General features: G+C 35.3%; 2 protein-coding genes and 1 long non-coding RNA gene across 6 annotated transcripts; 2 read left to right on the forward strand and 1 right to left on the reverse strand.

Annotated features, from left to right (window-relative positions):
- Positions 1-7,704: 7,704 nt before the first annotated feature.
- LOC123566509 (mitogen-activated protein kinase 4-like) lies at positions 7,705-51,892 on the reverse strand. Of its 4 annotated transcripts, XR_008372031.1 has the most exons (7): positions 51,837-51,892; positions 43,146-43,846; positions 38,238-38,382; positions 20,305-20,469; positions 13,296-13,441; positions 9,551-11,648; positions 7,705-9,434 (listed from the first exon to the last, which is right to left on the reverse strand). XR_008372031.1 is itself a non-coding variant. In XM_045360674.2 (6 exons), exons 2-6 carry the CDS (start codon positions 43,707-43,709, stop codon positions 10,464-10,466), a joined length of 2,205 nt encoding a protein of 734 aa, XP_045216609.2. In that variant the 5' UTR covers positions 43,710-43,846; positions 51,837-51,892; the 3' UTR covers positions 7,705-10,463. The 4 variants fall into 4 exon arrangements, 3 of the variants coding, with proteins under 3 accessions (XP_045216609.2, XP_045216611.2, XP_045216610.2); XM_045360674.2 differs by having other exon boundaries at positions 7,705-11,648; XM_045360676.2 differs by having other exon boundaries at positions 7,705-11,648; positions 51,860-51,889.
- LOC128559019 (uncharacterized) lies at positions 39,352-42,053 on the forward strand. The gene is made up of 3 exons (XR_008372032.1): positions 39,352-40,656; positions 40,952-41,070; positions 41,665-42,053. It is a non-coding gene; the product is annotated as an uncharacterized LOC128559019 (long non-coding RNA).
- Positions 51,893-111,630: 59,738 nt separating the features above from the next.
- On the forward strand, positions 111,631-115,213 carry LOC128559171 (uncharacterized). The gene is made up of 4 exons (XM_053550379.1): positions 111,631-111,700; positions 113,085-113,252; positions 113,948-114,137; positions 114,556-115,213. The coding sequence occupies exons 2-4, from the start codon at positions 113,115-113,117 to the stop codon at positions 115,197-115,199; spliced, it is 972 nt and encodes a 323-aa protein (XP_053406354.1). The 5' UTR covers positions 111,631-111,700; positions 113,085-113,114; the 3' UTR covers positions 115,200-115,213.
- Positions 115,214-142,946: the final 27,733 nt, after the last annotated feature.

Raw genomic sequence — 142,946 nt, forward strand, 5'->3', positions numbered from 1 at the left:
ATTGGATGTGAAATCAACGTTTTAGTCTTATTTGGCGCCATAAAACCTCTACTTGGTCCACCGTAAAACCAAACAAATCATTTTATGAACGGGTATGCATTGATTTGTATTAGGCTATATGTATTTTTTACCATTTATGACTTGGTCACATGATACATAGATAAACTATTTATACGTAGGACAAAGTCAGAGCTTAGTAGTACGGTGTTTAACGAATGAATTGTTAGGACGTCCCAACACCTCATAACGTGAAACTGCGTCTGAGTGGCCAGATCAGCACTCCTCCAAATTTATTTTGCAATTCGATCCGCAAAATGCAAAACGCAAAATAATTTGCAGTTTGCAATTGAAATTACATAGCAAAAAGGTAACTTAAAGCCTGAAAAGGGCAAAACAATACCATTTTTATTTAGAAACTGCATCGCAGTTCATTATAATATCTTGAACCGGAAAATAAAAATTCATTTTGCAATTGGAATTGCAAAATGGAGAATGAAAATATTTTGCAGTTTGCAATTCAAACTACAAAGCCCAGAAGTGTCTGAAATACTCAATAAAAAAAGCCTGAAAAGGGCAAAACAATACCATTTTGTTTTAGAAACTGTACCGCAGTTCAATGGAATATATTGAACCGCAAAATAAAAATGCAAAGTGTTTTGTAAATGTATATCCACATATATCCCAGCAGGCACACGACGTCATTTCAACGTTGAAACATGGTTGAAGTATGGTCAGGACATAAAACAACGTTGATCCAACGTTGATTCAACGTCGGGCACTCAACGATGAAATGTTGTCGAAAATCAACGTTGTTTCAACGTTGAAATAAGGTTGATCTTTCAACGTTGAAATGAAATATGGTTGAAATTACGACTTGTTTCAACGTTGAAAAATCGTTGATATCTGACCGATGAAATATAAACTATATTGTATTTTAACAGTAAGGATTGAGTATCAGTCCGTATTTATCATATAATGAGAGAGGTGAAATTTAATACATAAGTTATCCTCACTGCATGAACTTACAACTGCATGGTAGTTAAATCTTTTATCTGCAGACTCGGAGCCTTATGTTTAGGTGCTGATCCCTCTGATGATAATCCTTATCTTCTTTGTGGATCAGTTATTTGAGTACGCCATTCTTGGGCAAGTGACAGATGATCATATTTTTAGATACAACACATAAGCCAATGCATTATGGAAGGAAAATAACAAGTATTTTTAATTAGCAATATCTTAAAGGAGTCAAACGCATCGAGCTTGTCAAAAATGCATTAAACTAGCAAATCCGAGAATTTGCCTGCATTGAATTAACAGTTGATAGTAGTCATCTATTGGGAAAAAACAGTATTTGTGAAACTCTAGCTTTCAGCTCCACATCAGTTTTGTTTTAACCCTAATGCTTTATCGTGTAGTTTGTGTATTCTAAACTTTGAAATGTATATTGTTTTACAATACATAGTCTCTTATAACTGTGTTTAAAATGCCATATACATGTAAATTCTGTTGTATTACATTGATCATGTATGTGGATGAAACTTTAATAATTTTTTTCAGTTAACAGCAATATCTCCAGTACAAAGCTACAGGTCCTAAATTTGCATATGTAAGCTTGGTTAATATCTAGGTCATTGACGTAGGCAATTTGAACACATGTAACAAAGCCGCTAATATATTGCCATTCCTATAATAAGCACCTCACCATGTATACCTATATAATATAAATGCCTTGGGAACACAAAGAAGACTCTAGAACGAGTTTGCCGTGGACAATACAACTTTTTTTAAAACAAAATTGATAAAAAAAACAGAAGTGGTTGGTTTACTAGTTTGTTCCGAGGTTTGAAATGGCAATAACCTGGTTCTAGGAACATTATTACAGCAGAAAGCGGACAGCCACCGAACATCACCGAATTCTCATAGTTCTCATAGAATATCTATGTTTATTCGCAAAGTCAAACAGTAGCTGTGACATCGTGTTTTGAATTCGGAATTTACAAAGATTGAGTTGTAGAACAGGAAATATCCCACTAGCCGATTCTCACATAGAAATGACGAGTGGTACGAAAGCCCCAGGCTCCATCAGCAGTGAAGACAACACAAGTGATAACGAAATCGACACGCCGTATGTTCTTTTTGGTTGCACACTTCAGTACATGGTTTTAACAACCCGTCTAAAGATTGAAATACATATGGCTGGTAACATACATCGTGAGCTTGATGAAAAAAGTAGGTCACTTTATTCAAAGCTGTGCATAAAACCAGACAAAACAAAAATTAAATACGACAATCACATAGCTCCATCTGATATTTCTTCAAGTGTAATTACGCGTGCTTATTTAGAAGATGTTGAAGAACACGAACTTGCGAAAAAGAAACTAGATATCTGCATTTACAGGCGGCGAGGGACATTCAGGAAAGATAAATTCCTTCATAACTTGTCTATAGATTTGGATGTGGTTGGATCGTATGACCCTGTTACGGTCTGGAAGAAAGTCGAATTGGAACGGTAGAAGTGGATAATAAGAGGTTATTATACAGGGCTGGTGTGCCTTAAGGCGATATTGGCATACTAGGTGAGGTATTGGCCCGAGGGCTTTAGCATTAAGGCAAACCAGCCCTGTTTTATAACCTTTTTGTTACATATGTTTCCATTATACTGTTAAAGTGAAAACGACATTAAAGGCTTTTAAGCAATTTCATGTTGCACAGCGTTTTTTAAGAATGTTTCTCATTGCAGAGTTGGTGCAGCCGTTTTGCGCATGCGCGGAATTATTATCAAATGGAACGCACGGCAAAAATACTCATTTTTTTGCATGTCCGCACGCATTTAGTGTATAATGTGCATAATATACTGACTAAAGGTTAGGGTTAGAATCACCATGGTTACAAAATATATACATTTAATGTATTTTTGTTCTAATTTAGTTAATCCGGTATATACCGGAGTCTGTAATATATCACGGGCGCACCAACTCTGTATTTAGTCACAGCCGTTTTTTAATGTTTATGTAATGCGCGGGAGCGTCAACGTTTTCTGATGACGCTGACTTCATTTCCTTTCAAACATTTGTTTTGTATTCATGCATTTTAGTGCCGTAGTTTCTTGTGTCAGCCTTATTCAACTACCTAGCGAAATTATGTATTCATACCATGTATTATTTTGTAAAATAAATGTACAAACGGTTTGTACAATATTGACATTCTGCCAGTGGAAGTATAAAATCTTGATGTTTTGAACAGCCGAAAGTGTGCCTGATATGGATTTATCAGGCACGCCAGCTCACACGAACGCGAATATCGGCCTCACGCTGCTCATATACGTTTAAATTCATAAATTCGGTGCAAATTTGTTACTATATTTAGTAACATATGCAATAATACGCCATATTGCTTACATGTAATATAGAAAGCATTGTCAAATACAGTTGAAACTCGATATTTCGAACTTGCTTGTCTCAAAATTCCGGCTATCAAGAAGACATTTTCAAGTCCCGTCCGGAAAACACGTGCACAAAATCATTTTAAGTCTAATTTCTGTTATCTCGAAGTAAAATGCTTCGAGATACCGAGTTTCAACTGTAAATCGTTTTAAAAAGCAGTACAAATAATTAGCTCTTATTAAGTGTAAAACAGGTGTTACGTTATTTTCATGATTGTCAGTTTGATGTAGAATAAAATACAAACATAACTCTTATATTTTAAGTCTTATATTTTACCGCCAAACAACTGTCGTAGTTTAATTCTCTTTAAAAAATTACTTATAAGCATCCGATAGCATGTCAGCTTGTTTGTATGAAAAAAATTATTCTTGTACCAGAAAGACGACGGTCTGTATTATTTCCGAAAACAAATTATTTGGTTTGGATAAGAAAGTGGCCAGTCTTCATAAAGGGTAAAAAGGAAGTTCGTTCCGGTTAAGCAAATGGCCACATTATTTACTGAGATGTAAAAGAAAACAGAAAAGGTTCAAAGACTACCAAGTTTGGGTTTTACTATTGGATAAGTTGGGATGAATGCATGACATTCGGTGCAAATTTTCCCTTATTTATTTTTTTTGTTTTGTAGAAAATGGCATTTTTTTTTCACTAACATTTATGGGGGTATGCAACTTCCATACTTAATAGTACACTTATGTTGCAATATATTTAGAAGTTAATTGTTTTGTGGAATATTTGTATTGTACAAATAATAATCCAGATATGACATAAAATGTTTGTATTAGAATCGATGTAAGAAGAAACGTTTATTTTAAAAATTTCTGAACTTACTACATAGAACAAAATGATTTTCTCCAATGGGAAAATCTGAAAATAACCAAATTTCTATAACAGCATTACGTCAACATATCAGCATTTAATATGACTGGAAATTAAATACTAGTATGTCTTACTTTCCATATTTTTGATATGCTGATTCACTTTCCATTTGGAACGAACCTTCCTTACACCTTTTAGTTAGAAGCCAATGAACACGACCATTTCTTTTAACTCTCAGTATAGTTCAATAGTTAAGCATTGGGAAAATATGTTTACAAATAACAATAACTGCAGCTACAGTTGCTACAAACTCCAACATTTTATGGATAATTTGTGAAATGAGAGTAGGATACATATATGTTTAATATGGTACCGATGTTCATGGCCCATTTACTAAATATGAATTCCAAGTACAGTGCGGCAGATGTCTTTAAACAAACGTGTTTACATATTTGATCAACAGAGCGTTAGAATAGCTGGGACATGTTAGTCAGTCAAATCTTACCTCGCGTAAACAATCGAAAACACTTCCGAGTCATGAGGATACTATTAATCTTTAGATTAATGTCAACGTGTTTTCCATGTATTATAGACATGAAGGACATGTCGACTCGTTTGTTAGTTTTGGGTTTTACGCTGTTTTTCAACAGTATTTAAGTTAAGAAACGGCAGCAGTTAACATAACAACAGTTCCTGGAGTCTATACCAGTACAAACCTGTTCTCCGCAAGTAACTGCCCACTTCCCCACATGAATCAGGGGTGGAACGAATACTTTCAGACACAATAAAAGTATCATGAACGTATGGAAGTATGAACGTTTATCAAATCGTCACGGAGAACACACGGCTCGGTAGGGGATCGATCCGGAGATGTGAGCTCTGCATGCTCTCCATATTGAGCTAAGCATTTGTTAGTTAATGTAAAAAGAATACTAAAATGCTGACATCAGCTAAAGTGATAATTTGGAGAATGACCTTTGAACAAAGAACCTAAAGTCAGGCCTATCACCCAATCACAGGAAGGTACTGCCTTAAGTTCTGTATGTACGCTGTGCTTTCAGTGTAAAAGACATTACTTTCCTTTGATTTATAAGTTCACGCGATCAATAGGGTCATCCGTCTAACAACAATAGACATTAGGTCATACTGAAGGCCCTAGGTCCCTAAGCTGGCCTTGACCTTGAATGCTAGGAAACAAGTTTGGGGCAAAACCATTACAAAAACCTGAGAACTCCATGCAAGGATGTTAAAACAAAGTTTCGTGTACTTCTCATCCAGTGGTCCATGAAACTAAAAAATTTAACAAGTTTTTTATCTTTATTTTATTTGACCTAGTGACATAAACTTTGACACAAGGCAACCAAGTTCATTTGACCAAGAAAGTGTTAACAAGGTTTTCTTATGATTTAAATTAGTTTCCAAGTTACCAGAGATGATCTGCTTAGTGATGTATCTGTCAGTTTGCGAAATATTGTAGAAAGAAATGGACTTCTTGCTGACTTCTAAAAGCAGCCATCAAGTCAGCATTGCTTCCCTGATCTTGACAGGAAGAAAGTTCGAAAATTTTGGAGCAATGAACAAAAAGCTCCTATTGCCATACACCATAGTTCTGTAATTTGGCACAGTCATTAATGTCAGCCTTGAAGATAAGTTTTGTTGTCATTGCATTTGTAGTTTTCGTTGTCACACTCTCAAATTATGAAATTACCACCAAATCATAAAAATCTAATGTTTACCAAATATTGAGAATATAGGACTATGCTCAAATACAACATACGCATAGCATACTACTTTATTCATATATTCAAAATCAGCAATATGTTGCAAACTGCAATCTATATCAAAAACCATCAAAGGAGATATAAAGTAAATCCGTTTTCACTATCTAAGCACCTCAGTCAGAGAAAATAGTAATTCATCTAAGAAAAAGTATTGTTATCTATCTAGGAATTTTCGGTCTGATATACAGACCGTATTTCACTAATGAATACAAAAACCCTGTATTCAACTCCAGACAGATACGGAAAAGTATTCAATGGTGGGACTACTTGTTTTAGTTGCGACGTTCCATGCGTTAAAAAGTTCATCGTACGTTTCAGCCGTATTTGTCTAAAATTATAGTCCATTTTGGCTGATATATCAGTAAAAATATGTTTATGTATATAACAAAAGGGTCATTAAAGCAGTGCCTTGGTCTGCAATGGTGCATTCTGCTCTTGTGGATTTAGCTAGACCGGATCACACTCTCGTATGACCCAGGTCTAGCAAAATCCACTCGAGCCGCCGCGGCCGATCAAGGTGCTGTTATAATAACCCTATTATATTACATAAAGGTTCCAGCAAATCACACAGAAACATAATTTATAAGAGCTGTTTGCAAAAAACACAAACACAGGAAGTCATACTTTGAAGTATGACTATTGTATGTCCAAGTGTTTTCCAATTACTGAGCGGAAACCTTTTTTTTTTTTGACGTCACTGTGACCTTGACCTTGAACCTACTGACCTCCATGAAGTCTGAGGGTCATAGGCAAAAATGATCACCAGAAATGAACACAATCCATTTCGTGTCAAGGATTTTTTGTTGATTTGGGTTTTACTGCAGAACAATACTGCACAGGTCTTATGGTGCCGAACCTGACTAAAAATTTAGTTTCACATCTCTTTGTTTCTGTTGGGTTTAACGTCGGACCAACACAATATGAAGGTCATATGGCGACTTTCCAGCTTTGAAGGTGGAGAAAGACCCAAGGTGCATCTCCATGCATTATTTCATCATGGGCGGGCACATGGGCAGAACCATCGACCTTCCATAAGCCAACTGGATGGCTTCCTCATATGAAAAATTCAACACCCCAAGTGAGGCTCGAACCCACATCGGTGAGGGGCAAGTGATTCTAAGTCAGCGACCTTAACCACTCGGCCCCGGAGGCCGCAGCTTCACATCTCTATTTACACCAAACCTATTGGTCTCCAAAACAAGAGAATCTACTGACCACAGGCAACTATCCTATTAAGTCTGACCACAGTAGGCCTTAGGGTTCTCTAGTTATCGAGTGGAAACAGTATTCAGTCTCAAGTGATCTACTGATCTTTTAAATAATAGGGGCCATCTACTGGCTACAAGCAATGAAGTATTACCACTATATAGGCCTAAGTGTTGTATATTTATTGACTGGAAACCAAAGGGTATACCAAATTACCAACTATCAGACCGGCATGAGCCAGACAATTTATCCTCTATTCTTTGAAGAGGCGCATGTACTATGACAATTTATTGGATTTTCTTTTTAAAATGGTACTGATTGGACTAAACTTAAAACGGCTCAAATTTCGAATCTCTGGCAAACACTGATCAGAAAGCTTTTGTAAAACACTCATGATAATGTAGTGTGCCATATTTTACAAGAGGAACATTTTTAATCGGTAATATTAAAACAAAAACTTTTCAGCAAAATCATGTTTATTTGATCAAGATGATATTTAGGAAAATTATTAATACGAAATAAAAAAAAAAAACAAAGACTATTGCCAAGCAAAAATCCGTGTTAATATTCAATTTCATATGTAGAAACAAACAGTATGGCTTTCATTATACTGCAGGATCCAATTTTTATCATATCCATTAGATGTCTGTGCAGCAACACATTTTCTCACATTACAGTTAAATCCTAGGACCTGAACTTTTTTAAAAAAAAGACAGGAATTTGTAACAATGAATGCCACTTCTTTATACATCAAAGTTATGTAACTACACTACATTTTAAATGCAGAATTATAATATATTGCACAACTGCTCTGTACAATATAATATGTATGCACAAGTCTAAATGACACATACTTCAAAAGTGGTTTTCGTTAACACAAACTGGGAATGGTACAACTAATGCTTCTTTGGTGTGGCTTTAAGCTTTGGAATGCAACTTGTTTGCAAATGCTCATGGGAAACGTTTATTCATAAAAATCAATTATATATTACTCATCCTGAAAGTAGAAGCTCACATACTTGTAACAAATAACACCTCCAAGGTAGACTAAAACTGTCACTGAAGATGATTATATTTCCTGCATGTAGCTTTCATACAGGGAAGGAAAAAAATGAAGTGATCCTGGTGTTTAACCTAGAGACCTTAGGTTGCACTATGCACTTAGTCTTTAGTTTAGAACTGGCGCTTATTTGATTAAAATCCTAGCAGCAGTTTTTAAGATATGAAGTGGACACAAAATGACTCTGACCATGGACGAATTGCTCTTGGTCATGCATAATTCTGGTTATATTATGATGGTGAACATTTATGTGTAGTAATCTGAAAAACAAACTGTCTGAAATAAAAAATATTTGATATCTGACATCCAAGTCCAACCATGACCTTGAACTAGTGAGCTGGGTTGTATGTTCTGTTGAAGTTGATGAGGTTAACAACAAAAGTTAGTTTTAAAATCTTTCAAGCAATTATTATGATATGTAGCAATGAGACTTAATTTCTTTGACCACCAAGTGTAACCTTGTCTTTGTACTTGGCTACTAAAGTCATACAGGTTTCTCCTTGTATTATGAATGTAAACGTTTATGAGTACTTCAATGAAAATACAGTAAAGTTTTAAATAAAGCAATTATTTTGAACTTTTACTTCCCAGTCTACTTGACCTTAGACCTAGTGACATGGTTTGAGAGTTCTGCATGTTGTCTTGGTGAGTTAAACAACTGATGCTAGCTTAATGAAAATCCTTTAGTGGTTTAAAAGATACGGAGTAGGCTAGAAGTATTTGAACTTGATGTTACCATGGGCTTATTCATAAGTTATCTGATACAAATATCTAAAAGAGCCTGAAGTGGATTTCACTAGCTAAACTTACCATTCTTTAAAAAAACTTCATAAACCTTATCATGCTGGACATGATTGATTCTGCCATTGTGACCAGTGTAGATCAAGATCAGCCTGCACATCTGTACAGATTGATCAAGATCTGCACTGTTTGCCATTCAGTCAGTATCTTTTTCGTAAGCACCCCTTTTAACAGTTAATGGTACTGTCCAAACTGAAAGATGGACAAGTTCATTATAGAAATTTAGCAGGGTAAGGGTTAAGAGATTTAACTGTATCTTAAACTTTAATCTTCCATGGAAAATTGACGATCCTATATGATGTCAGTGAAAAACAATGTACAATGTACCTGTCTCGTCTTCATATTATCACTATATAATGTCAGTGAAAAACAATGTACAATGTACCTGTCTCGTCTTCACATTATCACTATATAATGTCAGTGAAAAACAATGTACAATGTACCTGTCTCGTCTTCACATTATCACTATATAATGGATGATGTTAGATAAATTCTTGCATTTACACAATGGATGCCAAACAATTGCTGCTAATTGTTAAATAAACTCCTAACCTCTTAGTACAACAGTGTTTCATTGGATCAAAATGATTTAACATGAAATTGTTAATAAAAAATATTCATATCCAAACTGCCAGTTATCAGTCAGACTTTCTCAAAAATGGAGAAAAATGTCATACATATCTAAATTTTTTGACAGGTGTCTGAAATTGGAACTTTTCACCATGAAGCCAATTTGATGTCAATGAAGTTCATTTTTAATTTAAACAAAAGTTCCAGAATTATTTTCTCAAAATATGAAAAATTTAATGTCTTTAGAGAGAGGTCCATATGTGGGCATAAAAAACAGGTAAATATCAATCAGACAGTTCCTGGATAGTTGGTTTTTTCCCCACTTTCATCTTTGCAGACTTGTGAGCCCCCTTATTTGTAGAAATCGAGAAGTAAGAACTTGACCAAACAAGTTTGGTGAGGACTTTAAAGACAATTCAAGTATAAAATTTATCTAAAGAAGAATGTTACTGCTGGACAACAGACACAAGAATACCCAAATGCACTTATACCATTGCTTTTGTTGGCAGTCATCAACCCGAAACCAGAATATTCAACATGTCTACTTTCAAAAAATTTGATTAATGTATCCTTGACAAATGATGACTGGCAAAATGTGTACATAAAATTATCCCTGATCTGTGTATGTACCAAAATGGCATATTACGGTCTCTGGGGGAAATCATTTTTGGCATATCTTGATTTCTGTGTAACACTAGCAGAAGGATCACATGTTATATTGTTTAAACATGATTGGTGTCAAATTGAAAGTAACGCTATGTACCCTATCAGTTAATGTCCATTTAATTATCTTTCAAATCTACGTTGAACATTAACATCTTCATTTGTCGGACTGCTGTCCCTGGAGTGCTCTGAAACAGGGCTCACATTACCATGTTCATGAATAAGATTTTCTTCAATCTCCATATAACCACCTACTGCTCCAATATTATGTTCTTTCTCCATCTCTGCCATTTTTCTTCTTTCATTTAGCTCCTCATGAAGACGCAGTTGTTCCTCTACCGTTCTCACACCTCTGTCTTTCCCACAAATACTATTTCTGTGTCTAGTTAAATGCTCAGTTGGAAGTCTGTATAAAGTGTCGAAGTCCTGTCCTTCTTCATTACTATTGCTGCGATTATTTCTTCTGTGTTTCTTCTTTTTCTTTTCCCTTCTTACATTTTTGAATTTTTCAGTGAGTCCTAACTGTCTCATCCTTTCCTTTTCTAGTCTAATAAAGTCAATAAAATCTGTATCAGCACTAGCTCTCGGTGGTTCGGACCGCCTTTCATTATTTAATATGTCTTTCGCTTTTGGCACAACCTGTGTAGAACTTGTAATTTGGTTATCTACTTTAACTACTAATTTATCAGCACTTGCATTTTCTAACTCCTTAGCCTCTTTCGATTTTTCAGTGCCACAATCTTTATTTTCCTTTGGTGAAATCTGTTCTTTCAGATTTTCTTCATCTGGTATATCTACAACTACTAGGAGATTTTTTACCTGATTTTCCAGTTGTAATGCCTGATTGAAATGAGATGATATGAGATCAATATTATCTCTCCCTGCAGTATTAAGCAAAGGCTCTTCTATTTCAGTGAATTCTATGTTCCTTACACCGCTAGCAGCTAATGCTCTTGTAGATGGGTAAGCAGTGTTTCTATTGTCAATGCTGTTGGATATAAAATCTTCTATAAGCAGGCCCACTGATGAATTCTGATTCCCCTTCTCACTACTGTTGTCTTCTTCATCTACTTTCTCTCTGTCATTTCTTTCTGCATCTACCTCATGATCAGAATGTATATTTTCATTAGACAAAGACAATGTGATGTCGCCATACTTTGGCATTCGTTGAGGATCTGTTCTAGATGGCTCCTGAAGAGTTTCAGCAGTATTGAAAGATCTTTGTATTCTTGTTCCACATGTTTCAATAGATTTTGACATTTCCCTTGAAATAATACGCCTTGCAGACTTTGGTGAGAGGTCATCCACCTGTAAAAACATCAATACTGTATTTAAAACTAGAACTGTCACAGGAGTGACGAATTATACCCCCACAATATGGCCTTGTCACAGAATTATGGCAAATTTTAAGTTGGAAAAGGGCCATAACTACGTAAAAAGATTGTTGGTTTGTAGCCAAAGTCGAACTTGACCTGTATTTATAATGTTACACCTGTGTACCAAAAATTATTTAAAGATGTCAAGCCTTTCATGAGTTATTGTCCGGAAACCATGAGTCTGGCAAATTTTAAGTTGGAAAGGGGCCATAACTACGTCAAAAAATGGTGGTTTGTAGCCAAAGTTGAACTTGACCTGTATTTAATGATGTTACACCTGTGTACCAAAAATTATTTAAATCTGTCAAGCATTTCATGAGTTATTGTCCGGAAACCACGAAAACCAACGGACCGACCGACAGACCGACAAGCTCACTCCTATATACCTCCCCCACCCCAAACTTCCAAACTTTGTTTGTGGGGGTATGAAAATGCTAAAAAAAAAATTATGTTTATTTCTGTTATATTTCTTCCAAATGAAGACTTATAATCCACTTGCAATACTTGCACTCTTAAACAAGAGCTGTTGGTAGACAGAAACGCTCAAATATTCAAAAGCTCTTGTATTCTGTGACAATTTGACCGAAGACAATGTGTCTGCAGTCATTTATTTCCCAGGTCTGATTCATGTGGGGAAGTTGTCAGATACTTGAGTTGGTTCAGCTTTTTTATATATGCTGGTATGTCAGTAACCACTTTAAGGAATTGATTCAAACTTCACGTACTTATTGTGCATTGTACAGGTTCTTAACTCTGTTTTACATTTTTACGAAGTTGTGCCCCTTTTCTGACCTAGCAGTTTTTAAGCCTCTGGCATCAAAGACCCATGAGGATTGTAGTAATTAAACTGACCATCCCTCTTACAGACTTTCTTGTGAACTCCTACAGTTTTCATCAAATCCAAATCAAACTTGGTTACATTATCGCATGATGTGGATGCATAGTTTTTGAGTTATGCCCCTTTTTGGACTGCCATACCTTGTGTAACAGTGTACTCCACTCATAAAGTTTCCATCCAGTTCAAATGAAATTTAGAATAAGTCATTAACATGTATAAGACATGAGCATATTGTCTGAACTTTTATGTATCATGATAATTATTCAAGTTAAGCCCTTTTGGACTTAACCAATCTCACATGTAAATCTATACAGTGTGTGTTCAACTCCTACAGTTTCCATCAAACTTAAATACAATTTAGTATACATCACCAGCATGAAGTGGACTTTCATGTTCAATGATTACTGTAAAAGTTAAATGCTTTTTTGGACTTAGCTATATTAGAACTACCTCGGTACCATGTGTACTCAGTGCCTACAGTTTTGATCCATTTCAAATGAAATGAGGTATACTTTACTAGCATTAGGTGGTAACGCACGTATTGTCAAAAGAGTCAATTACATTCAAAATAAAAATCTTGTTTCGTAGCATTGCTGCATTTCTTGTACTTGTTTATGTCTTCATTTTCATTATTTGATCATTTCTTTGGCCAATGACAGGTCTTGTAATGCTTAGTAAATGGCATATTATGACGAAATTTCAACTGGTTCAATTATGAATTTTGTTACTGCTAGTAATTACCTCATGCTCAATATGAAATGGTGTCAGTACAATGGGTTCATCTTCTATGCAGCTGAACTGTTGTAGGTAGGGATGGGCTAGGGCATCCTCTGCTGACAGGCGCAGTGACGGTTCAAACACCAACAGCTTCTCAAGTAAATCAAGAGCTGAAATACAAGACAGGATGATAAACTTGATGTTAGATAATTATTACAAGGTAAATACAACCAAGAGGGTCATAATGACCCTTTACCGCTCACTTGAGTAATACGAGCTACATGTTTCAAAAGTCAAACTGATGCTAAAATATAAAGGAAGTAGGTCAGTAGGTCACATTCATGGTCACCGAAAGTCAGTGTTAAGATCTGTGTGCAAAACTGTATATGTCATCCAAATTACAAGGCTGTATCTTCAACAAGAGGGTCATTGACCCTAAAGCGCTTGCCTGTGTACAAGGCTTCAAGTGTGTTTGTAAAAATTTCCACTATATACATATAAGGAAAAGTGACCACGCCCTCTGGCGGCCATGTTTTTTGACGAATCAAAATAATTTGAACAATCTTGGTAGAGGGTCACACAAGGACCATATGTGTAAAATTATTCTAAAATTGGGCTAGCTGATTCACACAAGAAGATTTTTAAAGTTTCTACTATATACATATAGGGAAAAGTGACCACGCCCTCTGGTGGCCATGCTTTTTGATGAATCAAAATAATTTGAACAATCTTGGTAGAGGGTCACACAAGGACCATTTGTGTAAAATTATTATAAAATCTGGCTAGCGGTTTCACACAAGAAGATTTTTAAAGTTTCCACTATGTAAATATAGGGAAAAGTGACCTCGCCCTCTGGCAGCCATGTTTTTTGACGAATCAAAATAATTTGAACAATCTTGGTAGGGGGTCACACAAGGACAATTTTTATAAAATTATTCTAAAATCGGGCAAGCAGTTTCGTACAAGAAGATTTTTAAATTTTCCACTATATACATATAGAGAAAAGTGACCACGCCCTCCAGCGACCAAGTTTTTTGATAAATTGGTATAATATGAATAATCTTGGTAGAGGGTGACGTAAGGACTATTTGTGTGAAATTATTTCAAAATCGGACCATCGGTTTAGGAGGAGATGTCGTTTAAAGTTTTTTCTATTTTTAGCTCTGGCAGCCCCTATGTGCAACCCAGCAGAACCGTTTGAACAATTTTGGTAGAGGACCACCCAAGGAACATCACGGCCAAGTTTCATCAAAATCCATTCATTGGTTTTCGAGGAAATGACGTTTAAACACAATTGTTGACGACGGACGGACGACTTGACACACGCACAATGAACTACAGACACAGTGTGATCACAATAGCTCACCATGAGCACTTTGTGCTCAGGTGAGCTTAAATACAAGAAAGTAGGTCTGTAGGTCAAGGTCTCAGTCAAAGGACCCCTAATTACTTGGGGCCATCAGGTAATTATAATTAAACAGTCTAGGAAATATGATCAGATAATTTTTGAAGTATTTTTTCCTATATAACTCATATACAAGTGACCCCCCGGGTGTGGCCTCTTTTCACCCAAGGGGCATAATTTGAACAATCTTGTTAGAGAACCACTAGGCAATGCTATATACCACATATCAAAGGCCTAGGCCTTGAACTTTCAGACAAGAAAATTTTTAAAGTCTTTTCCTATATAAGTCTATATAAAACTTGGGACCCCCAGGGCAGGGCCTCTTGTCATCCCAGGGGCATAATTTGAACAAATTTCATAGAGGACCATTAGATGATGTCACAAGCCAAATATCGAGGCACTACACCTTGCGGTTTTGGAAAAGAAGATTATTTAAGTTTTTTTCTTTCGGTTACCATGGCAACCACAGTTCAGTATGGAATTCAATTCTTTGAAAAATTTTTTAAAGAGGACCATCCAAGGAACATCTATGTGAAGTTTCATCAAAATTGGCCTGGTGGTTTAGGAGGACATGTTGTTTAAAGGAAATTGTGTAGGACAGACATCGGCCGGACGCTGGACAGTGAGTGCACACAATAGCTTACACTGAGTACTTTGTGCTCAGGTGAGCTAAAAAATCCAATATTTCTAAAATGGTTTTCAGTGGAATATAAAATACAACCTTAAAACATATCTGATAATTTCAGGGACAAGAGGGTCATGATGACCCTGGATCGCTCACCTGAGTAATATGAGCTACATGTTTCAAAAGCCAAATTGATGCTAAAATATTAAGAAAGTAGGTCAGTAGGTCACATTTATGGTCACTGAAAGTCAGTTTTAAGATTGGTGTGCAAAACTGTACATGTCATCCAAATTTCAAGGCTGTATCTTAAAAAACAAGAAAGTAGGTCAGTAGGTCAAGGTCATAGTTAGGTGACCCTTATCACTTGGAGTCATCAGGTAATTATAATTAAACAGTCTTGAAAATATGATCTGATAATTTTTGAAGTATTTTTCATATATAACTCATATAACAAGTGACCCCTGGGGCAGGGCCTCTTTTCACCCCAGGGGCATAATTTGAACAATCTTGTTAGAGATCCACCAGGCAATGCTACATACCAAATATCAAAGGCCTAGGCCTTGAACTTTCAGACAAGAAGATTTTTTATTTTTTTCCCTATATAAGTGTATGTAAAACTTGGGACTCCCAGGGCAGGGCCTCTTTTCACCCCAGGGGAATAATTTGAAAATTTTTGGTAGAGAACCACTAGGCAATGCTACATACCAAATATCAAAAGCCTAGGCCTTGCAGTTTCAGGCAAGAAGATTTTTAAAGTTTTTTCCTATATAAGTCTATGTAAAACTTGGGACCACCGGGGCGGGGCCTCTTTTCATAAAAGGGTAACAATTTGAAAAATCTTGGTAGAGGACCACAAGGCAATGCTACATACCAAATATCAAAGGCCTAGGTCTTGTAGTTTCAGACAAGAAGATTTTTAAAGTTTTTTTCCTATGTAAGTCTATGTAAAACTTGGGACCCCAGGGTTGGGGCCTCTTTTCCCCAATGGCATAATTTGAACAATTTTCATAGAGAACCATTAGATGATGACTCATGCCAAATATCAAGGCTCTATGCCTTGCAGTTTTGGACAAGAAGATTTTTATAGTTTTTTCCTATATAAGTCTATGTAAAACTTGGGACCCCTGGGGTTGGGCCTCTTTTCACCCCATGGACATAATTTGAAAAATTTTCATAGAGGACCATTAGATGATGTCACATGCCAAATATCAAAGCTCCAAGCCTTGCGGTTTTGAACAAGAAGATTTTTATAGTTTCTCCTTTCGGTTTCCATGGCAACCAGAGTTCTGTGTGGAATTCAATTTTTTGAACAATTTTGAAAGGGGGCCACCCAAGGATCATTCCTGTGAAGTTTGGTGTAAATCTGCCCAGTGGTTTTCAAGAAGATTTTTTTAGAAAATGTTGACGGACGGACGACGGACATTGAGCGGTCACAAAAGCTCACCATAAGCCTTTGGCTCAGGTGAGCTAAAAATATGAAATTCCATTTGCACCAGCATATATCAATAGTACACTTCATTACTGAATATAATTATGTATATCTTCTTCTATGGAAAAAAGAATTGCACTGTTTATAGTACAATGTAGCTGAACTTCATGAAATTTATCATACAAAGCTATTTAATTTTTTCCAAAATAAACATTTAAATATCATGATGTTGCCTGGGCAAAATTGGATTAAAATAGGTTTATTAAGCTATTGAAGAACTATCACTTTATTGACATATGCCTTAGAATCTGGAAGGGGTTATACTTCCAAATAGTCTGAAGTTTATTATATGATACTTATTTTTCAAAGTGAGTCACATGAAATTCTTAACAGACTGCCATCTGCAATCAAATCTAAGGGAAACAACTGCTGTAAAGAAAGGAACATAATGACTTTTATGAAACTGACATGATACATCCATAAAAGAGAGAATACAAACTCTAAACCGAACTTCTCAAAACTGTGAGTAAACAAAAAACATTTTTACCAACAATCTGCCTGTCCAAAACATGTTTTACTGTACTGTCCTGTACTTTTTGGTATTACTGAATACTTGAAAAAAAAATTCTCACTTTAAAAAAAATGTCATTTGTAAAGAAACAAAAATGTATGATTTTCAGATTTGCTGGAAACGCTGTAAAACCTGTAAATGTGAAATTTCAGTGCTGAGACATTATTAGAAATGCTTCAAAACAAGGATACTCAGGTATGAAATCTGGAAGCGTGGCCCCTTCATGCAGTCCTTTTCCAGAATCCAAGGCAAGTATCAGTCAATTAACAATGATTTTGTACAGAAATATACATGATTTGTATGCTGTGCAATATTTATGTAATAAAATCTATAATAAGAACCTTTGGAAGCATAGAATGCAACCAAGAAAAACTAGAACTGTCACAGGAGTGACTCATTCCCCCACCATACTGTCTTGTCACAGAAGAATGGCAACCATAAGAAATCTTAAAAATACTTTGGAGTACTTCATCCTGGGCTTCCACATATAAGTAACTAATACTAGTATAATACTAGTATAGTAATACTAGTAAATATATTAAATCTCTAATATTAGAGATACACTAAAAGTGAATACAAAAAAGTGTCTTACCGACCCATGTTACCACAGAAAAATGTATTTACTTTTTACATAAGACTTATAATAAAAAAGTTTGAAAAATACCTAAAATATTGAAAATCTAAAAATAGGATTTCTAAAAATAGACTAATTCCTGGAATTTAAGGGGAAGAAACTCAGTACAAAAGTTAAACAAGAGCTGTATTCAACAGCCTTGTCAATTGAATGAATACAAAAGTTGAAAAAGGGGCATAATTTTGTAAAATGCAAAGTAGAGGTATTGAACCTCTGTACTGCATGTCATATCATGACAGTGAACAAGTGTGTGAAGTTTCAATCCTTTCCAATTTGTGGATACTGAGATACCAGCTTACATACAAAAACTTAACAAAAAACTGCTTAGTCAAAGGGGCATAATTTTGTAAAAATGCCAAGTAGAGTTATGGGACCTTCACAGTGCATGTTAGATCATGACAGTGAACAAGTGTGTGAAGTTTCAATCCATTCCAATTAATGGATACTGAGATATCAGATTACATACAAAAATTTAACCAAAAACTGCTAAGTCGAAAAAGGGGCATAATTTTGAAAAAAAAGAGAGTAGAGTTATGGGACTTGCTTAGTGCATGTCAGATCATGATAGTGAACAAGTATGTGAAGTTTCAATCCATTCCCATTAGTAAGTACTGAGATACCAGCTTACATACAAAACCTTAACCAAAAATTTCTAAGTCGAAAAAGGGGCATAATTTTGTAAAAAAGCAAAATAGAGTTATGGAACCTGTGTAATGTAGATCAGTTCATCACAGTGAATAAGTGTGTGAAGTTTCAATCCATTCCCACAAGTGGTTACTGAGTTACCAGCTTACATACAAAACCTTAACCAAAAATTTCTAAGTCGAAAAAGGGGTATAATTTTGTAAAAAAGCAAAATAGAGTTATGGAACCTGTGCAATGTAAGTCAGTTTGTCACAGTGAATAAGTGTGTGAAGTTTCAATCCATTCCCACAAGTGGTTACTGAGATACCAGCTTACATACAAAACCTTAACCAAAATCGGGACGCGGACGCGGATGCGGACGCTGACGCCGACGCCGACACATGGGCGAGTGCAATAGCTCACTATTCTATGAATAGTCGAGCTAAAAAGGTTACTTCCCTTTGGCTCTAAGCCAATCAGAATGAGTTATAGTGAAAATACATCAAAATTAACCTTAAATTCTAGGTAAAAGGGGACACAATTCAAGAAAAATTAGTGTCAGAGTTATGCACCTTGTGTCACATGATGTGGGTGATGAGGTGGAACATCTATTTTAAGTCTGAATCAAATCCATTCAGTAGTAACTGAGATATAGTGAATATACATCAAAATTAAACTTAAATTCTAAGTACAAAGGGGCATAATTCATGAAAAATTGGTGTCAGAGTTATGCACCTTGTGTCACATGATGTGGGTGATGAGGTGGAACATCTATTTTAAGTTTGAATCAAATCCATTTTGTAATAATTGAGATATAGTGAAAATACATCAAAATCAACCTTAAATTTAAAGTAAAAGGGGACATAATTCATAAATAATTTATGTCAGAGTTAAGCACCTTATGTCACATCAACTGAGTGATGAGGTGGAACAACTATTTTAAGTTTGAATCAAATCCATTTAGTAATAACTGAGATATAGTGAAAATACAACAAAATTAACCTTAAATTCTAAGTAAAAGGGGACATAATTCATGAAAACTTGGTGTCAGAGTTATGCAACATGTGTCACATGATGTGGGCACATGATGTGGGTGATGAGGTGGAACATCTATTTTAAGTTTGAATCAAATCCATTCAGTAGTAACTGAGATATAGTGAAAATAGAATACATCAAAATCAACCTTAAATTCTAAGTAAAAAAGGGCATAATTCATAAAAAAAAATGGTGTCAGAGTTATGCACCTTGTGTCACATGATGTGGGTGATGAGGTGGAACATCTATTTTAAGTTTGAATCAAATCCATTTAGTAATAACTGAGATATAGTGAAAATACAACAAAATTAACCTTAAATTCTAAGTAAAAGGGGACATAATTCATGAAAACTTGGTGTCAAGAGTTATGCACCTTGTGTCACATGATGTGGGTGATAAGGTGGAACATGTATTTTAAGTTTGAATCAAATCCATTTGGTAATAACTGAGATAATATATTTCGGGACGCAACTGGACGGGATGGGACGCAACAAAACTGACTCCTATATACCCCCCTCAAACATGTTTGGTGGGGGTATAATAATAACAAACTCAGTTTGCCTAGTCTGTTCAAGAGAGGTATTTTGTGAATGTGACAGTGGTAGTTTAATATACCTGTCTGGCTGTAACTGGACACTACCCTTAAAGTGCTTTATCAGACTACAGCAGAATGTAAATTTGGACATTATAGTATAACATAAAATTCTTACCATCTATATCTACACTAACAAATCTGTCCACAAGGGGTTTGTTTGGTACCCGACTGTGTCTCCTTATGAAACTTTGCGGCAGAATCTGTGTGACCTTGTTCCATTCGTTGTCACTGAGGCATACTGTATCCAAGATCAAACCAATCTGATCCATTTCATGAGCACCTGTGAACATACACCTTATATTTTAAGGTTTTAAACCTCTTAGACCCCTTATAAAACTAGCATTTCTTCTTGCTTGCATAATTAATGGTCTAAAAACTGGACACAACAACAATGATCAAACAAAGTGCTATGTACATTTGTAGATGACAAGGTGATATGCATGCATTTACAAGAAGCGAGTTTGTTTTGATTTTAGGGGATTAAGTACATTTGTCATTTGCCTATAAGTATATATGAGCCGTGCCATGAGAAAACCAACATAGTGGGTTTGCTACCAGCATGGATCCAGACCAGCCTGCACATCCGCGCAGCCTGGTCAGGATCCGTGCTGTTCGCTTTCAAAGTATATTGCAATTAGAGAAACCGTTAGTGAACAGCATGGATCCTGACCAGACTGCGTGGATATGCAGGCTGGTCTGGATCCATGCTGGTCACAAAGCCACTATGTTGGTTTTCCCATGGCACGGCTCATATATGTAATACTAGTACTGGATTCAGTGAACCTACATTGTTTTCAATAAGTGACTGGAAACCTTCCATAATCAGTCAGAAGAAAAGGACTAAAAAATTTGGAAAAAAAATCCTGCAGTAAAACTGTCACCCAGCCTGTCTGCCACGTTAGGGGCCAGTATTCATCAATGGTGTAAGTCTGAATCTCAAGACTTAAAACCTTCAAATATGAGCCGCACCATGAGAAAACCAACATAGTGCGTTTGCGACCAGCATGGATCCAGACCAGCCTGCGCATCCGCGCAGGCTGGTCTGGATCCATGCTGGTCGCAAAATGCACTATGTTGGTTTTCTCATGCTGTGGCTCATATACAGTTTGCCATAACTTTGTTGAGAATAAATTTATACTATTTAAATATAACAGCACTGTCTGAAGCCCCCATATGCCAAATTTCTATAATGCCAAATTTCTATAAATTTATACTTATTTTAACAAAGATGGAGCAAGAATGTTTTAGGTTATAAGGTCTAACTTGCAGACTTAAAATGCTGATGAATATAGGTCCAGGGCTTGAACTTCTAAGTGTATAACCTCATTCTAATTTCTAAGTTCACCTGACACTGGTACTGGTCATTGGCAATGAAGAATGTGTACAAAGGTCTAATTGTCACTTTACACATAAATATAACTGTGACTTTCCTGCGTACCACATGAATGTTTTCGCATGTAAAAGAAAACTCTGACTTACAGACCAAGGGTATAGCGTTAATGAATTTATGTCTTTTTTAGACCATTATGTATACAATTCAAATACCTTGATAGTTCTTTTTTTGTTCCGGACAGTAACATGAAAATATAAAAAGTTACACTGCTGAGTCTAATGTCATGACATCATTTCTGAGTACCTATAAACTTACAAGGCTTTGTTACATTCCCTACTCTAGGAAAGAAGTAATTTACTTCATTTCATTCATTCTATCATTTGTAGGATACAGCATCAATCATCTGTTGATAGACACAGGAATATCCAGCTCAAGAGTAACTTGTAACTTTGGTGGTAACTCAATAAAAGCCTGGTTACTATCTTAACAGTTAACCCCAGGAGCCAGATATTACCATCTGCAACTACAATCAAGTATAGATTCTTATAATCTTAAACACAGATAAAGTGGTTTAAACTTTACAATTTCCACAAAGTTGTATTACTGCTACATTAAGAGTAATCGCTCATACTTGGAAATATGACTTACATGTATTCATGATCTCATCTTACTTTAATGCTACAAGTATACTATACAATTTTGCCATACTTTAATATCATTAATAGACTTTAGGCACACTTGATATATGCACACATCAAATCTGAAGTTCTAATAGAACACAAAACTTCATATACCTGGTGACCTACCAAACACAAAATTAAGTGCTCTTTGTCAACTCTGTACTCATAATTAACACAGCCGAAATGTGTAAATAAACACATTTCAAATCTTTGGGTGCATGCTATTAATAGTGATACTGATAAGTACACCATCCTAAAATAAAATGACTGTACTTAGTATCAGACAGGCACACGCCATAAGTACATTCCTTGTTATATCAAGACTTATTTATAAATTTGTAAGTCTTTTTTATCATTTAAAAAAAAAGAACAAACAAACAGAATTTTAAACAAGAGTGCCAGAATGTCACAACATACGCCCGTTATAGCAAATTTCTTTACACTAGCACCTGTATTTGCAAATGGAATTTTAATTCTGTGGTTGTGTTGTAATTCTTGGAGAGCATCATTTCAAAATGGCTGATTTGGAAATAAATTACTATTATTATATCATATGATTCAAACTTCGGCATTTTTCAATAACTCAAGAGCCATTTATAACTGTAAAGACACTGCCCCAAAGTAACTATACTTATTGAACTTGACGTAGATGTTATAGTACAAATGTAAAACATATTCTATATAAGTCTGGTTGAGAGCAAGCCCAAACAATGACATATCCAATTCTTGCAACCAGGTTAAAAAGTTTCATGAATAAGCTATTTATAGTAGCAACAAAGGGAAGTAAGTCCACAAGAAATCTAAATTCTGTTTTTCTAAGTCTGCAAAAAAATCCTTACCAGATAGAGATACCTTAAAACACACATAACAAGAGGGTCATTGACCCCAAAGCGCTCACCTGTGTACAAGGCTTCAAGTGTGTTTGTATATGTACAGAGTTAGGTTTCTTCTATGTAAGCCTATATTATATACATGTCACACACACTTTTGAACCTAGGGCAATAATTTGAACAATTACGGTAGACATTACAAATCTGATATCACATGCCAAATATCAAGGCTCTAGCTATTATTGATTTAGAGAAGTTTCAGCAGTTTCACACAAGAAGATTTTTAAAGTTTCCACTATAGGAAAAAGTGACCACACCCTCTGGCGGCCATGATTTTTGACAAATCAAAATAATTTCAACAATCTTGGTAGAGGGTCACACAAGGACCATTTGTGTAAAATTATTCTAAAATCAGGCCAGCAGTTTCACACAAGAAGATTTTTAAAGTTTCCACTATATACATATAGGGAAAAGTGACCACGCCCTCTGGCGGCCATGTTTTTTGACGAATCGGAATAGTTTGAACAATCTTGGTAGAGGGTCACACAAGGATCATTTGTGTAAAATTATTCTAAAATCGGGCTAGCAGTTTCACACAAGAAGATTTTTAAAGTTTCCACTATATACAAATAGGGAAAAGTGACCACGCCCTCTTGCGGCCAAGTTTTTTGACGAATCAAAGTAATTTGAACAATCTTGGTAGAGGGTCACACAAGGACCATTTGTGTAAAATTATTTTAAAATCGGGCTAGCAGTTTCACACAAGAAGATTTTTAAAGTTTCCACTATATACATATAGGGAAAAGTGACCACGCCCTCTGGCGGCCAGTTTTTTGCCGAATTGGAATAATTTTAACAATCTTGGTAGAGGGTCACACAAGAACCATTTCTGTAAAATTATTTTTAAATCGGGCTAGCAGTTTCACACAAGAAGATTTTTAAAGTTTCCACTATACTATACATATCCATGACAATCTTTGTCATTGAGGCTAACATCTATGTCAAATAAAAATAAGATTGCTCAAAAAAATAGTTTAAGTATGGAGCAGAAAATATAAATTTTGGCAATTTTGACCAATTCAAAGGCCATAACTCTGGGGAATGGTCCTAACTGGTTAGCTATCAAACTTGATCAAGATTTTGCAGTTATATATTTTCTGCATAAGTTATGTTTAGTTCTGATACAAAATACTCTAGTTATCGAGCAGACACTGTCAATTTGGGCAATTTTGACCAATTCAAGGGCCATAACTCTGGAGATACTGGTCCAAACTGGCTGGTTATTGAACTTGATCTAGATTTTGATGCACATTCTGAATAAGTACAGTGAAACACCGCTCGCTCGAGGTCGCAAGGGGATGAGCAAAATGCTCGAGTTATCCATGGTTTCGAGCGACCCAAACATTGACCAACATACAAAGACAATTGAAGTTTGTTTAACCAATTGTCATCGAGACCATTTGCAGAGGAAACGGTGATGCGTAATCATAACACACTCGTGACGTTTTCACCAAAACATATTGCAAACGTTATTTATGATAGATCGTAAATGGCACATGTGAAGAAACAGCTAAGACATTTTATTTTCATGTTTTTTGGGGTTTTTTTATTTTAAATACTGTAGTCGAATTCGCAATTTTCTTCTCCAAATTAACGGTGCACGACACTTGGTCGAAAGACACTTGGTCGAATATGACACTTCGTCGAAGATGAAACATGGCCGAATCCGACACTTAGCCGAATACGACACTTGGTCTAATTTTCATATAAAGTACGACACTTGGTCGAAATTGTTACCTTTGACAAAGGCCTTTATGATGAAAATTGATTGTATTATCGGCTTACGTTTACCGTTTACTCAATGGGTAAATAACCATAATTGATTAGAAACGTGTTATTTGGTGAATAAAGTTCTTATGAATTGGACCGGAGAAGAGCGGTACAGGACTTTGGGAAACGATCGTCTGTAGAATTTCTGAGAGGAATAGCATATAACATAAGATACTGAATAAAGAGACTGTAAAGAGACTGTAACTTGATTAATCTACCTGATCGATTTTGTTATAAATCAAGCACAGTTAAATAAAAGTGTTTCCGCTTTCTTTTCTTGTTCAGTTTGTAAGTACTCCTTTTCCGATTTTTTTTTTTCAAAGTTGTAAGTACTCCTTTTCCGATTTTTTTAGACCAACTTTCGACCAAATTCGACGAGTATGTAACTTCGACTATGTGTCGTATTCGGCAAAGTGTAGGATTCGTAGGGCTGTCATTGATTGGGTCTTAGGCGTATCGACGATACCGATATATCAGAAGGCAAATATCGACGATACATCGATATATTGATTATTAAGTTAGATTAACGACATATTGTTCATATGATACTATATACCTTCCTGTAAATGCTATTTTAAGTTTTATTCCCTACTTTCCATATTTCTGTTTGATTGTGTTGTATTTGTATTTATGAAATAAAAGAAATACATAAAAATTAATAACATCTTTCATTTTTATTTTGCCTTCACTCCTTTTTTTGCATTTATCCAAGTTTACAACTTTGTGAACATTAGTTGTTTTTTAGGGTCTGCGTGTTTATTTGGGTAGTTTTTTCTCTCCTTAAAATATCGATTTTTGAAAATGGGAATCGATCATCGATCGACAAAAAAATATTGTTGATACATCGATATCGTTTCTATCGATGACAGCCCTAAGGATTCGACAAAGTGTCAAGTTCGGCAAAGTGTCGTATTCGACGAGGTGTCTTTCGGCGAAGTGTCGTGGATCCCCAAATTAAGATCTCATAATTATTGTCTCAATTTTATGAAAAGGCTATCTTATTTCCTTTATTTGCGTGCAAACAACTGTTGATTAAAATATTAAGACCTCATAATTATCAATCCCGCAGAAAAAAGTAATGATTAATAACAATTTTGATCAGTAAAATTTTTCATCAATAATTAATCTCATTATCAGGTCAAATATACCGAAAAACATACATTTAAGTTAGTTGGGGAATAGACCATGCAATTCTCACGGCGTGCGAAAATTTTAAATTAACCGATACATTCTGACCGCCGAAGGTGTGAAAAATTTTGACACCTCTGCTCGAGTTTGCCATAAGCAACAAAGAGTAAACTAGAAAATGCTTTTGTAAAAAAGCGCATGTCTCCCCCAATGCAAAGTCCTATAGGCAAGAAGTCAATAGGGGTCAGGAGCGGAAGTCAAAGAGACACTGATGGTTGGCTGCAATAGGGATCATCTACTTGGCATGTCCAGTCATCCTGCTAAATTTCAACACTCGTGGCCTAGTGGTTCTCAAGTCACTGTTCAGGCTCCTGTGACCCTGACCTTTGATCAAGTGACCTCAAAATAAATAGGGGTCATGTACTCTGCATGTCCAATCATCCTATTAAGTTTCAACATTGTAGGTCAAGTGGTTCTCAAGTTATTTCCAAAAAATGATTTTACATGAACAGGCCACTGTGACCTTGACCTTGACCTTTAATAGACTGACCCCAAAATCAATAGGGGTCATCTACTCTGCATGTTCAATCATCCTATGAAGTTTCAATATTCTGGGTCAAGTGGTTCTCAAGTTATTGATCGGAACTGGTTATCAATGTTCAGGCCCCTGTGACCTTGACCTTTAACGGAGTGATCCCAAAAACAATAAGGGTCATTTACTCTGCATGAACAATCATCCTATGAAGTTTCAATATTCTGGGTCGAGAGGTTCTCAAGTTATTGATTGGAAATGGTTATCCATGTTCAGGCCCCTGTGGCCTTGACTTTTAACAGAGTGACCCTAAAATCGTTAGGGTTCATCTATTCTGCATGACCAATCATCCTATCAAGTTTCATCATTCTGGTCAAGTGGTTCTCAAGTTACTGACCGGAAATGGTTTTCAATGTGCGGGCCCCTGTGACCTTGACCTTTCACAGAGTGACCCCAAAATCGTTAGGGGTCATCTACTCTTTATGACCAACCATCCTATTAAGTTTCAACATTCTGGGTCAAGTGGTTCTCAAGTTACTGACCGGAAATGGTTTTCAATGTTCAGGCCCCTGTGACCTTGACCTTTAATGGAGTGACCCCAAAATCAATAGAGGTCATCTACTTTGCATGTACAATCATCCTATGAAGTTTCAACATTCTGGGTCAAGTGGTTCTCTAGTTATTGATCAGAAATGGTTTTCAATGTTCAGGCCCCTGTGACCTTGACCTTTGACGGAGTAATCCCATAATCAATAAGAGTCATCTACTCTTTATGACCAATCATCCTATCAAGTTTCAACATTCTGGGTCAGGTGGTTCTCTAGTTATTGATTGGAAATGGTTTTCAATGTTCAGGCCCCTGTGACCTTGACCTTTGACGGAGTGACCCAAAAATCAATAGGGGTCATTTAATCTTCATGACCAATCATCCTTTGAAGTTTCAACATTCTGGGTCAAGTGGTTCTCTAGTTATTGATCGGAAATGGTTTTCAATGTTCAGGCCCCTGTGACCTTGAACTTTGACGGAGTGACCCCAAAATCAATAGGGGTCATCTACTCTTCATGACCAATCATCCTATGAAGTTTCAACATTCTGGGTCAAGTGGTTCTCTAGTTATTGATCAGAAATGGTTTTCAATGTTCAGGCCCCTGTGACCTTGACCTTTGATGGAGTGACCCCAAAAACAATAGGGGTCGTCTACTCCAGCAGCCCTACAACCCTATGAAGTTTGAAGGTTCTAGGTCAAATGGTTCTCCAGTTATTGCTCGGAAATGAAGTGTGACGTACGGACGGACGGACGGACAGGGCAAAAACAATATGTCTCCTGGGGGAGACATAATTAATACACAGGGACCAGGTGTCATGCTCGAGCGATCGAGTTATCGATGCTCGACCCAGCCATGGTAATTTCACATAGAAAATAGAAGGAAATCGGCCGGGACCACATGAATTGCTCGAGCGAGCCCGGGTGCTCGAGTCATCGATGCTCGAGCGAGCGGTGTTTCACTGTATGTTCAGTTATGATACAAAATACTCTAGTTATCGAGCGGACACAGTCAATTAAGGCAATTCTCATCAATTTAAGTTTGAATAAAATGCATTCAGTAACAACAGATATAGTGAAAAAGCATCGAAATTAGACTGAATTTTCTAAACAAAAAGGGGACGTAAGTTACTAAATATCTGTACCAGAATTATGGACCTTTTGTCATATGATGAGGACAACAATGTGGACGAATTACATGTATTTAAAGACTGAATCAAATTCATTAAGTATAACAAAGATAAAGTGAAAGTGTACAAACATTAACCTGAAATTCTAAGTAAAAAGGGGGCTTTATTCATGAAATATTGGTGCCAGAGTTATGGCCCTTGTGTCATATGATCTGGGTGATGATGTGCTACAACCATTTTAAGCTTGAATCAATTATGTTGGTAAGAAGTAAATAACAGATAAAGAGTGCATCATAACTTTAACCTGAAATTTTATGTGATAAGGGGGCATAATTCATGAAATATTGGTGCCAGAGTTATGACCCTTGTGTCATATGATGTGGGTGATGATGTTGAAAAATTGTTCTAAGTTTGAATGAAATCCCTTCTGTAATAACAGAGATATAGTGAAAATGCATCAAAATTAACCAAAAATTCTAAGTAACAAGAGGGTCATGATGACCCTGGATCGCTCACCTGAGTAATATGAGCTACACATTTCAACTGATGCTAAAATATTAAGAAAATAGGCCAGTAGGTCACATTCATGGTCACTGAAAGTCAGTGTTAAGATCGGTGTGCAAAACTGTATAATGTTATCCAAATTTCAAGGCTGTATCTTAAACAAGAGGACCATGATGGTCCTGAATAGCTCACCTCTTCCCACATGACCCAGTTTTAAGTATGACGTCGTTTTTTTCTATTATTTGACATACATGTAGTGACCTAGTTTTTGAGCTCATGTGACCCAGTTTTGAACTTGACCTAGATATTATCAAGATAAAAATTCTGACCAATTTTCATAAAGATCCATTGAAAAATATGGTCTCTAGAGAGGTCACAAGGTTCTTCTATTATTTGACCTATTGACCTAGTTTTCGAAGGTACGTGACCCTGTTTTGAACTTTAACTAGACATCATCAAGGTGAACATTTTCACTAATTTTCATGAAGATCTCATGAAAAATATGGCCTCTAGAGAGGTCACAAGGTTTTTCTATTTTTATACCAACTGGCCTAGTTTTTGACCCAGTTTCGAAACTGACCTAGATATCATCAAGGTGAACATACAGATCAATTTTCATGAAGATCCATTGAAAAATATGGCCTCTAGAGAGGTCAAAGATTTTTCTAATTTTAGACCTACTGACCTAGTTTTTGTCACAGTTGACCCAGTTTCAAACTTGACCTAGATATCATCAAGATGAACATTCAGACCAACTTTCATACAGATCCGATGAAAAGTATGGCCTCTAAAGAGGTCACAAGGTTTTTATATTATTTGACCTACTGACCTAGTTTTTTATAGGAAGTGACCCAGTTTCAAACTTGACCTAGATATCATCAAGGTGAACATTCTGACCAATTTTCATGAAGATCCATTCAAGCGTATGGCCTCTAGAGAGGTCACAAGTTTTTTCTATTTCAAGACCTACTGACCTAGTTTTTGATCGCAGTTGACCCAGTTTCAACCTTGACCTATATATCATCAAGATAAACATTCAGACCAACTTTCATACAGATCCCATGAAAGATATGGCCTCTAGAGAGGACGCAACGTTTTTTCATTATTTGACCTACTGACCTACTTTTTGAAGGCACATGATGAAGGCATCAAGATGAACATTCTGACCAATTTTTATGGAGATCCATTCACAAGAATGGCCTCTAGAGAGGTCACAAGGTTTTTCTATTTTTAGACCTACTGATCTAGTTTTTGACCGCACATGACCCTGTTTCGAACTTGACCTAGATATCATCAAGATGAATATTCAGACCAACTTTCATACAGATCCCATGAAAAATATGGCCTCTAGAGAGGTCACAAGGTTTTTCTATTATCTGACCTACTGACCTAGTTTTTGAAGGCATGTGACCCAGTTTCGAACTTGACCTATATATCATCAAGATGAACATTCTGACCAATTTTCATGTAGATCTCATGAAATATATGGCCTCTAGAGAGGTCACAAGATTTTTCTATTTTTAGACCTACTGACCTAGTTTTTGATCGCACGTGACCCAGTTTCGAATTTGACCTAGACATCAACAAGATGAACATTCAGACCAACTTTCATACAGATCCCATGAAAAATATGGCCTTTAGAGAGGTCACAAGGTTTTTCTATTATTTGACCTACTGACCTAGTTTTTGACGGCATGTGACCCAGTTTCGAACTTGACCTAGATATCATCAAGGTGAACGTTCTGACCAATTTTCATGAAGATCTTGTGAAATATATGGCCTCTAGAGAGGTCACAAGGTTTTTCTATTTTTAGACCTACTGACCTAGTTTTTGACCGCACGTGACCCAGTTTCGAACTTAACCTAGATATCATCAAGGTAAACATTCTGACCAATTTTCATGAAGACCTTGTGAAATATATGGCCTCTAGAGAGGTCACAAGGTTTTTCTATTTTTAGACCTACTGACCTAGTTTTTGACGGCACATGACCCAGTTTCGAACTTGACCTAGAATTTACCTAGGTGAACATTCTGACCCATTTTCATAAAGATCCCATGAAAACTGTGACCTCTAGAGATGTCACAAGGGAAAGTTTACGGACGCACAGACGCACGCACGCACCCAAGCACGGACAACGGACGCTGCGCGATCACAAAAGCTCACCTTGTCACTTTGTGACAGGTGAGCTAAAAACAAGTGGGCCATGATGGCCCTATATCGCTCACCTGAGTAGAGTTGCTTGCTTGAACAAATTTCTTAGCTAAAGCTTGAAAAACAAGAAAATTATGAGAGTGGGTCAAGGTAAAGATTATGCAAGATTACTTTTGAAATCTATAAAAAACAAGAGCTGTCCCTAAGACAGCCAAGCTCGACTATTCGAAATATTGTCCCAGAAGCAGGAAAATATTACCCAAAAAGGTTAAATATCAAAAGAGTTTTAAGTTCAAAAGGGGGAATAATTTGACCAAAATGCATATCAGTTATGGGACTTGCTGCTATCAACTAGTTTTATAACCCCGAAGGCACATGTGAAGTTTCAATTCAATATCTGCATTAGTTTTGGAGATAGAAACTTGCATGTAAAACTTTAACCAGAATTTTCAAAGTCCAAAAGGGGGCATAATTTGCCCAAAATACATGCCAGAGTTATGGGACTTGATCCAGTGAGGTGAGTAATTGATCTAGAAAAAGAAAAAATAAGTTTCAAATCTATATGCCTTTTAGTAATAGCTGTATGTACTTGCACGCAAAACTTTAACCAGAATTTGCTAAGTCCAAAAGGGGACATAATTTGGCCAAAATGAAGGTCAGAGTTATGGGACTTGCTTGCTATCAACTAGATTTATAACCCCGAAGACACATGTGAACTTTCAAATCAATATCTGCACTGGTTTTGGAGATAATAACTTGTATGTAAAACTTTAACCAAAATTTTCTAAGTCTAAAAGGGGGCATAATTTGCTCAAAAAACATGTCAGAGTAATGTGACTTGACCCAGTGAGGTTGGTAATTGATCTAGAAAAAGAAAAAATAAGTTTCAAATGTATATGCCTTTTAGAAATAGCTGTATGTACTTGCACGCAAAACTTTAACCAGAATTTTCTAAGTCCAAAAGGGGGCATAATTTGGCCAAAATGAAAGTCAGAGTTATGGGACTTGCTGCTATCAACTAGTTTTATAACACCAAAGACACATGTGAAGTTTCAAATCAATATCTGCATTAGTTTTGGAGATAGTAACTTGCATGTAAAACTTTAACCAAAATTTTCTAAGTCCAAAAGGGGGCATAATTTGCTCAAAATACATGTCAGAGTTATGGGACTTGACCCAGAGAGGTTGGTAATTGACCTAGAAAAAGAAAAAATAAGTTTCAAAGCTATATGCCTTTAATTGATGGCTGTATGTACTTGCATGCAAAAACTTAACCAAGGTGTGACGCCGACGCCGACGCCAGGGTGAGTAGAATAGCTAGACTATTCTTCGAATAGTCGAGCTAAAAATATTACACGTGGTCCAAATCCTTTTGCTGTAGCTTAGAAAACAAGAAAGTAGGTCAGTAGGTCACACTGATGGTCACTGAAAGTCTGTTTAAAGATCGGCATGCAAAACTATACTTGTCATCAAAATTTCAAAGCTGTATCTTAAACAAGAGGACCATGATGGTCCTGAATCGCTCACCTATCTCCACATGACCCAGTGTTCCACTGAGTATGACATCGTTATTTCTATTATTTGACATAGTGACCTAGTTTTTGAGCACATGTGACCTAGATATCATCAAGATAAAAAATTCTGACCAATTTTCATGAAGATCCATTGAAAAACATGGCCTCTAGAGAGGTCACAAGGTTTTTCTATTATTTGACCTAATGAGCTAGTTTTTGAAGGCACGTGACCCACTTTTAAACTTGACCTAGATATCATCAAGGTGAACATTCTCACCAATTTTCATGAAGATCTCGTGAAAAATATGGCCTCTAGAGAGGTCACAAGGTTTTTCTATTTTTCGACCTACTGGCCTAGTTTTTGACCGCACATGACCCAGTTACGAACCTGACCTAGATATCATCAAGCTGAACATTCTCACCAATTTTCATGAAGATCCATTGAGAAATATGGCCTCTAGAGAGGTCACAAGGTTTTTTCTATTTTTAGACCTACTGACCTAGTTTTTGACCCCACGTGACCCAGTTTTGAACCTGACTTAGATATCATCAAGATGAACATTCTGACCAATATTCATGAAGATCTCATGAAAAATATGGCCTCTAGAGAGGTCACAAGGTTTTTCTATTTTTAGATCTACTGACCTAGTTTTTAACCCCACATGACCCAGTTTCGAATTTGACCTAGATATCTTCAAGGTAAACATTCTGACCAATTTTCATGAAGATCCATTGAAAAATATCGCCTCTAGAGAGGTCACCAGGTTTTCCTATTTTTAGACCTACTGACCTAGTTTTTGACCGCACATGACCCAGTTTCGAACTCGACCTAGATATCATCAAGGTGAACATTCTGACCAATTTTCATGAAGATCCATTGAGAAATATGGCCACTAGAGAGGTCACAAGGTTTTTCTATTTTTAGATCTACTGACCTAGTTTTTGACCCCACATGACCCAGTTTCAAACTTGACCTAGATATCATCAAGGTGAACATTCTGACCAATATTCATGAAGATCTCATGAAAAATATGGCCTCTAGAGAGGTCACAAGGTTTTTCTATTTTTAGATCTACTGACCTAGCTTTTAACCCCACGTAACCCAGTTTCAAAATTGACCTAGATATCATCAAGATGAACATTCTGACCAATTTTCATGAAGATGCTTTGAGAAATATGGCCTCTAGAGAGGTCACAAGGTTTTTCTATTTTTAGACCTAATGACCTAGTTTTTGACCCTACGTGACCCAGTTTCGAACTTGACCTAGATATCATCAAGATAAACATTCTGACCAATATTCATGAAGATCTCATGAAAAATATGGCCTCTAGAGAGGTCACAAGGTTTTTCTATTTTTAGACCTACTGACCTAGTTTTTGACCCCACGTGACCCAGTTTCGAGCTTGACCTAGATATCATCAAGGTGAACATTCTGACCAATTTTCATGAAGATCTTGTGAAATATATGGCCTCTAGAGAGGTCACAAGGTTTTTCTATTTTTAGACCTACTGACCTAGTTTTTGATGGCACGTGACCCAGTTTCAAACTTGACCTAGATATCATCAAGATGAACATTCTGACCAACTTTCATAAAGATCCCATGAAAAATGTGACCTCTAGAGTGGTCACAAGCAAAAGTTTACGGACGCACTGACGCACGGACGGACGACGGACACCGCGCGATCACAAAAGCTCACCTTGTCACTTTGTGACAGGTGAGCTAAAAAAACAAGGAAGTAGGTCAGTAGGTCACATTCAAGGTCACAGAAAATCAGTTTTAAGATCGGTGTGCAAAACTGTACATGTCATCCAAATTTCAAGGCTGTATCTTAAAACACAAGAAAGTAGGTCAGTAGGTCACATTCATGGTCACTGAAAGTCAGTTTTAAGATCGGTGTGAAAAACTGTACACGTCATCCAAATTTCAAGGCTTTATCTTAAAAAAACAAGAAAGTAGGTCAGTAGGTCAAGGTTACAGTCAAATGACCCCAAATTATTTGGGGTAATCAGGTAATTATAATTAAACAGTCTAGGAAATATGATCAGATAATTTTTGAAGTATGTTTTCCTATATAACTCATATAAAATCTATGTGACTCTTGGGACAGGGCCTCTTTTCACCCCAGGGGCATAATTTGAACAATCTTGTTAGAGAGCCACTAGGCAATGTTACATACTGAATATCAAAAGCATAGGCCTTGAACTTTCAGTCAAGAAGAGTTTTAAAAGTTTTTTCATATCTAAGTCTATGTAAAACTTGGGACCCCAAGAGCAGGGCCTCTTTTTACCCCAGAGGCATAATTTCAACAACCTTAGTAAAGAACCACTAGGCAATGCAACATACCAAAAATCAAAAGCCTAGGCCTTGCAGTTTCTGACAAGAAGATTTTTTAATTTTTTTCCTATATAAGTCTATGTAAAACTTGGGACCCCCAGGATGGGGCCTCTTTTTACCCCAGGGGCATAATTTGTATAATCTTGGTAGAGAACCACAAGGCAATGCTACATACCAAACATCGAAGGCCTAGGTCTTGTGGTTTCAGACAAGAAGATTTTTAAATTTGTTTCCTATTTAAGTCTATGTAAAACTTGAGACCCCCGGGACGGGGCCTCTTTTCATCCTAGAGGCATAATTTGAAAAATTTTGGTAGAGAACCAAAAGGCAATGCTACATACCAAATATCAAAGGCCTAGGTCTTTTGGTTTCAGACAAGAAGATTTTTTAAGATTTTTCCTAATAAGTCTATGTAAAACTTGGAACCCCCGGGACAGGGCCTCTTTTCACCCCAGGGGCATAATTTGAACAATCTTTATAGAGGACCATTAGATGATGTCACATGCCAAATATTGAGCCTCTATGCCTTGTGGTTTTGGACAAGAAGATTTTCAGTTTTCCCTATATAAGTCTATATAAACCATGTGACCCCCAGGGCGGGGCCATATTTGACCATAGGGGGATAATTTGAACAATCTTGGTAGAAGACCACTAGATGATGCTACACACCAGATATCAAAGCCCTAGGCCCTATGGTTTTAGACAAGAAGATTTTTAAAGTTATTCCTTTCGATTGCCATGGCAACCAGAGTTCTGCATGGAATTCAATTCTTTGAAAAATTTTGAAAGGGGGCCACCCAAGGATCATTCCTGTCAAGTTTGGTGTAATTCTGCCCAGTGGTTTTCAAGAAGAAATTTTTTTTAGACAAGAGATCACAGAGTGATCTTGGTGCCCATCAATGTGCCATTTTTGATTGTTCCAAATTTCAAGACTTACTGACTAGCTTAAGGTCAAATTTCATTTCCATACACAACACTGTGCATGTGGTCCAAATTCGAATGCTGTAGCTTGAGAAATGTGAAAGTAGGTCACTAGGTCAATGTCAAGGTCAAAGTTTGTTTCGGTACACAAAACTATGCAAGTGGTCCAAATTTGAAGCCTGTAGCTACAGAAATGTGAAAGTAGGTCACTAGGTCAAAATCAAGGTCAAATTCTATTTCGGAATACAAAACTATGCATGTGGTCCAAATTTGAAGCCTGTACCTTCAAAAATGTGAAAATAGGTCACTAGGTCAATGTAAAGGTCAAAGTTCATTTCGGTACACAAAACTGTGCATGTGGTCCAAATTTGAAGGCTATAGCTTGAGAAATGTAAAAGTAGGTCACTAGGTCAAAATCAAGGTCAAATTTTATTTCGGAATACAAAACTATGCATGTGGTCCAAATTTGAAGCCTGTACCTTAAAAATGTTAAAGTAGGTCACTAGGTCAATGCAAAGGTCAAAGTTCATTTCGGTACACAAAACTATGCATGTGGTCCAAATTTGAAGGCTGTAGCTTGAGAAATGTAAAAGTAGGTCACTAGGTCAAAATCAAGGTCAAATTTTATTTTGGAATACAAAACTATGCATGTGGTCCAAATTTGAAGCCTGTACCTTCAAAAATGTGAAAGTAGGTCACTAGGTCAATGTGAAGGTCAAAGTTTTTTTTTGGTACACAAAACTATGCATGTGGTCCAAATTTGAAGGCTGTAGCTTGAGAAATGTGAAAGTAGGTCACTGGGTCAAAATCAATGTCAAATTTCATTTTGAAACATGGAACTATGCATATGGTCCAGATCTGACGCCTGTACCTTCAAAAATGTGAAAGTAGGTCACTAGGTCAAAATCAAGGTCAAAGTTTTTTCCAGTGCACAAATCTACACATGTGGTCCAAATCTGAAGGCTGTAGCTACAGAAATGTGAAAGTAGGTCACTAGGTCAAAATCAAGGTCAACTCATGTCAAGGTTCATCTTGCCACTCAAAAATATACATGTGGTCCAAATTTGAAGGCTGTAGCTACAGAAATGTGAAAGTAGGTCACTAGGTCAAAATCAAGGTCAACTCATGTCAAGGTTCATCTTGCCACTCAAAAATATACATGTGGTCCAAATTTGAATGTTGTAGTTATTGACAAGAACATTTTAAAAGCTTTTCCCTATATAAGTCTATATGAACCATGTGACCACCGGGGCGGGGCCATTTTTGACCCTAGGGGGATAATTTGAACAAATTTGGTAGAGAACCACTAGATGATGCTACATTACAAGTATCAAAGCCCTAGGCTTTGTGGTTTGGACAAGAAGATTTTCAAAATTTTTCCTTATATAAGTCTATGTAAACCATATGACCCCCAGGGCGGGGCCATATTTGACCCTAGGGGTATAATTTGAACAATCTTAGTTGAAGACCACTAGATGATGTCACATACAAAATATCAAAGCCCTAGGCCCTGTGGTTTTGGACAAGAAGTTATTCAAAGTTTTTCCCTATATAAGTCTATATAAACCATGTGACCCCCAGGGCGGGGCCATATTTGACCCTAGAGGAATAATTTGAATCATCTTGGTAGAGGACCACTAGATGATGCTTCAAACCAAATATCAAAGCCCTAGGCTCTGTGGTTTTGGACAAGAAGGTTTTCAAAGCTTTTCCCTATATAAATCTATGTAAAATATAGAAATAAACAAAGGGCCATAACTCACTCATAAATAGTTGAACCAGTCTGATTTTCAGAGGGACACAACTAGGGTACCAATACATCATTCTGACAAAGTTTGGTCAAAATCCCCCCAGTAGTTTCTGAGGAGATGCGATAACGAGAAATTGTTAACGGACAGACGGACGGACGGAATGACGGACCACGGACGCAAAGTGATTTTAATAGCCCACCATCTGATGATGGTGGGCTAAAAATGTCGACGGACACACGACACACGACGGACATTGAGCGGTCACAAAATTTCACCATGAGCCTTTGGCTCAGGTGATCTAAAAAGAGAAAGCACATCAAAACTTTCACCAAGATGTGGACGCAGAAGGACGCCGATGCCGGGGCGAGTAGGATAGCTCTCCATATACTTCGTATAGTCGAGCTAAAAACTACCACTACTATAACTGCAAAGGACTGTGTTTGTTTTGCTGGGTTTAATGTCTAAAACACACCTACACGTGATTAATTAATATTGTAACTTCCAAGCTTCTGATGGTGGAGGAAGACTCAGTGATTCTAAGCACATTATTTCAGACACAGGTGTGCTCCTGGGTAAAACCACTTACCTTCAGTAAGCGGGCTGGATGGTTTTCTCACATGAAAGAATTCTACACGCCAAGTGCGGTTTAAAACCCGCACTGGTATAAGGAAAAAATCTTAAGTCAATGACCTCAACCATATTTCCCCCACCCCAATAAAAAGATGAACTGAAATATTAAAATTTTAACAACAGCATCATCGTTTTATCTGTAAACACATTTACTCATTTACTTGAATGCGGAGGCGAAAAATTCTGCACAAAAATGTTAATGAAATAATAAAATTTATGCAATATATTACCTGGAAAAAGAGGTCTACCAGTAAGCATTTCAGCCAGAATACATCCTACACTCCATATATCAATGGCTTTAGTATAGTCTCTAGGAGAAATGATCAGTTCTGGGGACCTGTACCAGCATGTACCAACATTGTCTGTCAAAAAACCCTAAAATACAACCAATAAAATTTAATCATGACCATCTAAATGGCACTTTTTAAAAACAACAACTGTCAGCATGCTCAGCTATATAATACTGACTAATAAAAATAATGTACCTTAATACCAAAAGTTGCTAAGTTGAAAAATGGGCATAATTTTGTATTCTGTAAGTTGGAGTTATAGTACCTGTCTAAGAGTAAAAAGGGATATATATTTGCAAAAATGTGAGCAAGAATTATGAAACCTGCCATTTGACATTATCTCATGCTGCCAAAGATGACTGTGTGGAGTTTGAAAACATTTGGTCAGTCTAAGTTCAGTATTAAGAAGATGCATAATTTTGAAAAAATCTATCTAGAGTTACGTAACTTATTCTGTGAGGTACCTCAAGATGTCTGAGACAGTCAAATACATCCCGTCCCTAGATTTGCCGCCTAATGCCACTATTTGCCACTTATTTCCATGGTAAAAGGGTGGCAATTGGTGGAAATAGCTGGCGTTTGGTGTAATTCAACTCTTTTTTCCAATAAGTGGTAAATTTGCCACCAAAAGCCACTTTATTTTGGTGGCATTTAGGTGGCATTAGGTGTAAATTTGAACATAGTTTTTCTTTATGGTGGCAGAAAGGTGGAAACTGGTGGAAAGTAGAACATAGTTTTTTTTCATGGTGTAAACTGTGTGGCGTTTAGTGGAAAATAGGGACTTAGAAAATTTTTTTGGTGGCGAATAGGTGGAAAAAAAAAACTTAGAAATTTTTTGATTTAGAAGCGAACTGTAGGACTTTGGATTACCCTTTACAAAAATCTTCACATGGACTCGGGTTGGAATCAAGGTGTAATGGACACTAAATGTCAAACTTCAGGCCTAACTGACATGGACCCTGACTTTGCTAAAACTCCACATTGACAACAGCTCGTAGAATATAAAAATGCCCCCCTTGATGCATTCAGTAACTGTACACGATACAAAAAATCATTTGGTCACTGTGCACTGGACGTCTGATGTACTGACCTCAAATCAATAATTATGGGTCATTTACCAGTCATAAGTGACTTCTGTATCAAATGTAATCTTAGACCAAAGCATTCTCTAGTTATTGGGCAAAAACAGTTCTAGTGTTCTGGGTCAATGTGACCTAGACCTTTGATCAACTGACCTCAAAATCAATAGGGCTCATCTGCTGGTCATGATCAACGTCCCTATTTAGTTTCATGATCATAGGTCTAAGAGTTCTCAAATAAACATCCAGAAACAGCTTAACTGTTTAAGCTCACTGTGACCTTGAGCTTTGACCTACTGAACTCATAATCTATAGGGGTTATCTGCTAGTTTTGACCAACCTTCCCATTCACTTTCATGATCCTAGGCCCAAGAGCACTAGAATTATCATCTGAAAACTGTTTAACTGTTCCAGGTCACTGAGATCTTGACCTTTGACCTACTGGCCTCCAAGTCAATAGGGGTCACTGCTGGTCATAACCAACCTCCATATAAAGTTTCATGATCTTAGGCCCAAGTGTTCTTGAGTTACCATCCGGAAACCGATTGTTCTACATACCAAACAACCAACAGACTGACAGACAGACTGACCGACATCAGCAAAACAGTATCACGTACTCAGGCTCCTTCAAAGGGTTTTGTTAAAATGAGAATAAGTACGCTGACTCCAGCTGGACAAAAATAATATTCAGAGTGGTGTATTCTGAAAATTTGAATTTTGGTTATTTTGTGAGACAGAATATTTATTAATTATTATATCATTGTATTATATTCAATGTAAATATAAATAAGTCACTTTTTCAATCAACAATTCTGAAATACAGAAAATGGTGGAAAATAGGTGGCAACTAGTGGAAATTGGCTGTACTGGCTGAATCTGAAAAGATCATTTTTGAATGTGTCCGCTGTGTATTATTTCTGCATGAGTGAAAGTTGGTTAGAGATAAGATTAATGATAGATCAAGTTACAAGCTCCCACACTAATGTATAGAAACAACCCCAGGTGGAATTTGGGTCAGTTAAGATTTATATATGCAGGCAAACATCAGGTCAGATGCAAAGAAATAGTTCTTGCCTTTTCTCTTCATTGATTGAAAAAAAAAAGAAGTGTATATAAAAAGGATGTTTTTACAATAGTTTTCAACTTAAGTATTTGACACCTTCTTTAGCTGACCAAAAAAGTGTATGTGTGGAATAAATTTATCTGTGTAGTAATACCAAAATTTGAAATCTGGCATTTGATGAGTCAGTCAGGGAGAAAATGGAAACACATTGTGAGAGGTAACAATATTATACTGTTTATTTTTTTTAATTATTACTGTCTTTAACATTGTCTTATTTACTTACTCTTAACAAATACTTGAATTTGAAACAACATTTACAAAACTGCTTGAAATTAAAATCAACCAATCTCCTTTTAGGAAGTTTGGCAGATGGATTATTAATCCAAGATATATTTTCTGGAATATAGGTCAATTATGTTTATAACACTGCCGGTAAAATTGTAGCATTGTAATTATTTACATTGTTGATTAGCACTTAGGATACAATATGCACTTAAAACTTTTCATACCAGGAACCTTCTGTGAAAAAATGCAACTTTGTGACATGATCTGCCTGCCTGGCTGTATATACCTGAGCAGCATACAGCTTATTACTGCATAAAAGAAACATATCAAGATAATTCTGAATCAGGTAAATATTTTGTTTTTACAAAAGCTGCCGGTAATGTTTAAATAATCCTTAATTTTTAAAGAAATACACCAATTAATAGAATTTCCTGGCATATTATATGATAAATATTAATTATAAATGTGATGAAAAACCCAGGTGCCATTATTATCTATTGCCAAAGGTAGAGGGATATATTTTTTGGCGTTGTCCATTCTGTTTCATCTGTCCATCGGATTAATTGAAAATGCTTGTAATTGGAAAAATATTATAGCAGCTTTGTCTATAGAATCACTAAACCTCACGTAATTATTATAAGCTTATTAACACTGCTCAATTATTTACCTTGATTTGGTAAAAAATAGGGATTTTTCCTGTATTAATTGAATAGAAATTTTTTCTACAATGTAGATTTTGATGAAACTTCTCACAGTTTTAATAAAGATGTGGCATATTATTTGACATAGATTAAGTTTGCAGAGTTTGTTGTTATGTCAGTAAGTTAGTTCAGTCTTTTGATTTCATATATTTCCTAGAGGAAATTTACAATTTTCTGCAAAATTATTCAGAATGTTAGAAAAATATATTTATTAATAGATATATGGTTTGCTGTTACAGATTGTGTGCTGGAAAAATGGCCTTACATTCAAAGGAGTGAAATTTGGAGAGTCATTCACCATCTACTTAAGCCATCCTGGAATATGAAGAAATAAGACTGCATTGACAGCATCCTGATCCTGTGTTCAGATCTTTTGTGATTTCTTGTGAAGGGTCTTTGATTTTTGCATAAAAATAAAAAATATATTAATATAATTTGATTTTTGCTTACTACTGATTTTTTTTTCAGATTCAGCAGGTGCAGCCGATTTACACTAGTTGCCACCTATTGCCAGCTATTTGGTGGCATTTAGTGGAAAATAGGACTGCCACCATAGTGGCGTTTTGGTGAAATTTTGTCCACTTACTGCCACCTATTGGGGATTGGTGGAAATAAGTGGCATTAGGTGGAAAATAGATTTTACACCATAATGGTGGCATTTTAGTGGTATTTTGTCTAAATACTCCACTTACTGCCACCATGAAGGTGGCTATTGGTGGAATTAAGTGGCAAACAAATTTTCCACCATAATGGTGTAAAACTGTCTAAATACTCCACTTATTGCCACCTAAAGGTGTACACAAGTAGAAAAAGGTGGAATTTAGTGGAAAACAGGTTTGCCACTGTCCTGTTCATTTTCTCACCATTTTGGTGGCATTTTAGGTGGCATTTTGGTGGAAAATTGTCTAAATACTCCACCATTGAAAAGGGTGGCATTATAGTGGCAAATCTAGGGACGGGATGTGTGCAGTTTGAAAACAATCAGTGTTGCAGTTTCCAGGAAACCTAATTACATGCAAAACTTTTGTGAGGCGGATGTCATCATCAACAAACAGGAGAGAACAAAAACTCTACTATCTGAAAAAATTCCATTAATCACCCTAAGAAACTGACATACTGATGAATCACAAGAGGATGAACAAAAATACTCAAATTATCGAAAGTTTTGAGCAATCTAAATATAACAGAAAATAACAAGAGATCACATCAACTACTCGTGAGTCAGTCCTTGCGCTCAAGCCATCAATGCTCAAGCACGAGGTGTTTTGCTGTAATTTTTTTCTGAAGGATCACTTCAGAAGTTCAGAGACAAAGTGCATTTATCAATAATTATCAATATCCTCAGCATTGGCAATGCTTTCTCATTTGCAGAGCTTGTCAGTGATATTTTGACTGGGTACACAAGTACTTAAAGATATAGACAGAGCTAAGTGAAACTGTACTAGGGCTACTACTTTTTCTCTTGTACAGTTCAGGGGAGAGTAGGAAGGCAAAGACTTTCTAGGCAAACTTTTTTCAAGTATGGTATGCCTGCCACATCCCTCTTGGAGCTACCCTTGCAGTGCAGGATTCCAATTTATGAAACAGGATTTTAAATCCAGTCTCAAACTCCAACATCTGACTGATTAGCTGTTCCTGAACAACATGTGGCAATTGACCAATCACAAGGATTTGTCCTGAGACCAGTCTACCATCATACTACTGAACCCAGTTTACATACCTTGTGAGGATAATCTTCATCAAGAACTCTGGCAAGACCAAAGTCTGCAATTTTGAGGACTAGATCTTCAACGTTGATCAGTAAGTTCATTGGCTTGAGATCCCTGTGCAAGACATTGGCAGAATGGATATATTTCAACCCTCGTAACAGCTGGTACGTGAAGAGGCGCACATGTTCCTGGGTAAGCTGCTCCTGCTGTATCAGTTGGTGGAGATCTGTATGTAACAATTCTTGCACAATGTACACACTACTTGTTTCATTCATGTTAATATGTCCGCCTTTTTCAAGACTGAAACCATTTGACCCAAGAACTTCGTAGACTGTTACAACATTCTCATGCTGAAGTCTACGCATCAGACGTAACTCTCGTAAGGCGTATTTACATCCCCTGCGATCAGAGAAACTCAATTTCTTAATAGCAACTTCTTTGTCACATTCACTGTCAGTGGCGGAATAGACGACAGCATTTCCGCCATGTCCTACTGGACGTAAATTGATGAATCTGGGGTCCACACTGAACCCTGACCTTGATGCACCTGAAGGCGCAGAGCTATTTTTATCCATGTTTGCATGAATTTCAGTTACTAGAGTCACTTTCGATCCATTTAATCAATTTTCCTCATAGTTCCACATTTGGCCGCTACAGGGATGATATAAATTCATCAAGAATTATGTTACTGTAACCTGCGTCATCATGCAGCCTGAAAAAAAATTATAACACTTAATTTTTCTTTCCCATTCAAAATGGTAATTATAATTCAAACTAACTCAATTACTAATCAACATAAAAAGATAAGGAAGCCTGCAGGATTGTTCATAAAATTCAAATGATTAAGTCTTTTTCTACAAATGCACATAACAATCAAGCAGTAAAGCAACTAAATGGTGTGCACCTGGTATCTTTTTAGCTTTATTGTAAAGAAATGGTAACTATCTAAGTTCCAAATATTTTTTTTCAAACACAGCTGCATTTGGGCTAGGAGTGGAGGGGTAGCCACTTTCAATACAGTATCACAATGTGTATCAATTAATATAATTATTATTATCTGAAAATTTAATGTGGTCTCAAAATTAAATGAACTCAAAAGTAGAAATGTACTTGCCTATGTGCTATACCAGCACCATAGTGTGGTATGCAAATAAGATTATCACAAAACAATTATCACAAAACAATTTAAAACAAGCTTATTCGCTGAACAAGCTATCATACATGTATATTATTAAGGAAGAATATAGGGGTTTGTACCTCTAGACAAGCCTTTTAGGGGCTGACTAGGGGTATGGACCTCCTTTTTTCCAGATGTTTGTTTGTTTGTTTTGGGTTATTAACGCTGTTTTTCAACAGTATTCCAGATGTTGTGTGTTTCTTACATCTGTTATCCTGTTGCAAATGCACTGTCAAATACCGTAAGATAATTCAATATTCCACTAAAACTTGAATACAGATGGTTCACAGATACCAGCACTCAACCAGTTGTTTACATTTTCTGTCGATTCTCAAAACATAAATAACAGAGGAACACCAAATAAATCACAAGGCATCAAACTGACACGAATAAATTTAGTCTTTTAAGATTAGACAAAATGTTGTTTAATTACGTTTCGACAACCATTTTTCCAATAGTAATTAGGGTATTTATGCTTTAAACACCTGGTGACCAAAATATTAATGTTTCGAGATAGCCTACATGGAAAGATTTCATAAAAAGTTCCTTTTACTTCTGTCGGTTAACATGGTTAAGTGATTATAAATCAAATTTTCCATGTTGATTAAATTGTTGAACAATAATATAATAGGTACGTATGCCTTGTCAAGCTGTAAAGTTTGTTCATTCAATGGTTCAATATGCTCATAAATCTTTTATCATCAATTAATTTTATAAATACAATAAATTAATCGGCATGGAACAGTATATTTATTTGGAGTTCCTCAGTTATTTATGTTTTGGGAGATTATATGTAAACACTGGTATCTGTAATTGTAAACTACTTAATAGCGAGCGTAGCTCGCGAGCAATTGCGCGAAGCGCAATTGCGAGCGCGTAGCTCGCCTTACGGCAATGTGTAGGCGAATTTAACAAAGGTGTGCCGAATGGGGCAAAGTGATGTAGCTGAAAAATTTTCCTCTCGTCTGGGCGCCGCCATTTTGGGTGCCGCCATTTTGTTCTACTTCCGTCAAAGTCGGGAAAATTGTTTGTTTTTTTTAAATTTTATATTTGAGTTACAATCTCTATGTTCATTAGGTGTCTTTATTTTTAAAAAAGTTATGTTATGGAAATAATTTCAATTTTGCTTTTATTTTACAAAGTGCGTGTCCCTAGACGACAGGTGCTCACAGGAAATGCTTTGTTGGCAGTGAATACAGAACTTCATTTGATTATCACTCAAAAATAATGCAAGAAAGATTTCCAGTTGGTAGAAAAAAAATATGATTTTCTTTTAAAAGATCAAGCATTGGCCAGAAAATGGGATAGAATATCATAAAAAAGCATAAAGTAATAAGAACGCCACAAACAGGTAATGACGTCACCGTGACACCGGCTTTCCATAAATTTTGCAACGTATGATATTCGCTGTTACAGGTATAATGACACTAAATTTTTGTTTCTTTTCAAGTGAATAGGTTCTCGGAATTGTTTTAAGCAGTGAATAGTTTCTTTGCCGTTTAAGCTACGCTCGCTCAGAGGCTTTGCCTTTTTCATATTATAAATTAGATTGAAGTTTTCAGTGAATATTGACTTTAAGTTTTATTTACCGTATTTTGGTGTGTATAGGTCGCGGTAATGTACAGTCCGCATCTAATTTTTGCTCTGGAAATGGTCGGAAAATTTAACTTCTAGCGTATTAGTCGCAGTTAAATTTCGGATTTTTTCCCCAGCAATATTTAATATTTACCGGCAAAAAAGTTATGGCGGCGGCCATATTGATGCCGCGGACTGAATTATTATCAGAACCTGATTGGTGGAAATCGGACTGTGTTATTTTCGTTCCCAACCGTTTCGTACCAACAGTAGTATCGGTAACAGACTACATCAAAGAAAAGCGGCTTTTTGACACTAATTGGCAGCAGACGTCTGTTATCATGCAAGTTTAAGTGTGAATTGTTTGCACAGCAATTATAACACCTTTCCGTGTCATGTAATTAACCGCGTTCTTTTGATTCTGAGTAAAAGATTAACAAAATATCTCTTTTTGGATTTTTTTCTTTTATTTAAAAATCAAAAGTAAAAATAATCATTCAAGCTTTTTAATACACTAAGAATTAGTATAAACAATGTTTGGAATGGAGGACGGATCTGTCCGGATTTTATCCAACCCGGAGTACATGTCAATGGCGTCCAGTAAAACGAAAGTAGAAACAAACGTAATTCAGACTGCAAAAACATCTTTGAATTAAAGTCATTCGTAATTTAATAGTCTGTATGGGTTATTTACGATATATTTTATTGAAAGTAACCGCTATTGGTTGAAAAGCCGCCGATATTGATATTTTTTTATCCATTTTGTTCGTTCGTAACAGATGCACGTAATTTTGCGAGAGCTACGGTCAGAATATTGGCCCGAAAAAAAAACTGCTGGCAATGTTCTGTCGTATAGGTCGCAGGAACTTTTTCAGGCAGCAAAATGGGTAGAAAAAGTGCGACCTATACACACTAAAATACGGTAATATTTCACTTTCAACAAGGTTTGTGTGTGTACGTGTTCGGGTTTAACGTCTATTTCAACAGTTTTTCATTCATATAAACCACGTGTCTACTTGAAGCAGCGAGTACAATGCCCAACTTTATAGTGCTGCCTCACTGAAATATCACGCCGTAGACACGTGGCATGATATCCCACCCAGTCACATTATACTGACATCGGGCTGACCAGTCCTAGCACTATCCTCTTAATGCTGAGCACCAAGCGAGGAAGCTACTAGTACCATTTTTTACGTCTTTGGTATGACGCGGCTAGGGATCGGACCCACGACCTCCCGCTCTTGAAGCAGACGCTCTACCACTAGGCTACCGAGGCAGTCAACAAGGTTTAAGATGTAAATAACCCTGAATATCTGGAAAAAGGAGGTCTGTAGCCCTAGACAACCCCTAACAGTCTTGTCTAGAGGTATGGATGCGTACCTCTAGAATCAGATTCTATTAGGTACATAGACTTACTTATTTGGCTTATTGGGATGACTTATTTTATGATCTGATATTTTATAGCTGTCATCTCTCTAAGCCATTTTACTGTTAGGAAACCGAAAATGTTAAAAAATCCAAACAGTCATAAAGTACTGGTCAAACTTACTTGCTCCAATAAATTAAACATTACTGTTCAATGACATGTAAAATTTTCAAATGGGTTGAATATTTACACACGACAGTCCAGACACTACAATCATCTGGCATTTCAGATACCATTCTGCTACACCTGATTAGTATAACAAGAGCTGTTGGAGGACAGCAAGGCTCGACTATTCAACAGCCTTGTCAGATGAATGAAAATAAAAGTTGAAAAAGGAGAATAATTTTGTAAAATTGCAAAACAGGGTTATGGAAACTGTAAAATGCATTATCAGTTCATGACAGTGGACAATTGTGTGAAGTTTCAATCCATTCCCATTGGTGACTACTGATATACCAGCTTACATAGAAAAACTTAACCAAAAACTGCTAAGTCAAAAAAGGGGCATAATTTTGTAAAAATGCAAAGTAGAGTTATATAACCTGTGCACTGCGAGTCAGATCATGACAGTGAACAAGTGTGTGATGTTTCAATCCATTCCCATTAGTACTGAGATACCAGTTTACATACAAAACCTTAACCAAAAATTTCTAAGTCGAAAAAGGGGCATAATTTTGTAAAAAAAAAAAAGCAAAATAGAAGTTTCAATCCATTCCCACAAGTGGTTACAGAGATACCAGCTTGCATACAAAAACTTAACCAAATCGGGACGCGGAAGCCAACGCGGACACCGACGCACAGGTGAGTCCAATAGCTCTACTATTCTTTGAATAGTCAAGCTAAAAATTCATTCTTCCCTAAAACAGTTGTTCAGTGGAACACATTTAATACCATCACATGTAGTCAGATGTTGAAACAGTCTCCGGATTCAAATCAGCACTGGCTACACTGATGTTCACACCATAATACCAGACAAATCTTTTTGCTTTTATCCTGTTTTTAACCCTACTAGTGTCTTCTTTTCTGCACAACAGTTTTTTTGTATATATATTTTGCAGTTAACAGTCAGGGGTGTAACTGTTTCAAGTTATCACAGCTAGTTTATAACCCATTCGAGTTATTGCTTATAAATATTTTCATAACTTGTTTCAGTTATCATAAAATATTACAAAGCCCTCCTGTGCCAATTCCTAATTTTGAATGTGACTAATGCAATTATTTCCTGAATCCTTGAACTCTTATCTTTCCAGCTATGCAGTAAAATTGTTTACGCAAGGCTGATAAGGTTTTACGCAAAAGGTTTAAAGCTATAAAACTCTTAGCATCCCATTATGCTTATCAAGTCATGATCAGACTAAAAGAGAATTTGATTAACCACAGATTGCTGCTTATTTCACTGTATAGGTCACCTTGTGAGAACAGCAAAAAGACTTTTTTTGAATAACCTACCCAAGTTAACTTATATTTTATAACTAATACAGGTTATAAAATGCTTGAAAAAAATAACTGAAATGGGTTACATAACTTAAAACTGTTACACCCCTGACTGGTTAAGGGTTTTTTCACCTTTTTTATCTCAACTGTTAGGAAGCACTATGTAGATTAAGTAGCCTAGGAAACCGGACAGGTTTATACTTAATCTCTAACACCCATGCATGGCTAGGGCTGTCATTGATTGGGTCTTAGGCATATCGACGATACCGATATATCAGAAGACAAATATCGACGATACATCGATATATCGATTATTAAGTTAGGTTAACGACCTATTTGTTCATATGCATACTATATACCTTCCTGTAAATGCTATTTTTAGTTTTATTGCCTACTTTTCATATTTCTGTTTGATTGTATTTGTATTTATAATGGCATCTTTCATTTTTATTTTGCCTTCACTCCTTTTTTTGCAATTATCCAAATTTACAACTTTGTGAACTTAAGTTGTTTTTTAGGGTCTGAGTGTTTATTTGGATAGATTTTTGTTTCTGTAAAATATCGATTTTTGCAAATGGGAATCGATAATCGATCGACAAAAAAATATCGTTGATACATCAATATCATTTCTATCAATGACAGCCCTATGCATGGCCATAATTAATTTAATGTATCAATATTGAAATGGCCATAATGTATCAGTATTGAACGTTTGCCATGATGATGAATATAATTAACTCATGCTTTTAAAAAAAGAGACTTAATTCTTCGAAATATGTGACAGGTACCAGGAGATTTCTACCTTGAAACCGGTTTCAATACCAGTGCTAGCCCTGGCCATTATAAATTAATAGCCACTTTTTTTTCAGGTAAAAAATTAATAGACAAACTTGGCGCGCGCGTAATTTGCATGCACATTCGCATTTCAATGAAAAACATAAAACAGGGTATTTATAACTTTTTTTTTCATGAAATCCTGAACACATTTTATCTTTCAGTTATTATTTTTCATGTTTATCATAGGCTTTGAATAATCATACATTTATGCATATCTTTAGTTGTTTGTATTCAGATGTCACTGAAAATACTATTTTAGTATGTGACATGACCCATTGTGAATTCTTGTCAAGAATGATCATTACTTTTTGAGACGAAAGTCAGGGCTTAAGCTAGGCTAAGATTTCAGGGAGAAGTCACTTCTCCCTCAGCTAAGATTAGGGAGAAGGGGAGAGATTTTAGGGAGAAGTGACAAGAACTTAGGGAAAATGTGGAAATATCTTAAAGCTATGACATGCAGTTTGAAAAAAGGAACTAAATATGCTTAATATAATGTTACTGTTTTTATTATTTCCTGTCTTTGTTTTAGTGTATTGATTTAAAGTAAATAACAAATTCACTCAAAATGTCAGTGATTCTGTTTTCTTATCCTTGTAAACCTTGTGAATCTAAACTGCAAATTAAAGTTTTTTTTCACTCTTGTAATGATTGCCCAAACCAAGAAAACACTTTGAATATAAATACAATTTAAAAAAGTTAATTCCATATCAGCCAAAAATAAATCAACTCCCAGTGCTATAATGCACTCAAAGTCACAGTCACTTTAAATAACAGGTGTGTGTATTGATGCTGGTTCTGAATTAAATACATGTCAATACATGTCAATAGCAGTGACATCACATGGAATACAGGTCTTCTTTGATCTGCTGGTGTCTTCGTTGATCTGCTGGTGTCGGCACACATTAAAAGAAACAGTTGTCAAACAGGTTAAACCCAGTTTCTGATGGCAGGTGTCAAAAATTTGGGTAAATCTAAGTTACGTTATTTAAGTCACAGAAAGTGTCAGTGATAATATTATGTTTCTAAAGTCTTGGTTTTGAAAAATACGAGTAAAACTAAGTAGAATTAAGGAAATTACTGAGCCAGTCAAGGTAAGATACTTTCTAAAGGTCAAAAAAGAATGTGTAAGCTAATGTAATGTAAATCCCTACTGTTAATGTGTACTTGTCCGCGGACAGACGGAATGCAAAACGCACTTGTTGTTTGCCGTTTAAAAGTCTCGAGTCAGATATAGGAATTCCGCATCTGAAGGAATTATGTTTAATTAATTTGTTTGTTTGGTAATTAATGGCGATTACATGATCAAGGATAAAGCGATGATAATAGTTGCTTTAAACTTCTATACGATCAATAGTGCACACATGCAGATCAATTAGTGAAGTATACCTCGTATGTATGTTGGCGATAAACAAATCAATTAGCGTGTCACCGTTTAGAAGGGGTAATTATGCCTCTGGGCAAATAGCTTCCTGATACCGACTTTGCACGCTTTTGTCCATAAAACTACGTATGTTCCAACAGTTTAAGGACAATTTTTTTGCAATCTATTAAGTTTTCTTTTTTGTAGCATTTTTATAAATTAATCGCCATTTTCTATCGCCAAAATGTGTGTTTTAATCGACACTTTAATAAAATAATCGCAATTTGGCGATAATGTTGATTGGCAGCACGAGCACTGTCAATACACAACGGACTTCCGATGACACTTAATAGCAGAAACAAAACACAAAATATACATTCAAAAAATGTCAGCGAGGCAATTTTATGCTTTTAATAATGTCAACATAAATTAATTATCAGAAATCTCAGTCTGTAATAATTACAAACATATAGTAGATGTACCAGAAAACTATCCCATTTCATTGGGGAATTCCTAATGGAAATATGCAGAATAAGTTTGCACGCGATGGGACAGCGACAGTCAAAAGTTATCATGCGGTCTGAAAACGAAAATTCTGGCATGTAGATCTATATCCAAATAATACAGTTACACATGTTTGGCTTAAAGCTCAGACTGAGCACAATTAGTATGGACATTGCATCCTGCCAAGACAATTCTTTACATTTATTAAATGTATCCGAAAATCAACAGTTCATATACTGTGACACTTTATTAACATTACCGCTTACTCGAGCCATTTCTCAAGCTTTATAAGTAAGTAAGTGTTACCAGAAAGATAACGAAAGTAGGAATAATCGATGTGCATTATTTTTCTTTTCCTGAAACGGAAATTAATCAAAATTAATAATAACCATTGTGGCAATTGTTTATCTACCGGAAATGATCTTTGTTCGATACATGGACGAATAGTACTGCATATTATCGATGTGGTCTACATCTTTCACATCTACATCTTTCACCCAACCGTCGATTTCCGACTATCACTGGGCGGCGCTGTCAGAGAAACAGTTGTTAAAGAACTGATATGTTACAATGTTAAAAGAATAAAAGCTAAAAAAGACAGTATGCTACAGTTAAAATGGGACAGAGGCAACAGAATTACATACTGATCACCGCCAGCCTCTCTCTAAAGATACTGAGACTGGGGCTAGATTTAACATGAGTTGGTAGGGAGTTCCAGAGTCGGATGGTCCTAGGGAAGTAGGAGTTAGAAAAGTACTGAGTGTGAGACATGGGGATTAAGTAATTTAGGTTTCTAGTTGGAATAAGATGAGATTGGTCGACTGCAACTGTCTGGGTCCTTATTTTATAAAACATTACTAATGAATTGTGTAACCTTCTATATTGGAGTGTATTCCATTCTAAGGTTTTCAGCATTTGTGTAACACTACTGGTGTAACTGTAGTCATACATGACGTACCTAGCAGCTGACCTTGGACATTTTCGACTTTGCTAGTGAGGGTTTTTTGCCAAGGATGCCAGACGCTTGAACAGTACTCAAGTTGAGGGCGGACATAGGTGTTATAGGCAGCAATTTTGACCTTTTTATTATCAGTTTTGACATTTCGTTGTATGAAGCGAAGAGTGGAAGTTGCTTTGGAAGTGATACTGTCAATGTGTTTGGACCAGTTTAGATCTTTGGAAATGGTTATGCCTAAGTATTTAGCTGCCTCACAAGTTTTTAACTCTATGTTGTGAAGTTTGTAGGGGTAGACTACAGGATTTTTCTTTCTAAAAATTCTAAGGACTTCACACTTGTCCGGGTTGAACTCCATGGACCATGTCTTCTCCCAGGTTTCTAAGCTAATCAGGTCTTGTTGCAGAGATATACTATCTGAAATGGAGTTGATGGTAAGGTATATTATGGTGTCATCTGCAAACATTCTTGCGTTACATTTGACGGAATCTGGTAAGTCATTGATATATACCAGGAAGAGACATGGCCCAAGAACAGACCCCTGGGGAACTCCAGACAGTACAGGAAGTTCACTGGAAAAATGACCATCAACAGCGACTTTCTGGGAGCGGTTGGACAGGAAAGATTTGACCCATTTGGTAATTTGTGGGTTGACACCAAGGCTTTGTAGTTTATAAATTAGTCTAATGTGATCGACCTTGTCAAACGCCTTGGAGAAGTCCATGACAATAACATCTGTTTGTTGACCCTGTTCAGTGTTATTGTAAAGTTCCTGAGTGAAATTAATGAGCTGAGTCTCACAACTGTGACCTGATCTAAAGCCGTGCTGGAACTGGCTAAGTAGCTTATGCTTGTCAAAATAGGTCATAAGATTGGAAACAACAATGTGTTCAAGGAGTTTGGAAGCAATGCAAGTTAGGGAAATTGGGCGATAGTTACTAGGTTTAGACTTGGGACCTTTTTTAAATACGGGGGCTACGGTGGCTTTTTTCCAATCACTGGGTACTAGGCCAGATTCCAGAGATAACCTGTATATATGGGCAAGTACAGGAGCAATTTCATGGTGGAGTTCTTTTTGGTCATGAGGGTATTAAAATGAAAATGCGACGGTGGGGGAAGACCTTTCCCAAGTTCCTGCCAGTTAGGTAAAAGGTAAAGGTAAGTTTTATTTACCGTCGCTTGGTGAAACAATTAACATAAGCTCTATAGAGAACAGTTAAAACCTTGGGCAAGGCACTTTATCACAAAATTGCCTCAGTCGACCCAGCTGTAAATGGGTACCCGCAAATTGCTGGGGGTAAGGTATAATTGGTTGTAACTGTTCTTAAAATAGGGTCGCTCAAAAGCTCTACAGAGCTTATGTTAATAGTTTCACAAAGCGACGGTAAATGAAATTTACCTTTACCTCATCTGACTGGTTTACGGAAGCATCTCATAACAACGTTGTGTCACTTCAAATGACCTAAACTACAAAACAATTCCCTAAAATTAGCTCAGACAAACAAACAAACACAAAAGCAATGCGACCATTTGATTCGTATTCACGTACACTTTTCAAACATACTTTCGCGCTCCAGGTTCTGGACAAAGGCTGGCAGATAATCATAAATAAAACATTATTGATATATGTATAGGGATAGTGATGATAGCCACTCATATGCCATGACCTTGGTACCGAGGATAATGTTCTCAAAAAAACTTGCTGAGAACTCACGCTATATACTGATGTATATGTAACTGAAACGGGAAATATTCATGTTAATTCTAAAAAAGACGTTCATATTCTGGTATATAACCCGGATACACTGTTTTAGCACAGATTCACAACTGTCAGACAATCTGCTTTCATATAATTCAGACTGTAATCTTCCTGCAAAAGACCGGGTGACGACATATCATCGCCATGCCATAGTAAACTTATACTGCAATTTAAAATTCGCTGGTCTTTGTAAAGTAATAGCTGTTTTGAATGCAGACTATCTGTACTTAATACTGTACGCAGTAAATGCATGAAAGCTGGCGAGCGATCGAAGTGAGCCGAAAAGTACAGAAAACTATATTAAAATGGCACCAAAAGGTATGTTTATGGAATAAATTTTCAAACTTTGCTGAAAAAAGGAATGCGTTCGCACCCGTTGAACACTATGGCTTATGTCATTGTAAATTGAGTAGTTTGTTTAAACATGGGTCGTTTAGTACAACACAATGCCGAAATATAGAATTAAAATGATAAAATCGTCAACGATTAATTGCCACCAAACCGGACTATAATCGGTGCAACAAGACTGAAGCATATTTTGAGTCGGTCAGACATAAACAAATAAAGTAAAGGGTGTGTGGTGGGGTTTATGCTCGCAATTCTTCATATAATGAGTGCTGAGCTTGTATGGAGTTCAGATTTGAAACTTGTGTCAGACCTACAGGAAAACTGCCGTTAAAAAATTGAACAAAACTTACCATCTTGTAGGGCAGTATTATTATTAAACCGCTTCTGCAGTATTGTTGGCTAACCCTTTGCTAACAATAAGTTATCTGTTTATTTTGAACTGTGCTCAGGTCTGATCACTCGCATATTTATGTTCCATACTTATTTTGTTAGCTTTCGATACTGAGTCAAACTCAGGTCTAGACAGGATAGATCTTTGTGGAACCTGTGATTCAGAGGTAAAATGGCATCCGGACAGAGACATATTTTATGAGGACTGTGATACCTTGTTTCATACGGAATGTCAAGACATGGGTACGATGTATCAGTTCACGCAGATCTTTTAAATGAACCATGGCAATACACAAATTGTGCAGTACCACAATTAGATTCTTCTTTTTAACTGATCACATTAAACTACTAGACTTAGAACATTTTCATCCGTTAGTACTGACAACTCATCTATACAGTCATTATGTGGTATACCACAGAACTAGGCCACTACAGCACATAAATCAGCAAACCTCACAGTACAAATTCAAGCAGCCAACCAAACAGTTATAAATATCGCTATGTACAACATTTGAACATTGTTACTGTCAATTGACTGTCAGTCTGTAAAAGAGAAAAAACTTAGGTTTCTTATCTACCGGTATGTTAGCCACTGTGAAACCTACGAACAGAATTATGGCTAAATCCTAAAATAAAAACCACTGAAGTATTCCTCCTGATTATGATGTTTCCAGGAATTATAGAAAAGGTAGAACAGGAGATGGCGTTTTCATTTTGGTATCTAAAAAGTGAAAAAGTTTCTCTCCGACAGAACTAAAGTCTGATTCTGAAATTATATGGGCAAATATTAAACTGAAAGGCAAAAAGGACTTGCTTGTTTGTAGTGCAAACAGGTCAGACAAAGATTTCAAGTGCATAGATGAACTTCAACGTACACTCTGCTATACTGACCAAATAAAGCACAACAGTGGTGGGGACCTCGATCTAGGTGATATAAATTGGGAGTCTAAAACAGTAAATACAAGACATTTCAGCGCTTTTGAACGTTTATTTTATGGACGAAAAAGCGCTATAAAAATATGGTAAATAATAATAATAATAACAAGTGTCCATCATCCCGAAGAATGTAATACACTCCTGGATTTTATAGATTCTTACTGTCTGACACAATTGGTAAATTTACCAACTAGAATTGCAGACACTCCTAGTAATTGCCTTGATATCATACTATTGTCCAATCCCACTTCGGCAGAAACAGTGAAAGTTATTCCTGGTTTTAGCGACCATTGCATACCATTTGTTGGCCTTTTATCATTAGCAAGAATTAATCTAAAAAGTTAGCACAAAATTTCACTATTTGATAAGGCAAATTGGTCAGAAATTAAACAAGCAAATTCGATGAATTGGTATCCCCCGCCGAAAGGGTTTGTGGTGAGGTATGGCAAAAAAATATATCCGGCAAATAGTTAAGGATGTTAATAACAAGCAAAAAATTTCGTTAGTCAAAATTAATTTAACAGAAAACAAATGTTTAATTAAAGAGTACATAATAAATGTATGATACTTTGATCCTGACTAAAGAATTTATTTTGAATGGGATATGCTTACTGTAATAAGCTTAGCTTTTAAAATTAAATGCAGTTAATTGAAATGCGAGCTTGAAGTTTAACTGGAACAAAATATTGTCCTTGAGTGGTTTGGCACCAGGTGTTGCTGTTTAACATGTACATTTGAACTTAAAAGAACAGAATGTCCTTAAGAGAACACAGGTAAGATATCTTGAACATGGCTGAGGGCAAGGTTTGTGCAGTCACAACTTAACATGTTGAAGGTTTGAACATTTAAAAAAAAAAGAGTGCAAGAATGTCACAATATACGCCCGTCGCAGCAAATTAGCAAATAGCAGCTGTGTTTGTAGATGGAATCTTAACTTTGTGGTTGTTTAGTAATTATTGTAATTCTTTTGTTTTTCTTTGTCCACAAAAAAACTCCTTACCAAGTAGAGATACCTTAAAATACACCTAAAATTTGAAAGTAACATCTATGTTGTACCACAGAAAAGAGATCTTGGTTTGTTCCTATGGTCAATTATAAAAAAGTTACAGTATAAGTTATTTATAGTAACAACTAAGGGAAGTTAATCTTAAAAAAAAAAAAAAAAAAATCCAAAAAATTTTGTAAGTCCACACAAAAATCCTTACCCTGTAGAGATAGGTTAAAATACACCTCAGCATTGGATGTAATATGCATGTTGTATTACAGAAAAGTGGTCTCGATTTTTCCCTACGACTAGTAATGAAAAAGTTGCAATATAAGCTATTTATACAACAAAGGGAAGTAATTCTAAAGAAGGGTCCTGCGCATGACACTTTATCTCATGATGGTGAACAATTGTGCCAAGTTATATCAAAATCCCTCCATGCATGAAGAAGAAATGCTCCGGACAAAGTTTTCATTCTTGTATCCTTTGACCTCTATAGATCTATAGTACCCTATATAGTTAACACTAGAAACTTCTAAGGGCCATAACTCTGGTGTTACTTGGGCAATCTGTCTGAAACTTGATGGGCCCCATAACCTCATAGTGGTGAATATGTATATGAAGATTTTTTGAAAAAAATCTAAAATAAGGAATGATTTTTTTTGGGGGGGTGGGGGGGGGGGTCGGGGGATTGGGAGGGGGAGGGGTGTGATCAAGGTATCGGGATGACCAGGTGTGGGTACACAACTTCACATGTTTACAATAAATGTTCATGGAAAAGAATGAAAGAAATTTAATGAAATTCTACCAAATAGTAAGTTTGTTATGTACAAATATGTGGATTTTTATACAATTAAAGGGCAATAACTCTTAATTTACAAATAAATCCGAACGAAATCGTGTGTACACAACCACATTATGGTGATCTAAATTCTGTTTAAGTTTCATAGTTCTAGGTCAAATATATCAAAAGTTATGATGCAGAAATTGCCATATTTATAGTACCCTATATAGTTAACACTAGAAACTTCTAAGGGCCATAACTCTGTTGTTACTTGGGCAATCTGACTGAAACTTGACGGGCTGCAAGAACTCATAGTGGTGAACATGTATATGAAGTTTTAAATAAATATTCCCAACCATTTCCTAGATATGGCTCCGGACGGACAGACGGACGGAAAGACGGACGGAAGGACAGCCGGACAACGCCAAAACTATATCCCTCCGACTTTCGTCGGGGAATAAAAAAGGTTAAGTTAACTTTGTCACCCTAAACCACCCTCAAATCTTGGGTGTTCAAGAATTGTGGCATGGCTTTAAACAGAAATTAGATGAGCGAGTATCAAGTCATGTACCTAGCAAAATTGTCTCAGGTAGACAACAACTTTCATGGCTGAACTCTGAAATTAAAAAAAAAAACTAATGAAGTAACGTGATAGACTTTAAAGTAAAATTAAGAAAAATAAAATGGCTCGTTGTTTTCTAAAGTTAAAAAGATTAAAACTCTTATCCAGAAGAAAACACGTAATTCATACCGCGACCACATGAATAATACAGTTTGTAGTTCAGAAGAACATAAACATGGCACAACCAAACGTTTCTGGTGTTTTCTTAAAAGTTTGAAAAATTACTCTTGTGGTGTTGCTCATCTGAGAGAACATGGTGTCTTGAAATCTAGTGCCAAGGAAATATCAGACATTCTAAATAAACAGTTCTCTTTAGTATTTACAAATGACCCCAGCCCTACCTTATTAATCTTGGTCAAATAGCCCATTTGCTAGCATGCCCAGAATAAAAGTAAATGAAAATGGTGTTAAGAAATTGCTTGAAAACCTAAACCCGTACAAAGCAGCTGGTCCAGACCAAATCAAACCTACAATTTTAACAGAATGTGTGACTGAAATAGCTCCAGTCTTTACAATATTGTTTAATAAATCTCTTGACAGCTGTACTGTTCCCTCAGATTGGTCTGAGGCTTACGTAACACCAATATTTAAAAAAGGTGAAAAGTTTCAAGCTTCAAATTATAGACCAGTCTCATTGACATGTATAGCTTGCAAACTATTAAAGCACATTGTGGTCAGTAATATCTTGGATCATTTAGACAAATTTAACATCCTGGTGGACAACCAGCATGGTTTTCGTGCCCGGCGGTCTTGCGAGACCCAGCTTGTGGGCTTTCTTCATGACTTAGTTAAATCAGTACAGCGAAGCCAAGTTGATGTTGCCATCATGGACTTTAGTAAAGCATTTGACGTAGTTCACCATGGCAGGTGTAATGAAGTATTTCGACCCCAATAGAATAACAACCCCCGGGCCCGGTCATTATTCTATAGAAAATGGGACTCCTTTTCTGTAAAATATTGACTCCCCTTATAAAAACTGACTCCTTTTGAAAACTCTATAGAATAACGACCGCCGGTCATTATTCTATAGAAAAACTGACCCCTCTAAGTAAAATACTGACTCCCTAAAGATGACTCCCTTCGAACCTCATAGAATAACGACCCCGATTATTATTCTATAGAAAAAGTGACTCCTTCCATGTAAAATACTCACTGCTGAAATTATTACATTCGAACTCGAATACAATATCGATTCCTGGACATTATTCTATTTAAAAAAAATTACTCTTTCCGTGTAAAACACCGGCTCCTAAAAAGACTTTCGACGATAATATTAAAAAGTGATCCCCACCAAACCTAACGGACAATTTTACTAGATCTACAACTCTAATACTTTCTTTTGCCAATAGTTAACATTTTGATTGTACTACTACTACTGGTGCCGCTACTTCTATTGCTATTACTACATGTACTTCTTATTCTTCTTCTACTACTACTACTACTTCTACTGCTACTACTACAGCTGCTATCACTGATACTACTATACTTGCTTCCACTAATACGTCTTGTACATCTACCTCTTCTTCTCCTGCTGCTGTTGTTGTTGTCACTTATTCCTCTGCTGCTGCTGCTGCTGCTGCAACTGCCACTACCACTACCACTGCCACTACAACTACTACTACTACTACTACTTTCTATTGTTGCCGCTACCGTACTTTACTGCCACTGCTAAGTATTGCAACTTCTATTAATACTAAGTTCTATGCTAGCAGTTTCTTGTGCAGTTTTCTTCTGAAGAATTACTTCATACCGATTGACACTGGTGTGTTTTGTGAACGTATTGTGAATTGTTATTTTCCTGAAAAAAATGTATACACCAAGATACAGCGTCTAGAAATAGAATCCCTTTTCCCGTTGGGGAATGCTCTGATTTCTGTGTCAAGTGATGGTATCTGGGGCTAATGGTCAAACAGAAGGACGGACGGACAAGGGTAAATCTATATGCTCCACTACCCCGAGTGGGGGCATAAAATGCAGCAATTAGGCCTTAGATACATGAGTTATCACTAAATTTGACCAAATGACCTGGGGTCGTTTTTTTATGGGAGTCAATATTCTTCGTGAGGTTCAGTTTACTTCACGTGGGGGAGTCATAGTACTATGATCTGGAGGTCATAATACTGTGACCGGGGGTGGGGGGGGGGGGGTCACTTTTTCTATAGAATAATGACCGGGGAGGTCATTATTCTTTGGGGGTCGAAATACTTCATTACACCTGCTCTTATTAAAATTAGATCATTATGGCATCAGGGGCTCTACACATTCCTGGATCAAAGCTTTCCTAGGACATAGAACACAAAGGGTGATGGTAGATGGGGCAACATCTGGCTTGGCTCCTGTTATATCAGAGCTCCGTCATTGGGCCTCTACTATTCCTGCTATACATAAATGACCTACCGGGTTCTGTATCTTCCAATATGTGCCTTTTTTCAGATGACTGTGTTATCTACAGAAAAATTAATATAATCTGAACAGTAGATCCCTCGGAAGCACCGAGAACAATGCAAACAGTGAAAATTGCAGACTCGGTTTGACTGAGTCTGTTCATGAGCAGTAATGGAAAATGCAACACTGCCCACGCCCCTTAGCACCGGCTTAAGCAGTATTCAATCTTCAAATCTAAATGATTGAAATCAATACTCCCGAAGGACCAGAAAATATAACAACACTAAGATGAAGTCGGGGCGACTTTTTACGGCCGCCACACAGCACTTAACACCCGCTGTTGTGAAGCAAATATCTGAAAAGTAGATCCCTCGGAAGCACCGAGAACAATGCAAACAGTGAAAATTGCAGACTCGGTTTGATTGAGTCTGTTCCTGAGCAGTAATGGAAAATGCAACACTGCCCACGCCCTCTAGCACCGACTTAAGCAGTATTCGATCTTCAAATCTAAATGATTGAAGTCAATGATCCCGAAGGACCAAAACATATAACAACACTGAGATTAAGTCACAGGTAGACTCAGCTCAGCATCAGGACCTTAACAGTCTGTCATTATGAGAGTAGAGATGGAAGATGTCCTTTAACATGAGTAAATGTCATATTATGCATGTTTCTAGATCCAGAAAACCAATAAATAATGTCTATACCTTATATGGTCAGCCTCTGTCTGTTGTCAGTCAAGCTACCTACCTAGGTGTAGAAGTAACATCTACCTTATCTTGATTCCCTCATATAAACAAAATATCTGGTAAAGCATGTCAAGGTCTTGGTTTCTTAAAATGTAATATACATTCTGCTAAGAGTAGAAACAAAACGACTGCCTTTAACACCATTAATAGACCAACGTTATAGTATTCAGTGTTTCGACAGGGACTCTTACCATGAGAAGGATGTAGATAAAATAGAAAACATTCAGAGGCAAGCTGTGAGATTTGTAGTAAATAGTTACAGCAAGACCCCGGACACAGTCACAAATATCCTAACTTCCTAATATCCTAACAAATTTAAGTTGGAATTCCCTCCAGTCCAGAAGGAAATATGATAGATTGGTTTTATTTTATAAAATGGTTCATAATCATGTTGATGTCGATCCTACACGATAGATCTCGTTCCAATCACTAGACAATTTAGACATTACCATCACTTAGCTCTGCAAATACCTTCTACCACAGCTGACTACTACAAGTACTCATTCTTACACAGAACTGTGGTAGAGTGAAATATCTTTCTATCTCATGTAGTCAGTGCTGAAACAATCTTCGGATTCACATCAGCACTGGCTGCATCTGGGATCGATTTTCCAACCATAATTACTATGTATACTCATTTTTTATCCTGTTTTTAACCCTACTAATATTTCTCTTTCCCTGCACAGCTTATGTATGTACATGTTTTACTCCTAAGGCTATGTAGTTTTGCTTGACTTTCTGATTCTCGTTTTCTAACTGGTCATTCATTTATCCGGTCTATAGCTTAAATACATGGTGGCATTTCTTAATGATCTATCTCTGCAATTAATTTATATTAGAGAAGGCATATTTAAGAAATAATATATTTTATTTAGTGATTTGTAGTGATATAATAATTCACATCTTAACGACAAACAATGATTTATTCAGGATCAAATCACTAAATGAGATATATTATTTCAATTCTAACACGTTACCAAGGATTTTAAGCACACCCTTGACGACATTCATATAATATTTGCCCGTTTTCAATCGGTTTCTTTTCCAGCGCGCCGCTATGCCGTTTGACGCCATGACGTAATAATTGTGACGTCAGAACAGTGGAACAGTGATTTATTGTATAATAATTGAATGTTTCTCATTGCAGAGTTGGTGCAGCCGTTCTGCGTAGGCGCGGAATTATTATCCATTGGAGCGCACGGCAAAATTACTCATTTTTTGCATATCCGCACGCATTTAGTGTATCAAATCCATAATATACTGACTAGAGGTTAGGGTTAGTATCACCATGGTTACAAAATAGATACATTTAAGATGTTTTCATTCAAATTTACTTAATCCGGTATATACCGGAGTCTGTAATATATCACAGGTGCAGCAACTCTGTATTTAGTCACAGCCATAATAATTCACTGTTTTCTGCCTGAATCGGATCGTGTTAGAATGTAAAATAGAAAAACAAATGTCTTTCCACAGGAAAAAAATCCCAGGAAATGACCCTAATATATGCATGATATCCGAACTAAGTAGACTGTTTCAAAGCATACTGTATATTTTTACTGCACATGCTGTATTTACATTTTTCCAGCAGTGTATATGTTAAAGTGTTTCTATAATGGTCATACTGAAAGAAAATGACCATTTACAAATAAGCAGAGTCAACATGATGCACTGCTTTAATTCACGGTTACTTTCTTACTTTTTTTCGAAATATTTGAGTTTGAAATACTCATTTGAAAAGATAACGCTTTCGTCTGTGTATGAAATCAGTTAAAATTACAAAAGTCCTCATCATAATATAAATTAGAAAATATTAAGAATACTATTCTGCCTTATCGCTTGTAATTTGTTATATAAACTTTTCACCATACTTTATTTACACCAAACAGTGACCAAAAGCCATGAACACGTGTCTTAAAGTATGAAGTATCATTTTTCTAAATATGGTCATCTTATCATGCTAATTCGTGGACTTGTGTCCAGGTATTATACAACAGCTACACGATATCTTTCCTTTATAAGAGTGACCATCTCTACCATTGACCAGTGTACAAGACTAACCACTATCACAATGAAAGCCGTTCTATGCTGCGCTGTCTTTGTAGCCGTGCTTGGTGAGTATACTTACACATTTATTGCAATTTATTTGAATAAACATATCAACATTTGTTACTTTGGACATTTATATAAAGAAAAGTTTTCCATGTTATTTAAGTAATTGCTAGTTAACTTTTCTAGATATCTTGCATTTGTTAAATTCCCCCATTCGTCTGTCCGCGGACTAAATTTTGAAAGTTTTTTTTTTTATTCATTTAGTGTATAAAAACATACGTAAAAGTACTAGAAATTATCGTATTCTATGCGAAGGGATTTACAACATTCTTTAGTTTCACAATAGTAAAATGCGAAGTACAATGTTCGGCATTTATTGCTCATAGCGAAACAATTTTAAACGTTGTAGTACTTTAATTTTTTAAAATATGTCTTTGCCACCATCTCCTGATGTATTTAGACTGCTGTTTGAAGTTGATAAAGTCTATAAGAAAATTTAAACTCTATAATATTTATTTCAATAAATTTCGATCATTTTTCTTCATTTTGAAATTGTATATATAATAAGAAATACATCAGAATATTTATATTCAAACTCAATAAACTTCTCTTTGTAAGGCTAGCATTGTACATGAATAAATTTAATAGAAAACAAACAACAGGTAAAATATGGTCTGTAGTATAACAGCTACGACTTTCTATGGCATTAGCATAATCATTTTATGCTTTAAGTTATACCTGAAATATTGAACTCATTTAAGACAATAGACGATATGCTGGTAAATATTTAAGTAAACACTTGGTAAACTTTGGATATTAAACCTCATTGTTTCGTTTGTGAAAAATAATGTTTTTAGAAACAACAACAATGGGTTTTAACACATGAAGCATATACCAGTAGGTTTAACGCATGTTGTCGAGACAGCTACTTGGACATTTTTAGAAATGAAATTGTGCCTTTTAAATAAATTTAATTTAAACATATCTTATTTCAGAAGTATATGAAATATTTAAAGAACATTAGTTAGGAATTGGACAGAAAGCTATGTCAGTTTACGGTTGTCGTCCTCTCCTAAAGCCCTCTACAGGCGGTAGGTTTTTGTTGTACAGCACTAATTATCTCAAAGATGTACATTTCTTTACATACAGACAGTATTCCATTCCCATATAAATCACAGAGATTTACCTAGTAAACATAGTGCATCAGGTTCTGAGAGAATTAACTATTAATAATAAAAATAATATTCACCTTTTTATGTCCCATGGGTTTGATTACACATGACACAAATGAGCCGCGCCATGAGAAAACCAACATAGTGGCTTTGCGACCAGCCTTTGCATCCGCGCAGTCTGGTCAGGATCAATGATGTTTGCTTTCAAAGTCTATTGCAATTAGAGAAACCGTTAGCGAACAGCATGTACCAGACTGCGCGGGTGCTGGTCGGAAACGCACTATCTTGGTTTTCTCTTGGCGCGGCTCAAATCATTTAACTTTTCAGTGTCATCCTTTTTCCATTATACATAAGAAGCCATTTTATATTCAAATTTGCGTTTATTTTTTTGGCAACTGTTTCTGGAATTTCTTTCACTTGCCTCTTATCAACTAATTATTTACCAATGTGTTGCTTGTCAACGTGGGTGGTACGTAAGGCAAAACTTACGAAATAGAACATGTCTTAATCTGTAAAGCAGTCAAGACTTAAGATTTACGAAATCAAGGAATTATGGTGGCCGGTTGCGGCCATTTTAAACCCGCGACAAAATTTGATCGTTTGAGCATAAAATGTCGCGATCACCTCACAAATCCGCGAGATTTTTTGTCGAGATCGTACAAAATGTCGCGGGGAACGTATAAACCGCGATATTTTATAACAGTTGTTGGAAACAGAAGGAACATTACGACTCCGGTGGCCGGTAGCGCCCATAGTTTGACTCTACATTTTATCCCTCGTTTGTCTAAAAAAAAGTCGAGTAACAGAAAAAAAATCTGCGACATTTAAAAAATTTAAGCCGCGACTTTTTGTTCTTCAACAACGGTCTCATAAAATGTCGCGGCGAGTACTAACGAGTTTTATAGCCGCGACATTTTATGCAGACGGAGTGATTTGAATACACCTGTCCCGTTTTGCATTCATATCCAGAAATGAGACCGTGTTTTGAAGAGTATTGTCCCTTGATTTTTAAGCCAGACTGGTTATATTTGGTTGTTTCCTTTTATACCATTTTAACGCGAGTATCGATTTTTGTTCATCTCTCTTATCTTGATAATCTTGCCTATACACTGGTTTTGTTAATTATGGGTATTGTAACGACATGGAATAAAACTTTTTACACAAGCGGAGTTTAAATCTTGCCCGAGGCTTTTTGCAGTATGTCCTTCAAATTCGTCATTTTGACTGATAATCGGGTTTTTGTTTCAAAATTAAGAGCCGGGAAGGTTATTCCCATTACTCAGCGTAACTTTTAGATATGAATTTAATCTATGTGAATCATAAATTAAAAGTTAATTAATTAAAAAAATATTTTCTTAAAATTTAAATATTTTTATTCAAACATGTCAATTAAAATAACACTTTTAATTTAATTTGACAAAGACGGAATTAGATCGACGTACATGTTTATTATCTGATACTAAAGAAGTAATTTATAACTCTTTGCTGATACACATAACATTGTTATATCTTCTAATTGGTGATTTTGAATGATAATCTGGTATTTGTTTAAAAAATTTCAGGAAGCATGTTATTCCCATTACTCAGCGTACTTTTTTAAATATGTATTTAAAGGCACTGACCTTCACATTTGGCTAAAAATAATCTTCTCTCAAACTGAAGTTTGTTCATATTATGAACATTAGAAGATGAGTTTTTGTTTCTTAAATATTATAAAAAAATTTCAAATCAAGAAAAAAAAATGACAGCGTCGGAAATCGAGCCCAGGACCACCGCGACAATAAAAACATTTTCCCGTCGTCGTAACCTATAGCGCTATAATGGAATAAGTGAATTATGACTTCAAAATATAAAAACTTTTTACAATCGGGACAGTTTGCCTTGAGTAAAGCGTTATTTCCGTAACATAGTTTGTCAGTAATTAGGTTTTAAAGCCTTCTTAAGAAATATTGCATTTATTTCCAGAAATCTATAAAAGTATTTTTTTCTTGTTGTCGAACGATTTGTAGGCCAGTGCCTTTAATATTTAAAATATTTTTGAGGGCGAAATACATGTGTATTTCAGGTCTCCTTGAAAACGTGTCTTTTCAGTTTAAAAAGGTTTTAAATGTTATGGATCCGTGGCCTATAAATGCATTTTACTTTACAATAATGTGAATTTGGATTTTGAACGTTAAAATGAATTATCAAGATTTATAACTTCATATCCATAATTTAGATTTTAACTCAAGAGCCGTAATAATTGTCCCTTGCCGCGGGGCATGTCAGACAAACAGACACTAATCCAATTAGTAACGGTAATAAACAGAAATATGTCAGCATTTGGTCAACTTTTTGTCAAACGCGTTATTTGACTTTATCATACATAATTATATGCAATCATTACAAAAAGATAAGATAAGAAATTAATAACAACAATATTATGATACTTACACGCAAGAAACATGAAATTTACACCCGACCCAGTGGACTTGTATATCTAAGAATGGCGTTAATAATATTTGAAACAATCGTAGAATAAAACAATGAAATGAAGCTCTCCCTTTGAATGAAGACTTGAATAAATGAATTTTAGTTAATTATCAGTGATACAATAACTGCAGCCGAATAATATGTTTTCATATTTGCCCATTACTTTTAAGTGACTTATGTGAAAAAAGAGTAAACTGCAAATGTATGTTTTAATGCGAATATTACTTTCATTGTCCATGTGTTATATTTACACACATGTACAATACTCAAGTTTAACAGAAGTATAGGGGCCTCTTTGTGTGTAAACAAACGGGCGCCATCTTGGATGACCCAGTTACTATATATAGTAACTCATTTGCATATAAGAAATGAATTCACTGCACATGCGCGGCGGCCATTTTGAATTTTATGTTTAGAATGATATCATCTTTCTATTTTAAGAATGACTTCACTCTGCTATTTATATCTCCCGGAAGTATATAGAGCTGACTTATATACCTATCTAAGGCGTGATCGCGCACATTGAGAGTCAGGTGCTCAGCCCTAGACGGAGAGATAACATGAAAACAAAATATTTCAAGAAAATCAAATAAATATTAATTATATTTGAACATATAGATTTATCTATAACGTAATATACATTGTATGGTAAACAAAGAGCTTATTAATGATAAGCAAAATATTCATTATATTTTAATTTAAAACATTAAGCTTTATTTAAGACAGCTACGTTAGAAGTAACGTTAACTGAAAATAAAGACTACATTTTGCTTACGATGTTTCCTCCTTGGCGTCTACTGACCAAATGACTCCAATTATAAGCGTATTATTCCTAAATGCGCATGCTCGGACCTATTTTTCATAATGACTTCATAAGCTATATTTAGTTAAGATCTTGAGTGAATCAAACGTGATCAGGGTCAGAACGTCTAGCGTGTGTTGATTTAAGGCCTGATAGGCGGACAATATAAAGTAAACATGTCAAAGTTAATCACTTTAAAGTCGCCACAATGTCTGGCGTGTATTTATTTAAGAGCGGATACGTGAACAATAGCGTATTCAACTGTCAAAGTTAATCCTTTTAAAGTCGCCACAATGTCAAGCGTCTGTTGATTTATGGACGGATGCATTAACAAACGGCTATTGATCTGTCCAAGTTAATCCGTATACTGGGTACGGGAAGGGAGGCGACATCAGGTCTGGGTCACATATGGACCGAAGTGCCTCTTTCATACCATCAATGATATGATGTTAAAGAACATTTTTCTTAAACAATTGCCAACATTTTTAATGACCATCCAGAGTTTTAGAACCAGTAAAGGACTTTTTAAGAAGGTTGCTAAAAATCATCAAAATAAGACGTTTTAGGGTCCATTTTTACATTTTGGGTATCTGACATTTTTGAAAAGCCTATAGGGTGCACTTTACCATAAACTAGGTGCCAACCGGAAATGAAGTCATTCAATTTCAAAGTCATCGTACAGGCTCGGGACCGGTACCATTAGACCGATCTTTTCGAGTAGGTTCAGAAAATGTGTACAATTATGGGTCTATCTCTATCCGTTTTCCAGATATTGAGGTTAAAACCAGAATCATTCATCTGGAAACACCCGGCTTCACGCCTTTATTATTAAAGATAACCTAGGCATGTTGGGTATCTAACCGAAGGTCCCGACTAGTACTATAAGTTGGTACACTCAAGCCGGAAGTGAAATCAATCACGCGTAAAATTCACATTTTCTGCGCGTTCCTAGACTCGGACCTGGTCAAGTAAGGTACCAATTGAAAGGTCTTTACAAGAGGAGTCGTAAAATGCATACTTTGATCATTGTATTTCCAAAAGGAACCGAATAATAAGCCAAAATCACTCAAGCGTTAAGACCCTGCTAACTCCTTCATTATTGAACAAAAGCTAGGCATGTAGGGTATCTAACCAATGGTCTCGATAAGTACTATAAGGCACTAAACTTAAACCTCAAGTGAAACCACTCATGCATAAAATAGAACACTTTAACCTCTTTTTTGTATAAAAAGGAACCATTTGAGAGAAAGTGTTTAATAATGATATAATAACGTACTGTCTTTGGCTTGATTAATCATTGAAATAGAGCATTAAAACGATATGAGAATAATTGATATTCTATTCGTAAAATGAGATTATAAGTTAAGATATTATCTACTCCTCGATATCTCGCGCTGAAATGAACCAACACGTGTGTGCCACTCTTGGTACCTAAGTTTGTGCAGAATTTTGCAAGACCATACATAAAATTCAACCTTCAGCGGATGTTAAGTATTAATATTTTTTGACTTGAGATCGGCTTAAGATAATGTATGAAAGAGAACTGGCCGATGTTGACAGTAATACTTTGAAAACTGTAAAAGCGGATTAAATTTCGGTCAATTTTATGACTTTTAGGAGAAACTTATAGAAACGAATATTTTGCGTTATAAAACTTTTATAGTCCTTTAGGATGCTGTCTTTGGTTCTAGAAAGCCTATTTCGACCATTCTAGGAAATCGTCAAGATTTTCAATGAACAGAAATACTGTTAACATTGAACAATCAGTTTTTCCCTATTTCGTGACACATTTTCTATTCATCAATTCTGAGATGTTAATTTCATGTGATAGAATTCATAAAAATCTTTCATTTACATCCCCCATTCTCGATTCGATTTTCAACCGTTATCGAGTTATGACGTAACAGCGATTTTTAAACCTTCTTTCTTAAACTTTGCAATAAACTCTTGAAACAGGTAGCATTGGACAGATCTCGTCGCATAGGTTCAGAAAATGTATAGATATTTACCTCTGTCTGGATCCGTTCCCAAGATACTGGCGTTTAAAGATTGAAGTAACGTCACTGAAAACGTTTTTGAGCGGTAAATTCCAATTTCGCAACCAAAATTTTCAAAATGTAGTTTGTGGACCGATTTTAATGATCTTGGTGTCAGACCAAAACGCTTGACGAGACCTAAGTGTTGGTAGCATACAACCGGAAATGAAATCACTCATGCGTAAAATATCGATTTTCTCCTTAATTACTCAACCGACTATACCGTGTTTGGTATCCTACGAAAGGTTTTGACTAGTACTATTTCATTGTTTGCACTAAAAGTATATGGGGTCACTCACGCGTAAAATGCGCCAAAGTAAGCTTACCTGATCCATACACTTTGAGATCAAAAATGACAATGAACGAATTCACAGGGTAAAGTAAAATAAATGGAGTCAGAGCAGCGTTCTGATTAGTCAGTAAAGGCTATAGCAATGCTCTCATTGGCTAGTGATATGACGCATTCTGATTGGTTTAATTCTCAAAGGAAGGCTAGCTTACATGTTAAAACTTGTCATTTCCATGCTGAAATGTCTATTTTTAACTAGCCAATGAAATCATGGACGCGAAATTTGGACGCATTGGTCGAGAGGGCTAAGACGCTTTCCTACAGAGGTGAAGGCCCCTGGTTCGAATCCTGGCTACTCCCATTGCGGTGTGTCCTTGAGCAAGGCACTTTATTACGATTGCCTCAGTCGACCCAGCTGTAAATGGGTACCAGCAAATTGCTGGGGGTGAGGTATAATTGGTTTTAACTGTTCTTAATTAGGGTCGCAAAAAAGCTCTATAGAGCTTATGTTAATTGTTTCACCAAGCGACGGTAAATAAAACTTACCTTTCACTCCCCTTTTTACGTTAGCCTTGTTTTGAAAATGTGTCCCTTCGAAACGTGTATATTAGAGCACGCTTTTAGTTTGTCAAATCAGTCTGACTTTAGACGTCAAAGCTTACAGTATGGAAAACTCTCGCCATTCAAATGTCATCATCAAACGACAAAAAGTAATCATCTTATGCACGATTATGCTTATTGTTATATTTACCTTGCCTTTCGCTTTAGCGTTTGCGACTAAGAATTCAACTACACACGTAGATTATGAAATTAAAGTGAATGAAAACCAGACTGCCTGTCACTATATGAAGCAGTTCGTTATACAGCAAAACGTATATATTACTGTCTGCAACAGAGATAGTGAAATCTAAGTGGATTTGAGACGTTTCATAAATCACACCGCACGTATCATCGGAATAGAACTTTACCTTAAGCAGTGGAAATCAATCATACAACTTCTTCCTAAAATTGATGCAGCCATCATTGAAGCACAAAGCATTCAGAATATTACATATCGACACAAAGACTAGAAATACTATAACAACAATCATTGCACCACCACCACACCACCACCACCACCACCTCCTCTACCTCCACATACACCACCACAACCTCCACCACCACCACGTCCTCCACAACCGCCACCACCACCACCACCTCCTCCACCACCACAACCACCTCCACCACCACCACCACAACCACCACCTCCTCCACCACCACCACCTCCACCACCACCACCATTTCCACCACCACGTCCACCACCACCACCTTCTCCACCACCACCTCCTCCACCACCACCACCTCCACCACCACCACCACCACCACCACCACCACCACCCCCACCACCACCACCACCACCACCACCACCACCACCACCACCACCACCACCACCACCACACCACCACCTCCACCACCACTTCCACCACCTCCACCACCACCACCACCTCCACCACCACCTCTACCACCTCCACCACTACCACCACCACCACCTCCACCACCACCATAACTGACAATAATTCTGACAGCAAAATATGTTTTAAAAGCGTAAGAATGGCATTTAAAATGTGTAAGAATACAAAGCAGTGTTTTGTTGTATGAAAATAATTCTACATCTACTTCACAAATGAATAAGTGCCCTCTATGTCACCAGTCATTCTCTAGGCGCGATGCCATGATGAGACATCAACGTAATAAGCATTGGAGTGACGACCACACTGGAAATTATTCACCATCATTACAAACATGGGACATCTCAAGTGAGACGACATTTCAACATCCATTTTCTATGGTCGTTTCAGGACCAAGTGGTAGTGGAAAAACTGAATGGACAAGGAAACTGCTATCATCAAATCTTGTAAGACCTTAGCCTCAGCGTATCATATGGTGTTTTGGACAATGGCAACCATTGTATGATGAACTTCAGCGTGAAATCCCCGGTTTCAAATTTGTACACGGTATTCCAGACTACTTGAATGATTCCCAATATATAAATGTTAGTCAAAAGGAACCTGCTGGTCTTTGACGACTTGATGACAGAAGCTAAATGCGATCAAAGAATTGCTGATCTCTTTACAGAAGGCAATCACCACAGGAACATATCTGTCGTATATCTCACCCAAAATTTGTTTCCTCAAGGTAAAGCCTGCAGAGATATCGCTTTGAATTTGCAGTATCTGGTATCTTGGAATAATACAATCGAGAAGACAGTTTTTTCTTACATATTTTGTTCATGATATAAAACAATACCAAAGTTATACAATTCTCTGAATCATCATAGACAAAAATTAAAAAACAGTGTGTAGACAAAACTTAAAAATTAGATAACAGATACAGTAACACAGATGACATAATTTGAAATGCAAATGACAGAAATTTAATTTCAACACATATTAACATCAATACATTGTATCTAACTTAACATCCATATGGTTCAGTGTCAAAATCTGCTATTTTTCTACGTTTTGTCTACACCTCTTGATATTTTTTGTTTTCTTCACGATTGACTATTTTCCTTTTTCTCTTATCTCTACAAATTTTATGCGGATTTGTTACTGTAATGCTCGGACAACCTTTCGGATCGGTAACAGTGTGTTTTACACTTTCAAAATTGATCAACTGACTATTTTTATAATTCAAAGTAAAACCCCTAACCTTACACGTCTCTTTATTTTTACTGGTTTTGTAAGCGTAATTTTTAGGGCCACCAGACACAAACTCTACAATGTACTCCCCACCGTCAAGCTCATCCGTAAGCTCCCCCAAGTAATCACCTAATGGAGGATCATACTGTCCTGAGCGACTTACATAAATCACACTGTCTGTATCATAATACAGTACCCTTTTATTAAGCTTTTCGAGCACACTGTAAAGTTTAAGTCTGGCCCAACAAGTTGTAAAAGTAGCTAAATAGATGTTTGTTCTATTATCTTCGGGTTGACAGTCTTGCTTGAATTGCCATTCACTTGTAATGTCATTGGAAAGGATATGAAAATTGAGGGGTTGTTTCATAGGATCGGAAAACAATTGGAAGAACAGGTTTGCCTGCGTTCCGTGAAAGAACTCTGTCTGACGCATATTGAGACGTTGACCAAACTTACCCCAAAAGTTACTGAGACATAGTTTAGCCAGCGCTCTCAAACCCGGATTCTTCCTAATGTTTGACTGATCCAATGAAACACTCTCTTTCTCCATATATTGAGTTATGTAATTCTTCATGTCTTGTTCATTTTGTATCCAGTCAGGTGATTTGCTCGCTTTCATCAACTTGGTAGTAGAGTTTACTAGCACTCCTTTAAGTCATTAAAATCTTTCGTTATTATGACAGGGTGACATACAGGATACTGACAATACTTGTTGACCCAAGGATACAAACTAGTGAAATCCACATATTTGACTTGCTCGCTTTCATCAACTTGGTAGTAGAGTTTACTAGCATGGGTGCGTCCCCCGAAGAAACTTTCCCTAGGATCTAATCTGTCTGTTAAATCTAAATTGTCAAGAAAATGCTTCATGACACGTATTTTCGCGATTATCAGTGAAACAATCTCGGCATCCATGCCAATAGCACCCGTTGAACTCATACGCTGTGTTTGTTTCTTCACAATACCCATCTAATTTATATCGTGTACCTGGTAAAGATTTTTCGCCAATATTTAATGCATGTTGAATTTTGATATTTTTAGTATGTGCCAACCATTCTAACCATTCTATAGAGACCTTACTATATTGATCATTGTAACCACCAGGAGGAATTTTTGCTATCATTGTACGCACAAATTGTTTCTCTCTCACTTCCTTTCCGGTCAGTTCGGTTTCGTGGATCCATTCATTTTCGTTTAATACATACAGCTTTCCATCTACTAATTTTGCGGGTACCCAATCATTTTCACCCTCTAATTTTACTTTCCATTCTTCTTCTAAAAATTTGGTCCTAAATACATTCATGCAGACGGAAGCTATAGTCACGGAATCGAATGGATCTACGGCCCGTACTAACTTTTCTTCCTCCTGCCGTTTCTCATTTATTTCAAACTCTCTTTCACCCGTAGCATTCATAAGTAATTCTTTAAATTTTAAACACGCTTGTCTCAAAATATCAACATCACTTCTAAAATATTCCAACATTTCTTTTCTAAAATCAAACACATCATTCTTTTTCTCACTCAACCATGCTAACAAATCAGATCTCTCTTTCTCTCTCATAAAATCATGTCCGTAAAATTTAGCCTCAGGGTAGGGTCCTATATAATTTTGGTTTTCTTTTGTATTAAAATAATGAGAGAATCTTGCTCCAACGTCATATACATAATTTTGGATCCGCTATAAATGATTTTGTCGGGTCTAAGGGATTGGTCTATAAGGTATTCTAAAAGGAAATAACCGTCGTAGCCTTTCATATTGTGGGCAACAACTTAAACCATTCGCCAAATTTTTCCACGGTATCCATTCCTTCAAACGTGACTTCTCTAAACCCACATGTTCCAGGGCATGGCCCTTCATCTTCGTTAGCAGACAACTCAGAGTTGTCACATTCGTCGCAACGGGTACCGCATTTTTTACATATAGACTCGGGCGTTAAGTCTTTATTAATGCATTCTGGACACACCGTATGGGCCACTACAAAATTGGGACGATGCGTGGTTTTACCGCACCATGACGTTCTACAATTTTGACATTTGGAGCAAGATTTACATACCTGTTGTGATTGGCAGTCTTTACAATCAATTTTCCAATCAGGTACATATCCATTTTCACACACTGATGTTTCATCCTGGCTACATTCAAAATCAAAAAATATAAACTTTGGTATGTGATCTTTCTTTGCTGGGGTGGCTCTTAAATAACACAAATGTCCTTCCAAAACATATTCGTTACATGAACTGCACATATACTCTCCGCACTGGTGTTCTTCTTTCTTGCGTTGATCTAATCTTAAAACTTTATAGCATAAGGGGCACTTCCACCATTTGTCGCATTGTGAGGTTCCGCTGGGTTTTCCTTTATTTTTTCCTTTTTTATGTATTGGTATTTGTTTATGTTTTTGATAGCACTCTTCTGATCTACAGTCCATATTACACTCTCCGCAAGTTACTTCATTTTCCGTTTTAGGACATTGGTCACGTTTGCATATGATACAATGTGTTTCGCACTGATGTCTTTCTTTGTTGTTGTAATGTTTAAGACATTTTTCGCAAAAATATCTGGCGCTGAAAAAGCCCGTTATACTAGTAATGGCATGGAAGTGATTGTCGTCCACTAAGTATATGTAGATGCATGGACGCTCGTCGGAACTGCGATTTGTAATGAATTTGTTGCCCAGCATGGCACTTACCACTATTACGCGTACTCCCAGGACTTCTTCAAACGCCGTGATATCTTCTAAACTCGCTGGTCTATCCATAGGTACTTGAGCTAATTGACTTATTGCAGCTGCTAATTGTTGTTGTTGCTTTAGATTCTTTCTTGTGAGATCTTTGTAGTAGCTTTCTGGAACTTTCTGATGTTCTAGTATAAGTTGTAGATTACTTTTCTTTTGTCTGTTTCTGGTTATTTCTTTCCACTCTTCAGGTGTACAATGGTTAAGTTTTGCCCAGCTGACTCCAATCGCTCTTGCCATACACATCTGATCGTCATTTTCAATGGTGACTATAGATTTTTTCAGTTGTAGCGAATTGTTTTTCCCTTTGAGTTTAGTGATTCTTCGTCTAGCTCCTCCTTTAGGTAAATCAATAGATCCTACTGAAATGTCAAAACTTCCGTCAATACGGAGGTCTTTGTTGCTATTCAGCACTTTCTCGATAGTTCCCATCACTTTATCGGCATTCAGTTCGTCCCAGGGCTGGAGGGGAACAACAATTGGATCGTGTAACCCTTGGTGGTGTATAACAACACGCCCTAAATCGTTCCCTGCCAAATCGCCCCGGGCTTCCTCTAACACGTCGTCAAACATTTGATGGAGACCTTGCCTCACATCTTCTAGTCTTTCTCCTCTATACTGTTCACTGATTTCGACTTGATACGTACGATCGACTGCAGCACTTTTCGCATACATTCTCTCCTTTTTCTTTCGTATGGTATACTGGAGTCCCTTAGGGTCGGATCTATGAGACGGACCCGGCTGGGGCTCTTCTCCGCCACCTATCTGCAACCCTGGTGATGTAGGGTGCCACTCCCCATCTTGAATACAAGCAGCCGCCGTTTCTTCCATCTCGTCATCAAATAGTAACGCTTTAATACACTCTTCAACTTCTCCCTGCTCTCTTACGTATTCCAGGGCCAACTCCATATCGTTTGTAGTCTGATCAGTTGGTTCCCCAAAATGTTGAAGTATGTTATTCAGCTCTTCCTCGACAAAGTCATTACCATACTGTGGGTTCCTCAATTGAAACAAACGGAACCTCACCCACGGGGAATCCCGTATCCCCCACGTCGCCGCAAAATTCATCAGCTCATCTGCGTCAGTAAAAGTATTCACGATAGTATCGAAGTTTTCCATGTTGCCGGTATGAATTCTAAAGTTAGAATGATTTAACTGACTCGAGCGTGTTCTTATATACTCGCCACAAAGCCTCGATTTCAAAACGAGGCTTGTATTTTTAGTAAGAACGTCATTTATCTTAATTCTGATTGGTCAATTAAAAATAGTAATACTGGTTTAAACTAGTCAAACTTGAACCGTCAAAGAATGGACAAGTTGAAGAAGTACAATTCTCTTTGTTAGAGGATTGAATCTTTATGTCAATACTTCTATTGATAAACTCAATATCCATTATACTCCGTCCGGCGTTATATTAACATAAGCCAGACATTATGGCGACTTTAAAGGGATTAAATTTGACAGTTGAATAGGCTATTGTTAACGCATCCGCTCTTAAATAAATACACGCCAGACATTGTGGCGACTTTAAAGGGATTAACTTTGACATGTTTACTTTATATTGTCCGCCTATCCGGCCTTAAATCAACACACGCTAGACATTCTGACCCTGATCACGTTTGATGCACTCATGACCTTATCTAAATATAGCTTATGAAGTCATTATGAAAAATAGGTCCGAGCATGCGCATTTAGGAATAATACGCTTATAATTGGAGTCATTTGTTCAGTAGACGTCAAGGAGGAAACATCGTAAGCAAAATGTCTTTATTTTCAGTTAACGTTACTTCTAACGTAGCTGTCTTAAATAAAGCTTAATGTTTTAAATTAAAATATAATGAATATTTTGCTTATCATTAATAAGCTCTTTGTTTACCATACAATGTATATTACGTTATAGACAAATCTGTATGTTCAAATATAATTAATATTTATTTGATTTTCTTGAAATATTTTGTTTTCATGCTATCTCTCCGTCTAGGACTGAGCACCTGACCCTCAATGTACACGATCACGCCCTAGATAGGTATATAAGTCAGCTCTATATACTTCCGGGAGATATAAATAGCAGAGTGAAGTCATTCTTAAAATAGAAAGATGATATCATTCTAATCATAAAATTCAAAATGGCCGCTGCGCATGTGCAGTGAATTCATTTCTTATATGCAAATGAGTTACTATATATAGTAACTAGGTCATCCAAGATGGCGCCCGTTTGTTTACACACAAAGAAGCCCCTATACTACTTTTAAGTATGAACTGTAGCTTTTTTGATAATCAACTTTATGTTATGTTATGTTTTAATGCAATAAATAACTCTGGTAGACTAAGTGAAAATGGTATTAAATGGAATATTATTTTATCTAAACATGTAATTTAAAATAACTTTATTTTAATTTAATTTGACAAAGTAATGACATTAATCACCATGTCTGTTTAATTCAGAGACGTGTACCAGTTTATCCGGTGTCATCAGTACACGTGTACCATGACGGGCAAAATTTTCCAAATTAGTAAAATCAGTGATATTCAAACGTTTAGGGAATCAAGAAGACATAAAAATAACTTAACAATAAACTCATTGAAAGAAAGATTAACTTTTCTAGTTTACTTCAATAACTTAATAAATGTTGTGACATGATTAGAAATATAAGAATATTTCATTTTAAAAGACCATGTAAAGCTTAAAATCTGTCATTTCCTACAGAAATCAATGGGACTCGGGGTCAAAATTAGTTACTTATTTTAAACACATAGGGAAGCAAGAAAATCATATTTTATTTTATCAAAAGTTATATTGAAAGAAAGTGCAAACATTGCAGATTACTTCAATAACTTAATAAATATTGTCAGATAATGCTTTTGATGTCATTTGATGTGTTAAATTTTTTCTCCTTTTATATTTCAATAGGCGTAAACTGACCGATAATGGCTAATCGATACACTCGTTAAGCTGTTTTCAGGGGAGACAGTTTCGCCAATAAGCCAGCAAATTTGCTTAGATTTCTGGGTATGTAAAATTGATATGAAGTTGGCTGTAGCAGAAGCAACAATAGCAAAAACGTGAAATAGGCAGTAGCAGCAGTAGCAGTGACAGCAGTAAGAGCGACAGAAGCAGAAGTAGATGCAGTAGCAGCTGCAGTAGTATCAGCAGTAGCAGTAGCATCAGTAGCAGAAATAACAGAAGCAGTAGCAGTAGTACGAATAGCAGCAGTAGCAATAGTAGCAGAAGCAGAGTAGGATTAGCAGTAGTAACAGAAGCAGCAGTAGGATAAACTGTAGTAGCAGTAGTAGCAGTTGCAACAGCTGCACAATAGCAGTAACAAAAGTAGTATCAAAAACAGTAGTAGTAAATGCAGTAGTAGAAGTAGCTGTATCATCAGTAAAAGCAGTAGCAATAGCAGAAAAGCAGTAGCAGGGAAGCAATAGCAGCAGCGGTAACAGAAGTAGCAGCAGCAGCAGCAGCAGTAGCCGTAGTAGCAGTGTAACAATAGCAGTACCTGTAGTATCAGAAGCAGCAGTAGCAGTAGTAGTAACAACAGTATCAGAAGCAGCAGTAGAAGTAACAGCAGCAGTAGCAGTAGCAGTAGAAGTAACATCAGTATCAGAAACAGCAGTAGCAGTAGAAGTTGCAGCAGTAGCAAATACATGAAATTCGCAGCAGCAATAGCGGCAGACGAAGTAGTAATAGAACGTGTGCTATTGCTTCTGCTACAACTGCTATTACCATTACTGCTACCGCGCTGCTACTGCTGCTGATACTGCTGCTACTGCAACTGCTACTATTGCTACTGCTGCTACTTTACGGTTGCTTCTGCTACTGATACTACTGCAACTGCTGTTATTGCCGAATTCAAGTTTTTGTTACTGCTACTACTACTGTCAATTTCAGGTTTTTGCTACTGCTCTTGCTGCTACTGCCTATTACATTTTTTTTGCTACTGCTTCTGCTACTACTGTTACTGCAAGTTTCACATTTTGTACCCTTGATACTGCTATTGATACTGCTCACTGCTATGTTAACTTCCTACACATCTTTTAAAACCCTTTTTAGTTCCGGGTGAATCACGCTTTGCGTTCGCATTTTCATATTAAGACGGGGGTGGGACATCAGCGACTTTTTTTAAAAAAAAATTTAGAAGCCGTGACGTTTTATGAGACGTTTCTTGGCATAAAAACTCGAGGTTTAAATAATAAAACTTGACCTTTTATAAGGTACACATCAGAAAAATATATCGCGGATTAAAATGGCCGCAATCGGCTACCTAAATTAAGAGTATGTTTGTGTGCTTATTCTACCATGTAGACAGAAAATGTCGCGGTTTCGTCTCTAATCCGCGACATTTTAAGACAGGAATATTACAGAAAAACTCGAGAATTTCTCTTGGCCGCGATATTTTATACAATTTCGACATAAAATCTCGCGGATCTGGGAGTTGCCCGCAACATTTTATAAACCGACGGTAAAATGTCTCGCGGCTTTAAAATGGACGCTACCGCTCACCATAAGGAATAGTATCATACACACGATAATATTTGGCTGTACATCTTGAATTTAATTGGTGTTGTACAACAAAAACCTACCTTCTGTAGAGAGCTTAAGAAAGACACTCATGAAAAGATAAATAACTTGTCACAATAAATCATTCTGCCCATTTCTTTTGAAGTTTTAAAACAAAGTCAGCTACTGAATAGCTTATTTTTGTGCTGGTCAGCTAAATCCAGTTGGATCCGTATTGTTTAACACAATTACGTTTCATACGTATTCGTTACCGACTTAGAATATTAATGTTACAGCTTTTGCAAGCGCCGAGGAATGCAGATCCGTGAGTGACTGTGATCACGTGACATGTCCAGAAAGTAACTACCAGCTCGAATGCCACTACAGACAGTGTACTTGTACACAGGGTAAGCATAATCATTACAAAAGTTTGCTTTACTTTTTTCATCATAAATTGCATTACCTATATATACTGAACAGCAAAAGAAACTATCCAGATGTATAACTAGCATATCTTGAAATAAAAAAAAATCATTTTTCAAATTTGAATAGTTTCTTTATACCAAAATTACACTTGGTTACACTTCACGTGATATTTTTTAAAAAATCAATCAACCGTGAAGTTAGTAGTCCCACAATAGCCGTTTAAAAGGCTATATCTTCTGCGCGTCAGTTGCTTTGTAACATCCCAATTGGGCGCTCGCGCTAAATTTGATTCAGTCTTGCGATGCAACCAACAATATTTTTTAAACTTTATGCCGTTTTACGAGGTAGTCAATCATCAATATTTCCATTGACAATACAATTTCGCGAAGAAAAATGTTAATTATAGGCGCACGTGAATTTCGTGCAAAACGGCCATTGTGGGACTACTGATTTTACGGTTGATTGATTTTTTAAAGATTTTCACGCGAAGGTCTTCAAGTGTAATGTGATATGAAAAACGCAAGTGATTTATGAATTAAAGTTTTAAAATGAAAATACCCCAGTTATAAAACTGGATAGTTTCTTTTGCTGTTCAGTATATATGCTTAATGTTTTAACTTGAGTTAATTTGTACTAGACTTTATCTTCTGATACATTACTTATACAATGTGATTTAAAAAGGAATTAAAACCGTCGTTTAGTACGAGTTAAAATTGTTTTGGATTCATTTATTAAAACGCGCATCTAAATATGTTATTCTTTCTTTCGTCTTTGAATTAAAAGCTTTGTTTACTCTGTCATTTCAGTTTCATCATCATCCGGTTGCACGACAAAGGCTGACTGTAGCGGAGATGACTGTAGATTCGGATGGCACTGCGTAGATAACAAATGTAGATGCGGATTCGGATTTGGTGGTGGAAAATAAAGTCATATCCATCTGTTGTTATTTATTGTTAACATGGTTATGCTTTTCAAAAAATAAAACAAAGTGCATAAAATGGTGGCATGTCATTTTAAATATTTTGTTACAGAAGAGTTAGCGGCCGCTGTGATTAGATTATAGTGCTGTGGGGTTTTCTGAATATCTGTATTTCTAAATCATTTGTCACTTAGAGCGACCAGAATTTGAGACGTTTCATATCGGACAGCTTCTACATTTCCTTTTAAAGGCGTATCCGTAAGATAGTGCTTTTAAAAGAAAACGTGCTTCTCTATTTTCATATTAGATAAGCCCTGTAAAAATGAAGGATTCCTAGCCAGTTTTATTACTGCCAATTACACAACTGTACGTCTTATTCGCAAATTATTGTACAAGATCAATTGACAATCAATAATTTTGAAAACTATATTTTGTTCTTTCATTCTGCAACAAAAACTGGTAACTGTTGATTATTCGCAAGTCGGAACAGATTTGTTAAAATGAAAACAAGAGAAAAGGGGTTTTGCAAATGTAAATGTAAAACAGTAATAGTTATGAACTTAGAAATTAATTAAGATTCTGGATTAAGAAATGCAGGCAAACTTCAAAAAAAACATTAGGTCTTTAAAAAATAAATCTGCAGTGAATGCATTATTTTTTACCAGCAGAATATTGTACGCTTTATCATTTTTTTTTAATAATAAAAAAGAGAGATATATATAACTTTTCTATAGATTTAGAGGGCTAAAATCAATCAGTAGGGAATTATGATCTCCTACAAGCCATGCGACATGGAAAAGGAATTCTCTCTATCTTGGCGAATTCTGATAAAAGATTTCTTAGTAAACGGCAAAGCGCATCCACTTTCTACATCCTCTCATAAATAAGAACACCTACAACAAAGAATATGACCTATATTACGGCTATTTTAGTCTAGTCGGGTTTCCGTCGTACTATGTATTTTAGTACGACAGTGAAGGGGCAGGTAAGCCAGACTATTTTTACACTCTGACGTCATGAGGGAAAACCCCACTTGGTTTTAATCTGAATTGTCTAAAAATATATACAGGTCAGTGACTTGTAAGCTTGGCGGACTACTTGTTTTAATTTTTTCTTGAAACGACGCCATCTTGTTCTTAGAATAACTGCAAAAAAAGACATATTATTATTATAAACTGGACTTTTATTAGGTTCGTGAGACCATGGTACAAATCATATATAGTGTATGCATACCGTATTAATTTTGCAATTACTACATAAAAGTTTTTATAACGGAAACGCTTGAGGAAATGGAAAGTGACTCATTGAAACACTCTTTGGTGGCAGGGGAGCGGTTTCGTAGTTTGGCCCCTGTCGATTTTCTGTATAAACAGGACAGGGTAGATATAAAGGCATATCTATCTTACTGGTTATTTATCATTATTAATTCTTTAATATATCTGGGGAATGAGGAACGGTTAATGATTCTACATGGCGGGTGTTTTAAAATTCCTAGCTCCGTACTTCCGGTTGAGGCTAAAACATAAACACCAGAAGAAAAAGTCGGCCAGACGCTCGGCTGTTATCCATCCACTTTTTTCAAGTGAAAATTAGGGAAATAAAGTGGTGGTTGGGAGACACATTCCACACCACCTGGGTATGCATCTATGTTCGCACTACACATAAATGCTACGAAATTGGATTTAAAAATACAAAATGGATGAATGGCAGAGTTCAAAGTGAGGCCCGGTTAGGCTAATTTTGGTCTATAAAACTTGGGTGATTTGGCCAATTTTCACTACATCTGGCATGGAAAGCGACAGGTGCATAGGACCGGAGAGTTGTCTTTATGTAGTCTATAGTATCTGCAATAGTCCATAGTAGTTTCAAAGAGAAACAAGCAAAAACGAGATTTCTATGGATATTTCAACACTGGTACCCACACGTCAATGTGGAATTCGCAAATCTGCACTCCCCTGCCACCTTTTCCATACGGAAGATTCCATACTGAAGGTTATACACCACTAAAAGACCGGTACTACGCCCGTCCGTCCCGTATTCTTCCTTGTCCGGAGTATTTCTACGTACCCACTGATGATTGTAATCTATAGCGAAACTTCACAGACTTGTTGTTCTGGTCAGATGATTTTTCACGGAGTTATTGCCCTTTGACTATTTAACAGTACATACAGTAATATACTGTTATCGTTGAGAGTTTTCTCAGCAAGCACAATTTGGAATTTAGCCGCTCTTCATAGGAAGCTTTACTATCAAGAGGACATGTGCATAAACTTATTTTATTTGTGTCCCGGTCTGATAATGTTTCGAGTTATTGCCCTTTAATTAATCAACAATAGTATACTATAGTACAATTCTTGTTTTGAGTATTTCTCAGCAACCACTGGGTGGAATTTAGTGAAAATTGATAGGAACCTTCACTATAAAGAGGAGATGCCCACTATTATTATCTTCATGTTGCGGTTTGATGATTTTTCGAATTATCGCCCTTCAGTTATTCCACAGTAGTTTACTATAGAACAGTTCTTGTTAGGAGTATATCTCTGCAATCACTGATTGGAATTTAACAGATCTTTATAGAAAGTTTCAGCATAGAGAGGATGTTATGTTTAGGTTCAGGTTGGATGAATTTTAGAGTTATTGCCCTTTCCTTATTTAACAGTAATATACTACAGTAGGATAATTTCTCAGCAAACAACTGTTGGAATTTGGTAAATCTTTAATGGAAGTTTAATTCTTAAGAGGAGATGTGGATATATTCTAAATAGATGTCAATATAGCACCAAATACATATCTCACTTGTTCTATATGGCCACAGTAAATGAAGGTCAATATAACACCAAGTTCGAATGTGACTAGTTCTATATGGCCACAGTAAATGAAGGTCAATATAACACCAAGTTCCGATATGACGAGTTGAATATGGCCACAGTAAATGAAGGTCAATATAACACCATGTTCCGATATGACTGGTTCAATATGGCAACAGTAAATGAAGGTCAATATAACACCAAGTTCCGATATGACTGGTTCAATATGGCCACAGTAAATGAAGGTCAATATAACACCAAGTTCCCATATGACTAGTTGAATATGGCCACAGTAAATGAAGGTGAATATAACACCAAGTTCCAATATCACTAGTTCAATATGGCCACAGTAAATGAAGGTCAATATAACACCAAGTTCCGATATGATCAGTACAGTATGGCCGCAGTAAATACAGGTCAATATAGCACCAAGTTCCGATATGACAAGTTGAATATGGCCACAGTAAATGAAGGTCAATATAACACCAAGTTCCGATATGACTAGTTGAATATGGCCACAGTAAATCAAAGTCAATATAACACCAAGTTCCGATATGATTAGTACAGTATGGCCACAGTAAATAGAGGTCAATATAGAACCAAGAACCGATATGACAAGCTGAATATGGCCACAGTAAATGAAGGTGAATATAACACCAAGTTCCGACATCACTAGCTCAATATGGCCACAGTAAATGAAGGTCAATATAACACCAAGTTCCGATATGATCAGTACAGTATGGCCACAGTAAATAGAGGTCAATATAGCACCAAATTCCGATATGACTAGTTGAATATGGCCACAGTAAATGAATGTCAATATAACACCAAGTTCCCATATGACTAGTTGAATATGGCCACAGTAAATGAAGGTGAATATAACACCAAGTTTCAATATCACTAGTTCAATATGGCCACAGAAAATGAAGGTCAATATAACACCAAGTTCCGATATGATCAGTACAGTATGGCCGCAGTAAATACAGGTCAATATAGCACCAAGTTCCGATATGACAAGTTGAATATGGCCACAGTAAATGAAGGTCAATATAACACCAAGTTCCGATATGACTAGCTGAATATGGCCACAGTAAATGAAGGTGAATATAACACCAAGTTCCGATATTACTGGTTCAATATGGCCACAGTAAATGAAGATGAATATAACACCAAGTTCCGATATGACTAGTTGAATATGGCCACAGTAAATCAAAGTCAATATAACACCAAGTTCCGATATGATTAGTACAGTATGGCCACAGTAAATAGAGGTCAATATAGAACCAAGAACCGATATGACCAGTTGAATATGGCCACAGTAAATGAAGGTGAATATAACACCAAGTTCCGACATCACTAGCTCAATATGGCCACAGTAAATGAAGGTCAATATAACACCAAGTTCCTATATGATCAGTACAGTATGGCCACAGTAAATAGAGGTCAATATAGCACCAAATTCCGATATGACTAGTTGAATAGGGCCACAGTAAATGAATGTCAATATAACACCAAGTTCCCATATGACTTGTTGAATATGGCCACAGTAAATGAAGGTGAATATAACACCAAGTTCCGATATGACTAGTTGAATATGGCCACAGTAAATGAAGGTCAATATAACACCAAGTTCCTATATGACTAGTTGAATATGGCCACAGTAAATGAAGGTGAATATAACACCAAGTTCCGATATGACTGGTTCAATATGGCCACAGTAAATGAAGGTCAATATAGAACCAAGATCCGATATGACTAGTTGAATATGGCCACAGTTGATGAAGATGAATATAACACCAAGTTCCGACATCACTAGTTCAATATGGCCACAGTAAATGAAGATCAATATAACACCAAGTTCCGATATGATCATTACAGAATGGCCACAGTAAATACAGGTCAATATAGCACCAAGTTCCGATATGACTAGTTGAACATGGCCACAGTAAATGAAGGTCAATATAACACCACGTTCCGATATGGGAATAACTCTGCAATTTTTGAGTCGGCTAAAAGCTGAAAGCCTTTTGACCAGTCCTTGCTATCCAACGATTCTCTAAATGGACCAAATAACACAGTGAAGGGATGTAGTTCCATTAAATTTCTCAAACTTCAAACAGTTCACTGCATGAATGAAGTTAAGTTGTGTCAATTCCCTTTGCTATGACCAATATACGATGTAATCTGTAATATTTATGACTTGTAATTGTGCAATTCTCGAATGTAACTCATTAAGCATAAATGTGCATTTTAAGAATTGCGCAGGCTTACAAAGCTTGGGTAACATCCAGCGAAAGACAAAAAATAGTTCCACAGGGCTCCAGATAAGATGCGTATTAGCGTAAATTATGTATAGAAATAATGCAAATACGCATGTCTAATAATTTCTAAGCGTATAAAAACGTATATAAAATTACAGAAACGCACACAATGCTTTTTTAAAAACAAAATCTGAATCGTCTGGATGCGTTAGGTAACATAGCCGATCAGCCTTAATTCTCCCACATTGAACGTAAACACGCATCGTATGATTTCTATAAACTTTGCGTGGGATGAATTTTGCCGGTCAGTAAACGGATAAATTATCGGAAGAAGAAGCTCTTACTGGTTTGTTTAGTTACTACTGATATTAACAAGAGCACCGCCTTGCGGGTGCTGACGCTCATCTGATTTTTTTTGTATAATAGAAATTTTGTCCTACCCATGATTTTCTAAGTCTAAAAAGGGCCATCATTCTTGCAAAAAGCAGGATAGAGTTATGTTTCTTGATGTACAGTGTCCACTTATGATGGTGAAAAACTGCAAGTTTTAAAGCAATAGCTTTGATAGTTTATGAGAAAAGTTGACTTAAACATAATACTCAACCAAGAAAATGATTTTCTAAGTCCAAAAGGGGCAATAATTATTGCAAAAAGCAGGATGGAGTTATGTTGCTTGCTGTACAGGGTCAGCTTATGATGGTGAACAAGTGTTGCAAGTTTCAAAGCAATAGCTTTGATAGTTTAAGAGAAAAAGTTGACCTAAACATAAAACTTAACCAAGAAATCTGATATTTTCTAAGTACAAAAGGGGCCATAAATCTTGCAAAAAGCAGGATGGAGTTATGCTTCTTGCTATACAGGGTCAGCTTATGATGGTGAACAAGTATTCCAAGTTTCAAAGCAATAGCTTTGATAGTTTAGGAGAAAAGCTGACCTAAACATAAAACTTAACCAGGCAACGCCGACGCCGACGCCGACGCCGACGCCGACAACCGCTCAAGTGATGACAATAACTCATCATTTTTTTTCAAAAAATCAGATGAGCTAAAAATGATTTTAATTCTTATTTTTTCGAGAAATTTGGTAACTGGATGTCGGGGCGCGGTTCGGAAATACTATGTTTAAGCAGCGCTAATTATCGTGTTTACACTCCCCACCCCTGACATAACAGCTACTAATTCTCACCCCGTGACCCGGGTAATTATCATGCTTTCGCTCCGCTTCCCCACTCAATAGAGAGTTTTCAGCCTGCGTCCCCGCATTTAAATCGTTAAATCTCGTGTTTTTACTCAAAAAGGGTCGCAGGGAGATAACGCAAAATGGCAGAAATCACCAACCATACGAAATGGAAGTATAAAATATCTACGTCACTGCAAAGGGTAAGACAGGAATGGAAGATAGATAGACGGCCGGAAGTGCTGACAAATAAATAAGTAGGTAGGTACGTAAGTATCATCCAATCTATTCATCTGTCCGTCCGTCTATCCATCTATTTATAGTTTCGATTGGCTGATATAAGTCGTGGTCACGGGTTATTATATTGTGGCCACAACTTATCAAATTGTGGCCACAATTTACTAAACTGAGGCCACGATTTACTAAGTTGTGGCCACAATTTACTAAGTTGTGGCCACAAGTTACTAAATTGTGGCCACAAGTTACTAAATTGAGGCCACAATTTAATAAGTTGTGGCCACAATTTACTAAGTCGTGGCCACAAGTTACTAAATTGTGGCCACGATTTACTAAGTTGTGGCCTCAACTTAGTAAATTGTGGCCACAAGTTACTAAATTGTGGCCACAATATAAAGTGTTGCGGATGTCACCTCTGTGCCACCATACTGCTTTCAGGAAACGAAATAACTTTTTTATGAAAAGATTTAAATAAGAGGTAATTTAACCGTAAACTTCAATGTCAGATACTGCCAATTGCCGCTAAATGTCTTCGTATCATCACAATTTGTAAAATATATTGTTCAAACTGGAGAAAAGTGTAATCGTATCCGGATATAATATTTTGGGTAAATATCGAGCTGTGTTATGAAATTTTAAGAAAAAAACTAAAAACAAACTGAAACTGGTAGACTTTACTGTCAGTACATCAATCATTAGCCGACTCAGGCCATTCAGGCCTTTGATTTCTTTTGAAAGAACCTAACATGCCCCATGCACAACTACTGTTATTACTGATCACTTGTGTGAAGAGATGGTGCGCACAAGATTGTGTCTATGTATATAGTATAGTAACAAAAAACAAAGTCCCGTAACTCTGCAAAACATTTTTCTGAAAGAACCTAACATGCCCCATGCACAACTACTGTTGTTACTGATCACTTGTGTAAAGTTTCATTAAACTGTGTCAAGGGGATGAGGAGAGATGGTGCGCACAAGATTGTGTCTATGTATATAGTATAGTAACAACAAGAGGGCCAAGATGGCCCTAGGTCGCTCACCTGAGAAACACACCATAATACACCATATCAGTGTAAACATAGACCTAGTGATTGCATGGAAAAAAATATTCTGACCAAGTATCATTAAAATTGGAGCAAACACAAGTATTTCTTTTATTTGACCTAGTGACCTAGTTTTTGACCCCAGATGACCCATATTCAAACTCGACCTAGATTTCATCAAGGAAATCACTCTGACCAAATTTTATAAAGATCAATTGAAAAATACAGCCTCTATTGCATACACAAGGTTTTTCTTTGATTTGACCTAGTGACCTAGTTTTTGACCACAGATGACCAATAACCAAACTCTACCTAGATTTTATCAAGGCAATAATTCTGACCAAATTTCATAAAGATCAATTGAAAAATACAGCCTCTATTGCATACACAAGGTTTTTCTTTGATTTGACCTAGTGACCTAGTTTTTGGCCCAAGATGTCCTATTTTCGAACTCTGCCTAGATTTCATCAGGGTAATCATTCTGACCAAAATTCATGAAGATTAATTGAAAAATACAGCCTCTATCGCATACACAAGGTTTTTCTTTGATTTGACCTAGTGACCTAGTTTTTGATCCCAGATGACCCATTTTCGAACTCGGCCTAGAGTTCATCAAGGTTATCATTCTGACCAAACTTCATGAAGACCAGTTGAAAAATACAGCCTCTATCGCATACACAAGCGAAATGTTGACGGACAGACGACAGACAGACGCGGACATCGAGTGATCAGAAAATCTCACCTGAGCATTGCTCAGGTGAGCTAAAAAACAAAGTCCCGTAACTCTACAATTTTTTTTTCTGAAAGAACCTAACATGCCCCATGCACAAATACTGTTGTTGCTGATCACTTGTGTGAAGTTTCATTAAATTGTGTGAAGGGGATGAGGAGAGATGGTGCGCACAAGATTGTGTCTACGGACAGACAGACAACCTGAAACCAGTATACCCCCCCCCCCCTTACAACTTTGTTGTTCGGGGGGAACAATAACGTTTCAATCCAATCTCATTAGAAGCTGCTAAGGTGTATTCATTTAGATAAAAAATAAAAGGAGGTAATTTGTCATAAATTCAGTCAATATGTATCTTCATTGATTGTCCAAGTCCATCTGTTGACATAAATGTAATTTCAGATCAGTATCTTTATTAGTTACAGAGGTATACCCATTTTAATTTGAAATAAAGGGAGGTAATTTGACATCAAATCAGTCCATAGTTATCTACCCTGATTGTCTCAGTCCAACTAATGACAAAAATGAAATTTCAAATAAGTCCTATAAGTACTAACTGATATAAATCCATTTTGATTACAATCAGGGGAGATAATCAGATATAAAATAACTCTGGAACCTACAATTGGATCTGACAGATTCGTCATGGAATCCAAGATTTATTGTTGTTGAAGATATTTTTGAAGTTTGTATCAAATCAAACCATAAATGAAGTCTCTGTATGGCTGCAAAAGCCAAAATAGCAAATTTTGAACGTTTATTTTATAGATGAAAAGAGCGCTATAAAAATCTGGTAAATAATAATAATAAAATAATAACTCTGGAACCCATAATGGAATCCGGCCAGTTGAAGAAAGAACCAAGATCTTATGGTGATACAAGTTGTGTGCAAGTTTGGTTAAAATCAAATCATAAATGAAGCTGCTATTGTGCAGACAAGGTCAAAACAGCTGATTCTGGCCCTTTCAGGGGCTATAACTCTGGAACCCGTAAAGGAATCTGGCCAGTTCAAGAAAGGAATCAAGATCTTATAGTGATACAAGTTGTGTGCAAGTTTGGTAAAAATCAAATCATAAATAAAGCTGCTATTGTGCAGACAAGGTCAAAATAGCTAATTCTGGCCCTTTCAGGGGCCATAACTCTGGAACCCATAAGGGATCTGGCCAATTCAAGAAAGGAACCAAGACCTTATGGTGATACAAGTTGTGTGCATGTTTGGTTAAAATCAAATCATAAATGAAGCTGCTATTGTGCAGACAAGGTCAAAATAGCTAATTCTGGCCCTTTCAGGGGCCATAACTCTGGAACCTGTTAAAGAATCTGGCCAGTTCAAGAAAGGAACCAAGATCTTATAGTGATAAAAGTTGTGTGCAAGTTTGGTAAAAATCAAATCATAAATAAAGCTGCTATTGTGCAGACAAGGTCAAAATAGCTAATTTTGGCCCTTTCAGGGGCCATAACTCTGGAACCCATGACAAGATCTGGCCAGTTCAAGAAAGGAACCAAGATCTTATGGTGATACAAGTTGTGTGCAAGTTTGGTTAAAATAAAATCATAAATGAAACCTCTATCATGCAGACAAGAAATTGTTGATGGATGCACAAGACGGACGACGGATAAAGGGTGATCACAAAAGCTCACCTTGTCACTATGTGACAGGTGAGCTAAAAAGGGTAAAAGGGTGAAGTTGGGGGTGGGGGGCAGAAGATGCATGATCAGTGATGGGCATGACTGGGTGGAGAAGTAAGGTGGGGGAATGGTACAACTTGGAAGGTTTAAAAAAAATCTAAAGAAATGAAAAAAAAATTATTTTTTTTTTTTTTTTTTGGGGGGGGGGGGGGGGGGGGGGGGTGTGACCAAGGCAAGTGGGTGACCAGGTGTGGGTGCGCAACTTCACATGTTTATAATAAATGTTCACAGAAAAGAATGAAAGAAATTTAATGAAATTCTGCCAAATGGTAAGTTTGTTATGTACAAATATGTGGATTTTTAGACAATTAAAGGGCAATAACTCTGAAGTTACAAAAGGAATCCGTACAAAACTGTCTGTGCACAACCACATTATAGTGCTCTAAATTCTGTTAAAGTTTCATAGTTCAAGGGTGTGTGTGGGGGTGGATGGGTTCGGGGGATCGCGAGGGGGAGGGATGTGATCAAGGTAAGGGGGTGACCAGGTGTGGGTACACAACTTCACATGTTTACAATAAATGTTCATGGAAAAGAATGAAAGAAATTTAATGAAATTCTACCAAACGGTAAGTTTGTTATGTACAAATATGTGGATTTTTATACAATTAAAGGGCAATAACTCTTAATTTACAAATAAATCCGAATGAAATTGTGTGTACACAATCACATTATGGTGATCTAAATTCTGTTAAAGTTTCATAGTTCTAGGTCAAATATATCAAAAGTTATGATGCAGAAATTGCCATATTTATAGTACCCTACATAGTTAACACTAGAAACTTCTAAGGGCCATAACTCTGGTGTTACTTGGGCAATCTGACTGAAACTTGACGGGCCGCAAGATCTCATAGTGGTGAACATGTATATGCAGTATTAAACAGCAAATTCGATGAATTGGTATCCCCCGCCGAAAGGGTTTGTGGTGAGGAATGGCAAAAAGATATATCCGGCAAAAAGTTAAGGATGTTAATAAGAAGCATATAATTTCATTAGTCAAAATCAATTTAACAGAAAACAAATGTTTAATTAAAGAGTACATAATAATGGAAATTATTTTAGAATTAAAATAATTTAATTTATTTTTTCTCAAATTGTTGCTCGTCTGCTAGTTTATTAAATTGTCGTCTGTTTTCGTAGATAAACGTGTCATTGATATTGTTACACTTGGCTGATCTGAACTGGTTCCTATTGACACTGGTACCCAGTCGATATAATATAAATACCAATAATCTCGTGCAGTTCTCTCACATTTTGCTAGCTACACCGTCGGTAACGTCAAAACTATTTACATGTTTTGATTTATCATCGCAATGCCTCGGGGTCAAAGGCGGGAACAGCTATTTTGGAGGAATCCTTGCAACAGAAATATTCTGCAGTATGCTCCTCAGGACAATGGCAAGAGGGATGCTAGGTGCAGATGCCCTAGAAGAGAATGTTGTTGACGGTGTTACTAATCTTCTGCCGGTATGTCGAAAAATAATATCACAGATTTAGTAGATTGTTTGTTGCTCAAACAAAGATCCTTACGTTTTTTTCATAATATTCACGAATAGGGTGTGGCGACGCAAATATATATCTACGCACGCGGCTACAGGCTATCCTTTTGACTCTATTTTGGCATACAATATCAGTAAACTCGGTTCCACGGTTATTCAAATTTTACTGTGTATATAAATTTTGATGACATAAGACAACATGTACTACACTTAGCTTGCAAAATCAAAGGTGTTTTGTATACACAAATGTATAATTTGATTTAATAGCGAGCTCGAAGAGCAGGCCCGAAGGTCCTGCTCGAGAATCGAGCTTTACGGTAACGCAAGTATACTTGCACACTTGGTGATGGATTTGAAAAGTTTCGTCGGAAGTTTTTAAAAAGCGCACCCTAGCGGATAGGTGCTCACAGGAAGTACTTCTTTCCGGAGTGAATACAGAACTTCATTCAATTGCTAAAAATTATTCATCACTCAACAACAATGAAAGAATGATTTCAAGTTGTTTAAAAAAATATTATTTTAATTTAAAAAGATCAAGCATCGGTCAGAAAATGGAAAAAATGTCATTAATAAGCAGAAAGAAAATGGAACGCGATAATGACGTCACCGTGACACCGGCTTCCCATTAATTTTGCAACGTATGACATTCACTGTTATAGGTATGGTGACACTAAATGTAGACTTTTTCAAGTGAACAGGTTATCCTGAATTCTTGTGAGTAGTGAATAGTTTCTTTGTGACAATGATGCATATATTTTTCAGCTTAATCCGATTTCTTTGAGCTCGCTTTGAGGCTTTGCCTTATTTCATATTAGTCGCTATTTTGACAGGCGTCTCTGTTCATAGTCATGATTTCCATGCTTTTTCAGTGTCAATTTAAGGTTATAAGGTAGAACTGGAGCAGGTGTCTAACAACAGTTCGTTTTTGTAAACATCATGTTTGTAAAAATTAGATTTAGTTTTTGTATCCTAGCTACGATTTTCATATTTTGATATTTATAAGAAAAACATGAGTTCAAGCTAAAACAAAATATAAACAAAAATTAGGTTATTTTGCATGTAGAGAAATATTTCTTTTGAAAACTTGTGGTACGAATGACCTAGTAATTGAACTGTATTTGACATTTCTTTACAAACTTTACGCTCGACAGATGTTTACGTAGCGATTCAGTGTCAGCTTTAATTAAATGTTAAGGCGAGTAGATAAATTAGGTATTGCAACCGAAATGCACAGTCAAAAGTCCGTATTTTGCAAGGGTTTGGTAGTTAATCTGAATAGTTACTAGCGCATTAAATGTACAGAAAAATATTAAGTTTTTTGAGAAATCTACTAATGAATTCATCACTTACGTTTCAGTATACCAGGTATTCTTACAAAATTGATGAGATATTGCATTACATGTATAACTTCAGAGATCGCGCACTGCGTTAGAAGAACTTATTCATTCACGAGTTATGACGATCAATTTCTTTTACGTCAAACCACTTCAGCTCCATGGTCTAAGTCAAACAATAATTTATGGGCCATTACATGCTGGTTAAACCAGTTAACATCAGTTTTTATGCATATGTATTATGACTGTAATTTCTGTAATCGTACGTGGTTTATTCACAAATTTGCTTACGATGTAAAGTGTACAAATTTCAACGCGCATATAAAGTCTTTAAGTAATCAAAAGTTTTCGTCTCTTTGTTCGAGCTTCCTTTCATAAAGGATCACTTCTCAGATTCTGTCAGTTTAGGAAACATAACAGTTGGAACATCTTATCTCTTACACAAACTGTCTTCTAATTTCATTGAACTGCTATGTTCACTTTAAGAGTAATAATTAAATACGTTTCACTGAATTCAGAATAATCAATACGCAAATTTAAATAATATTGAAACTGACCGAGTAGCCGGTCCCACTGCTAAATTTCAAGATTTCAGTAAAATGTTTCATTTCACAAAAATATTTCAGGTGAATATAGAGGAACTCACCATTTATCATACAATGAACGATCTTATTAACGGTTAAAATAAATGGGTTCAATAATTAGGTCACTTCGAATCTCCGTTTACGTCATTCATGCGCAGCAGGTTCAATTTAACCATTTATAAATAGTTTACGTTATGTAGCATAGAAGTATGTCAAAACATTAAATTCACAGGCGAACACAAATTAAAACTTATTCGTAGATACACGAGGACGTTGACATATCAATTAAAGTCGCTTTCATTTGTAACTTAACCAGGTACATAACATTTGAATAGTTTGCTAGATTTTAGAATCTGCATAAATCAAAGTTGAACACTAATAAACACAGGTGGCAGTAACGTACCTAGGATACAGTATAGGTCCATGGGCCATATGCACTTACATTTATTACAATTATAATGTTTTCTTAGGAAAAAAATGACAAAAAGCCATTTTGAAAAAAATTTTGCTCCTGTGACAATGAGCCATCTACAAGGTAAGTATGAACAGTTTCACACGTGCATTGCTACCAGGTCCGTATTTTTTTTTCAAAACAATATTTCCTTATCAATGATTGGCCGCCTTTTCGGCAAGAGATTAATCTTTCAGAAAAACCTTACTTCAAAACCCAGTTCCAAACCGTTTACGCATCACGAGCGAGCAACGGCGTACAAAACGATAGTGATTTCTCCACCCGAAAAAATCCCACACATTTTTCGCACCGAAGTCTCCCCCCTAAAACACATCAAGTACTCCGTCCCAGTTAAAAATAACGTTACAACCGGTCAGAATTGGCCAAATGCAAACTAGCAAGACCGAACATCAGGTTTAACTCTTCGTAATTACTTACAAATTTGCAATTTAACTTTTTCGCTTTCGAAAATTACTTTCGCCTGCCATGATTACCGTTGACAAAACGGTGGTTGTAAAGAACGTTTTCATTGGCGGAGACAGTTTACGTATACAAACACGATCTCTCATATTCTGTCGGCCGTGAGGTGAGCGGATACGGTGTCTGTATGTTTGCATTCAAGTTGCGTACTTTGGGGTATCATATGTTTACCAGTTTGTGTTAACTGGATAGTAAAAGGTTTTGCCCTAGTACTTGGCGATTCCTAGTGTTGCGTGTGTTGTGTATGTTGCGTTGCTCTCAGTGGTGTCACTTTGCCTAGATATGGCACAAAATGTGCACCTCTGCACAAGTGTGTCCATTTGTAACCTACTATATACATTTGGTTACTGGGGTTACTTACTATATTGCTTTGGTTACCCTTCTAAATGTGTGGCAATACACATAACCAATGACTTTTGTGAGATTTTGTTGAGAAAAAATCATGTCTCTTTTCTGGTTACCGGGTTACCCTTCTTTTCTTTGGTTACTCCTGGTTACTTTTGGTTACTAGAGTATATACTTATGAAACATGTATTGAAAATAATTTCAGAAAAAAAACATGTCTCTTTTTCTGGTTACTGGGTTACCCTTCTTTTCTTTGGTTACTCCTGGTTACTTTTGGTTACCAAAGCATTATACTTATGAAACATGTATTGAAAATAATTTCAGAAAAAAACATGTCTCTTTTTCTGGTTACTGGGTTACCCTTCTTTTCTTTGGTTACTCCTGGTTACTTTTGGTTACTAGAGTATATACTTATGAAACATGTATTGAAAATAATTTCAGAAAAAAACATGTCTCTTTTTCTGGTTACTGGGTTACCCTTCTTTTCTTTGGTTACTTCTGGTTACTTGCGGTTACCAAAGCATTATACTTATGAAACATGTATTGAAAATAATTTCAGAAAAAAAACATGTCTCTTTTTCTGGTTACTGGGTTACCCTTCTTTTCTTTGGTTACTCCTTGTTACTTTTGGTTACCAAAGCATTATACTTATGAAACATGTATTGAAAAAAAATTCAGAAAAAAACATGTCTCTTTTTCTGGTTACTGGGTTACCCTTCTTTTCTTTGGTTACTCCTGGTTACTTTTGGTTACTAGAGCATATACCTATGAAACATGTATTGAAAATAATTTCAGAAAAGAAACGTGTCTCTTTTTCTGGTTACTGGGTTACCCTTCTTTTCTTTGGTTACTCCTGGTTACTTTTGGTTACTAGAGTATATACTTATGAAACATGTATTGAAAATAATTTCAGAAAAATACATGTCTCTTTTTCTGGTTACTGGGTTACCCTTCTTTTCTTTGGTTACTCCTGGTTACTTTTGGTTACTAGAGTATATACTTATGAAACATGTATTGAAAATAATTTCAGAAAAAAACATGTCTCTTTTTCTGGTTACTGGGTTACCCTTCTTTTCTTTGGTTACTTCTGGTTACTTGCGGTTACTAGGACATTATACTTATGAAACATGTATTGAAAATAATTTCAGAAAAAAAACATGTCTCTTTTTCTGGTTACTGGGTTACCCTTCTTTTCTTTGGTTACTCCTGGTTACTTTTGGTTACCAAAGCATTATAATTATGAAACATGTATTGAAAATAATTTCAGAAAAAAACATGTCTCTTTTTCTGGTTACTGGGTTACCCTTCTTTTCTTTGGTTACTTTTGGTTACTTGCGGTTACTAGGGCATTATACTTATGAAACATGTATTGAAAATAATTTCAGAAAAAAAACATGTCTCTTTTTCTGGTTACTGGGTTACCCTTCTTTTCTATGGTTACTTTTGGTTACTTGCGGTTACTAGGGCATTATACTTATGAAACATGTATTGAAAATAATTTCAGAAAAAAAACATGTCTCTTTTTCTGGTTACTGGGTTACCCTTCTTTTCTTTGGTTACTCCTGGTTACTTTTGGTTACTAGAGTATATACTTATGAAACATGTATTGAAAATAATTTCAGAAAAATACATGTCTCTTTTTCTGGTTACTGGGTTACCCTTCTTTTCTTTGGTTACTCCTGGTTACTTTTGGTTACTAGAGTATATACTTATGAAACATGTATTGAAAATAATTTCAGAAAAATACATGTCTCTTTTTTGGTTACTGGGTTACCCTTCTTTTCTTTGGTTACTCCTGGTTACTTTTGGTTACTAGAGTATATACTTATGAAACATGTATTGAAAATAATTTCAGAAAAAAACATGTCTCTTTTTCTGGTTACTGGGTTACCCTTCTTTTCTTTGGTTACTTCTGGTTACTTGCGGTTACTAGGACATTATACTTATGAAACATGTATTGAAAATAATTTCAGAAAAATACATGTCTCTTTTTCTGGTTACTGGGTTACCCTTCTTTTCTTTGGTTACTTCTGGTTACTTGCGGTTACCAAAGCATTGTACTTATGAAACATGTATTGAAAATAATTTCAGAAAAAAACATGTCTCTTTTTCTGGTTACTGGGTTACCCTTCTTTTCTTTGGTTACTCCTGGTTACTTTTGGTTACCAAAGCATTAGACTTATGAAACATGTATTGAAAAAAAAATCAGAAAAAAACATGTCTCTTTTTCTGGTTACTGGGTTACCCTTCTTTTCTTTGGTTACTCCTGGTTACTTTTGGTTACTAGAGCATATACCTATGAAACATGTATTGAAAATAATTTCAGAAAAAAGTGTCTCTTTTTCTGGTTACTGTGTTACCCTTCTTTTCTTTGGTTACTCCTGGTTACTTTTGGTTACTAGAGTATATACTTATGAAACATGTATTGAAAATAATTTCAGAAAAATACATGTCTCTTTTTCTGGTTACTGGGTTACCCTTCTTTTCTTTGGTTACTCCTGGTTACTTTTGGTTACTAGAGTATATACTTATGAAATATGTATTGAAAATAATTTCAGAAAAAAACATGTCTCTTTTTCTGGTTACTGGGTTACCCTTCTTTTCTTTGGTTACTTCTGGTTACTTGCGGTTACTAGGACATTATACTTATGAAACATGTATTGAAAAAAAATTCAGAAAAAAACATGTCTCTTTTTCTGGTTACTGGGTTACCCTTCTTTTCTTTGGTTACTCCTGGTTACTTTTGGTTACTAGAGTATATACCTATGAAACATGTATTGAAAATAATTTCAGAAAAAAAAACGTGTCTCTTTTTCTGGTTACTGGGTTACCCTTCTTTTCTTTGGTTACTCCTGGTTACTTTTGGTTACTAGAGTATATACTTATGAAACATGTATTGAAAATAATTTCAGAAAAAAGCATGTCTCTTTTTCTGGTTACTGGGTTACCCTTCTTTTCTTTGGTTACTTCTGGTTACTTGCGGTTACTAGGACATTATACTTATGAAACATGTATTGAAAATAATTTCAGAAAAAAAACATGTCTCTTTTTCTGGTTACTGGGTTACCCTTCTTTTCTTTGGTTACTCCTGGTTACTTTTGGTTACCAAAGCATTATAATTATGAAACATGTATTGAAAATAAGTTCTGAAAAAAACATGTCTCTTTTTCTGGTTACTGGGTTACCCTTCTTTTCTTTGGTTACTTTTGGTTACTTGCGGTTACTAGGGCATTATACTTATGAAACATGTATTGAAAATAATTTCAGAAAAAAAAACATGTCTCTTTTTCTGGTTACTGGGTTACCCTTCTTTTCTTTGGTTACTCCTGGTTACTTTTGGTTACTAGAGTATATACTTATGAAACATGTATTGAAAATAATTTCAGAAAAATACATGTCTCTTTTTCTGGTTACTGGGTTACCCTTCTTTTCTTTGGTTACTTCTGGTTACTTGCGGTTACCAAAGCATTATACTTATGAAACATGTATTGAAAATAATTTCAGAAGAAAACATGTCTCTTTTTCTGGTTACTGGGTTACCCTTCTTTTCTTTGGTTACTCCTGGTTACTTCTGGTTACCAAAGCATTGTACTTATGAAACATGTATTGAAAATAATTTCAGAAAAAAACATGTCTCTTTTTCTGGTTACTGGGTTACCCTTCTTTTCTTTGGTTACTCCTGGTTACTTTTGGTTACTAGAGCATATACCTATGAAACATGTATTGAAAATAATTTCAGAAAAAAACGTGTCTCTTTTTCTGGTTACTGGGTTACCCTTCTTTTCTTTGGTTACTCCTGGTTACTTTTGGTTACTAGAGTATATACTTATGAAACATGTATTGAAAATAATTTCAGAAAAATACATGTCTCTTTTTCTGGTTACTGGGTTACCCTTCTTTTCTTTGGTTACTCCTGGTTACTTTTGGTTACTAGAGTATATACTTATGAAACATGTATTGAAAATAATTTCAGAAAAATACATGTCTCTTTTTCTGGTTACTGGGTTACCCTTCTTTTCTTTGGTTACTTCTGGTTACTTTTGGTTACTAGTGCATATACCTATGAAACATGTATTGAAAATAATTTCAGAAAAAAACATGTCTCTTTTTCTGGTTACTGGGTTACCCTTCTTTTCTTTGGTTACTTCTGGTTACTGGTGGTTACTAGAGCATTATACTTATGAAACATGTATTGAAAATAATTTCAGAAAAAAACATGTCTCTTTTTTCTGGTTACTGGGTTACCCTTCTTTTCTTTTGTTACTGGTGGTTACTAGAGCATAAACCTATGTACTGAAAGTAATTTCAGAAAAAAAAACATGTCTCTTTTTCTAGTTACTGGGTTACACTTCTTTTCTTTGGTAACTTCTGGTTACTTGCATTTACTCCAGGTTATGTTCAGTTACTAGAGCAAATACCTTTTGGCTCCAAAAGTTTTATAGACAGATTCAAAGGTAAACTTTTAAAGTCTGATTATAATCTGTTGTCATCTTAGCAATTTTAGACTGCAATTCTCACGTATGTTCACGACCCTTTCAGATTTATATTTATACATTTAATTACTTATCTGTGTTGGCGAAATATTTTGATATATTTTAAACAAACCTTGTAATATGTAAAATGCAAAACATTGTTTCAAATATACTGATTTTAAGATATATCAAAATAGTGTATTTTGATTTCTCGTTTCAAAGTAATTTTTTTACATATACCCAAATTTTCAGTATAATAACATGAGTAACTACAACCAAAGATGGTCTCTCATAATTTTGAAATTTTCTCCAACGTGATTTTATGGAACAGTCAGTTTTATTAATATTAACGTTCTGACCAAGTTTCATGAAGATACAGTCATAAATTTGGCCTCTACTAGCTTTTTCTTTGATTTGACCTGGTAGACCGACACTGTTGGAGATAGTAAATGAAGATAATTGACCTTGCGCCAGATAGCCTGTAGCCACGCCTACCAGTTTTCAGGGGGAACAATTCATGCTAGGCCCGACAAACAAAGGAATCAAATGGCGACGGCAGAAATATTTTGCCAGACATTCTAGTTGATTTTGGCGCACGCTACCTCAATTCACACATATTTCTAAAGTGAAAAGACAAAACACAATCGTTACAATCTGACTAAAGTACATCTCCTATTACGCTACGCATAGGATGTGAGAACGACCTATTCATAGCTCGTTCTGACGACCCTTTCGCTAGCCAATCAGAGCTTAACTTACAAAATTTAGCAAATCTACCTGTAGCATTGACTTTTGATATTTACAATTCTTATGGCGGAATGTCTCAGATAGCCGGTTAGCTCAGTTGGTAGGCCACTTGCTTAGTAATCGAGGGGTCCCGGGTTCGAGCCCTGGAATAACTGCACATTTTTCTTATTCTTTGACATTCTAACAAGTCGTGTCATTGGTTAAAATAAAAATAGCAATACTGGAAATCCAAAATATACAGAAGACTTATGTGAATGGGTCGTTCTCAGATCTTCGATTAGAAGATCAAGTACTTCAGTCAGATTGCAACCGTTAATAAGTGGATGTTCTGTAGCGAAACATAAATTCTACAAAAAAAAACAATACGTTGTTGTTAAAAGCCGGGAACTGCACCCGAGTATGAGGAAAACTAAACAAGGCAGGGGGCCGAGCGGAAAACATGTAAAAAAGACAGAAATCTCTGAAACCATTATAGCTGATTTTGTGGGTTTTTTTTAATTGTCCGTTTCTTTTTCATTATAGAAACGTCAAATTTCGATCTCCCAGAAATCATGTCTATATTAAGCAGACTAGAACATTGATTTTTATTAATTAAGGTTGAAATCAGACTGTGGATTCTGAATCCTATTTCAAAATAATTAGATAAATTAAAGATAAATTGAATAAGGTAATTTACATGTAAAAATTGTCACTTGTGTCATTTAAGAAACGATTTCGAAATACCGGAACTCATTTAAGATATCATTGTTCAACATTATTCAGATACATATATATATATAGCATTTAATGTCTAATACTTAGACATGATGTGTTTTAAAGGTGGATAATCAGATTTTGGCCATGTAACGGATTTGTTCGAAATTTTTGTTTACAGTTTGTTTTCTCCAAAGTTATAACTGAAATTATCCAAAAAGTAGAATGGCAAAGTGCGTGTATTTTTGAGTGTAAAAACTGGGTCGCGAAAATATGTGACAATTGATTTTAATGGTATAAGAACTACCTGTCATCATGTTTTGGGTACTTTATTCAATTAATATTTGTGTTTTTATGCATTTTGAGGGGTTTTTGCATACAAATTGTACATTTCTTCAGCAAAATCTTGTAATTATTTTTTGCCGAGGTTGCAGACGGTCATGTTCTAAAAATAGAAACGAGTTGGTTTTTCCAACATTTTGTTTGATTTACTTGGCAAACAAAACTAATTGTGCAAGAATTATTATTGAAAAAACAGAAAGTAACTGATTTCAATTGGGAAATTTTTCATTGGATTGGGAATTTTTTGCTCCAGATTGGGAAAAATAGAGCATATTAGGCATTGGGAATGGGGCCGAATATCGGGCGGCCCTGTGAGATAGGGTGAAAAAGCCCTGGTTTTACTGGCATGAGTTAGAAATATACAGTCAATATCTTTTAAGGTATGTACATGTTACCATTAATTAATTTGTGATATCCATTCGGTCATCATCTGATTATTCAAATAGGAATATTAAAAGTATAACAGGATACTCTATTCGGTAGATAATGATGAATTTGTATTAATTAAAGTATCTTTAATGTGTATTTTTTAAGGGTGAGGAGCATCACTATTACACATTTCCTGATTATTATATTGTTCTGGCATCTTTCTAGACATATAATTATGATACATTTAGAGTGCGTATTAATGGATTTCATGAATCTATTATAAATATTATAATGTTTTAGATTATTTTTAGGTTTAAAGTAACTACTACTATACTGAAAAACAAGCTAACCTGCCATTTATAATTTTGATAATACCTTAAAAATTACAGATAGTGTTTTTTTGTAATTGAGAACACAATATGGTTTCAAATTTTTGACAAAATCAGACAATGACATTATTATTTAATTTAATTAATATCATATAACATTTAACCTGTTTCTAGTAAATTATCAAAATCTACACATCTATTCTTATTGATTGTATTCATCAATTTTCTTTGAAAAACACTTTTATGAGGATTTTTGCAAGATTTCATAGTTAAAGGAATCCAATTTAATACATCTTTGTGTGTTCTGAAATTTTGGCATGTTATTAACAACAACTTGATGTAATATAAGTAAGTATGATTTTACAAACACTTTAGGCAAATTATGGAACTGACTTTAATCACTACAAATCCAGAAAAGATGATATGTTTAATTTACGTAAAGAAGAATTATGAACTCAATCAATTGGTTAATAATACGATATTTACAAAAATATGAAAACAAGTGCTAGTTTTAGTATAAGTTTAGTAGATAAATGCCCTAATGTGTGAACCTACGGTGCTTCACATCTGACCTAGACTCCTATATGTGCTAATGTCATCAATGACATCCTGTTTTTATTTTTATAACAAGCTGTATATATTAGGTCTGCTCTTACTCTGTATTATTTTGCCAAAGCATTTTTGTGGAATAGAAGACATCAGCATTATACGACTTGATAATCTACAAATTATAATTATGCCTTATTGGTGATACTTTCAGTTATAAGACTATAAGAAATTTAATAAATATACCTTAGTTTGCTGTCTGATTCTGTGCTACTTTATCTTAAATCATCAAATTCTATATGACAGGCTGTTTCATTATTTAATTCTGTTAAATTAAAAAAATATATGTATTATTTATATATAAGTTAGTTATATTGTCTGAAAAGTCGCTGCGAATGTATATTCATTAATTAAATTCTTCAAAGACTGATCAAATAAGAAATTTCTTTTGAACATGTGCTTTTGTATACTAACTAATTAGTAGATCCTAAGTAATTACATAATCTTATGTCATATTGCCCTTATCAATCAGAACATTGTGATTTATGGATCTTTGATCTGCAGCAGCTGTTGCACTGCCTTGGGGCAGACTAAATTTGGTGCTTGGTGCTTTATGACTGATTGGTTAACAGCCAATCAAAATAAAGCATTAATTCTGTTCCTTATGACTTTTAGATAACAAGTCAACTTTCAAGAAAGAAACGCTATATGGAGTTTTGGCAAAATGTTAGCATTCAAAACATAGATTACAATTAAATATGCTCTATGATTATATTCTTTCACTTGGGTGTACAGACATTGATTTGAATGGTCAAACACAAAGAAAATAAAAGTTAAATGTATTTTATGAAAAATTCATATTCTGGTAGGAAAATTAATATTTTTGCACATTTTTTGTAGCTGAAAACTTTTTTAACTCCAAAATTTGGTACAATATCATAGACACATGAGTAATGAATTGTTGGTGAAATTTTTATGAAAAGATAAAACTTTTGTAGAAAATAATAAGAAAAATCAATGACATATTGAAAAAAACAACAAAAAAACTTGTGCCAAATGTATCAGAAACAGATAAAAAAAAGTATAAAAAGACAACCTAAAATATTTACTTAAATAGATGTGTAGATATTAATCTAAGTGGTCAAAAACAATACAGAATTTAAAATTGATAGAATTAATGTTTTATGAAGAATATTAAAGTAGAGTAAACTTGGGGTGTTCAGACGTGAAGATTTTAGTTTTGGTGTCCAGAATGTTTCTAGGGGGGAATAAGTTTTGGAGATAGTAACTTGCATGTAATTTTAACTTTTAAGCAGAATTTTCTAAGTCCAAAAGGGGGCATAACTTGCTCAAAAATACATGTCAGAGTTATGGGACTTTACCCAGTGAGGCTGGTAATTGACATAGAAAAAGAAAAATAAGTTTCAAAGCTATATGCCTTTAAATGATAGATGTGTGTCTTTGTATGCAAAAACTTAACCAAGGTGTGACGCCATCGCCAGGGTGAGCAGAATAGCTAGACTATTCTTTGAATAGCCGAGCTAAGCCGAGCTAAAAATTGAATGTGACATGCATGATGTACCACAGAAAACTGGTATTCATTGTTCCCTTCGGCCAGAAATAAAAAAAAATACAATAAAAGCTATTTATAAAAACAACAAGAGTGCAAGAATGTCACAATATACGCCCATCACAGCAAATTTCTTTACTCTAGCACCTGTATTTGCAAATGGAATTTTAATTTTGTGGTTGTTTAGTAATAACTAAGTGTTTTGTTTTTCTAAGTCCTCAAAAAAACTCCTTACCAGGTAGAGATACCTTAAAATACACCTAAAATTGGAAAGTAACATCTATGTTGTACCACAGAAAAGTGGTCTTGGTTTTTCCCTACGGTCAATTATAAAAAAAGTTACAATATAAGTTATTTATAATAAACAACTAAGGGAAGTTAATCTTAAAAAAAAAAAAAAAAAAAAAATCAAAAAAAAATATTGTAAGTCCTCACAAAAATCTTTACCAGGTAGAGACTGGTCAAAATACACCTCAAAATTGGATGTAGCATGCATGTTGTACTACAGAAAAGTGGTCTCTATTTTTCCCTACGACTAGTAATGAAAAAGTTACAATATAAGCTATTTATAGTAACAACAAAGGGAAGTAATTCGAAAGAAGGGAACTGCGCATGACACTTCGTCTCATGATGATGTATAATTGTGTCAAGTTACATCAAAATCCCTCATGCATGAAGAAGAAATGCTTCGGACAAAGTCATTCTTGTATCTGACCTTTGGCCTCATAGTGTGACCTTGACCTTAGACCTAGGGACCTGGTTCTTGCGCATGACACTACGTCTCGTGGTGGTGAACATTTGTGCCAAGTTATATCAAAATCCCTCTATGCATGAAGAAGAAATGCTCCGGACAAGGTTTTCATTCTTGTATCCTTTGACCTCTAAGTGTGACCTTGACCTTAGACCTAGAGACCTGGTTCTTGCGCATGACACTCCGCCTCATGGTGGTGAACATTTGTGCCAAGTTATATCAAAATCCCTCTATGCATGAAGAAGAAATGCTCCGGACAAAGTTTTCATTCTTGTATCCTTGACCTCTAAGTGTGACCTTGACCTTAGACCTAGGGACCTGGTTCTTGCACATGACACTCCGTCTCATGATGATGAACAATTGTGCCAACTTTCATCAAAATCCTCTATGCATGAAGAAGATATGGTCCGGACAAAGTCATTCTTGAATTTGACCTTTGACCTCTAAGTGTGACCTTGACCTTAGACCTAGGGACCTGGTTCTTGCGCATGACACTACGTCTCGTGTGGTGAACATTTGTGCCAAGTTATATCAAAATCCCTCTATGCATGAAGAAGAAATGCTCCGGACAAGGTTTTCATTCTTGTATCCTTTGACCTCTAAGTGTGACCTTGACCTTAGACCTAGAGACCTGGTTCTTGCGCATGACACTCCGCCTCATGGTGGTGAACATTTGTGCCAAGTTATATCAAAATCCCTCTATGCATGAAGAAGAAATGCTCCGGACAAAGTTTTCATTCTTGTATCCTTTGACCTCTAAGTGTGACCTTGACCTTAGACCTAGGGACCTGGCTCTTGCGCATGACACTCCTTCTCATGATGATGAACAATTGTGCCAACTTTCCTCAAAATCCCTCTATGCATGAAGAAGATATGGTCCGGACAAAGTCATTCTTGAATTTGACCTTTGACCTCTAAGTGTGACCTTGACCTTAGACCTAGGGACCTGGTTCTTGCGCATGACACTCCGTCTCATGATGGTGAACAACTGTGCCAAGTTTCATCAAAATCCCTTCATGCATGTAGAAGATATGCTCCGGACAAGGTCTGTGGACGCCGCCCGCCCGCCCGCCCGCCCGCCAGGGGCGTTCCCATAATACGTCCCGTTTTTCAAACGGGCGTATAAAAAGGGATGTAATTGTAAAAAAATCTTTATTTCACATTTTATCTGTGTCTTTTTGCTGTAAAGTGTATGTTAAACTTATTGCTAAAGATCTTGTATGACCTTATATAAGGTATATATGACCTAAGTGATGCCTTGACCTATACTTGGGTTGCCTATAAGTCATTGATTATACTCTTAGTCATTGCTGGCATAGGCTAATATTTGTTTCAAAAAAAATCAGGTTTCTAAAAAAAATAGTCAGAAAAATGTTTGGAGCAGAAAATGTCAGTTTTTGCAAACTTGACCAATTTAAGAGCCATAACTCTGGAGATACTCAGGCAAGAACTGGCATGTAATTTAAATTTGCCTAGATTTTAAACAGTTACACATTTGTTATAACTTACAGATGATAACTTATAAGTTATGTTTAGCTCTTATACAAAATTGCAATAGTTATCAAGGGGATACTGTCAACCTGGACAAATTTGACCAGTTCAAGGGCCATAACTCTAAAGATACTGATCCGAACTGACTGGTTATTGAACTTAGCCTTGATTTCATACACTCACCCATACTGTAAAAGTTATGTTTAGTTCTGATACCAAATAAATTCCTATACTAAATTTAATATATTCTTAGCCTGGAAGTGAGAACATTTTGTGCACTTCTAGCATTTTTCATGACAAGAAATCTCCAGTTTGATCAACTTGGTATTAAACAAGAGCTGTCCGTAAGAACAGCGTGCTCCACTATTCGGCAGTTTGACAGTAAAATGAATATAAGTCTCAATAAGAGACCTCTACTTTAAAAGGAGATACACCAAGGGACATAATTCTGTCAATAACACAAACTAGAGTTATTGGGATTGTTACCATACACATGCAGATGATGATGGTAAAATATATATTTTGAGTTTCAAGTCATAACCTTATATAGTATCAAAGTTATATCCAGAAAAAAATTAAATATTAAAGGGTCATAATTAGGTCACAAATACTATAAGATTTTTTCACTGGTTGTAGGTGCAGGTGGGAATATCCGGCCTCGAGAGTAACTGTTTAGGTGGTAACGATGTTCCCAGCCGAGTTACCGCCTAAACAGTTACCCGAGAGCCAGATATTTCCATCTGCACCTATTACTAGTGACAGAATCTTTTTCTTGCATACCGATTTCAAGAAATATTAATAAAAATAAAATCAATCGAACGGCTTTTGTTTTAGAACTATTTCTTATGGCAGTGTATTTAAACAAAGCACGGGGAACCAACGTGCATATACAGGAAAGACATCATGATGCTTCGAAACAAACAACAATGTTTAGTTCCGCTTTTGTTTTATCAGTTACAGCGTAACGTTATGAATTTTTGATATAATAACGTGACTTGAACCGAGAAATATACTATCAGGAACCAATAGGAATTGTCAAGGTATTGAATTTTTATTCCATTTTTAAAATAAAATATAAATTACTACATAAACCTTCTACATATATGTAGTTCGTTATACGTCATTTACAGCATTTTTCCAGCACCGGTAAATATACGAGAAATCCCCGTCTGGTATATGCAAGAAAAATCAGAGATATGGGGATTGTCACCACTCCTGCAGATGATGATGATAAAGATACATTTTTAGTTTCAAGTCTTTATCTTATATTGTACTAAAGTAACATCAAGAAAACGAAGATTGCCCAAAAAATTTAAGTATGAAAAGGGCATTATTCTTTCAAAAATGCAATTAGAGTGATGGGAATTGTAACACATAAATTATGTTATAAAGAAATAGTTTTAATTTCAGGTCAGTATCTTTTAAAGAACCAAAGATATGTCAATAATCAAAGCTTTCCAAAAACTTTAACTTGAAATTAATTCCAAGTATAGCAATTTTCTGACCTTGACCTTGGGTATAGTGGGCCCAGCTCCTGCACATATTTTGTTTGTATGTTGGACAATGTTTATACAAACTTACAGTAAGATATAAGCAATAGTAACAAAGATATGACAGAAAAACAAAAGTTGTCGAAAAACTTTTAACTTAAAAATAACCTAAGTATCTTGGTGACCTTGACCTTTGGTATAATGGGCCCATCCCTGCACATACTTTCTTTTTATGCTAGACAATGTTTATGTAAACTATAATAGTAAGATATGTAAGCAATAAAAATAAAGATATGACACAAAAACAAAGGTTGCCGTAAAACTTCATCGTTTATTTATTGAATTGTTTTACTCTCACAGTTAAGGCATTAGAAAAATTGTGTGTTTCCAGTGTAACAAGTTAAACAAGCAAATTTAATTAATTGGTACCACCTGCAGACAGACATTTTTGGTCATTTTTCATTAAATCAGGGGCAATAACTGGTTCATCTTTATTTCAAATTTCATGAAATTCCATCTGCTTGTTACTGAGAAATGGCTGCGGACAGACACTTTTGGGCATTTTTCAGTAAATAAAGGGCAATAACTCTAAGGAAAATTGACCAATAAAAAAACCAAACTTGGCAGGCATCATCGCAGTATGTTGGTTCATGTTTATTTCAAGTTTCATGAAATATCTGCTAGCCTAGTTACTGAGAAATGACTGTGGACTGACTGACGCATGCATGTACGCACAGACGAACAACGCCATTTCAGTACCCCTACCGATTTCATCCGCGGGGAATAAAAATATTGGGGTACGTATTACAGGTCGGTATTTTTTTTTTAAAATTTTTTGGGGGTGGGGGTTATTCAATGGGTATTTTCTGAAATTATTTCTGTGTAAAAAATCAATACATATAAGAGGGCAATGCCTTCAGAGTAGCAGAAAGTTGATTCATTGATTTTGAATAATACTACAATATGTTATATTAAGGAAGTGAGATAATATTAAAAAGAATATGGACATTCTTATTCATATTAACTATCTGGTTCTGTTCAGGCCTGGTATCTTGCTATTGGGGAGCCAATTTTCACTTAATTACAAATTGAAGTTACCTGGGCTTTAGGACAGCATGTCAGCTTTTAATCTATAAAAAAATATTCGAGCTCTGGATAAACAGAAATCCCTAGGGGGTCCGTAACGGACCAAGGGTACATTGATAATTTTGGAACTTCATAAAATCACTCAAAATGTCATTTTTGATGTCTGAGAGTGTCAGTATATGCCTCAGATGTAAGATATAACCGTATTTGAGAGCTGCAGATCTAGACATTTCAGAAATATTTTCAAAATAAGTTTCATGTAATAAATGTTGTTTCTACGGAAGCGTGAAAGGGCCATCAGATGCTAATGCGTTTTAGTATGTTAAGGCTGCGGAAAGGATATTACTGATCAACTAGATATCTGCCTTAGATTTTTCAAGCTTTTAGGTTTTGACTGAAGCTGAAGCTTGTTTGTTGTTCTTGTTTCCATATGGACCAACTTTAGGATAATATGACAACCAAAAAAAAAAAAAAACACTGTCAAAAGAGTCAAAATTGGAATGTGCACTGCCTTCATTTTTAGCTCAACTATTCAAATTATAGTCTACCTATTCTACACACACCTAAGTTTTTGCATGCAAGTACATACTGCTATCATTTAAAGGCATATAGCTTTGAAACTTTTTTCTATGTCAATTACCAACCTCACAGGGTCAGGTTCCATAACTCTGACAGGTATTTTGAGCAAGTTATGCCCCTCTTAGGACATAGCATTTTGGACAAATTTGTGAAACTCTTGTTATTAACTTTTTGTCCTGCTTCTAGGCAATATTTCAAATAGTCAAGCAAAATTTTCATTGTGTATTGTTCGGTATGGTAGGAAAGTTTTTTTTATTGCCTATGCAAAATCGGTTGGACTCCAGACGCAAACATGTAGTTCTTCACTTGATTTAGCATTTAAAGATCATTAAACAAATTTAACTGAAGAGTGAACAGAAGCCCCTTTTTGCCCCTTCCTGCATTTGATCAGGCACTGGGATACACCTAATTGGAACGAATTACCTTCCTTAACAAAGCTTTAAGAAATAATTAAGCACTTCAAGCAAGTTTTTCTTTTGTAACTCAGCTTTCAAAATACTATTAAACGTCAAAGTACAAAACTTTGTATTTCAGCCATTAAATTTTGTACATTGAAATATTCAAATTTTAAGTTTGGCTTATTTTTTATTTGGAATATGGATTTAGTAATATATCAGAATATATACATGAGCATTGAAGCAACAGTTAATTGACTTAAAAAATCCAAAATAATGCAGGGGCATGAGTAAACACAAAAACACATTTTGGCCATCAACTGATACATAGAGAATTACAGAGTCACTACATGTACTTATACAATCTTGCAAAATTCATAAATTGGTGATGAAACAGTAGGTTTGAATTTTCTAATTATGATTCAATTGTATTACAATTTTGAATTTCCAAAGTCTGAGAAAATATCAAGTAGGCCATTTTCCAAAAATAGAATTAGTACAATGTCACAAGTGAAAAGAAGATGTGAAAGAAATTTTCAATTTTATCAATTGTTTCAGGGCAACTCTGCCATATGTCACATCCATGGTTTACAACGTCAACATTACCTTTTGTGTGGGATGGCCCAAGTACCTCAGAAGAAGTTTCACAGCTGGCGATAGATCTGGGCAATGAAGCAGTACGGGGGAAATCTTCAGCGAAACCTCACACCCGAAGACCGGCTGTTTAGTAACAGCCAACTTTGACATGAGTGACATGCTAAAGTGAGTATAGCAAAGGATTCTGTATAATGAGCATGTCTAACAAACAAATAAGTGTAGCAACTCAACTCAATTAAAATACGATACTCCAGTTTGAACAACAAAAATGCGTTTTAACCCTTAGCATGCTGGGCATGATATTTTCTTCCTTTACACCAGTGTAGATCATGATCATCCTGCACTTCCATGCAGTCTGATTAAGATCTGCACTGTTCAATATTCATATAGTATCTTCTTTGTAAATTCCTCTTTTAACAGTTCTATCCGAACAAAAGATGGACAAACGCATCAGGATTCAGGAATATTGAATACATAATTTTTCTAAATATCTACTGAATTATTTAAGCTTCTCAGCCAAAGTTTGTTTAGGATTATCACTATGTTCATGTATGTCAAGATTGTCACAATGTATAATGTGACAGAGAAAAAAGAAGAAATTGTTAGACACTTGTAGAATATTAACTCTCTTCATTATTTTTTTAAAATGCAATGGATGATAAATTCGAAGAATGAGCTATAGTAATATAGAGTAATATAATTAAATTAATTAATTGCTTTATTTCACAATTTTTTTGTAACCAAAGACTAAAATTGCCACACATTATTACATAATAATACTTATACTAATACATAATTCTGTAAAATAATGCAATTGGACTGTCGTAAAAGCCAGCCATGCAAGGTCAATATAAACACACAGTATGTCTGTTAGTTTGAACCACCACTCAGTTTTACAGTACTTGATACATCTTATCAATTTTTGATAGGGAAGTAATTCACTTGAAATATTTGGACCAGTTACTTAAAAAATCCAAAATATGGTAAACTAAAATAATTTGTGAAATTAAATTTACTGGGCATTCATTACAAGGCTAGACAAAGTAACGCTGTTTTATGTCAACATATTAATAGGTGTAATTGGTGATTCACAGAGCAATATTTACAATCAACACTTTTTCATCCTGTGCTCCTTAGGCATGTATTCTGTCAGAATTTAATAGGAAATATCAGTATGCTAAAACCTGTATCTTTTTTAACAGGTACTTCAGTTGCCTGGTTGTTCTGTATGTTGAAAAAAGTACAAAAACTAAAGTAGGCCCTGCCACAGGGATTACTTGATTGTACATTGGAAAATCTTCCAAACAATTTCTAAAAATCATCAGTATTACTCAGGTGAGCAATTCAGGGTCATTATGACCCTCTTGTTTGTGGTTATTTACAGACATCTTTCCCGCTAGCAAAACTTCCAATTATTATTAGAAAATCCAAGTACTCATTTCCAATGAAGATAAATACTGACTATTCTTCAAAAAGTTCTAATGAGTAAAGACAGACAATATTATTTATTTTTTCTTTGAAGACATATTACAAGTACCCTTTATTCTAGATCTTAAACCTTGCTGGGCGCTATGGTTATATGAAGTTGGTGAATGAGTACGTTCATGAAACGATGGTTCCATATTACAAACGCCAGTTGTCTAGTGCCACACTACCGAGAGAGCCAAATGTACAAGCCCCAACAAACAATGATGTGCAGTCTGTGATTTATGTAGAGGTATGTAATCAATACAAATTTGCCTAAACATAATATTATGAATAAAAATTATTCATATATTTATCCAACAGAAATTTAAATGTTAAAATGTTTAGTGAAAGTAAAATAGTTTGTTCCATTACTTAACCCTTAGCCTGCTAAATTTCTAATATAGACTGGTCCATCATTCAATATGGACAATACCATGTATTATTCAAAGGGGTGTTCACTGAAAATTTACTGACTGAATAGCGAACAGTGCAGACCATGATCAGCCTGCACTGGTTGCAAAGGCAGATTCAGTTGCCGCCAGCAGGCTAAAGGTTAAATGCACTGATCTCTTAATTTTGACTAAAATGACTTCTCTTTAAAGCTGAAGTTTATATTATGAAAATGAGAATTCAATTTTTGGTTTCTAATAATAGCTATCTTAAAGTGTCAAATCAAACAAAAGAAAAGATGCTGGTTTGGGAAGCAAACCTGAATTATAACTTTCCAGCAATATCTGGAAACTATGCCACTATGAAGGATTACTTGTTAAACATGTTACATATAGATGAATCTGAAGTTTAGTGTTACTGAGATAAATCTGAAGTTTACTGAAAAAAAAGGAATAAACAAAACTTTAATTTTCGCATGCATTTTCACAGCATATAGACTAAAGTTGAATATTGAAGGAATTTTATGATAATAACGGTTATTATTTCTCTAAATAGAAAATCACCACAAACACAGCTGCAATCATCAAAGGTGGATCTGTTCTGGCAGTGGATCAGTCTATAATAAGGGAGATAGATACCATCGGCAACTATGGGGCAGTCCGAAACAAGCCGACAAAGGTTAATGGAAGGACCAGAAAAATGGTACATATCCCTACCAGGAACCTTCATCCAGACCTTGTCAGAGGTAATAATCAAAATTCATTACCTTAAAGAACTCATACTTTACTAAGTTTTAAAGACAATACTGCAGGCCTTAGGTCATTATCTCTTTTAATAACAGTGAAAGTAAGCAGAATGACTGATTAAGGCAAATGGCTGCTAAAAATAGGTGGTTGCTGAGTTTGACTTTAATGAGACACTTCATGCACATTTACAGTTTAAAGGGCATTGCTTTTTGCCAGTTTTAGTGTATTGCAATGAGAAGTATGTTAGTTATGAAATGCATACACCATGTTTAATTGGTAAATTTTCATTGAATAAAAAAATAACTATATGAAAAAATGGTTATTTAATGATGATCTGTAATGTCTAGCAAGTTGACAGCGAAATCATTCTCTTTAACATAGGTTTACAATGACAAAAATGATCTTTCGTTATTTCAGAGGTAGAGAAATGCCTGGGACCCACTGAAACTACAGCACCTTCAACTCCTACCGCATCTGCAACAGAATCTACAAGAACAACTCCTGAAATCCTGACAACCTCACATACACCTAGATCTACCTCTGAACCTCAAGATTCACCACCTACCACATCTGCAACAACATCTACAAGAACAACTCCTGAAGTCAAGACAACCTCACATACACCTAGATCTACCTCTGAACCACAAGATTCACCACCTACCACATCTGCAACAACATCTACACCAACAACTCCTGAAATCAAGACAACCTCACATACACCTAGATCTACATCTGAAACTCAAGAATCACCTGTATCCACTTCACTGACTGATCAAAGACATACACCACCAGCTGCAACTCCATTACAGACAGTCAGCACTCACTCAAATAAAGCCCCAGTGCAGCTGGTTAAGGGGAAAAGGAAATTAGACATGTTATTGCTGCCCACTGAAGTGTCGGCCGACGAATTATGTAAAAAGTGCTTTAAGCGAGGGAGAATTGGCATGCGGTGGATTGAGTTCGAGATTTGTGAACAGTGGTATCATGCAACATGCATGGAGATAGGAAGGACACAGTACATGAAAATTCAAAGGAACGAAACGACTTGGGAATGTTGTTGATACTATTAGAAATAGTTCAGTGTTAGGTTCTCTGATTGCAAATTTTGCACCAGTTTACTGAATATATTGCTGATTAATCTTCTATATGAATAAAAATTGAAATATTTGGTATACAAAAAAATGACCATTTCAAAATATCTGAAAGCAAAATGGGACAACTCTTATATTGACAGTGTTTCAATGATTTTAGGAATTCCCCAATGATAGTTTATGATTCAAACGTTTCCATAGCTTAATAAATTCAATACAATATTGTATATCTTTCTTCTGCTGTCAACATTTTGAAAGAGGCTATACTGAACTTTCTTGAAAATTCAAAACCCAAGACTAGCCAAGAGTCCAAAAGAAAATGACATGCTTTTCATTATGCTTTACATGCTTTACAGACCATTTCAAAAACTGACCTGAAAGAAATTTTTAACTAACTCCTTTAAAATTTTACCATCAATATTTTCACTCAATTTAGGTGATAATTGTAAATGAGAAGTTGGGAAGGCCCAACAAAAAACAGTTTATATATATCTGAAGTTATAAACCCCACACAATAACTCGAACAATAACTAATTATGATTTTTCATCATTGAAACATTTCAATACCTAAACATTTTTGTATAATATTACTGACAATTTTTTGGAGCATGAGGACCATGACAATTAACCCTTAGCCTGCTGCAGGCGAATTTAACAGCCTTTGCAAACAGCTTGGAACCAGATCAGACACCGATTAAATCGGCGTCTGATCAGGTTCCAAGCTGTTTGCTACTCTGACAATATTTCTTCCAATTTTGGAGCAAATTGAATGAACTTTACAATTTCAGCAGACGACATTTCCAGCAGACCACAATTTATCTAGCATGCTAAACGTTAAACAATAATATAAACATGCTGTTGTTTGAATACCAAGTGGGGAGTAATACCCATTTACTTTGTTTACCACAATAAATAAAACATCTTATAGTTAGTTTGCGGTAGTGTTTAGAAATCATGAAATAACATGCTAAGTTATTAGTTACACTAAGTATTTATTAATTTTTCATGGAAAGCAATGATTGTGATAGTTCAGTCCAGAGAATGTTAAATTGCTCCCAAATACATGATTACATGGAAATTGCAGAAAGCCAATTACTTATACCTTAAAAATGTTGTAATTACATTTGATGACAATGACTGTGTTTCATTATTTACAGTAAGGTACTCCTGAACAGTCAGGGAAGAGCTTCATAATGAGTAAAACATAAGAAACACTTTCAGAATACAGTCTACTTATTATTAGGCATAAAAAATTGTTTGTTTCCAGTATCCCGACCTACCTTAAATTTTTAGGCCCGACCCTATATGTTTTTATGGCATTGGAGAATATTTTTTTCAACTTTTTGACAAGTTGCCAAACTGCACTTTTTATGCTATTAAAATGGTCAGTGATGTTAGAAATCAACTTTTTAATGCTCTAAAGGCATAACCCCCATATATGTGTTCATCTTGACACAATAATAAAATGTCTCGGTTCAACTTCAGAAAAAAAAATTCCCCCAAAAAATTTTCCAACCTACCTACCCTTGAGCATTTTACCGGAAACAAAGAATTTTTTCAGGCCTTATGTAAAACCACTTTAATATTTATTTGTAATTTCTCATTGCTGTATATATGTATATATACCCTTTACATTTTAATACATATATTTAAATTTTTTGTGTATTTTGAGGTATAATCATTGAGGCCAATAAACACCTTTGGCTAAAAAGTCAACAATTTCTTTAAAAGAAATTTATACATTTTTTTACTTATTTTGATGCACTGCCTAACTTAATAGCAGGACAGTACAACTGAACCACTTAAAACATTGTATGCACCTTTTTTGACATGACAGTTTTTGGTTAAGCTTTTGTATGTTATTTCCCATGTAGTGACTATTAATGATTAAATTGCTATTGATTAAATTTCTTAACATATAATATGAAAAGCTTTTTATTTTTAATTCAATGTGATGGGTCCATCTAATCATTTTTAGCTCCAATATTCGGAGAATAGGGGGGCTATACTACTCGCCCCGGCGTCGGCATGACCCTTCTTTGTTAAAGGTTTTTGGCAACCTTTGTTTTTTCTGTCATATCTTTGTTACTATTGCTTATATCTTACTGCAACTGTACATAAACATTGTCCAGCATACAAACAAAGTATGTGCAGGGGATGGGCCCATTATACCCAAGGTCAAGGTTACCAAGAAGTTATACTTTGAATTATTTTCTTGTTAAATTGTTTTTGAGAGCTCGTTTATAGACATATCTTTGGTTACTTTATATTATATATATATGTAAATTATATAATGACTTGAAAATTAAAAATATTGTTTATAACCATCTGCATGTGTGGCTACATACCCCATAACTCTAACTGTGTTTTTGACAGAATTATGCCCCTTTTGTACTTAAACATTTTTGCAATCTTCGCTTTCTGGATATAACTTTAATGCAATATAAGATAAAAACTTGAAACTTAAAATGTATCTTTATCATCATCATCTGCATGTGTGGTGACAATCCCCATAACTCTGATTTGTATTTTTGACCGAATTATGCCCCTTTTACACTTAAATTTTTTACAAACTTCGTTTTCTGGACATAACTTTGGTACCATATAAGATATTGACTTGAAACTCAATATATATCTTTATCATCATCCTCTGCATGTGTTGTAACAATCCTAATAACTCAGATTTGTGTATTGATGGAGTTATGCTCCTTGGTGTATCTTCCTTTTGAAGTAGGTTCTCTTATTCAGACATGTATTCATTTTACTGTCAAATCCCCGAATGGTCTTGTTTATGTTTAAAGATTATTTCCAAAGAGTCAGGGTTTTTATTCAGCTGTTTTTATAGCTGTTATTCGGCTATATTCCCATTCCAAAAGTACGTATTTTTCCTAAAACAAGTGCAAAAATTCCCAATCTACATTCTGAAAAAAATTCATCAGAATTGCAATAAAACTGACCAAATTATGGACAATTTTGTAATGGAGGTGTGCTTAAGAGGTTCTAACAATGTGAAACAAGTGTATTACTATATCCTATGGAGCTAAATATTTCCCAATTTGGAACTTTTACGCATCATAATTCCCAATTTTGAGGGTATAGGCTATGTTCCCAAATTACCTAGAAAAAACCCTAAGAGTGTAAGTCGCTTAATTATGTCTCCCACCACACAGTGTTGTGGGAGACATACTGATTTGTGTGTGTGTGCGTGTGTGTGTGTGTCACAAGTTCTAATTTCAATTCAGCCAAGAGTTGTTAACTTGGTTATATTCAAAGGTTTAATACCTGGGTAGCCTTGTGTAAAGTTTCAGTCCATGGTTACTTATATATAAGTTGCAAGCAAAAGTATAATCAAGGTGTTACACTTATAGCAATGTTAATAAAATTAGAGAGATTCTTCAAATCTCTGAGGTACAACTTGAGAACAAAAAGTACAACGAAATTTAATCATGAACTTGAATTTCAAAGAAATGTCCATCTGTATAAGAATTTTAAGGTGTCTTAAATTACATATTAACGAGACTAACCCAGATTCGCAGAGGAGCTCCTGAACGTCTCTTGTCAAACAGACACAGTTTGATGAACTTATCACAGGTTGCTTTTCACTGTAGAAGAAAGTGCCTTTTGCAGGGCATGAGTATCTGTCAACATTATAGATGGCACCACAACCTTTCTTGCACCGTGTTGTTGTCTTCATACCTGGCCTTGGTCCATTCATGGTAAACAGAGTTACTTGAACTTTGTTTAAAGGATAAAGTGTCCCACTGCATTGTAGACATTCACTGACAGGAGGTACAAGAAAAACTAAAAAACCTTCATCATATTTGTTTGTACAACTCCACAATGTATTTCTGTCAACCTCAAAACCACACTGATTAGCATACACTTGCAATGATCTTACATACTTTTCTACAAGATCTAGAGATAAGTGATTTCCATCACAATTCACAATCTTAAATATGTATTGATACCGTTCTAAGAAAGAAGTTGGCACATGGCGGATAGCACCTAATAATCTTACTACACAGTTTAAGCCATATGTGCACACTAGACTGGCTGTGAGAATACTAGGATCCTGTACTTCAGTTCCTCGCAGAAAAGTATCCTTACAAACCGATATTTTCTCCACAAGAATATCATTATTGTCCGGTTCATCAAACAGCATGACGGAATTTGGCTCTTTTTGAAGGTGTATTTACTGGTTCTCGCTTTTGTTTTGAAGTGTGTTAATATTCCGAAAGGTATGTCTTGGGCTAGCCATGCTAATATCTGCAAATTATGGAACAAAAGCTGTCAGTGGACAGCGCGTTCAAACTATTCTCAGTGCTTAATGGTATAATATATAAGCAATGAGTTAATCTTTAACATTACAATAACCATATTCTAAGTCGAAAAGGGGTCATAATTCAGTCAAAATGCTTGATAGAGTTGCCTCCTTCTTTTAACAGACTAGGGTCATTTTGGCAAACAAGTATGCAAAATATGAAAGCAATATCTCAGTGGACTTTGAAAATATTTGAGGTGGTACGCAAACTTTAACATTTATTCCAAGTCGAAAAGGGGCCATAATTCTGTCAAAATGCTTGAAAGAGTTGCCTCCTTTTTACAGACGGGGATCATGATGGTAAACAAGTATGCAAAATATGAAAGCAATATCTCAATGGACTTTGAAAATATTTGAGTTGGAACACAAACTTTAACATTTGTGTGACGCTAACGCTCACTCCCATGCCAACACCGGGGAGTGGTAGGATAGCTGGCTATTCCTTGAATAGTCGAGCTAAAAATGATTAGTGTAAAAAAAGTTGTTTCCAATATCCTGACCTACCCTAAATTTTTGGCCTGTCCCTAAATGGTTTAATGGCCTTTTTTAACAAAAATTAAGTTGCAAAACAGCTCTTTTTTATGCATTGTGAACATGAGATGTTGGAAATCATGAATCAACTTTCTGCTACTCTGAAGGCATTGCCCTCTATATGTATTGATTTTTACACAGAAATAATTTCAGAAAATACCCACTGAATAACCCCCCCCCCCACCCCCAATTTTTTTTTAAAAAAATACCGACCTGTATATACGTACCCCAATATTTTTATTCCCCGCGGATGAAATCGGTAGGGGTACTGAAATGGCGTTGTCCGTCTGTGTGTACATGCGTCAGTCAGTCCACAGCCATTTCTCAGTAACTAGGCTAGCAGATATTTCATGAAACTTGAAATAAACATGAACCAACATACTGCGATGGTGCCTGTCAAGTTTGGTTTTTTTATTGGTCAATTTTCCTTAGAGTTATTGCCCTTTATTTACTGAAAAATGCCCAAAAGTGTCTGTCCGCAGCCATTTCTCAGTAACAAGCAGATGGAATTTCATGAAATTTGAAATAAAGATGAACCAGTTATTGCCCCTGATTTAATGAAAAATGACCAAAAATATCTGTCTGCAGGTGGTACCAATTAATTAAATTGCTTGTTTAACTTGTTACACTGGAAAACACACAATTTTTCTAATGCCTATAAACTGTGAGAGTAAAACATTCAATAAATAAAAGATGAAGTTTTACGGCAACCTTTGTTTTTGTGTCATATCTTTATTTTTATTGCTTATATATCTTACTGTATAGTTTACATAAACATTGTCTAGCATAAAAAGAAGTATGTGCAGGGATGGGCCCATTATACCAAAGGTCAAGGTCACCAAGATACTTAGGTTTATTTTTAAGTTTAAAGTTTTTCGACAAATTTTGTTTTTCTGTCATATCTTTGTTACTATGCTTATATCTTACTGTAAGTTTGTATAAACATTGTCCAGCATACAAACAAAATATGTGCAGGAGCTGGGCCCACTATACCCAAGGTCAAGGTCAGAAAATTGCTATACTTGGAATTAATTCAAGTTAAAGTTTTTGGAAAGCTTGATTATTGAACATATCTTTGGTTCTTTAAAAGATACTGACCTGAAATTAAAACTATTTCTTTAAAACATATGTTTTACAATTCCCATCGCTCAAATTGAAATTTTTAAAAAGAATTACCCCCTTTTTCATACTTAAATTTTTGAGCAATTTGGGTTTTTGATTTTTAATTTTAAGTAAAAATAAAAGGGAAAAATTTAAACCCAAAAATGTATTTTTATCATCATCATCTGCAGGGGGGACAATCCCCAATCTCTGATTTTTTTTGTTAAAACCAGACGGGGTTTTAGGGGGGGGGGTTAATTTTTCCCAGTCTGGAAAAATGTTAAATGATATAACAACACATATAGGTAGAAGTTTTTGGGGGTAGTATTTTATATTTTTTTTTAAAAAAGGGAAATTTAAAAATTTTCAATACCTTGAAAATTCCCCTATTGGTTCCTGAAGTAAAAATTTCTGGGGTTAAAAATCAAGTTATTTTTAAAAAATTTCATAACTTTTACGCTGTAACTGTTTAAAACAAAAGGGGAACTAAACATTTTTGTTTTTTTTCGAAGCGTATGAGGTCTTTCCGTTTTTAGGGACTTTTGGTTTCCCCCCGTGTTTTGTTCAAATACACTGCCATAAGAAAAGTTCAAAACAAAAGCCTTTTCGATTTTTTACTTTTTTTTAATTTTTCTTAAAACGGTATTGAAAAAAAAAAAGATCTGTCATTAGTTATAGGGCAGTTGAAAATCCGGCTCCCGGGGTAACGTTTAGGGAAGGTAACTGGGCTGGGAAAAATCTTTTACCGCCTAAAAATTTCCCCTCGGGGCCCGGGAATTTTCCCCACCTGACTAAAACCCAGGAAAGAACCCTTTTTTAGTTTTTAGGGCCCCAAATTTTATCCCCTTTTAATTTTTAAATTTTTTTTCTGGATAAAAATTTGATACTAATAAGGTTTATGACTTAAAAACTAAAAATATTTTTTAAAACCAAATCATCAACTGCAGGGTGTATGGTAAAATCCCAAAATTTCAGTTTGGGGTTATTGACAAAAATTAAGCCCCTTGGGTTTGGATTTTCCCTTTTAAAAAGGGGAGGTCTATTTTGAGACTTATATTCTTTTTACGTAAAAATGAAATAGTGGAGCACGCTGTCTTCCAACGTTTTCTTTTTTAATAAAAAAGTTTGTTTCCAAACTGGAGTTTGTTTTGGCATGAAAAATGCTAAAAATTGCAAAAAATGTTCTCACGTCCAGGTAAGAAAAAATTAAATTTTTAGTATGGGAATTTATTTGGTATCAGAACTAAACATAACTTTTACGTATGGGGGGAGTGTATGAAATCAAGGTTAATTTCAAAAAATAGTCATTTGGGACAGTATTTTTTGATTTAAAGGCCCCCTAAAAGGGGGTTTTAAAATTTTGTCCGGGTTTACATTTACCCCCTTGAAACAATTTGAAATTTTTTGTAAAAGAGCTAAACAAAAACTTATAAGTTATCATCGTAAGTTAAAAACAAATTGAATTTTTTTAAAACTGGGGAAAATTTCAATTACATGCCTTTTTCCCTGAGTTTCCAGAGTTGGCTTTTTAAATTTGGTAAATTTTGAAAAATGACTTTTCCCTGCTCCAAACATTTTTTCTGACTATTTTTTTTTAGAAACCTTTTTTTTATTTGAAAAAATATTACCCTATGCAGAAATGACTAAGGTATCAGGGACTTATGGGAAAAACCCCGGGATGGGGCAGCATCACTTGGGTCATATAACCTTATTTTGTAAAAAGATCTTTAGAATAATTTTAAACCCTACCCTTTACAGCAACAAGAACAGCCAAAATGTAAAAATAAAGTTTTTTTTACAATTTCACCCCTTTTTTGTTTTTTATAAATAGGTTTTTTTTGTTTTTTTTTTTATTTCGGGCCAAAGGGGAAACCCAAATCAAAAACCTTTTTCTGTGGTACATCATCCCTTTCCACTTTTAAATTTTTACCCGGCTTAGCTGGGCTATTCAAGAATAGTTTTTAGCTAAATTTTCGGCTCCCCCTGGCTTTGGGCGTCCCCCCCTTGGGTTTAAAAGTTTTTGCATAAAAAAAGACAAACTCATATTAAAAGGGGCAATAGTTTAAAAATTTATTTTTTTTTTCTAGGTAAATTTTACCACCTAAAGGGTTTTAAAGCCCCAAAAACCTAAACATGTTTTTTGACCCAAGTTTATCCCCCTTTTTGGGGATTTGGGAAAAATTTGCAAAAAAGTTAAAAGGGACATGAAGTTACTACCCCCAAAACTTATTCCCCCCTAAAAACATTTGGACACCATAACAAAAAATCTTCCCCGTCAAAAACCACCCCAATTTTAAATTTACTTTAAAATTTTAAAACATTAATTCTATAAATTTTTAAATTCCCTGTATTTTTTTTGACCACTTAAATTAATATCTACACATTTTTTAAAAGAAAATTTTTTTAGGTTTTTTTGAAATTTTTTTTTTATCTGTTTCTAAACCTTTGGCCAAGTTTTTTTTTTTTTTTTTTTTCAAAAATGCCCTTTTTTCCCCCTTTTTATTTTTTTACAAAAGTTTTTCTTTCATAAAAATTTCACAAACAATTCTTAATCATGTTCAAAATATTGTACCTAATTTTGGATTTAAAAAAAGTTTTCACCCTACAAAAAAATGTGCAAAAATTTTAAATTTTTCCCCAAATAAAATATAAATTTTTTTCATAAAATAATTTAACTTTATTTTTTTTGTTTTTGCCATTCAAATAAAAGGTTTTTACACCCAAGTAAAAAAAATTATAATCATAGAGATTTTTTAATTTGTAATCAAAGTTTTAAAAAGCTAACTTTTTCCCAAAAAATTCCATATAGCGTTTCTTTTTTGAAAGCAAAGAGCTAAAAAATAAACGTATTTTATACTTTTTTGTTGAAAGTTGACTTTTATCAAAAAAGTCATAAGGAAAAAAAATTAAAAATTTATTTGTTTACCCTTTTAAACCCAAATCATCATAAAGCACCAAGCCCCCAAATTTAAGCTCCCCCCAAAGGCATGAAACAGCCTGCTGCGATAAAAAGACCTTAAATACATTTTCGATTAAAGGGGGCAATAGACAAAAGATTATGAAATTTTATTTTGGCTACAAATTTAATTGGTATAAAAAAAAGCACAGGGCCCAAAAAAAATTTTCAAATTTGATTTTTAAAGGATCAGTTTTTGAAAAATTGAATTAATGAATTACTTTCGAAAGGGACTTTTTCCCGGACAATAAACTAATTTATATATAAAAAATTTAATAAATTTTTTAATTAAACAGAATTAAAAATGAAAAGCCTGTCTAAAGAATTTTTGATTTAAGATAAAGTGAACAGAATCAACAGCAAACTAAAAATATTTATTTAATTTTTATAGCCCTTATAACTAAAAAGGATAAACCAATAAGGGTTTAATTTATAATTTTTTAGTTACCCAAGTCGTAAAATAAGATGTCTTCTTTTCCCCCAAAATGCTTGGCAAATAATACAGAGAAAGACCGACCAAAAATATACAGCTTTTTATAAAAAAAAAAAAAAAGGGGTTCATTGAGGACATTAGTAAAAATGGGAATCGGGTCAGTGTGAAGCACCGTGGGTTTTCACAATTGGGGCTTTTATCTACAAAACCCTTATACAAAAAACTAACTTTTTTAAATTTTTTTTGAAAAATTGGGTATTAAAAACCCAAATTGAGGTTTAATAATTCTTTTTTACGAAATTTTTTAAAATACAATTTTTCCCTGGATTTGTATGATTAAAGTCAGTTCCATAATTTGCCTAAAGTTTTGAAAAATCAAAACTAACATTTACATAAAATTTGTGTTAATAACATAAAAAAATTTTTCAGAACACCCCCAAAAAATTTTTAAAATTTGGACCCCTTAATTTAGGAAATTTTGGAAAAAAAATCCCATAAAATTTTTTTCAAAAAAAAAAGGATAAATACAATCAATAAAAATAAGTGTGGGTTTTTGATTTTTTACTAAAAAACAGGTTAAATGTTATATGATTTTAAAATTAAAATTTAAATAAAATGCTTTGTCTGTTTTTCAAAAATTTGAAACCATATTGGTTTTTCAATTAAAAAAAAAAAACACATCTGAAATTTTTAAGGAGTAAAAAATTAAAAGGGGGGTTAGTTTGGTTTTTCAGTATAGAAAGGAATTTAAAAAAATTTTTTTAAACCTAAAAATAATCTAAAATTTAAAATTTAAAATAGATAAATTTAAATGTTTTCATGAAATCCTTTAATACGCACTCAAAATTTAAATCAAAATTTAAAATTTTAAAAAAACGAGCCAAAAACAATATAATAACCCGGGAAAATTTGGGGTAAAGGGATGTCCCCCCCCTTTTAAAAAATACACTTTAAAAGATACTTTAATTAATCCAAATTCATCATTTTCCCCCCAAATAGAGTACCCTTTTTATATTTTTAATTTTCCCTTTTTTGAATAATCGATGATGACCGAAGGGTTTTTATCAAAAATTTTAATTAATGGAAAATGAAAATTCCTTTTAAAAGATGTTGACTGTAATTTTCAAACTATGCCAGAAAAACTCAAAATTTTTAACCCAGTTCTTAAAATATAATTTTTAAAAAAAGCAAAAAAAAACAGTTCTGCCTAAAAAAGTAAATTATCTTTTAATGAAAAGATGCAGTTATCTCCCATAAATTTGGGCTGAGTATTTTTGATTGGCTGTTTGGGCTGGACCATCAGTCATAAAGCACCAAAGTCCGCCCTTGGGCAGTGCAGCTGCAGACAAAGTTTCCATAAATCACAAATTTTTTGACTGAAAAAGGGGAATATTTACATAAGATTAAAGTTTAAATTTCTTATGTAAATTTAATTTTGGATCTACTAAATTTTTTAGTATAAAAAAAGCACAGGTTTTAAAAAAAAATTTTTATTTTAGAAAAATTTCAAGTTTTGGGAAAAATTCCAATTTTATAAATTCCCTCAGGCAATGGCAATTATTTTTAATTTTCAGTCAAAATAAGGGGAAACAAGAAAAGTTAAAAAAAAAAAGAAAAACCCTCACCTACTAAGGGGTTCTTTTTTAAAAACCCGTGAAAAATGGGAAACCAAAAAAAAAAAAAAAAAATGTCCCAAGCAGTGTAAAAAGCGGCAAAAATACGACGACGGTGGGGGGGGGGGGGGGGTGTAAAAGTCAAAAAAATTAAATGGAGTCTTTTTCCAAAAAATTTTTTAAATTTAATTTAAATACCCCTTTTTCCCAAATTTAAAATTAAAAAATTTTTGTGACTTACCCTTTAAATTTTCAGTAACTACACCCCAAATTTTCCCCTTAAAAATTACCGCATTTATGCAAAAACCCCTTGAATAGAAAAGGGGGCCCCCAGGGAAAAAAAATAAGAAAACTAGTGAAAAAAGCACCAAAAAAAAACGGCCAAGCAGGTAAAGCGGGAAAAAAACGACGACGGGGAGGGGGGGGGGGGGGTTTTTAAAAGTCAAAAAAATTTATGGAAATCCTTTTGGGAAAAAATTATTAATTAATTAAAAACCTTAACAACTAAATTTAAAAATTTATTTTGACTTACCTTGAAATTTTGAACAAAACCTCAAATTCCTCGAAAAAATTCATCCGCATTTTTTTGGCCCCAACATCTTGAATAAGAATGCCCGCGAGTTTAAAACATAAAAATAAGAAAAGCCAAAGTGAAACAAGCATAAAATGTTGATAAAAATCCCTTTCCCCCTAAATGAAAAAAAAGGGCCAAAAACATTCTTCAAAACTGCAGTAACCAAAGTCATAGAGGAAGTAACCTTGGTTAAAACCCAAAAGGGAAAATTAAAGTCTTTTTAAAGGACACTGTGCACGGCCCCAAAAAAGACAGTAAACCAAAAACAATAAGTAAGTAACCCCAAATAAAAAAAATGTATATAGTAGGTTTCAAAAAGGACAAACTTTGAGAGTCACATTTTTGGGCCAATTTTGTATTCAAATTTACCCGATTTTATCCCAAACCATTTAATTTTTTCCAAATTTCATGAAGGTCAATTGGGAAAAAAAACTGCCCCCTATTTGCATACCCAAGGTTTTTCTTTGATTTGACCTATGGAAAATACATTTTTGGCCCCCAGATGACCCCCAAAATTTAAACTCGACCCCAGATTTCCCTCAATGCAATCATTTGACATAATTTTAGAAGTTCAAATTTAAATATACAGCCTCCATCGATAACAAGGCTTTTCTTTGATTTGACATAGTGCCCAATTTTTGGGCTCCCAAAAAACCAAATTTGAACTTGGCCCCCAAATTTTATCAAGATAAAAAATTTGACCAAAATTTTACGAAAAATCAGTTGAAAAAAAAGGGGGGGGAAAGAATATTGCCTTCAATACAAATTTCCCCCACTGGAAACCAAAATAGTTTTTTCTACTGCAATTTAACTGAGGGAAAAAATAAACTGTCAATGATTTTTTAAAAAAATATTGTACTTTTTTAAAAAATTGTTATAACAACCCTTTGGAAATTTAAAAGGTTTCATATATAAAAAACCCCCAGTTGTTTCATTTGAAATGTTTTTTTCCGATTTTAAAAAAGTTATCATTAAGTTTTTTAAAGTACCAACAAAAGGGAAAAATCTTAAGAAAAAAAAAAAAAACATATAATATAAGTCCAAAGCAAAAATCTTTACCAGGTAGAGATGGTCAAAAAACAAACCCAAAACTTTGGGTGTAACATGCATGTTGGACCACAGAAAAGTGGGGCTTTATTTTTCTTACGGGCCAAAAAATAAAAAAGGGTTTCAATAAAATTTTTTATAGGAACAAAGGGGCATAAAACTAAAAAAAAGGGTTTCCTCATGGTTTGGGGACCATTGGTTTCCCAAAATTTTCATCCCAAAAACCCTCAATGCATGAGAAGAAATGCTCCGGACAAAAATATTCTTTAATTTACCTTCACTTCAAAAAAATGACCTTACTTTAGACCTAGGGGGCCTGGGGTTTCTTGGCTTGAAAAATCCGTCTTTTGTTGGGGAACATTTGTGCCAAGTTACATCAAAATTTCCCCCCATGCATGAAAAAAGGGAAAAGCCCCCAGAAAAAACCCTTCTTGTGTCTGACCCTTTTGGTTATGTGTGACCTTGACAAAAGACCCTGGGGTTGGGTTTTTCCCTTTAAAATTTTTTCTCAAACCAGGGGGAAAATTTGTGCCAACTGATTTTCTAAATCCCGGGTTTTTTATGAAAAGTTTTAAAACTGGGCAGGAAAAAAAACCTACTTACCTTTGATTAAAAAATGTTATTGACCTTTAAGCAGGGGACTGGGTGTTTCGCAAGCATGTCATTCATCAGGGGAACCTTTTTGCCCCCGCAATATTGGGAATCACTTCAGGGTACAAGGGAAGGTTTTTTGGATCGGGGGAGGAAAAAAAAACCTTTTGACCTTTACCCCCCCAATTGGACCTTTGGGCCTTTTAGCCCAAGGGGCCGGGATTTCGCAAAGACAAGACGTCTTATCAAGGGGAACATTTTTGCCAAGTAATAATTTAAAACCCCAATTTAATGTCAAGTTAGGGGCCGGGCACGGAAAAAAACCCTGTTCATGCTTTTGGTTTAAAATTTTTTTTAAAAATGCTAAGTGTGACCTTTACCTTTAAAAATAGGGGTCCGAAAGGGTGCATACAAATCGTCTTTTTATGAGGTAATCGTGCCAAGTAATTTAAAAAACCCTTCATGGCCCGGCCCCGAGTTATGGACCTGAAGGGGAAAAAACCCCCTTGACCTTTGACCCCCCAGTTGTGACCTGACCTTTTAAACTAGGGGGGTCAGGGTTTTTCGCGTGACCCCGTCGTTTCAACAGGGGGGAAAATTTGTGCTAAGGGAATATTAAAATCCCTTCATGGATGGGGGAGGTTTTTGGGGCTTGGGAAAAAAAAAAGCCCCGTTGAAACCTTTTACCCCCCAATTGTGACCTTGCCCTTTTTTGCTAGGGGGTCGGGGGTTTTGCGCATGACACAACGCGTCATCAAAGGGGAAAATTTGTGCCAAGTAATAATAAAATCCCTTTATTTATGGGAGAGTTATGGACCCGGGCGGGAAAAGAGCCCGTTGAACCCTTTTACCTCCAATTGTGAACCCCGAAACCTTTTAGCTAGGGGTCCGGGTTTTGGGGGGGAACCTCGGGCCCCAAAAAAGTAAGGGACTAATAAAACCTCTGTCCCCATACAAAGCTAAATGTTGACCGGGCCCACGAGGAAAAAAGGTGATACAAAGCTAAAAAAAAAAAAAAAGAGTACAAGTAGCCCCCCCAAAAAGTAAACAAAAATGGGGGAAAAAATTTTTTTCAAGGGGAAATTACAGTATTAAAAAGCCCTTTAAAATAAAAAAGATGATTTTTTTATTTAAACCCGTAGTCTTCTATTAAAAAAAAAACTTTGGAAAAAATTAACTTCACAAAAAGCGACCGTTTGCACAGCCCCGGGCCCGGATTTGAACCTGGGGAAACCTCCCCCCCAAAACCCAAAATTTCCCAAAGTTTAAATTTTCCCCAATTTTGGGGTTTCCTGCCAATTTAGCTATTGACCCGCGGAACTGCAAATCCAGCAATATCACTTAAAATAAAGTTTTATTTTCCCGGGTTTTTTAAAACTGAAAGGGAGCATGAAAATGTGAAAAAAAAGGGAACGAGGGTATTGGGGAAAATTTCCAAATTTCTACCAAATCAACCTGTAATAAGCTGATTACCACCTTTTTTTTTAAATTTAGCCTGCCCGAAAATTTTCTCAAAAATATTTTAAATTTAAAATTTCCCCCTTTTAAATTTTTAAAACAAGCATTGTCAAAATTTAAAAACAAATTAGGAGAAAAAAAAGTTTGTTTCCGGTTTTCCCCCACCTACCCCTTTAATTTCCCCCCCCCCCAATTTTTTTCATTGCCTGGGGAAGTTTTTTTTTTTTTTAATTTTTTTAACAGAAAGTTTTTAAAAACTTTTTTCCCCCCTTTTTATTTTTTAAAAATTTCAGTGTGTTAAAAATCAACTTTTCAAGAAAAAAAAACAGCAGGGGCTAAGGGGTTTTTTTAAAAGATTTAAAACGGAAATTTATTTTATCACATACATCCCGGGTTTTCGATACAAAAATGTACCCTAGGCCTGGGAAATTTTTAAATTTTTTTATCAAAGATACATCGGTTTTGGGGATAAAAACGTTTTTAGAATCAAAGGTCTGTTTCACAAAACAGAAACGAAAAAATGGGAAAATTTTGAAAAAATTGAAAGATATTTTACATCCCCCCATGTTAAGGATAGAACTTTAAAAAAATGTAGCATTCCCCAAAAGTAGAGGGCATTTAATTTAATTTTTTTTTTCACATTTTAAAAGCTTACTTAGAACTCAGTTTAAATCAAATTATGGGACCCTTTAAACGTTGCATCTGTTCACCCATAAATATTGATCGTGAGAAATGATATTTTTACAAACCCCAAACAGGGGGCCCCCGGGGGTTAGCCCTATTCCGGGGTTTTTGGGTTTGGTTTCCCTAAATTGTTGGAAAAAAATGCCCCCTTACCTAAAGTTAAAAATTTTTTTTTGACAGTCTGGGCCCAAAAAAAAAAAAAAGCTAGTTTTTATCCCCTTAATGGGTCTCTAAAGGAATAAAAATCCCTTTCTCGGGATTTTGGACAAAAAATAGTTTTTGGAAAAGGGCCCACTTGATTTAAAAAAAATCCCCGAATTTTTTTTTTAAACCCAAATTCCCGACTGTAAACCCAACTAATTTTTTTTTAGCAAAGTTACCGGAAAAAATTTTTTTGGCCTTACAGTAAATGTATACCTAAATTGTTAGTCATACAGGGTATCTTGAAAACTATAGATTTTTAAAATGGGAAAATGTCAAAATTGGAAATTATTCCCACACGGTTTTTTAAAATGAAAACACCCAAGTTGGTTTTTTTAAATGAAAGCACCTAATTTTGTTTGAATGGGACTAAAATTACATTTTTATTTTCATTGGAGGGGTGCGTAATCCCCTTTTAAAACCATATCAAATTTTTCAGAAAAACTCCCAACATTTAAAAATTTAATTTCTGATATAACTGGGAGGTCAGGGCGTTGTTAAAAAAATGGGGATATCTTCAAATAAAGTAGCACAAAAATTTTCAATTATAACTGCTGTCACTCATGAAAAAAAACCGAAAAATGGGTTTTGTGTCATAATTTAGGGCCTATATAAATCTTTATTACTTTAATTTTATGTCAAAAGCATTGATTTGTCATTCAATACATTCATACACTTACAAGAGTCCAAAACAAAATTTTCGTCTTGTAATCAAAACTAGCAGAAAAGTAGTGGTTGTTATTTATCATCAGGAAGTACATTATGTACCAGAAGACAGCGAGTCAAAAATGTTCACGAGGTCTCAAATCGCCCATTATCTGTCCGACTGTCATTGGACCTTATAATAAGACGAAATGCCCCCTTGTGAAGGACATTGGATTATGTTTAATGGTTCGCTTTAATAATTGGAAAAACCTTGAACAGTGCCACCTGCCGAGTGTAACATATGTACATGTGTAGTAAATTCGTGTCGTAAGTCACATGGTCTATTCTAGGATTTCTTCGTTTTAAAATATATACTGTACAGTACATATATGGACCATCCATGATTTTACAGAACATTCAAAATCCTAGACTTGTTATCTCTTTAGACAAGCTTATACATCGGATTATTTCGACTACTGGTTTCACACCAGTTTCCGATAAAAAATGAGGGTTTTCTCTCTTTAGACAAGCTTATACATCGAATTATTTCGACTACTGGTTTCACACCAGTTTCCGATAAAAAATGGGGGTTTTCATTATATTTATTTTTAAATACAAATTGTTTACAAAAGTAATCTACAAATTGTTAAACCCTAGTCTTTACTCTTTGCAAGGATGTAAACAATACCGGCCTTATCTGCGCATGCATCGAAAAACAGGGGCTCCAAAAGAGCAGTCTAATCAACGTTAATTGGTTTATCTACAGTATCAGTTTCCGATAAGTGGTTTTTTTAAGCAGCTTTAAAATTGTTCTGACTGAAAATCTTTTTATAATTTTGATTTTAAATTATGTAATTAACCTTTACAACTTTTTCCCATAAATCGTACCGGGTGTGGCTATCTTCCGTTCCGTTACGTACGGTACCGTACAGCACCTGTACAATCATATTATGCAACATTTCAGACAAGCACCTTTTATGATCCTGTATTTGTCTAGCTTGTAAACAGTAGTTTATTTGATTACTGTATACATTGTACCCCCGGTATACGGGAGTTTTATATTGATTTTAAGTCCTTAAGCTGTGTTATATAGATTTTAAAAAAGTAATTAAAAAAAAAAGATAAAAGTTTGAGCGGAGGCTGGGATTCGAACTCATGATCTCTCACACCTGAGGCGAGCGCTCTACCTTGTATCTAAATATCCATGTGATGCATTAGCAATATAATTTCCTTAATATTTTAGGAAGTGTCTATCCGCACGACCGTAGTGCCGATTATTTTTCTTATCCACACGACGGTCGTGCCGATTAGTATTCTTATCCGCACGACGGGTGTTTCGGTGGCATTTCTATTTTTGGCGTAATATATCTTAGTTAAAAATACTAGCTGTAACAGCATCATGTTCATTTTTGAGCTATCAAATAAATAGACTTTGATTGGATATTAAAACAACCATTATTACTAAGTCTATTTATATAATAATATTAGTAATTTTGTAGAATTAATTGAATAATTCATCCATTGCAAATAAATCAAAAGAATGCAAAGAACATATATTCTTGCATAATTAATAATAGTTAGTTAGCATAACTTCATGCCGTTATTTGATTTTTTGTATTATGTTTTTAATTCAATAAATCGTGTGTAAGGCAAAGGTAAAGGTAAATTTTATTTACCGTCGCTTTGTGAAACAGTTAACATAAGCTCTGTAGAGCTTTTGAGCGACCCTATTTTAAGAACAGTTAAAACCAATTATACCTTACCCCCAGCAATTTGTAAGTGATTCAGCATAATGCGAGTAGGTGCATGCATGCTAAAATTGTACTTTATGGAGATCTGATAAGGCTTTTGAAAAATTATTTCCGGTAACCCCCCCCCCCCCCCCCCACCCAAAAAAAGGGTAGGTAGATCTAGATCGGATTTTTTTTAAGTGAGACTTTTCAGAAATTATTTATGTGACAAAAATGAATACAAATAAGGGGGTTACGTCTTTCGAGCGTCAGTAAATTGATTTCTAACATCACTGACCATGTTTAAAACATAAAAAGTGCAGTATTGCACTTTTTGACCTTGTATTCAATATTTTGATATTCACTTATCATTATTCATTGACTCTGATATAGAGTGATGATTTCTTTTGTGATACTTGAAGTGTGGCAGCTTTTTACCGGTGCTATTCATGCTGTACATCACCCAATACGAAACGACAAAAATTGTTAGTTGATAGTTTTTTGAATTTCTATAGCAGTGAGTGCATTTTTTCCACATCCCTATACAAAATGTTTCATTCTTTTAGTGTTTTTATTTTATTTATTTATTTATTTATTTATTTATTTATTTTTTTTTTTTTTTTGTATTTTCGCGTCCTGATTCTTGCTTTTTGCTGCTTGTGTTTTTTATTTTGCTTCATGTTCTTTGCTTTTTATGTGTTGCTTTTTGCGTTTTGGTGTAGTAACAGTAACATGTACATAACTGCGTAATATGGAATTCCGGTGCAAAGAGCAAAACGCGAATAGCGAATTACAAACCAGATATTTTACTACGGTGCCCCTGAAGTGACATGTTACACACTTTTTTCCACTTAGGTAATGTGAGACTTTTTTTATTTCGTTTAAACGAAATCATTTCGTTTTAACGAAATAACTAATTCGTTTAAACGAAATGATTTCGTTTTAACGAAATGTACTAAATGATTTCGTTTAAACGAATTAGTTATTTCGTTCAAACGAAATGATTTCGTTTAAACTTATTTTGTTTAAACGAAATGATTTCGTTTAAAACTTATTTCGTTTAAATGAAATGATTTCGTTTAAATGAAATAGTTATTTCGTTTTAACGAAATCATTTCGTTTAAACGAAATAAAAAAGTCTTACATTACCTTAGTGGAAAAAAGTGTGTAACCTGTCACTTTAGGGGCACCGTATTTTACACATATGATGTGTTGTCTTATTTGTGTCGGGTGGCATTTTTTTTTTTTTGTTTGGAGAAAATTTATTCTTGTCTCATACTAAGCAAAATTATAACTTTCATGCCTTGATTTCGTCTATTTTTGCGCGCGGCGCTGGCGCCGGGTGTTGCGCGGCCCATTTTGGCAGGAATTTGATTGCGCGTTTACCACCCGTGAATGAAACACGTCGCGTGTTAACTGCAAGCGCATAAATTCATACGGGACAAAGAGGGTTCTTTAATCGGAGGAATATTACGTTTTACACTCTTATATCGATCTCAATACGAAGTTCCAAAGCAAGTTTAATGCAGATTATAAGGGTGTATTTGTCGTCCACGGGCAATGATTTATTTTTGAGTAAATTGATCAGCATAAGAAACTGTATAAGCAGGTGACACCACTGCTAGACACACAATTTAAGGCTGGGCACGGCTATTTTTTATAAAAAAAAAATTCTCAGCAGGGAGATTCGCCTTAGCCAATCTGAAATTGGCGGTGGCCTCCTATTTAAGCTTGGGGACTTCTCCCTAGCCTTCAGTAGGAGGCCTGTGGTGGCCGGCGAATCGTTTTAAACCGATGCCGGTGATAATGCCCCTGTTTCCCAGGGCCTTATCGCATAAAGCATCAGTGTGGTTTGTATGGACTCGTTTGGAGTTTGCCAAAATTTGTGACAAATGACAGTTGTTGACTATTTGCTGTACACTATTGGTGGATTTTATAATACATTTGTGTTTGTTAATGGGATGTGTCAAATGACATTTGCTTACTGTTTGCTGAATTATATTAGTGATTTTACATATATTTGTTATGCTTAAGGGATGCCCAAACGGGATTTTGAGGTATTGCCCGGTATCCCGATTTAAAAGATTAATTGGAGCCGTGCCCATTATAAGCCATTCGTTAAAACATTAATTTAATAAACAAGACATTCATAGATACATCAAAAAGCTCTCATTGTTTTTTTATAGTTTGTGTATGTTGAATTTGAAAGTAAAATGGATGTAATTTACATTTTGTTTTGTGATTGTAGTCCCAGATAATAAGGACTATCTCTATAGGATAGTCTCCGTTATTTGGGCTACAACTTATCCGCCACCCAGTACCTGCGACGTCACTTGTAACCCTATAAGTCACTTTCTTTCTCGCGGTCTCGCGCAGATTGATAGCCGCAAAAGTACAAGGGAAAATAAAAAACCCGCCCGCCCTCCTCGGGCTTCATTATGAACATTAATTACTATCAGCATTCTTATGATGCAACATTGATCTATTTCAACTCAAGGGGGGTATTCGATCTACTCCTTACCACCGAAACAAAATGGCGGCCAAAACTGAAAATGTGAGTTTTTCTTACTTTTTTTCTTTTTCAAGGATATCTAGACAATAACACATGTCTATCAACCTGCTCCACTGTTTTCTCTATCAACCGGTACCTTTCACTTTGGAAACAGTGCTGTAATTTGTCTGGAATGCTGGTCATGAGATTCGAATCGATGGAAAATCCTCCGTTAAACACGGGATAAGGAATAGTGCGATTAGCAAAAATGGTCTTTTTTCCTAATATACCGCAGGTTGTAAGCTATTTTTCTGACTGAGAGGAATATTTCCACATACTTATCTAATACTGTTCGTTTTGTGCAGATCACAGTTCGTATTTTCAAAAAAACACAATTTTTGTCCGATGGTAAGGAACAGTGTGCGAAATCAGAGGATAAGGTGCAGTGCAATTTTTTCAAACGGATTTTACAGTTTTCTTTCATCGTTTCTGAGATAAACAGTTGACATTTCTCTACCATGTAATAACTGAAGGGGTCGGATTGAGGAGTAGAACAGTAACATAATCCCCGAATGAACATATTACCAGACAAGATATGTCAGTAGGTAAGCACACTTGACTTTTTCAGTGATTGTCGATTAAACAAAACTGTTGTTCTCTGTTCTTCGTGGTGTCTTATATCACTTTTGGCCTAGATATTTGGCCAATCAAACATTTTATAGGAACTTATATTTGGCCATTCAAATGCTAAATAGGTAGGGAGCAAATGTAACCGATTTTTCCATTGGTTAAATATACAAAGCAACCAATTTCCTCTTCAGAAGATATACTACAAAATTTGATTTCCACTTCAGAAGCTTTTCACGAAATATAAACAAGAACGATTCTTCTGGAAATTACAAATCGGTTAGGTCTCTTGGTAGACTTTTATGATTATTCATGACGGCCAAGAACCGTTGCTTTTTATTTCACAATCTCATTTGCATATTTAAAGTGAAACTCTGACCATCTTACTGTAATTCGTGTAGTATAATACTAGTAGCAATTTTCAGTTGCTGTGCATTTCCATGTGTAAAATGAATGATATTTCCGCATAAGTATTTGGTTGTCGTGCTTTTGAAATATATAAACCAGGCATTCGGAACAGGACAATGCTCTATTCTGTATGCTAAAACATACTAGTACGGTAATCCAATCTCATTTGAAAGACTTCCAAGTAGGATGTCTCGTTATCAGCCTGCATGAAAAAAGTGAAAAATGTAAACATTTTCATAAACATGGCTATAATTATGGGGACTCGGATTCAGTCTTCATTTAAAAATGCAAAAGGAATTATTCACCCAAAATCACTAGTGACGCGCATGTGTATGTTACTGTTTACTATCTTATTCACAAATCAATAGAAGAGTAATTCGTCTCCATGTCATATAGCACTAAGCTTGTTTGATTTTTATACCGAATCTTTGACTGTTACCTTTGTCTGTTAGTAATTTATGAAGCTTCAAACTACCGTAAACAATACATACGTTACTGTCGCCAGCTCATTTTTATGTTTAATGAACGTTCTTGTAGTTAAAATTCATCAGTAGTCAACGAAATCACATATTTTTATGAAGTAACATAGGAAGTTATTTTATAATCAAACATAGATACAAATTTTTCCGACTCCTTTGGTATCAGTCATCATTTAAAATGATGCCAAAAAATATGATAATGTGTTTGCCGTTTCTGGGTAGAATAAACATTCACACATGTCTGTTTGTAAATTATATAACTATTATGCTTGCTCATTCATGCTGTTAAGTCGGGTTACATTTTATACCATATCAGCGTGGAAAACCTTGCCCAAAAGCGTATATAACAGATTGATACATCCATTACCGTATTGTAGAAATATCACAATTTAATTCATTTTTTTAATGCTCTTAAAGACGAAGATCATTGCCATATCTGATAGCTGATTACCCTTTAGGCAACAAATATCTATCTATGAATATTTTTTATGAGCACCAAAGAAGGAAATGATACATACGTGATCGATACATACGTTACTGAAATATTTAAAACTAACTCCTACGTCAGCATACGTCAACAGTGACGCAGGGTTTCATGTTTACAAGCTTTTTAGGTCGCCAACTTTTAATTTTGATAACCTTTTATCACGTACACATTGTAAACAAATTCAGTTTTGAGAATTGTATGCTATAGATATGATAAGAGAATAATATCACACCTTAATAAATTTTCATATCTAATAATTTTTAAATATAGAATATGTTTATTATTTTCAAATGAAATCATTACATGTATTTTAATGTATATAAAAGTAAAGATACAGTGTTTACGAGTGATACATACGTATCCAATAGTAACGTATGTATAATTTCAAATAAAAAAACATTTCTTTTTTTGTGGCATTCGTAATGTAGTAATACAATAATTTGAATATCATGCTCGGAATATACAGGATATGAATAGATAGGAAAGTATTTTCGCATTATGTTCAAAACGGGTGCCATTATTTATCTCCAAAGTTGATTTGACAATGTAATTCAAATTCCATTTGATCTGTAATTCATTTACATCAATACTAATGCTTCAATTCAGTCGTACAGGATGGATTTTATATCGTTTCGTAGAATTTTGACAATTACATAACGCAGATTCTTACTTTTGTACAGCAGGAGGTTACATGCCAGTGTAATTGTGCAGTAACGTATGTATTTGCTTTGAAAAAAGCTATTTGTTATCGCGATATTGTTTATTCTTCTTTTCTGCAATTCACATGATATGCATAACTGCCTTGATAGTGATTAAACATCTTAAAACATTTCCTTTATAATAGTTTTGGACCAATATACTAGAAATTTAGGACGTACATAAATTTCAGGGCAGTATCATAGATGATTGAATTCAAATGAGAATACACTATTGCCCATAAACAGTAATACAAAAATTAATGTGATCGAAACATATTCAAAGGGCATATAAAAGATTTTATTGAATTAACGAAAAGTGGTATCGGTAAATACATTGTATATGCATAATTTACTTAACTGGTACATACGTTACCTTGAGCATACTCATCGATTTTGTGTTATGTATGATGAAAATATGATAGAATGTTCTCAAAGTTGTTAGAATGACTGTAAATATTCCAGGACTTTTCCTTCAGACAAAACTATTGTTTGTATTACGTTTAAATTACATAGAAAAAAAAAAAAACTGGTTTAGTTCACTCTGAATGTTTAAATAAAATTTGATTTCAATTCATCTTGTTAGTTTGATATACGAAGCCGGAAAAAATAAATGCAGTTTGTATAATCAGTATGTAGCTAAAATGCTGGTATATTTTCAGCTATTCTACTAAACATACCGACACAGTCAACCGCGCAACTGTTCCCGAAAACAGTTTGTTTTTTAAACACTGGTGTAGTCACGTATGTATTTTGAAAACCCTCAAGGAAAAAGTGGTGATGTTTTTAATGTATCATAACTTTCTTCAGAGAAAATTTTCATGGTTGTTTTTTTTTTTTTTTTTTTTTTTTTTTTTGTTTAATCTAGGTATCTTTTATTTTGGAAATGAAAACACCTCACTTGTATACCTCATTTTTTTTCCAGATTTTTTACGACCTATATGCGCCTAATTTGTAATTTTGGGTGAATTACTTCCCCAAAAAAGCTTTTAAAATGTTTGAATTATTATATACCATTAGGAGAAAGGCTTCTGGAAAATAAGGTTTAGTCCTTTTCATAAATAGATGTCAGCAGTAGTGTTTTCAAATCATAATAGTAAGATTTAGATTCGTTTATTTATAAAGCTTATGGAACTAGATGTGTTGATAAACGTTTTTTATGATACTGCTTTCACCCCTGAAATTAACATGTATGCTTTAACACATAGTGCAAGCACCACTTGCCAAAACACAAATGTAAAAGCACATAGTGTAAACACTCCTATACCAAAAAGAAATTTACAGATAGTTAAATGTTGGCAAGGGATACTATATTAAATACTTGCTAAACTTTTGGCTTTCAGTACATCACGTGTCTGATAGACAGGCGGATACCTTTTAAATCTTACGACATTGAGCAAGAGATAGTTATAAATGATCACCAGAATATTATTTTAACAGAATTTTACTTGATTGTCTCTGAAAAGAGCGAAGGAAAAAGTCGCTTGAAGAAGTGAACTGCACCTTATCCTCTTATTTTCGTACACTGTTCCTCACCATCAGACAAAAAACTGTGTAATTTAAAATTACGACTTTTAATCGGCTCCAGACTAACCATGAAGGAAATACATATTGATATTTTACTTCTAATCAAAAAAATAGCTCACAGCTGTTTGAATAATTAGGAAAAAAGACCATTTTTGCTAATCGCACTATTCCTTATCCCGTGTTTAACGGAGGATTTTCCATCGATTCAAATCCCATGACCAGCATTCCAGACAAATTACAGCACTGTTTCCAAAGTTAAAGGTACCGATAGATAGAGAAAACAGTGGAGCAGGTTGATAGCCATGTGTAATGGTCTAGAAATCCTTAAAAAAGATAAAAAGTAAGAAAAACTCACATTTTCAGTTTTGGCCGCCATTTTGTTTCGGAGGTAAAGAGTAGATCGAATACCCCCCTTGTCAACTGTTATTCACAATCAGCTTACTAATGCTAATGTTGTGTTGTTGCTGCCCAAGTTTTAATGTATTTCAGGTGCTCCAGTATTTATGGTCCAGACGACAGTCCTTATGGTACGGTCACTGGCGCCAGATCAGAAAGAAATGCCTCTGTACATGTTATACCCTACCCCTAGGTATTCTATAAGAACCATGGTCGTGAACGGGAAAATATACTTACCCATTTCAATCGCGTATTTCATATCTAAAACACGCAGTTCAGTAAATGTGTACTATTGATATTAAACAAGTGGTAATTTATCTTCCGTTGTGTACCGGTCACATTTCTTCAATAGTTCTTATCTTAGAAAAACAATGTGTAGTTTACAGTTTTTTCACAGGTACACGAAAAAATTGCTTGAACTTCCCTGGTGAAGTTCCGTTCTAGATTATAGACACACTCTGATTGGCTGATGTGAAAATGTATGTCAGTCGTCATTTTACTACACGTGTACGCTAAAATGTTTATATGCAGCATAAATGTGCAAAATGAATTAAATAAACACAGAATAGATGTATTACTAAGTATGATTTCAAATTCAAAACCATATACAAGATGAATTTCATTCATCATTTCGAGTCTTATCGTAAAACTGTGAATATATTGCATTCTGTTTTTTGTTTGTTTACATTTCGCTTAACATGTGCACACTGTCGTGACCTCTAGACCGGATGTTCATTAGGGAAGTTCACGCAAGTTTTTTCTGTAACGTTGACTAAAGCATAAAATATACGCAGCATCTCTGCAATATGGAATATTGAGACAAGGTGACTGGTGCAAGATTGAAGATAAATTATCGCTTGTTTAATATCAGTAGTACACATTTACTGACCTGCGTGTTTTAGGTATGAAATACGCGATTGAAATGGGTTAGTATATTTTCCCGTTCATGACCATGGTTCTTATAGAATACTTAGGGGTAGGGTGTAACACGTACGGAGGCATTTTCTTTCTGATCTGGTGCCAGTGGGTACGGTGTTAATGGTGCAGACGACTGTACGGCGTTTATGGTCCAGACGGCAGTCCTTATGGTACCGCTCCTCTTGGTAACATATCCCAGCGCTGACGGAAACATCTTAATATGCTGGTTTTAGCGCGATGCAATTATTTCTAGGAAAGTGGCCGGCAAATCGTTTTAAACCAATGCCGGTGATAATGTCCCTGTTTCCCAGGGCCATATCGCATAAAGCATTGATCAGTGTGATTTGTATGAACTCGTTTGGAGTTTGCCAAAATTTGTGACGAATGACATTTGTTGACTATTTGCAGTACACTATTGGTGGATTTTATAATACATTTGTGTTTGTTAACGGGATGTGTTAAATGACATTTTCTTACTATTTCGAATTATATTAGTGATTTTATATATATTTGTTATGCTTAAGGGATGCCCAAACGGGATTTTGAAGTATTGCCCGGTATCCCGATTTAAAAGATTGATTGGAGCCGTGCCCATTATAAGCCATTCGTTAAAACATTAATTTAATAAACAAGACATTCATAGATACATCAAAAAGCTCGCATTGTTTTATATAGTTTGTGTATGTTGAATTTGAAAGTAAAATGGATGTAATTTACATTTTGTTTTGTGATTGTAGTTCCAAATAATATGGAATTCCGGTGCAAAGTGCAAAACGCGAATAGCAAAACGCAAAAAAAGCAAAAAGCATGACGCACAGGGGTTCCATGCATATAAACAATCATAATTATATCAAAAACAAAAGTTTTGTTGAACCAAATATTCTAAATCAATAAAATGCCTAAACGGGTGTATTATAGTCCTTATAATGCATTTCTTTGACTAATTGTAGCTGTTTTGTCCAGAACTGTTTAATGCATTCTTTCACTTTACTGAGCTATAGAATGTTTCGAACTTTGTGATATTTTGCCATTTGATAACCTATTTTGTAAGATTAAATCTGTAAACTTTGTACGCACTTTTTCAAGCTCATTACATTGTTGTTGCCGACTTACATATAAGCCCCTTTCCTCATGGCTATTTTAATACTATTAGTCGGTCTATACTCATGTGGCATATTTTGCTTCACTCTGATTGACTGCTCAACTTTTATCGGGTTTATACTTTACATAGCTAAAAATTCTTTACTATGCCGAAAGGGCGAATGAACCCTTATTAAACTCAAATAGAAAAAGAAGCTTAACTCGCTTAGCGCAGATCTACGGATCTAGGGGTCGTGAGTTCGAAGTCTGGGCGTGGCGTATGTTTTGTTGACAAAACATTGTGACAAAACATTGTGTCTGAAATCATTCATCCTCCGCCTCTGATTCTTGTTGGAAAGTTGGCAGTTACTTGCGGAGAACAGGTTTGTACCGGTTCAGAATCCGTGAACACTGGTTATGTTGACAGCCCGCCGTTACATAACTGAAATACTGTTGGAAAACGGCGTTAAACCCAATACAAACAAAAGAGCTTAACTGACGGCCATGTTTCGTTCTTGCGCTGGAAGTATCAATCATGCTACCGTATCCTCCTCCCGAATTAAGCCCCTCCCCCCCTAATTAACGCCCCCTGACCCATTTTAGAGGGGAAAAAAGTCAACAAGAACGGGGAAAAATCACCTACCTCATTTTTATAAGTCCACATAATAAGTAATTTACAGTACTAAAGTACAATGTATTAAAAATTAAACACACTTTTAAACAG

This window comes from Mercenaria mercenaria, chromosome 8, assembly GCF_021730395.1.
Source record: "Mercenaria mercenaria strain notata chromosome 8, MADL_Memer_1, whole genome shotgun sequence".
Lineage (NCBI taxonomy): Eukaryota > Metazoa > Mollusca > Bivalvia > Venerida > Veneridae > Mercenaria > Mercenaria mercenaria.

Bases quoted from the DNA above. Each gene is read 5' to 3' on its own strand.
- LOC123566509 (XM_045360674.2), bottom strand. From the start codon at position 43,709: ATGGATAAAAATAGCTCTGCGCCTTCAGGTGCATCAAGGTCAGGGTTC. The intron at 20,470-38,237 runs GTAATATATTGC...GTATGTTCACAG, and splicing joins TGGTAGACCTCTTTTTCCAG to GTGCTCATGAAATGGATCAG. The intron at 13,442-20,304 runs GTAAGAATTTTA...CTTGTATTTCAG, and splicing joins TGTTAGTGTAGATATAGATG to CTCTTGATTTACTTGAGAAG.
- LOC128559171 (XM_053550379.1), top strand. From the start codon at position 113,115: ATGAAGTTGGTGAATGAGTACGTTCATGAAACGATGGTTCCATATTAC. The intron at 113,253-113,947 runs GTATGTAATCAA...TTCTCTAAATAG, and splicing joins AGTCTGTGATTTATGTAGAG to AAAATCACCACAAACACAGC. The intron at 114,138-114,555 runs GTAATAATCAAA...TCGTTATTTCAG, and splicing joins TCATCCAGACCTTGTCAGAG to AGGTAGAGAAATGCCTGGGA.